General features: G+C 36.3%; 7 protein-coding genes across 10 annotated transcripts; 3 read left to right on the top strand and 4 right to left on the bottom strand.

Moving 5' to 3' along the window:
• The first annotated feature begins 786 nt into the window (after positions 1-786).
• On the top strand, positions 787-47,368 carry LOC105230493 (relaxin receptor 2). Its single transcript, XM_049447967.1, has 12 exons — positions 787-1,395; positions 13,754-14,125; positions 14,248-14,351; positions 14,430-14,509; positions 14,724-15,008; positions 17,063-17,134; positions 19,730-19,801; positions 40,979-41,050; positions 41,131-41,574; positions 43,062-43,606; positions 43,724-43,924; positions 44,041-47,368. Exons 1-12 carry the CDS (start codon positions 1,308-1,310, stop codon positions 44,082-44,084), a joined length of 2,379 nt encoding a protein of 792 aa, XP_049303924.1. The 5' UTR covers positions 787-1,307; the 3' UTR covers positions 44,085-47,368.
• A 3,129-nt stretch (positions 47,369-50,497) lies between these two features.
• LOC105230457 (zinc finger protein 616) lies at positions 50,498-57,569 on the bottom strand. 3 transcript variants are annotated; one of them, XM_029552044.2, is made up of 3 exons: positions 56,845-57,568; positions 51,338-52,055; positions 50,498-51,257 (listed from the first exon to the last, which is right to left on the bottom strand). In XM_029552044.2, the coding sequence occupies exons 1-3, from the start codon at positions 57,431-57,433 to the stop codon at positions 51,041-51,043; spliced, it is 1,524 nt and encodes a 507-aa protein (XP_029407904.2). In that variant the 5' UTR covers positions 57,434-57,568; the 3' UTR covers positions 50,498-51,040. The 3 variants fall into 3 exon arrangements, with proteins under 3 accessions (XP_029407904.2, XP_029407902.2, XP_029407903.2); XM_029552042.2 differs by lacking the exons at positions 50,498-51,257; positions 51,338-52,055 and adding exons at positions 53,285-54,059; positions 54,142-54,943 and having other exon boundaries at positions 56,845-57,569; XM_029552043.2 differs by lacking the exons at positions 50,498-51,257; positions 51,338-52,055 and adding exons at positions 54,982-55,539; positions 55,615-56,452.
• Positions 57,570-57,636: 67 nt separating this feature from the next.
• On the top strand, positions 57,637-58,589 carry LOC105230458 (hypothetical protein). Its single transcript, XM_011211238.4, has 3 exons — positions 57,637-57,998; positions 58,109-58,282; positions 58,370-58,589. Exons 1-3 carry the CDS (start codon positions 57,774-57,776, stop codon positions 58,406-58,408), a joined length of 438 nt encoding a protein of 145 aa, XP_011209540.2. The 5' UTR covers positions 57,637-57,773; the 3' UTR covers positions 58,409-58,589.
• LOC105230456 (S-adenosylmethionine mitochondrial carrier protein homolog) lies at positions 58,566-60,166 on the bottom strand. The gene is made up of 4 exons (XM_011211233.4): positions 59,885-60,166; positions 59,560-59,826; positions 59,073-59,491; positions 58,566-58,894 (listed from the first exon to the last, which is right to left on the bottom strand). Exons 1-4 carry the CDS (start codon positions 59,951-59,953, stop codon positions 58,768-58,770), a joined length of 882 nt encoding a protein of 293 aa, XP_011209535.2. The 5' UTR covers positions 59,954-60,166; the 3' UTR covers positions 58,566-58,767.
• Positions 60,167-61,377: 1,211 nt separating this feature from the next.
• On the bottom strand, positions 61,378-68,886 carry LOC105230454 (protein krasavietz). Of its 2 annotated transcripts, none has more exons than XM_011211231.4 (10): positions 68,714-68,886; positions 66,875-66,946; positions 66,631-66,807; positions 66,461-66,561; positions 65,844-65,982; positions 65,227-65,392; positions 63,690-63,933; positions 63,151-63,370; positions 62,953-63,075; positions 61,378-62,647 (listed from the first exon to the last, which is right to left on the bottom strand). In XM_011211231.4, exons 2-10 carry the CDS (start codon positions 66,933-66,935, stop codon positions 62,601-62,603), a joined length of 1,278 nt encoding a protein of 425 aa, XP_011209533.1. In that variant the 5' UTR covers positions 66,936-66,946; positions 68,714-68,886; the 3' UTR covers positions 61,378-62,600. The 2 variants fall into 2 exon arrangements, with proteins under 2 accessions (XP_011209533.1, XP_011209532.1); XM_011211230.4 differs by lacking the exon at positions 68,714-68,886 and adding an exon at positions 67,583-68,054.
• A 479-nt stretch (positions 68,887-69,365) lies between these two features.
• LOC105230453 (28S ribosomal protein S18a, mitochondrial) lies at positions 69,366-70,087 on the top strand. Its single transcript, XM_011211229.3, has 2 exons — positions 69,366-69,549; positions 69,645-70,087. The coding sequence occupies exons 1-2, from the start codon at positions 69,450-69,452 to the stop codon at positions 70,013-70,015; spliced, it is 471 nt and encodes a 156-aa protein (XP_011209531.2). The 5' UTR covers positions 69,366-69,449; the 3' UTR covers positions 70,016-70,087.
• A 148-nt stretch (positions 70,088-70,235) lies between these two features.
• Positions 70,236-73,358, bottom strand: LOC105230452 (pachytene checkpoint protein 2 homolog). Its single transcript, XM_011211228.4, has 4 exons — positions 73,199-73,358; positions 72,963-73,146; positions 72,523-72,729; positions 70,236-72,447 (listed from the first exon to the last, which is right to left on the bottom strand). Exons 1-4 carry the CDS (start codon positions 73,258-73,260, stop codon positions 71,626-71,628), a joined length of 1,275 nt encoding a protein of 424 aa, XP_011209530.2. The 5' UTR covers positions 73,261-73,358; the 3' UTR covers positions 70,236-71,625.
• Positions 73,359-103,916: the final 30,558 nt, after the last annotated feature.

Consider the following 103,916-nt stretch of genomic DNA (forward strand, 5'->3'; position numbering starts at 1 on the left):
TCTTCGTGCGCTTTTGCCCTTTTATGGTCGTAATAATCATCCACCTGGCGCGCCATTCATCAAATGAAAATTTCGAGTGTTTTTTTTACATAATATTCAAGTGCCAATAAGACAAAGACCCACTCGAAGTAATAAAAATATTGTTGCCGTTCAGGCAAGTCTTGCGGAAGAACGAAAGTTGACGATTTGAAGGTGTTTTCAACAAATGGAACTATCTCAAACCACTATCTGGCGGATTTTGACTTGCATCCATATAAAATTGTTCTCACTCAAGAACTAATACCATTGGGCCACCGTAAACGTCTTGAATTTGCTAATTTTGCTTTGAAACAACTTGAAAACTATAACTTCTCAGAAGAAGCCACTTTCAGCTGTTTTTCTGTTTTTTTTTAAGAAATCATATCACTCTTATTGGAAAACCCTGTACAAACCTATTTATATGAACTGTGAACGAACTTATGCGGCATAAAATACAACAAAACCACCGTAAAATGTCGGATGCTATAAAAACAAAAGCGAGTGATAATATAAAGGGAGCTAAGTGAAAAAATCAACTGCCACCCGAGCATTTAACGAAAACGTCGGTCACTTTGTCTAATGGAGATTTCATAGAGTTTGATGATGTTTATGCTGATAATGATGGATTATTTGTGAAGCTTTTATAGACGCTGACGATATGCAGTACAAAGTAATATTTACATTGTTGTGTGTTAAAATAAAAAAAATATATGTGTGTTTATGCATATAAATGAAATGAACCTTTGCAGTTTTGACGTGTGTAAAAAAAATGGGTTTCGTAGTGTAAATAGATTGTGCAAAAAAGGCAAACACGCAACTCCGATTAACATGTCGCTGAAGTTGTTGTTAATGTTGTTTGTGATGATAGTTATTGCCACTGAAGAAGAAGCAGCAACAGCATTATCAACGTATGCTACTATGAACAACAACAAGAACTACAAAATTAACAGTACAACAACAATGTGTTTGATTAATCGTTAAACGACGCGGAAGCGCTTTGTTTAGTGATTGTTGTCACGTGACTGAATAACATTTAAAACGGTTAACGGTTAAAGGAAAGCCGCGCACAAAGCATTGCTGCAACGCTTCAACTTTTAAAAGCATTCATTTTGTTTAAGCGTTTTTTATGCTGGCTTAAGCGCTTAAGTTTGATAAAAATGTGAACGCCAAGTGAAAGCGGGCCTCGAGGTGCGGGAGAAAATTAAGGATTTTCAATTCACAACAAATGAACTGTTAAACAACGGCGCTCGCTTGTCATAAATAAAATCAGCTGGTTAAACTTTGAAAGCATGGTTTATGGACGCAGCATCGCAATCGGTGGCTGTCTGCTGCTTTTGGTCATTACACTTTCGGCAATAATATTCTATTTAAGTTTAGGTGAGTATTTAACGCCATTAAATGTAATTTACGAGTACGCAATTTATTAGCTAAATAATTTAAAAAAATTGTGAACATAATGAGCGTAGATTTCAGGTTGATAATGTGAGGGTAAATTGTGATAAATGACTTTAAGTAGCTTTGATATAATATTTCCTAATTTATTTTATTTAATTTGAGATTTTGCTAATTAAGACCACTAAATGAAGTAATCAGGGTAAATAAAATTTACTCAGATAAAATTTTGACAAAAAATTGCTGAGCCCTTTGACTAAAATAATGTATTTATACATATTACATTATTTTGAAAGCAGTGCTGACCTCTTCATTTGAAGTATAAAGACAGTTAATTTAGACGTCATTGTTTTTTTATAGTTGTACCCAGTATAAAAGATAAATTACTAACAAACAGTTCTATTCTTAGGAAAAATACTTAAAAGCTAAATGCTAAAAAATATAATTGCGCTACTGTTCTCTTACTAGCGCGGAAGGCTTCTTGCATTTCATCCGGATTTTTCGCTCAACAGTTTCGATGAGTTGAGTAAGTTTAGCAAAAATTGAGATATCTTGAAGAAACTTGGTACACATCTCCGTTGATAAAATAAGTACGAGTTCGTAGATGGAAGTAATCGGACCACTGCGACGCCCACAAAACGCCATTAACCGAAAACGTATAAAGGGCCATAACTAAGCAATAAATTAGGATAAATAACTCCAATTTGGCATTGGAGATCACAGTAGCAAGGGGCATCTGTGGGCAAAAAAAAAATTGAAAAAGTGGGCGTGACACCGCCTTCTAATAAGTTTAGTGTACATATCTCCTAAACCACTTTGTGTTATAAGTGCGTTGATTCGGGTCATTACTTCCATTATCCCCAATGTACCTAATATAAAGGTTTTCCAACTTCCGAGTAACTTTATATCGTATATGTTGGCCCATATGTGAGTTATCTTAATAAAATTGAGAGATCGTTTTTTTCTTATAACGGAACACATTTGCTCTTGGAATGAATAAAATCGAGTGTAAACTCGACCTAGACTCCATATAACTAACAAGCCTTATGTACCTGAAGGTACTTCCCGGCTTTTAATCTATGCAAGTTGCAGGAGTATAAAAGATTCGGTTACACCAGAACTTAGCTCTTCTTTACTGGTTTTTCTTTTATTTGATACCAAAGCGTTAAAAATAATCCAAATATGCGTGTTTTCGGCACTTCTTTCCAATTGTAAGGATTCACAGGATTGTAGATCTTTTGGTGCACTTATGTTTCTTCTTCCGATATTAAAGAAGAGAAGAAAATTGTAAAGAACAAGTCTGTTTCGGACAGGATCATATTTGTGTATATGTAGACATATTTGTTCTTTACATAGGTCGACTGATAGTTTTAAAAGTTTCAGAGAATTTTAGAACTTCAAACATGAGATGTTAATCACTTTTAAAAGCTTGTTGCTCTTAATGCCATGAACATCCCAATATGTTTATTAGCATACCGAAGCCAATGTATATTTATCAAGCAAATTTCAAACTGCTCGGTTGATATTCGGGGACTTTGTCTGTCTGTAATTGAAATGCGCTGCATCTCTCTGAAGACTGCGCTATAGAGTGGCCGTTGAAATAAAGAGCGTATTCAAAGCATTTTCGTTAAATTTGATTGTATTTTCAATACTGTTTTCAAGTATTCTCTAACCGCTCTTAATCAATCTCAAATCTGGTGTCAAATGGTTTATTTTCTCGTGAATACCGATTTGATATTTCATTTTGAGTTTGTCAGGAGCTTAATACTCTTGTTATCTGCTAGTTACAGTTGGTTAATTTATTTATTTCCTCTTTTCCACACCAGAATTGTTTTTTGGTTTTAAATTTTTTTGTTGTAGTTTGAAGTGCTGCCGTGAGTTCGTATTTTAGACGGTGCAGTCGTTCGTAGATTCAAGCTCAAAAGCCTTTTACCATCTATCCGCTTTTCAAGTAGAGTACAAAAAACATTATGCGAAAACAGCTTTATGAATTCATTGCATTTACAGTTAATTTATAGATGTTTTAGGTTAATATTTACATATTTGTTAACTGTGGTGTTATATAGATGACATAGTTCTTCTAGTATGTTACATAAATGCCTAGAGAAGTTCTCATTAATAATTAAATTTTTCACTTTTTGGGAACACTTTGAAGGTAAAACCACATTTGTAAAATTAAAAATATTAAAGAATTTGAAAAAACAATGCTTTGCAGTGTTATGTTAATTAAGAGTAGATGTAAAGTTTAAATTTTCTAATAGATAGGTGTAGTAAGTAGTGGTGAAGCTATGAGAGCGACCGACTTTGAAAGTGTGAGTTATGGGAAAAATGCTCCTAAGCTTTCGTAAGACAATTTTACCCCAACCAACTTGAAATTTAAATGCAACTATCATAAGATATTACTCAGTCATATAAGTTAAAAAAAATTCAAAAAAAATTTGAAAACCCCACTTCTCCCTTAACTCTTTATTGACTTCATACAAATTTTTGACCTCATATTTTTTAATTTTCAAGTAGATTTATTAATATTCAGTGGCGTTAATTTTGAGTAAAGCGTAAGGAAGTTCTCCGCTTTAGTTTTTGCTGTGCTATAATTGTACTTTTCTTTCTTATATTTTCCGGTAAATTTAATATGTTTATCAATAATCATAATTGCACAAGTATCCCCACAGATACATTGTCTATATCACTTACAATTTTTGGGGCTTTTGACTGAGGCTTTGGTAATTTTTCTTTTTTATGCAAATAAATTGAGCCCATTTCATGACCCTAATAAAAAGCAACGTCTATAATAAGTATATATGTATATAAAATAAAACATTTTACATATCGTATACTTTAATACATTAAGGTGCGCTGGCAACTATAAAATTACCGCTTTTTTCAGTAAAAATTAAAAAAATGTTAATGTAAGCATTAATACTTGTAGTCCAGAGAAATTCTTTTATTTATTATAATATTAATTTGTTCATTATTTTATTAATTATATATTTTAATCTTGAATAGTTAAGCAATCTTACCGAGAACCTATCTTACGACACTTCCAACAAATACTACTATGAGCAAAAAATAGTGAAACTTTATTCATAATTTTAAAATTCTCAATTTATTAAAAATTAAGTGATTTCGGAATCAATCGTGCTTTCACTTTTCTTAAGCCCATATGATCATTCAAAATGGTTTTCACTGATTCTTCCGATATTCTAATAATGCCAGTAAGATCCCTCCTTTATTTTATTGACTTGATGCAAGTGCATATGTAATTTCCCCTATTCCTCTCCCTCAATATAGTGGTTGAAGTTTAGGAAGCCTGTTTCAGAAATTTCGTTTCTTCGTTCATGCCCACCCTAGTACACATGCTTCCACTTTTTAGCAAACTTTATAGCCGCAATAACACATAAAAATGCTATTCAATATTTCAATAGGCAAATGAAAGAAAAAATTATTGCTAAACTCACGCAAATTTAATGCCCGATCAATATCATTGCTGTTGCCTGTTTATTATCAACTCCACACCTTGGCATATCCTGCGTCAAAGCGAAATTGAATTTCATTTGCTAAAATATCTCGGAACCTTGCCCATTGCATTTCAATACTCATTGAACATTGACCATTGTCAGTGGTGTCAGTTGTCTACTTAGTCTATTTTGCTATTTATAATGCAATTGACAGGGGTGTGAGCGTCACCTATTGGCCTTTGACACACAGCACACTAACTAAACTGAACTTGTCTATTTATCAAATCGCCTTTATTTTCTGTTTTTTTTTTCAGGGCTTGTGTGAAAGTTTGCTGTTGCCTTTTCTTTTTCACGATTTTTGCTTTTTCGTTAAACGTTCTTCTTTTTTTTTGCGGCAGTATCCTTGTAATTCCATTGTCCGGTGTGAAATATATGGCGTGCGAGCATCGTTCTTTTCCTCCCAAGGGCCAGGCGTTCAAATTAACCTATTTATGGCAATAGGCAATGCGCTATTCGGATTCTGGCACACGTTTGCCGTTAATGCCCTTTTCGATTTGTTCACGACCCGCTGTCACTCATACTCTTACGTTTTCTTATTCTGACTCTTTACCAACAAGTTCTGGTGAATTTGTATGTGAAGAAACATATTTTTGGCTTATTGTCTTCGTGACTGTGACTGTATACGAGGACATATGTGCGTATATATAGTATATACAATTGCAGAAATTGATAATTGTTAATGTGCGTAGATATGTTGTTGTTTCTGCTTTCTACTGCCGCCTGCTGTAACCACTTAATAAAGTTACAAGTATTAATTGCTTCTTTGTTATTCTTGTCGTATTTTTACGCTTCTTATAAAATGGCGTTTATATTGTTCAATTCGACCGGTAGTCGCATTTCTATCTACCGTTAAGCCATTTGCCACAGTCATGCCTACAAGCGTTGCGTTTAAGATTAAATTGTTGCAATTGCGAGCAAAGTGATTTACAAAGAATTGACCAACACGATATGATACGTTGATAAGGAGTAAATTGTTGTCACGTTTACTATGTTAAAGCGGGATCTCATGTGAATGGATTCTCGTATATAAATTATATGTGGATTAAGTAACTGTCTCTAATTTTGTTTGCAGAGATTATAAACGACTGTATTAGAGAGTTTGAATAGAGAAGATCATTTAATAATGAATAGTGCATATAAAAACCAATAAAAAGCGTTAACTGGTATAATACCCTTCACAAATACAAAAGTTGCTTTACAAAAACTACATTTTGTTCGGCCCATTCCATGCCAAATTGAATAAAGATATCTCGTTAAATTAAAAATAATAACCATAAAAACACTTGATTCCGATCGTTGAAGTTGTATGACATCTATATGCTATATCAATTATATCTGAAGGAGTTCTTCGGATATTGCATCATTGTATTAGAAAACACCCGTTGCAATATTTCGTGAAAACATGCCCTCAAATGAAAAGGTTTTCAATTCAAGTGATTCATTCCGGTCGATCAGTTTGTTTGGCAGCCATAATTCTGGCCTTTTCTACGCATACCTTCGCGCAAACGACGCTTAAATAGTATTTATTGTTGACATTTTGGCCGCCGGGAAAGAATTCGGAGTGTACCAGACCTCTATAATCGAAGAAAACTGTGAATATAACCTTGATTTTTTATCATCTTTGTCTATCTTATGGTGCTCCAATATCGACTGTTCCAACATATGAGCAGCTTTTTGGTAAGAAAGGTACGGATGACAATTTTTAGATCGAAATTTCAAAAATTGAGGGAATAGTTTGTATATGCACTAATGGATGAACAAATTGACGTAAAGACAGTTGGACAAAGCTAATTCGGCCTAGCCTTTTTGGTTTGGACTAAGTGATCAATCCTAGATCACCCAGTACTGGACTGCCGCTTAAAAAAAAGATTTGCTAAAAAAAAATCGATTTCTCGAAAACTTCAAACTGAGACGATCGCTTAATCATCGACATGTTCGTATTTGCCCAAAAATATTCTATTTATAAGGCATCAATAAATATTTGTTTTAAATTATGTAAAAATGTAGTTTTGTTTTTCTCAGTCCGGGTCAAATTTGATCTGATGGTATATCCTCGCTTAATTAATAATCATACCGAAGCCACTAAAAATACAAGTAACGCCCATTCATTTAAAAGGGATTCTATTATTAACAACTCGTCAATTCAATTAGACTTCAATTCCGCTCTTTTTGGCAAGCCATTTAATATTCAATGTCTTAATTTAGTACAAAGCAAGAAACATAAAAGAAAATATACGCATTTTCAACAATTCATAACGCCAATTGGTGTTTATGATTATTATTGTTATTATTACTCTGTTATGTGGCAAATAAGTCGTTCATAAAATCAATTCAAAGCCATTCTGGGCAATATGGAAATATCTTCGACTATAACAATCACCGAATAGTTAAAGTTTAGTCAATTTCTTGACAGTGGCGGAAACGGCATATGATATTGGTTTTAACATAGATAGTAATAGCTTTGTATATACGTTAGGGTTGCACTCGTACATAAAAATACACATTTTTAATTTTTGACCGTCTATGTTTTCGGTGTCAAAAAAGTATTTTCGTATTTTGTCAGTTTACAGAGACGGTGCTGTATCCGTTCGTGTAGCACAACTATGGTTCGCTCGCTTCCTGTGTAAATTTCGTTGTGAAGGTTGCACCTCGCTCTGGTCGACTTATCGTTGAAAAAGTCGATATAATTGTAGAAAATATTGACCAGGACCGTCACATAAGAAGGCTGGCTACAAAAAGAAGCTCGATGTTTGGGTACCAAATGAATTTTCTGTGTAAAATTTAATGCACCGAATTAACAACTGCGATTCTTCGCTGAAACGAAATGAAATCGAACCATTTCTGAAGCGAATGGTAACAGCAGACGAAAAATGGATAAAATACTACAATATTGTGCGAAAAAGATCAAGTTTCAAGGTTGGTGAAGCTCAACAAATGGTCGCAAAGCCAGGCTTGACGCCTCGGAAGCTTATGCTGAGTGTTTGGTGGGATTGGAAAGGAATCATTCACTATAAGCTGCTTCAGCCTGGTCGAACGATTGATTCTACATTTTACTGTCAACAACTGATGAGATTGAAGCAAACAATCGAAAAAAAACTGCCAGAACTGATCAACAGAAAGGGCTTCGTCTTCCATCAGGACAATGCTAGGTCGCACACATCTTTGATAACTCGGCAAAAACTACGAGAGATTGGCTGTGAAGTTTTGATGCATCCAGCATATAGCAGGTCAGGCCTTGCAACATCGGACTACCATTTGTTTCGGTCAATGCAGAACTTCCTTTATGGAGTTAAGTTGGTTTCAAGAGAAGTCTGTGAAAATTACTTGTCATAGTTTTTCGCCCAGAAACCAGAAACTTGGTTAATTAAAGTTCATTAAAAAAAATGAAATTTGATTAGAAATACGAAAAGGCTTTTTCGACTACCCTATATATATAAATAAATGTGTTAATGATTTATCCATATTAAATTATTATCAGACATAGCGCATAGTTGTTAAAAAACTCTACTGTTATACATTAAACATTCGCAGATATTTCACATAAATTTGACTTTTCTTTATGTTATAAAGATATTCTCTGAATTTTGTACCGAAACATACTTTCCTACATTTACCCTTAGTACCGCCCTAATGCATATTCGTTCTCGCGAATGAAGACATAACTATTTATGTAAGCCTTTTCGTACATTACTACAACATGGCTGACATTTACCGTTAACAGCAGAAGAAAGCGGCCGCGCAATTTAAGCAAAATCTTCGATATGTGTTTAATGCAAATTATTGCTCTTATGCCTCGTTTGTGTGTGCTGGTGTATGTTTGAGTCAATACAATAAAACCGACTGTACATATGTTCCATAACGAGCCAATATACTCTACGCGACTGAACGTTTATATCCAATGTAGATATCAAATAATTGTTAATGTCTTCAATATTGTAGTAATGCCACTAGATAAGCATCTAAGTATGTCTGTGCACAAATTAGAAGCTCCTTATATTACAGCATGTGTAGCCACAGACGCACATACATATATACTTTTTATACTATACTCGTATGTTTATCAATTTTGGTTTGTTTTGGCTTGAGACAAATAGGCTGGTATGATAGGCCAGAGCATGGCGGGGGAAAAAGGACTGGCAAATGGATTGTAAATTTTTATGTGTCACCTTAAAGCGTTTCTTCGCAGTGAAGTCACAGAAGACAGCTAAGTATATATGGGTGCATTAACATTTATGTGCAGTTAGCAAATTATGCACGTGACTTTAGTTACTTTGTTTATTGAAATAATTGTGGTTTGCGTAGCAGTTGTGGCAAACATTTTGTAAAATTACTTTGAAGAATTAGGGACTTAACAATAAGATGTGCGCGATAGCTTTAAATCTCAACTTTCCTCCAGGATCCATTACCCGTTTCGAAGTCCTCAGGCAAATAGGTTCCCACTTTGTCCAACCACTTAAAATATACAACAATTATGGAATATACTAGCTGACCCCGCAGCCGTTGTCCTGCGTGAAATTATATGGTTTGTAATGAAAAGAAAGTTAAATTTCTCATTTCATTTTTTTTTTCAATGTAACGCAGCTTTATAAATAACATTTTTCGGTTTCTGTTCCGGTGTACAGAAAAGATGGTTTTCCAACTCGTGAGCACGCCACGGCCGTGTGAAAAACATAGCATTTCCAAATTTATGCCTCACACTACGCGACTATATTTAGGTCCTGTTGATTGACATCTCAAATTCAATTTTCACTGGAAACGGAATACGTTTGAACTTAAAAGAGAAATCCTTCGACCTTAAAAGAATTCGTAGAATCAAGCATTCTCCTCCTTGTATTCGATAGGTGCGTCACAATCAGTCAGGTTCCATTACACACTTTCGGCGCTTGAAGATTGCGAAATATAATAACGACGGATCTTACTTTGAGACGCAAATGATACGGTGGCATACCAAGCCTGTCTAAAGAATTTAGTACTACCACTGGATAATTCACGGCGTCGTCTTCATACGACCGATCGATTTGTATGAGCGCAAGTCTCCCGGAATTTGACTTTAAATCTTTCAGTTGAAGTCAAAAACATCGGTATTTTTGGCAGCTAACATTGCACGTGCACTTAAGGAATCGTAGTTACGATAATTTGGCCAATGTCCGAACATTTGTGATGAGTTCATCTTTCGTGAATTGATAAAGGGAAGATGGAATTGATATCGAACCACCGGAAGTATCAACCGTTATTGTACCATTTCCAATTTTTAGCGAATACAATGTAAAATGTCTTTGACAATGTCGATGTTTATATCGAAAAGTATGCGAACGTCATTTTCATTCCAGTGATTAACGTGTTCCAGCATTTGTAATTGCTGGCTTACTTCTCCAAAACTTTCACATATTCCCATATACCATTCACAGTAAACAATGACTCAAATAAAGTTGAACCGCGTACATTAATCAATAGCTACCGAAGATAGAAACAATCGTCGTTTTTCGGGTGGATTGTGTAAATTCGTCCTAATGCATTAGTTGATAAGACACCTGCATGTCAATCTACTGGTTGGCCTTGCTTTCTGCGTAACTATTCGACGATGCATTCCATGTATAATACCAAGGTATTTTCGAATAGAGCAATGTTCTTCCAAACGAATCACTGACGAAAGTTGAGAAAAAACTCGTCAATGTTAATTTTGTTGCTCTCGATGTTTTCCACTGGCTCTCTCTCTACACTCTTTGGCCATTCTCCAAATTAACTGCGAGACGCACAACAGTCGGAAAACGTTCATGAATTGTAAAAGTAAATATCCTACAAAGCGCTTTATTGCAGTTCACGTATCGATCGTATCGTTCAAGACCAATAATCGCCATGTTGCGTCCTTTGGCGACGTACTTACAAACGTATTTTATCGATTACACCAAACTGCAATACTAAACATTGATATGAGTTTTGAATGTGAATTAGACAACAGTGGAGAATATAGTACGATCCATGTGTTGTCAACTTCGATACTCCCGCCTCTTAATTGAATGCTAAATGTTCTGCCGTTGTCGTCTGGTGAGCGACATCGATAGAGTGGATATCCATCATTTCTAGTTTGTGTTTCCGAAAGAAAAGTACGTGGATACTGTTTCGTGCATTTATTGACATGAATCTTATTGGTTTTCATCACTTCGTATAATACTGGATCTTTCTTTGCATCAGGAATTGCCGCATGATTGAATGATTTCATCAATTTGATCTGATGTAATCACCTTCCACCATCCAAAAAAGAATGTGTGCGTGCGGCAAACCTCTCTTTTGCCACTCAACAGGGTACATCTAGCATCTAACAGCACCATAGTATATGCGTTGCTTCAAGATAATGTCCATCGAAGCTGTTGCTTGAAAAGTCTTGCTGTGACATCGTGACGATCGCTTTCTGATTGATCGCGACCCATAATACCGTACGAATGTCATCGCATCCTGGGAGCACTCGTTCATGTGCCTTGGGCTGCTAATGTGTTGATGCCAAAAAGAACGCCGACCGATATTAGCGCGACCTCTTTATGGCATCGTGACAAATTTCAATCTATAATTGATCACTTTATGTGAAAAACACATAACATTTTCACTGTATAATTTTAAAAAATTTTTGAAGCAAACGCCAAATTTGAAAGATTTAAATAATTGAAAACCAAAACAAAAAAATTTAATAAAAAATTTGTATGGAAAAAATTAACTTTTTGGAATTGTTCAATTTTCCGACTTTTCCTCATGAATGACATACAGGTTTTTTTATTTCTAAACCTTCCCCAATCCACGCAGAACATTCTCTGCAAATTTCATCAAGATTGGTTCAGTCGTTCCCTTAGCGTTGCTAATAAACAAACATCCATTCGTTTCTATGGGAAAAAGAAAAGGGCCGCTTTTAGGGATTTTCCGGCAATTTTTCGAGTTTTTTTCTCCGCATAAACCATCCCTGAACCTCAACGAACATTTTAAAAAAAGAATTATCAAATTTGGTTCAGTCGTATGAAAGTGATGCGCGTACATACATTTTGGCGATTCATTTTTATTTATATAGAATATACCTAAGTAAGTAATTATGTACTTTTAATAAATATATAATGTACAAACATTATATGTTATCAATCTTCTTTATTGACGCGGTTACGCGGTTATAGCCGTGTTTACAACAGCGCGCCATTTCTTCTTTTTCGTTATTTGGTGCCAATTGAAGATTCCAAGTGTAGCTAGGTCCATCTACACCTGGTCTTTCCAACGGAGTAGAGGTCTTCGTCTTCCTCTTCTTCCCCCGGTGGTTAATGCGTCGAACAATCTCAGAGCCGGAGTGTTTTCAACCATTTGGTCGACATCAGCTAGCCAGCGTACCCGCTGTCTCTTAATTCGCAGAACTATGCCAATGTCGTCGTATATCTCGTACGTTCCATAGACAACGTTATTCGCCTTTGCCAGTGCGCAAAGGAACATAAATATTCCGCAGAACCTTTCTCTCGAAAACTCGTAACGTCGACCCTCTGCACCATTCAACAGGACAGGAATAAGGAGTGACTTATAGAGTTTGGTCCTTGTTCGTCGAGAGAGGACTTTACTTCTCAATTGCCTACTCAGTCCGAAATAGCGCCTGTTGGCAATCACTATTCTGCGTTGGATTTCGAAGTTAATGTGGTTGTTGGAGTTAATACTGGTTGCAGGATAGATGAAATTATGCAAGACTTGAAAGTTATGACTGTCACCAGTGACTTAGGAGCCAAGTCGCGAATGTGACGACTGTTTGTTTGATGACATCTTTCCCCCCTTTTCTCTACCAGTCCCATTTGCTTCGCTTCCTCATCCAGTCTGAGGAACGCAGAGCTAACAGCGCTGTGGTTGAGGCCAATGATATCAATATCATCGGTGTATGCCTGTAGCTGTACTACATACACTGTTAAAAAAGATTGTACTTTTTCTATTTAGCTCTGCAGATTAAATTATTTTCTCCAGGGGTAAATTGAATAAGTCGCACGATAGCAAGTCGCCTTGTCTGACACCTCGTTTGGCATCGGACGGCTAGGAGAGGTTCTTCCCGACTCTGTGCCTGTTGATCCTTTTTTCATCGATATTTTCCAAGATTTGGCGCATAAAAATCTGATCAGTTGTTGATTTTCCAGGCCTAAAGCCACACTGATAAGGTCCAAACAGTTTGTTGACGGTGGGCTTTAATCTTTCACACTATACGCTCGATAGAACCTTGTACGCGATGTTGAGGAGGCTTATCCCACGGGGGTTTTACAAGAGTATGCTTCAGTCTTGAAACCTTTTGTTAGTCGCCGCATCTTTTCATAGAATTTTCGCGACTGTAGTTTTTTTCGAAGCCACCAATATTCACCAGTGGACTTTAAGAAATCGATTTTTTCTGTTTCTGACATTAATTAATTGAGTTCACCACCCTTCCTCCTCCACTTCGCTGGTAAGGAGCACGCATTGTGCAAATAAAAATGCAGACAGCTTGTAAATGTTCATTTCAATTATTTTAAATTAACGTTCTGCTGCGGGTAGTTAGCGGTTACATTAATTTGCAAACGTCTAACGTGAGCTGCGGTTGAACAATCGCCAGCGCGGCAATAAAAGTATTTGGTGATGCTATAAACACCATTTTTTTATCATTTTAATTTGGCGTTCAACGCTGGATCTGGCCACAATTTCATTCAGACATTTTTTATTCCTTTAATTGCACTTTTTCTATTCGCACTGCTCACTAATTTTTTTGCCACTCGACTTTTTACTAACATTTCAACCGTAAATTGTTTTGGTTAGCCTCTGCGCTCTCATACTTTCTCTCCGCCTCTTTGCAGGACCCTGTCCGCAAGGCACCTTCGCCTGTGATGGCAACACGTTGTGCGTGCCGCAGCGTCAAATTTGCGACAATCGCACAGATTGCGAGGATGGCAGCGACGAGCACCCGGTGGAGTGTGGCCTACTTTATGGCAGTAAGGCGCTGACCGATAAAATTGTCGGCAATGCAATTGAACGGCGGCGACAACAACAGCGACAAAACCAACAACAACAGCAGAGTAAGGCATTTAGCAGCGGGCGCAATGGCACCGCGGCTCAATTGATAAATGTGACGACAGTGGGTGTGACACCGGTGGAATCGGCAATCATGGACACCGAAAATGGTGGACGTCGTACGGCAGGCCGTGGTAACGAAGAAGTTGCGTTTTGCGGTAAGTATTCGTTCGAGTGTCGCATTTCATATCTCCGCGGAGGCATTCCGCAATCATTTAATATACTATAAAGTTCGTGCAACTTATGACTTATTCAATGTAAATACATGCTTATATTACAGAAATAACAACATATCCAAAAGGTGTTTGCACCTGTCGTCAGCGTACGATATTGTATTGTGGACGCAAGGCGAAATTGACGCGCATACCGCGCTTAAGTGCCGAGGTAACTGTAGAGCGCCATGCAGGCATAGCTAAACACTTAAGTGCCAGCCGCAACCAATTTTGTCCGTTTCCATTGCAGGTGACGTATTTGATGATGAGCCGTAGTAATTTGACGCTGCGTGAAAATAGCTTTATTGGGTTGAAACACTTACAGCAGCTGTAAGTAACGGAAGTGCGTAGACACCGTTAGCGGCAAGCCACTGAGGCCTTTGACCTTTCACCGGCTTGTACGCCAATCTATCTTTATGCCGTTGTTGTACGATTTGTAGCAAACACATTTTTTGGCGCGCTTCTTCTCTAACCTCACATTTCTTACGTTTACACATAATTTCTTTTCTTTTGCTGTTTTAACGCCTACCTTCCGGCTCGGCAGCTCACTGAAGCGTTGCAACATATCGCATGTGCCGCTAGGCACATTCAATGGCCTACATCAGCTGGAGAAATTGGATGTGCGGCATAACAATATCAGCACTTTGTCAGTTGGCATATTTCGTGGCATGAACTCTCTGATGTGGCTCTTTCTCATTTCGAATCAATTGCGTACGTTGCCGTTGGCGCAATTTGTGGACATGCCACGCCTCGAATGGCTGATGCTGAATGATAATTTGCTCACACTGCGTAACGAGAAATTTCCGCACATGCTGCGTCTCTATGAAATGTGAGTATGTAGGTGTTAATGTGTGCTTTAAGCATACTGACTTAAAGTCAGTGCCTAATATCCGTTCGCTTAGGTATAGTGTGTGTGTGTGCGTCGTAAAAGTCAATGTTTGGGAAAACGTTAGCCAACTATATTGTATATTATACCACAGGCGTACTCGTCATTGAGCTTGAATGAAAGTAAACATAATAGACCAGTGCCAAAATCTTTGGAAAAAATTATAGTATAGTAAGTAAAAAAAGTTGAAAAGCTAGAGAATATAACAATAGTTGAGAGCCGATGTGAGGCTGGGCAGTGAAAATATAGTGGGTTATTGAGTTTTTTGGGATAAACAACGATTTTCCTTTACTTCCGGTTATTGGTAAAATTCTAGCTAAGAAAAGACCTACAACGTTTTTACTAACCACCCCGTTCGGTGAGAGAACTTTTGTAGAAAAAATCGGTACGAACCTTAATTTCACGATAATTAAGGCTTGACAGAAATAGTGATAATAAAATAAGCTGTGAATCTGTTTTATTAAAAAAATCCTGTCTAAAATAGTGAACTTCCCTCTAGTTCAGTACATGCTGGAACGAACTTCCCCAGGATAAGAACTGACAGCCAAGAGTAGTAAGAACTTATGCTCCGACTTATTCCACAACAAATGCAATGCAAGTAATGCCATACCCCGGGTTATTCCATCACCACTTAAAGTGATCTGAGCTTTCGAAATTGCATAGCTTTTGGTGCAGGAGTGTATAGAACGGCCAAACAATCTATCACTTCGCAACTAAGTGCACCTCCTCTAACACTTTTTTCACATAGCCTCAAAATTCATTATTTATATTAGGGGTTCCGGCCACGCGTTGGTATACATTTTATACTATTATCCATGTAAAAAACTAATCAATACAGTGAAAATTTTGTTTACGAATAAAGCCGAAAACGTGTTTGTCGGTATATAATCCAAGGGATTGGACTTGGTTAAAGGAGATGTCCGCTTAATAAAGTGTCCATTTAATAGAGCTTTCATTATATTCTTTATTTTTGAATTGTTTTTACTATCCTATCTTCTAAGTTGGTTCTAACCGGACATAGTGTGTGAACTTCTATTAAAATCAGTTCAGTCGTTTAGGAGTCCATCGCGAACAAACAACGTGACACATAGTTTTTATATATAAAGATTTTACAAATTTCTTTAATAAATTTACAACAAATTTCAATTCTTATGTTCCAAATATTCGCTTCTATATTCTATTTCGACTTAAAATCGAAAATGGGCACTAATTTTCAATCGAAAATTCTCAATTAAAAAATCTCTTTAAAATCTCTACTTTCTAACGAAGTACAGAAGTATACGTTACCATTAGTTTTCTGAGAAAATATAGAAAAATATCCAACTCAACATGAAAACCAGCAGTCAATACGATACGAATTAAAGTACTAACATTATTCGGAAACTAGGTCTAAATATATGGTGAAAAAGGAACTAACGGATATGATCGCTAACATCAAGTATTGAAGCAATATTTCTAGTAGAAGCTTCCATATAACAAACTGCATGGATCTTGCCTGTTGAAGTCCACTCAGGTGTTTGCGTACCAGTTTAGCCAATAACCCAAATAAACACTTCTTAAGGGGTTACATGGGTAAAAACAGCCTTTTTTCAACATTTTTCCTCATATAAAAATGTACTATTTTAGTAGATTTTTTTATTGTAAGAAACATACACTATTAATAAACAAATTCTGAAATTCTGAAAGAATTTCAAATTGATAAATATACACAACTCAAAATTATTCTTCAATTCTGGGAAAACTTTCAAAAAATTAACGCCAGTTGCATCATATTTGCTTACCTCACATACGCTTTCAATAACGTTCACCTGCAGAATCATTTCGGGCGATGATATTATGTTTCTTTTCAAGCGATTGCTCTTCTCTTTCGCATCTCAAAATTTTCGCTTTTATATTTTAATTTCAAATTTTTACTTAATCTCTCTCTTTTAATTAAAACAAAAATATTTTCTAAGTATACAATATAATCTAACTTACAGCACTTAATTTCGTTACAGCTATTTGGATTCGAACGCCATTGAGTACATTTCAGAGGACATGTTTGCAAATCTCGCCACTTTGAATCTGTTGTAAGTAGATTTTGAAAACATCTGAGCATACTTTTTATACTCTTGCAACATGTTGCAACGTATCACCTAAAACTAAGCGAGATAGGTATAGGTTATATATATATAAATAATCATGATGACGAGGAAAATTGAAATCCGGGTAACTGTCTGTCTGTCCATCTATACGTGCAAGCTATAACTTGAGTAAAAATGAAGATATCTTAGTGAAAATTAGTATGCGTGTTCCTAGGCAAAAAAATGTACGAATTCGTAGATGGGCGTAATCGGACTACTGGCACGCTCACAAAATGGCATTAAAGGAAAACCTATAAAATACCATAACTAAGCACTAAAATAAGATATAGAACTGTAGTTTAGCAAAAAGGCTTTCAAAAAAAGAAAAAGTGGGAGTGGCCACGCCCTATAATAGGTTTAATGTACAATCTTCTAGAACACTACAGTTATAACACCCAAATGAGTGTCCCGCCGATGGAAACAAATGTTAATCGGAAGGGACCCAGTCTGATGAATACGGCGGGTGAGGTATCAGCTCCCAGCCAAGTACTCTGATTGTATCCTGGACCGATTTGGCTTTTTAGTACCTAACATTCTTCTCATATTCCTATGTCAGTGCGAAAATAGACGAGTATACAAATTAAGAATGAATTGATATATCAGAATAAACTTTGCATGTATAAAGTAAGCCACCTTTTGTCCAAAAATTACCATCTACCAAACAACGGTTCAAGCCCCTATATCGAATATGCGGACCCCAGTATCTAAAGTAGACTTTTGATGGCGGTCCCGTATGTGATATACAATTGAATTTCAGTTAGAAACCTCTTTTGACAATAGTAACTCTGTGTATCAAAAATTGTTGAATCGGGTGACAACTATATGTACTTTTAAAGATTTTTTGCCTCCGGGTGTTTTTACCACATATATCCGACAAGTGGTTTATCTCTAAGAAAATGAGAGAGCATCTTTCTTAACAGTGTATTTTTGTACCTAAAATAAAAGAAATCGGCGACAACTTGACCTAGCGCCCATATAACACATATAACATCTGGTTGTTTTTACTCCATATGATTGTTGATGGCACTTAAAATGACAACCATTTTCTTTTGACTAAAAGTATCATCTTCTTCCAATATTGCTTGCAGTTAGGTGTCTTCAAACATTTTTGGTGGTCTTCCATGTTCTTCATTTCTCACATCAAAATCATTACCTCTAAACTGCTGAAATCATCTTTTTCATGTTGTTTCTGATAGACAAATAGATAGAGCATGAACACTATATGCCTCGACAGGCATTCGATGCTTACTTCAAATGGAAACAAAAAATTAATGCTCTCAGCAAATCGTCACTTTTCGGTACAAAATTTGACATTTTCAACACAATGATGTCAAATATGATGTTGTTTGTTTAATGACTGTAAGGTTATTAAATATAAAAAATTAAGTCTGGTTCACAACAAATGTTCTCTGTCCGGCACACCTAGTATATATGTATGTATCTTAAAAAATATTTAGAAAAACCAGCCCCTTTTTCCATTGTAGTTCATCGATGACTTCAAAATACGCTCAACACTTGTTTTCATCAAAAATATACAACAAAAGTATATAAACCTATTTTTAGCGCATAGAAAATTTAAATATTTATCGCTAATTTTTCGATTTTTTTTTTACCTTAAGCAAATGCATAAATATAAACAACACATAAGCTGCCAGTAAAGAGTTTTAATTTTGAATCATTGAAATTTCCAGCATTGATGTTTTAATTTTCCAGCACTTTTGTATGGAATTCTTTGAAAGTAAGCAATGTGATTTTGCTACCTCGAGAAAGCTAAAGAGTGGCATAACTTAAATGCTTAGCCATTATATTGTGGCATGCTTCGCCTGCCGCTCAGTCAACTACCTCTTCACACACACACACACTCACCCACCCTCTCACAAGCATTCTCTCGCCAGAGACAAGCAAAATTTCGTCTGTGTATAAATATTCAGTTAATAAATTGTCTACATTGTTTTTATTTAATACCAATCATTTTTCACTGTCACCGCACGGAGTGGGGGGCGCTTGCACGACATTTAGTGTCAATATCGAGTACATTATGGTAAATCAGTGCAGCCAGCCTAGACAGTTCAGCATGCAATCGCGTCACAGAACGGACAGAATATATTTTCAAGCATAAAAAAAAAATAATAAAATAGAAAAAACAAAATACACTAACAATAACAACAAAGTATTAGTGCTGTTGCGATAATTTACATGCGTTGCAGACACCTCAGTTTTCTTGATTTGTTGCTGTCATTCGATTTTTTATTACAACAACAATAGTACACAATAATAGCAACAAACACGTCAGCACAAAATATATTGCGGACGCTGTCCAAACAAACACACGCATTTTCTTTAGTGCCTCTTTTTTGCTCAGCGAAATCGTCACCCTTCATTGTTCGGTGTGTGCCGCAAATGATTTTCACATTTGCTTATACTATATTTATTTATGTATTTAATATTGTTAGTAAATGTGATTAATTTGTTTTGATATGAACTTTATTGCTTTTGTATCATTTCATGTCGCGTTACGGTTTTTTATGGACTACTTTGAAGAAATCTCAATGACAATCGTATTACCCACATACATCCGAGAGCTTTTTGGGGTTTGAATGACATTAGAGATGTGTAAGTATGTAGCGTATTTAGTTAAGAAAACACAATTTCATAAGTACTATGTTATTTATGGTCAGAGTAATTAAATCGTTTACTTTTTCTATTATTTTCGCAAAAGTATTATAGTTTGGTGCTCCAGTGCGTATGAGTGACATTGAATTTGTGTCTTTCAAATGATTTAATTCGGATTGTATGAGACTTTTATTGCTATTTATGGTTATCTAAAATTAATAATTTGTTAAATTCACATATTTTTACTGTTTATATTTATAAAATATTTTTTTTAAATTTGTGAGCATAGAGCAAATTAATTACTTATACGTACTTCTTAGAATGAAATAAATATAAAATAAGCAAAAATGTCAACTTCGATTGCACCGAAGCTATAATACCCCTCGCAAGTGCATTTCTTATAGCAAAACAGGGTATTACTTATTTTTATTTTGATTGGTCATTTTGTATGGCAGCTATATGCTATAGTGATCCGATCCGATAATTTGCTCGGATATTGTAACGTTGCCCTAAACAATAATTCAAATGCTAAATTTCGTGAAGTTATCTTGCCAAGTTTTCTTCACAAGGATTGTCAAGTTTGTAACGCAGCTATATGTAATGGTGTTCCGATATCGGCGATTCTGATAGGTTAACACCGATTAAAATATCAGGAGGTTTTTTTCCGAAAGGTTCAGTCCATAGAAGAGAAGATCAAATTCCTATAAAGTATGCCAGCTTTCGACCAAAAATTGCCCAAATCGAATCGTAGATGTTCAAGCCCCTAGGTACCGAATTTGAATATGAAGATCCCACTATGTATAGTTGAATTTTGACCGAAAATATCCTCCAATGTGTGAGATATAAAATTGAAATTGATACTTCCCCGAGCCTATACCTAATATAAAGATTTTCGAACTTTCAGGTGACTTTATGCTGGATATATCGGCCAATATTTTTGTGTTATCTCAATGAAAATTACAGAATATGTTTTACTCATAATAGTATATGGTTGTGCTTAAGAGAGATAAAATTGAGCGAAAACTTGATCTAGTCCTCATATAGCTATTACCAGGATTTTCGAACATCCACTTGACTTTATTCCATATGATTGGTGATTGTATACAAGGTACCTTAAGTAAACTCAGGGAACAGTTTTGCAGTATGTGGTATATTAATATTAAGTGGGATGAGCGAAAATAGATAAAACCGCGGTCGATACCACCACTCACTCCCATATACTACATATAATTTTGTTTTTGTAACAATCTTTATGGTTGATATCTTTACACCTCCAAGTTGAAAAAGTATAAAATTTTCGGTTGCACCCGAACTTAGCCCTTTTTTTACTAATCCAGCTCGATATAACGATAATCTAGTTCTCAAAAGAATATATAATGTAGATCTATGGTAAGTACTCGTGGCCACGCAAAGCTTACCACGCATATTTTTCAAGTAGTTATGTACCTATTTGACTACTTATAGCGGTATAGAAATTTTTTATTTAGAAATAAGTTAATGATAATCAAAAATATTAAAAACAGAAGCAAAACACATTCAGCTATAGATAAATCAATTGAAAGATAGTGGCTTTACGAAATGAGCTCGAAATGTAAGAGACTGACATTGCGATGAAAAATGATATTTTTTTTTTAATTTAATTTCATTTACATTGTAATTGAACATTACCAATATAATTTATTATTTTTTAATTTAAACATGAAGTTTAGTCGGTGTATTACTTTTAAAAACAATAAAATCGGTCGTTTTTTGTATAAACACAGAAAACTAATTTTGTGAGTTACTCATTAAACGTAATAAATTAAAAACTATAATTTATAGTTATACATAACATAATTTAGTTTACTCATGCTCCACTAAAACCATACAAAAAATAAACAAATTGCAGACAAAAATCCCGAACGATACGAAAAAGTCCGAAAAAAATTGAAGAAAGTATACTGGTAAGCTTTGCGTGGCCATGAGTGTTATATAAATAAAAATATAGAAAATTAGTGGAATCAGTACCAGAGCGATGTGTGATTTTTATGCTAAAAAATGGTATGATTACATTAATTATTAATATTTATTTACTTTTCTTAGATTGAAAAATATTCTTCTTTGCTTAACACCCCTTCAAAGTGCTTAAAATAGCAGCAATTGTTTTTAATCATTACTTGAGTAGTTAAAACTTTAGTACCAGTTGACAGCTTGCATCTTCGCGAGATTCGCACCATGCTTAAGTCACTCTATCATACTGATTTCTACACTTACTTTTATAGACGATAAATTAAATGCACCCTCGGCAGGAAAAAGTGATAGTAAAAACTTGTCTTCCACTTGTCTCTCATTTTGTTGTTTTGAATTGTTGTGTGCTAAGTAAATGTTTGCTTAAGTGTTGCAGCAGAGCAAGATGCCAAGAAGAAAGCATCAAAAACATTAAGTGCAAGCAAATGGAAGTTACGTAGTAGTTGTAGTACGAGTATATTAGTGAAAGATAAGAGATTTGTTGCATTCAATAGACATACAAGAAAATTTCGGTGTAAGAGTATGATATTATTGTACTAATATAAAGTGGGAGCTGAAACTAGTATTCTTCAGTTATTGATTGAGAGAGCGTATTATAAAATTTTAAGTATTTTGTAAGTCGGATTGAAGAGATCAAAGGAGACATTGAGATATTAATTATTTTCGCGGGCTTAGTGTGAACCAGAGCGTATTCCGACACATTGATTACCTCAAGATAAACTTGTGGGCGAAATCATAGCTATATAATATAAGGGTGATTTTTTTTGATGGTTAGGATTTTCATGCATTAGTATTATTTCCTCTTCTTTTTGACAGATCACGTGGGATTTCAGACATGGTGTCAAAGAGAAAGATGCTCATTATGCTTTGACACTTTTCATCATGAATAGAACTTACTAACGAGGCAACGCTTGCAAATCATTTTGAATTTTATTACCAAAATCAGTGTTCGGTTCGAAATGTGAAAATGCCGCTTTTATCGAACAAATTTTGTTCGCGATGAGGCTCATTTCTGGTTGAATGGCTACCGTAAATAAGGCAAATTTGCCGCATTTGGGGTGAAGAGCGAGCAACCAGAAGCCGTTCAAGAACTGCACCATGCATCCCGTAAAAAAATGCACTGTTTGGTGTGGTTTGTACGCTGGTGGAATCCTTGGACCGTAATTTTTTCAAAGATCTGTTGGACGCAACGTTACGTGAATGGCGATCGCTATCGTTCGATGCTAACAAACTTTTTGTTGCCAAAAATGGAAGAACCTGAACTTGGTTGACATGTGGTTTCAACAAGATGGCGCGCTACATGCCACACAGCTCGCGATTCTATGGCCATTTTGAGGGAAAACTTCGGACAAAACAATTCATCTCAAGAAATGGACCCGTAAGTTGGCCACCAAGATCATGCGATTTAACGCCTTTAGACTATTTTTTTGTGGGGCTACGTCAAGTCTAAAGTCTACAGAAATAAGCCAGCAACTATTCCAGCTTTGGAAGACAACATTTCCGAAGAATTCGGGCTAATTCCGGGCCGAAATGCTCGAAAAAAGTTGCCCAAAATTGGACTTTCCGAATGGACAACCTAAGACGCAGCCGCGGTCAACATTTAAATGAAATTATCTTCAAAAAGTAAATGTCATGAACCAATCTAACGTTTTCAAATAAAGAACCGATGAGGATTTTGCAAATTTTATAGCGTTTTTTTTTTTTTAAAAAGTTATCAAGCTCTTAAAAAATCACCCTTTATAATAGAAAAAGTATAATAAATAATGGAAAATTAGTAGAAAACGTCGCTTACTCACACCATAGCTATATAAGTTTGTGCACTATACAAAGAAAAACCTGATAACATTAAATGTAATCATATTTGTTCTGAGCTGAACTTAATTTTATTCATTCTCAGTAAATATAAGTAATACTGCTGGTATGACCAGTTTTTTTATTGTCTCCTTTGTATTATTTTTCGTTAGATTTTAATATTGGGTTCCACTGTAAGCGCTCTGTGACTCTAATGTCCATATAAAGTTAGAATTCGTTTAGTTTTCGTCTCCTTTTTTAAATCACTTACTCGTGTAAATTTCGTTTACAAAATGTATAAATATTTACAAAACTATTATATTACATTCCGGTGAATGCTTGAACACTTAAATGCTTGCAAGCTAGCTTAAATATTTACACGTTTACTCGATTTCAAACGCGAGGGGGGATTGATAAGCAAGCGAAGTTTTCGATTTTACTTTTACTACTTTTGAATGCAACTCTGTTGTTCCGACAATTAATCTTTTTTTTGTGGGTAGAACAGGACGATAGACTACTGTTATGGATATTCATACGGACGGATATGGTTAAATTGACCCAGTCACTGATAAGGTCTAGTAAAAAGAAATCCATTTACTTTCCACTAAATCGAAGGATATATTTAGCCTTGGTTTGAATTTTGCATTTAGGTGACTACTACTGTGATCAAATTGAAAGGTGAATTTTGTCCATTTCATTTCCTCTAAAGTAATCTCCTCCCATTGCAATTCACTTATGCCAACGAATTTTCCAGTCATCATAGCATTTGGAAAAATCCTCCGTTGTGACGGCCATCAGAACCTTCTTCGATTCAGCTTTCATATCCTCAATTGAGTCAAAACGGTTTGTCCTCAATGGAGTGGTCATGCGGTGGCCAGAAAAACTACTCACAAGCTTCTCTTAATGCGACTTCTTTCTCCATATGGACGAAAAGGTAGTAATCACCTGATGCCAGGTCAAACTATAAGGTGGATCATAAGAATTTCCCAAGTCCTGTGGTCTGACGTTGTTCTGGTAGATCACAATTCTTCTTCTATGGCCAGAGTTACGCGAGCGTCACGTTTGGAAAAATAATGGATTTCTTTCTTGCTAGACCTATTATGTAATTTTATACCGTCTACCATGCTTCCTTCCGCGCGTTACATACTTCGTGGCATATTTAAAATATACTGTTCAAGGTACTCAGTTATATATTGGATTGTTTTAAGATGAAAAGCGGATGTGTAATGAACTTTGTACTCCATACAAATTGTCGATGTAAATCTGATATGATCATACTTGGAGTAATAATCGAGGCTTAAAGCTTCATATCCTTCCATGTTTCTTTTAAGTCTGTCGTAGAAAAAACAGAAGTCATAGAACTACGTTGAAGAAGACGGCAATGTGTGGACTGATAAACATTACATTGAAATGCAGTATGAAAATTACTCATACGCAGTGACGTACAACATTTGGTACGACAAATGGAAAAAATGAAACACGTGTTCCATTTATGCAACATACCTCGTACAAACAAGCATATGTGCTCATTTGCACATTTGCACACGTACATTGACCGGACAAGTGCAAGCCAAATCAAGAAAAAAAAACTAGAACACAATGTGCAAACTATTACATGCCACATTACAGGCATTCATGCACTGATGGTCAGCTGGTCGAGAACAAATATGGTTGGGGCACGTAACGGAAATCAATGCTAGTAGTGGAGCATCAACTTTTGTCTCGCTGAATTTTTACTGTATCTTCAACAGCAACATGCAAGAGCAATAGCGAGCACGTTAAGCAAGGCATATGAGGCAAATAAACCGCCTCATGTGCGTAGGTGTGAGTGTAGTAGTGCGCCAGTGCGTGCTTATAAATTCTTTTACTCCTTGAAATCGCAAGGCAATGCTGAATGTTGATTTACAGTGTTTTTATGCTACTTCCAGTGCTATTAAATAAGAATAATAGTCCATAGAGTTTGATGTATGCGTGTTTAGAGAGTTTGTGGGCGGCAAAATAATATATGACTAGAGTTTTACATCAATACAAAAAAAAACAATTGTGTGAAGTGATACGCTGAGCTTTAAAGAAATATATTGCCCCACTTAACTGCCCACATAAAACCAAAAGCAATAAGCTAAATTTTATGAACACACTCGTACTAATCTATAAATACTACATATAAGTAAATGTAACGGTAAACTGCTGTAAGAAATGAAAGTGTGGCAAGCACTTTAATGTGCATGAAATATGCCGTGCATATGTATGTGTCTTAGGATCTGCCACGGCGTATGAGCAACATCTGTGAGTTCACTGTTCACTAGATGCATTCACCCTATATGATCATTAAGTATTTTGTGGTGGAAGCAAATCCGGCAGTGTATCGGCATTTGAGCTTTAACAGTATTTTTAGTATTTGGTCGTCTTCAGAGTCCAACAGTGAAACCTGAAATCTATAATTTTAGTTAAGGCGTTAAAGTTCAAACATCTATTTTCTTTCACTATCGCCCTGTTGTATTTTGCATAAGAGCTTTACTATTATTATAGTACCATTTGAACAGTGATCAGCACATCTCTTGCAGGATTTAAGAATCGCACCTAGTTTGACAACCCGAAATATAGGCGTTTTTGCGAATTAAAACAAAAAAATTAAGGGTATATATCTGGCCAATCCACAAAAAGGGAGACCCCACAATCTACGACAACTACCGTGGGATAAGCTTCCTCAACATCGCATATACATAAGGTTCTATTGTGTGAAAGATTAAAGCCCACCGTCAACAAACGGATTGGGCCTTGGGAAAAGACCCGTGAAAAGAGAATCGACACACACCACCTTTTTGTCGTTTTCAAAGCTTCTTTTGACAGCACGAAAAGGAGCTGAGTTTATGCCGCGATGTCCGAATTTGGTATCCCCGCAAAACTAATACGGCAGTGTAAACTGACGTTGAGCAATAACAAAAGCGCGTGCAGAACCAAAAAGAACCTCTCCGAGCTGTTCGATATCAAATGAGGTTTCAGACAAGGTGACTGCCCATCGTGCGACTTCTTCAATCTGCTTCTGGAGAAAATAATTCGAGCTGCAGAACTTAATTCAGCAGGTACAATCTTCTATAAGAGTGTACAACTGCTGGCGTACGTCGATGATATTGATATCATTGGCCTCAACACCCGCGCCGTTAGCTCTGCGTTCTCCATACTGGATAAGGAAGCGGATAATGAGGGTAAGGCGAAATATCTCCTGTCATGAAATAAACAGTCGTCGCACTCGCGACTTGGCTCTCACGTCACCTTTGACAGTCATAACATTGAAGTCTATCTTGGAACCAGTATCAACACCACCAAAAATGTCAGCCTGGAAATCCAACGCAGAATAACTCTTGTAAACAGGTACTACTTCGGACTGAGTAGGCAATTGAGAAGTAATGTCCTCTCTCGTCGAATAAAAAAAAACTCTATAACTCACTCATTATTCCCGTTCTGTTGTATGGTGCAGAGGCAAGAACGATGACAAGATCTGATGAGTTGACGTTACGAGTTTTCGAAAGAAAGGTTCTGCGAAAGTTGTATGGTGCTTTGCGCGTTGGTCACGGCGTATATCATATTCGATGGAGCGGTGAGCTGTATGAGATATACGATGACATTGGCATAGTTCAGCGAATTAAAAGAAGCCAGCGAAGCCAGGCTAGGTCATGTTGTCCGGATGGACGAAAACACTCCAGCTCCGAAAGAATTCGACCCAGTACCCGCCCGAGGGAAGCAGCGGAAGAGGAAGACCTCCACTCCGTTGGAAGGACCAAGTAGAGAAGGACCTGGCTTCGCTTGGAATCACCAATTGGCGCCACCTTGTGAAAAGAAGAAACGACTGGCGCGCGGTTGTTAACTCGGCTATAATCGCTTAAGCGCTGACTACGCCAGTAAAAAAGAAGAAGATATTTATAAAATTTGTGAAAAAAATAATTAAATATTATTGGAGTTACACGCGATCTCCGACGGCGATAGGAAAGATCCTCCATTCATATAGTAATTCCAGCTTTTTAAATAGATGAAATCTGAAAATAAATCTCTCCTAAAATATTGATCTACGGTCGAAAAAATATCCCAAAAATGGCGGCAAATTTAAAAAAAAAATTTACAATTTAGAAATTTTTTACTTAAAAGCTACTTCAGATATCGACTTATAATTTTTGTGTGTTACTTTTAAATATATACAACCTGTCGAAATATGATTTTTTTTTAATTTAATACTTGGAGTGAACTAATTCGATCAACTTTTGTGAAGGAATTACTTAAATAATAGGAAAATAAGGCGCGAAGACAAACCAAAAATGTGGCAAAAATTAATGAAATTTAATATAAAACTTACAATCGTAAATAACTTAGAACTTCGTCAACACATGTATGGCACAACAAAACTGCTAAAAATTGCTTTCAAATAATATACACCGTTACAAACCGTTCGCGTTGCTCCAAATAATATCGTCTTAGAATCAGGCGGCTAATTTATCGCACATATTCAATAAACAACTAGAGAACAATTTCAAAACCATTTGCATAATGTTATAATAAACAGTGATTCATGCATGATAATAGACTTAGAAAGCAGTTAAGAAACGGCGGCACACAAGAGTACGCATATTAAGTTTTATTACGTATACGACCCGTGGCACTAGCGGATATGTGTATATGTGTATGCTTTTCAAACAAATAAAATATTATAAAAAGAGGAATTTACAGAAGCCAAGCATATAGTATATAAAAAAAGTATATTATTATATAATACATGGGTTAATATGTAAAAAAAAAAAACAAAAACAATGCTCAGCACTTCGTTTTAATTGTATTCAATTACTAAAAATGCTGCTTTAACTAAAATTTAAGGCCATTGGCCAGTAATCCACTTACTTTTAGCTTGCTTGAGTGACCATAAATCAATTGAAATTCCTATGTGTAAATATTTGATGGTTTTGTCAAGATAAATTATTTATTGAAATGCATATCGAAGGAGAAAATTTCCACGAAATAAAATGCTTTGGAAAAAGTAAAAAACAACTATTTGCCACAAAATCAGGGATACCGGTTTTAAGCAAATTCAATAATAATATATTTGAAAAAGTATATAGTACTTCCATACACTTACACACGCATACACGCACACACTTTAAAATTCAATAATAAAAATTGGTTTGGCAGATACGTACATGTCCATTAGGGTGTCCCCACCACAAATGGGTCTACGTATCCGGAACGGACCCGTATTTTTATCCGGCCAAGGACTGCCGACTTGGCATAATTCTGCCGCTACAACTACAACAACATTAGGGTGTTTTTAATTTCTCACATTAATTTTGTTTTTAACAAATGCCCTTAAAGTTTCATATTTTGTCTTAAAAAAATTAGTCAACAGAAACAAGCATTTTATATTCAATCTAAAAATTATTTTACATACATTTCAATGTATTTAACAAGTTTTTTTTTTTGTTATTTTTCACTAAAAATGGTATGAAGGATTTTTAATGAAAAAACTCCTCTAAAAGTTATTCCCATTTTAACTAATCATCAAATGTACTGAGCAATCATACGAGTGGTTTAAGCATTCTTTGTTACTCATACGACATGGTGTACTATATGAATACAGCATAATTTTAAGTACGTATAACTTTGAAGGAAGTTGCTGTATGGTAAAAGCCATTCAAGAGATTCCACTTGGAAAATATCGGTCACCCTAATGGTCATTTGTAGATTAATATGTGTGTGTGTACGTATGCGTACTAAGCAAAAAAAGTAACGGGTAAATATAAAAATAAACATAAGCATAAACAAAATTGCACACAAATAGCAACAGATTGGCAGACGAGCAAAACAAAACAAAAATTCATAAAGTTACAATTGCCAGACGTACTCTTTGACTGTCTGCTGCGGCATCTTCGTGTGTTGTGCGTGTGTATGTTTGTGTTTGGCCGTGAATAGTGAGATTAGAAAGTGCAGAACATCACGTTTTTAGACAAACACAGACACCCCTACAACTAAGATGTATTGCTACATGTGTTTCTTTAACCTTTTCGACGCACATACGTATATGTGTATGTGTTAGTGATATATGTGTATGTGTTGGTGACGCAGCGTCAGCAATAAGTTAAGTTGTGAAATGTTTATTTAATAAACCGGAGTCGCTTCCTTTGACACAGTGAATGTGTTTTTTTATTTGCCGCATATGAATTTTTATTGTGTGCATGGGTAGTGGTCCTTAAAAGTGTTGCTCGAAAGTTAAATTTATTTCTTGCACAAAAATTGGCAACTTTTCAACTGCTTGATTGACAATGTAGACATGTATGGAGTTTAAGACTTTTCTATTGTAAGACTTCATTATAAGCACGCTGAGGAATAAGTTTTTTCATTCCAGAATTTAGAAATAATAATTTTGGGAACAATTTTTTTGGAAATTTTACAAAACAACTTTAACTAACTTAAGTGTGTTTAAAATGCAATAAAATAAGAAATATGTAGATAAGAAACCGAATCCCGTAATTTCTGGATATCCAATTTTCCACAGCAATACGATTTGACAAATTTGTTTGACAGCTATATGCTAAAATGATCCGATATCGAACAATCACATCAGTTTCGACAAATGTCCCCTTGTCCCCAAGAGAATAAGATACTCGCCACTGTGCTCTACATTCTTTATACAGCAGTCAATCTAGATGTAAACTCTGACTTCACAGTGACAAGTGGCAACACTAATACTGATTCTAGAAAACTGCAGATGCATCTGAATGCTCCAGAATCGTGGCTCACTAAAAGAAACAGTGGTATCAATACCAAATAGTCCGTACAAGTAGTATATATCCTCAAGCTCAAAAATTGCCCTCAAGTGGCTTTACATGGTCAGTTGTTACCAAGAAGAACATGCGCAATATATTTGGGGATTACAATTGATAAGAGGCACACTTGGAAAGATCACGTAAAAATAAAAATAACTCTGCTGAGATTAGAGTTGGCGCAGCTAAACTGGCGCCTCAGACCAAAATGCCGCCTCAGTCTGAAGAATAAGTTGCTAATTTATAAGATAATACTTAGGCCGATCTGGACGTATGGCATTTAAATCTGGGGTAGTGCAGCGAATTCAAATTTAGAAGTAATTCAAACTTTTCAAAATAAAGTTCTGCGCACCATAGTGGGGGCTCCATTCTATGTGAGAAACGATGTTCTCCACCGGTATCTAAAGTTGTTAAAGGTAAAGGGTACAATCGAAGATTTTAACAGACGTTACCTCTTACATTTGGATATTTTCGAAAATATATTTTCGATTCAAGTGCTGGAAAAACTAATAAATAATCACATTCCTAAAAAATACAAAATTTGTCTTACTTAGAAAATGATAATCAAAGTTCACATATTATCCAAGCTGAGCTTACACACATATTATTAAATTGAAAAATTTCTGCCTTCTGGTAATCCATTTAAAGCATTAATTGAAGGCATCTGTGTACCGGATGAGTCTCGTATGTTTTGGTTGCAATAAGGATGTGTTAGATTACATGTCTAATTCCAAAGAGAGATAAGACGCCAAAATAATTACGACAAGACAGTTATGTCTTTGTGATACGGAAAATTGCTACAGACGGAGTCCATACATTCATATATCGATAGAAATTCAAGTTGTCGTAGTTTCGATTTGCTTTTCTCGTCAAACATAATAGAATTCTCCACTAAATTCAAATAGCCATTACCACTAACGATAGCAAAATAAACAGCGAGGTTAAACGCCGCTATAAATAACTGAACAGCTGCAAATTGACAAACTACAAAACACCAATCCATTCAAATTGAAATCCTTTTGTCTACTATATTTCTATTATTTTTATTACAAAATAAATCTGTTTTTCTCTGATTTACAAAAGCCGCAAATTTAATTACAACGATTGAGAACTGAGGAGTGAAAGTGATAAAAAGTTATAAATAGTTTTATATGAAAAGTTTTGAATTTATTATTTTAAAATCTTAAGGTCATCTGCGCAAATTAACGTTTGCCGCCGCCGCACAGCTTACACAACTTTCTCACAATCTTGAAGTGGGTTAATTACTTTGCGCGCCGCTTGCAAAGGGGAAGAGTTAAAGCTTTCATGATTGCATTATTAGAGAACAGCAAAAAACATGCAGTTGAGTAATGATTAAGATGCTCAAGCCAACAATACTTGAGAATTTACAGGGACTATTTTTTCACCCCACCTTAATATTTGTTTTGCTTATCAGCAGTCGACTGTATGAGTGATTCAAAATGAGCCGAATCTAACAAAAGCTGTTCGTTTACAAAGCACTTCCAAGCAAATGATTGCCTTTTTTTGTTGCTAAAACTGAATATGTTGCAACTATACCTCCAGAATAAGGCAGAATAGTAAATCCTGAATGGTACATAGCCATCTTTTTGTCAGTTGTCTTTTAAGACATCAGGAAAACCAACCACCGTCTTCATCACTCTTTACCACGACCATACGAGCTCTCAAACATCCACTGAAGAAACTGCTTTTTTGAGCACTTATAACATCGATTTTATGAGTAATCCAACGTAAAGTCTTGACTTGGCACCGAATAACTTCTTTTTATTCCCTTATGTAAAAGATTAACTAAGAGGTCAACGTTCCTCGATACCTGAAGAGGCTGTTGATGCGTTCAAATTTTCAAATAGAAGAAAATGCTCCTGGGAAGATGAGAACGATAAGATATTGAGCAATGTAAATCTGTTAGTTTGTCTAGAAAGTAAGTATGTATAAATCGGGATCTCTCTCTTTAGACATATATTTTTATTTATGTTGAACAATGTAACGGTTAAATAACTGTGGATTAGCGGAACTGATAATAAATTTTTGGGGTAAGATAACAACTTAGCGAAAGACAATTGAAAGAGTATTCTTTAATATGATTTTTCAAATATAGAAAATAATCCCCTTTCTCTTCCACTCCAAATGGGCACCGCGTTGATCTCTCTCAGAACAAGAGATTGTATCCCAACTGAACATAGAATGGCAAGCATAGTTAAAGCAGGTATTTCTGCCAGCTTGAGCGAAATTAGCAACGTTGAAGGGTGATTTTGGCTATGGATATGGTCACAAAATAAGCGGTTCATTGAAAGAAATGCTAAAAATTGTCTCCAGTGGAGGACAGAAGAGTACAAGCTAGTATTAACATTTTGAGATATTATGAAGGTCTAAATTCAGTTTATGTTTCTTTCGAAATAGTATATGTTATCGAAAATTTAACCTTTTGGTATTATGGGAAATTCTATTTGAGCATTTGAAAGATCGCTCTATTCTAAACAAACGAGGTTTGACAATTAAGTAATGAGACTGATAAAATTCACTTTCTTTTTTTTCCGGCATCTCTACACTCTCCATTGATATGTGTACCATCGCTCTAGCTTGTTTAGTTCGCCTGCTGCGTCAAGTTGAGTAGACGTGTGTTCGTAGTGCTCGTCACGAAAATGGAAAAACGAAATCAAGAGCAACGCGCATGAGCAAGTCGAAGGTGAAAACGATAATTATTGCCTTTTTTGATAGCCGTGGAATCGTCCGCAAAGAATTCGTTCCACCGGGGAAAACTGTGATTCAAGTCTACTATTGCCAAGTACTCGAAAGTTTGCGAAAACGAGTCAACAGGGTGCGCCCAGACATCGTTCGTAACTGGATCCTTCATCACGACAACGCGCCGTGCCACACCGCCCTCAGCGTGCCCCAGTATTTGGTCTCTAAAGGGATCGCCGTGTTGCAACAGCCGCCTTATTCGCCCGACATGTCACCCTGTGACTTTTTTTGTTTCCAAAAACAAAATCCGCGGTCAAAGGAACGCATTTTGAGTCGATTACGGGCATCCAGGCGACCGTGAGGAGAGTACTCGCGGACATCCCAGTCGAAGCGTTCCAGAAATGTTACGAAGCATGGAAAACGCGCTGGAATCGCTGTATAGCTGCCCAAGGGGACTACTTTGAAGGGAATGGCAGAGTTGTAGAATAATTTTCAAATATACGGTTTTTATGGAATCAGTCTCATTACTTAATTGTCATACCTCGTATATATTCATAATCACCCAACACTCATTTCTTGCTTTGACAGAGAAAAACGTATAGATTTCGCCAGATTTAACCCTATCACAGTTTTTACGTATCGTCACCTAAATTTTACCTTTTCATAAGATTACAGGCGAAGGAAAAAGTTATAATAGGAACAACTTATATTGAAACAAAATTTGAGTTTTGGTCATAAAATGGTTATATTTTGGTTATTTTATATCTGACAGTGATTTTCGTTTTTTTTGATGATACGTTGTTTTACATTTGACGATATATAAGTGTAGTTTAAACCCCATATACATTTAATATGATTATTGTCTATTATTAAATGGATTATTTGTTGTTTTTGTCATTGTTATTATATTTTCAATATCGCCGCAAGCACCAGACATCTTCGGTCAGGGAATCGCCAAGCTGCATTCGAGCGCATTTGTTGAATAACAAATTAATTTATATAGTAGTTGGTAGCCCGCCTTGTTGTTGTTGGTATAATTTTACACTTCACTGTTTTACGGTATTCCCAAAACAATCGCCACAAGCAACTCTTTCATTCTCCTCATATCGATTTTACCGAGACGCCCTCGGGCGGCAACTATTTCGTCCTTGTGCGCGTGAAATTGAATATTTTCAACCAGGTTGGGTAGGAATTCCCACAAAAATTGCAAGCCAAATGCTGTAGGAGTACAAACCATATTCACGCACGAATGCAACAATGTTATTAACAAGAATTGTGTGATTTTTCGCCGAAACATGTTTTTTTGACTATCGTCCCGCCCAATGCAGGGTTTCACATGTGAGCATGTGCAACCTTTATAACTTTTTTTGTTATTGTAATCAGAGTTTTACGCTTTATTATCATTTTCTTTCTTGTTTTGCTCTTATTTACTTTGGAATCCACTCAAATAAATTCGTTGCCAAAACAGACAAATCCAAATCAAAAGATAGATAAGAAATATTTACGCTTTCATGCAAATTTCTACACACGAGAATAGAAAAAAAGTCGAATCAACAAAATAAGAGCTGGAAAAGTGTAGTTAAGCTCCGTGGGCAGAACAATGAGGGTAGCGTAACGGCGTTGCTGGCTGACAGGCGTGTTTCGAATTCATTAGTAGGCGCTCATATCAAAGTTATGCCACAAAATTAATGAACCCAAAGCTACAATGGTTATAAACAGGCTGTAAAATAAAGCAAACAAAAGTATGAAATGTGACTACTTTGCAAAAGAGTGTACCAGTTATAGATATGAATATTCGCCCCGAACTTTTTCGTGCACCAGTCGCAGCGCAGTATGTTGAATGCATATCACTTACAATTATAAAGTTAGTGGTTAAAGTAAGGAAAATTTAAAAAAACCAATGAACTTAAGGACTAAAAATTAACACATAAAATGAGCTGGAATATTTCATTCCAATAACTCTTTATATCATTGTTCTAAAGTATTGAGACTTGAAGAATTTGTATGAGAGATTTGATGAAAAGATTTTCTTTAAAAAATATATACTTAGAGTTGTGGTACTATTTCTTAGCACTAAGCCAGTAAAAAAAATCTTCTTATAATTTATAACAGACAAGTTTTGGCCTCATAAAATCATTTCCAAGATTAAAGTTTAAATATTTTATCAGGAGTTGGTCGAATGATCTGTATTAGGAATGACGGCTTGAAAATATATCACTTCCCATCCGTTCACTTTCTAAAATTTTTTCTGTTGGTACCGTGGTTCACGACATACATATGACGGGTTTCCCAATAGGGATGATATGATATCTAAGTGTCGTTTCGGGCATTTTTAATCTATATTTTTCATTGTATTCAACCATTCAATTTTCTTTTAATTTACATATAATATTCAAGTTCTAGGAGTAATAAGATAAAGAACCTCTCGAAGTAATGAAAATATTGCTGCCGTTCAGGCAAGTCTTGAAGGCAGCAATTTGCCGATTCCAAGACTTTCTCAAGCATTGGCACTGTCTCAAACCACAACCTGGCGGATCCTCTTCCTCTGCTTGGCGGGTAATGTGTCGAATACTTTCATAGCTCGAGTGTTTTCGTCCATAGGTATGACATGACCTTGCCAGCCGAACTATGTTAATGTCGTCGTTATCTCATACAGCTCATCGTTCCATCGAATACGATATTAGCCGTGGTCAATGCGCTGAGAAACTTAAATCTTTCGCAGAACCTTTCTCTCGAAAAATCGTAACGTCGACTTATCAGATGTTGTCACCGCCCACGCCTCTGCAGCATTTAGCACCACGGGAATAATGGGTGACTTATAGAGTTAGGTTTTTGTTTGTCGAGAGAGGATTCTACTTCTCAATTGCCTATTCAGTCCGAAGTAGCACCTGTTGGCAAGAGTAATTCTGCGTTAGATTTTGAAGCTGATATTGTTGTTACTGGTTTCAAGATAGACGAAATTATCTTGGACTTCGAAGTTATTACTGTCAACAGTGACGTGGAAGCCAAGTCATGAGTGCGACGACTGTTTGCTTGATGACAAGAGATATTTTGTCTTGCCTTCGTTCACCACCAGACCCATTTGCTTCGCTTCTGTATCCATTCTGGAGAAAGCAGAACTAACGGCGCGGTTGTTGAGGCCAATGATTTTAATGTCATTATATTATCTGCGTATGCCAGCAGCTGTACACTCCTATTGAAGATGGTAGCTTCCCTATTTAGATCTACAGCTCGAACTATTTCTCCAAGAGTAGATTGAATTTACAAAGTCATTTAAACTGAAAGGGGACACATCTGAGAAGATGATTCTTCGATGAAAGTAAATTTACGATTTTTTCGGAGAACGTGAACTTGCGTAATATTCTTGGACAATTTGTAAACTTTGTACCAAAGTCAAACGTGACATGATGAAATGGTAAACCTTACTGAACACACTGACAAAATTTTACACAAATCCTTAGACAAACATGGCCGCCACGAGCTGTCAAAATCACATCATCTCCATTGGTAAGCGCTATAGTGTAGGCGCGTGACCTAATACAACATCTGAAGTATCATATGTACAATTGAACTTCTTTACAGACAGACATATGTAGGTATGTATGATAATCATTTCTGGCTAAAGGATAGAAGTGTTATACTCGTAAACGCAGCCGGCTACTAATTTCGCTGGCATATGCAATTTCTTTGATTGAAATTGTTAGAGACAATTTGTATTACGAGTTGTTTTTGCTCAAGTCACATGTTTTGCATTAGTGTTAATCGAATGCTCTTCTTTCAGTTGGCACGATAAGAAGTGTGAATATATTTTGAAAAAGAGAAATGCAGCTAGCATTAATGTTAGGGCTTAATTAATTTGTGTGGCGCGAAAAATGGAATATTTCCAATGAAATGAAAATGGTAAACATAATTATACAAATAAATTATATTTGACTTAGATACACAGGCGCAAATATCTAAATATAATATACCAGACGAGTTTTTTGTTTCAAAATCCCTAAGCACTATTCGGCCATAATGAAACTACTCGCAGCAAAAAAAAAGTTCAAACCTGAAATGGTCTAAATAAATACGGCTTTCTTCACTCACTTCCAGCGGAGATAGAGCACAATATTCAATGAATCCAAAATAAAAATGATGTCTCACTTAAATTAATTTGTTTGTAAGTCATTTGTGGACGCGTATGCACCAATACATTTGAAATGAATATCGTGGGAACAGCAGGCTGTTTATTGTAATCTCACCTCTTTCAAAATATTTGTATATAATTATTCTGACTTGAATTTATGCTAATTATTTTCCCTTGATAATATACAGGGTATAACAATTTGGACGGGTCTACCATATAATTGTGGTTTGTGGGCACAGTATTGGTTATTACATCGGACTTCTTCATGGTTTGGCAATGGAATGTCCGCTCCATCTTCATCGATTGGAGAATCGGGTTCACCATCTTCTGGTGTTATGCTTTCACAGCCATTCAGCAAGCTGGAGAAGTGTTCCTTCCATAATTTCTATATGCTCTGGGTGGACTAAATCACCTCTGGATGGCTCTTTGCGTCTCGCTTCCATCTTTAAATCGGTTTTCTCTCCACTACTACATGGCACCCCTCATTGTACCGGCTGTTCTTTTGCCTTTCCGAAAACCAATGGTTTTGTTTGCAACTGCGTAAGGAGCTTGAAATGCCGTCCCACAGTTCCCTTATACTGAGTTGCTGATGATTGCTCTCAGAGAGGAGTGCGAATCGAGTAAAAAATCGTTCGGATTTCTGCTGCCTGCAATCACCGTCGAACCTTCCTTGTCTTCGTTGACGTCCGCTTTTTGTTGCACAGAGGCGAGTGCGTATCTCTGCTGCAACAAGTTAGTAATCAGAGTCGAATCTAGTACCTCGGAGCATACATACGTCTAAAACACTGGAGACGTGTCTTACGCCTATCACAACATAATCGATTTGTTTGGTGGCTTTTCGATCCGGAGATAGCCAGGTAGCTTGATGAATCTCTCATCCGAGGCTGTTTTGTAATTTTCATTGAGGATGTTTTTTACATAGCGGGTCCCAAACCCAGCGCACAATTCTGGAGAGGAATGGTTCTCCCTTACACTTTAGCTCGATTTCAAATGGGTGTTCTTTGGCTATCCAGAGGATACTTGGTCTAAGTTCGGAAGTCGTGAGCTGCTTGAACAATATGTAAAAAAATCGTTTCTGGCCACTCCCAAGTAAATAGTGCTCAGAGAACTTCAGAAAACCCTTTAGCTGAACCAGCCCTGAACCAAATTTCATCTTTACAGTATTTACGACTTGAAAAAGTCACTCCAAAATCAGCGCTTCGAAGAAACCCTCAACATAATAATGCCCTCCATTAGTATAATGAACACCCTTCTATTTATTAGTGTCTACACAACAATAATTGTAATCTCAATCAGCTGCCAAGCAAACAAATAAAAGCAGCAAGTAAGAAAGTAAAGAGTACTTAACAATTTTCGTGCATCCGCTTGGTTATTGGTTATTAGTGAGACGGGTTTACCACAGTGTTTACAATTGCACATAATTTTCCAATTCATTATCACACAAACAACACGTTGAAGTATAAATTATTGACAATCGTACAGCGCAATTAACATCATTTTTAGGAAAAAATATTGATACAATATTTTACGTTCGCACAGACCTCTCGGGTCAAACTCATTACAAAATTATAACCGCAAGCCTTCATGCACACGCGTACAAATATTTAAGGGTAAAAATGTGTAAATATTTAACTGTTGCCGGTTGTGTTGTTGAAACATTTGGCAAATCAACAGCAAAAGAAGCTAACGGTATTACAATAAAAACTGTACATGTGTGCATGTATTGTCGTAGTTACTTTGCAAATTTGCTCATATCGGCGCATTTTTTAAGAAACGGCACGTACCGTTGCCGCCACCAAGGGAATGCGTCAAGGCTAGTTATGCCGCTTTTGGCATGCGCTAGATATTTGATGCTGCATTGTCGGCTTCAAGGTAACAAAAGTTGTTCAAATACACGTGTAATCCTTTTCGTGGGTCACTCTGAAATTTTATGTGCAAATAACGGTTATATTCACTTTTAAATAACTCATAAAAATTGCATGCGGTATTAAATAGAAAAACGCAAATGCGTGCTACGTGACGTATGAGTAATGTGTGCATAACTTTTGCCTGTGCTGCATAAAGCTGCATTTTTTATTTAATTTTAGAAAATGTAGTGTGAAGCAAGGCATAATTTTTATAGTAAAAATATAACGGTGATACTTTTGGCATGTGCCTGAATGAACTGCTACAACTATGCGCGAGGTTTGTTTTGTTGTGTTATTCAGCAAATGGTCGGATCAAAAAGCGTGGACTAGTCTCCAGCAAATGTTAAGTTAAGTTTTGGTTTCTGGTATGTTTCAGCTAAACCTATAACATATTCTCTGTCGATTAAAGTACACTAGACCCGACTGGCACGCCCCTAGTGACCGTGTGAAATAAACTATATCATTTTTTGTTATCCTTTTTAACTCTGAAAAAGCCTTTCGAATTTTCGTCAGTTTATCTTTTCTGTCGAAATCTTCCTAGCTTTCAAACTTGCGCGATATTCTCTTACTAAATCTTTTTCGTTTTAAATCTTTCTTTTTCGAGTCTACAAAAACGTCTCTAAAATAAAACTTCACTTAAAAGAATATCCCTTACTGAAGTCAATACAGAGAAAACAGGTAGGTCCAAAGACTACAGTTGAGGCGCAGTAGGAAAACTTCTAAGGAGTGATATCACTTCTAAAATTTGGTTATCCCGCCAACATAGTGGAGTCTTATCGCTCGATAACTCTTCTTGCCCAAATAGTAAAGCCACTTCAGGTCTTACCACATCATCTGAGCCCAGCCAGGCATCAATATGGTACTGGATGGCACGCTGATGACTGCACGAAATTGGCGTCCGGTATTGGAAGCGATGACATGTGTTCGAAAGTGAAAGGAGTGTAAAACTCTTTTCTTCTAAGTCCACATTGACTATATTTACCTATTGGAGGAAGGAATACAGACTAGCCCTCGTTAAAATTTCGACAGTGAACAACCACAAAATTTTCGGTGTTACCTTTGATAGTGTTAAAGTCTTCACTGCACATAGAATAGCATACATTATCAAAGCACAGAGCCGTAATAGAGCCCACAAGACACTAGCCGATAATACTTGTGGCATGTACAAAGAAATGTTGCAGGCCGGTCATTAATTAAAAGGCCCCAATATGGTCGTTTGAATGCTATAGGACGCAGCTAAAGAAGGTACAGACAAGTCAGAACACCGAGGACTGTTAGAGAAAAGTCTCCCTAAAGGACTTAATGCACTCTTCTACAAATAGTTTCTGCATCCTAGGGACACCAAGCAAGGATTACTACAATACGTTGACGAACTTCAATAAATGCCAAGGCGATTTCGGGCGTGTACTCAACACAACTTCTTTCTGGATGCTGTAACAGATTATGCTGCTACCCTAACATAACATACTAAACATTTGTGCTGCATTCAATTGGTCCACGCATGACTCTAACCACCTCTTTGCATGCTTCGCTAAACCCACTCACCTCACACGCCTCTCAATTTGGTCCGACTCCGTCGAAACAGTCCGTAACCTGGACCAAAAGTTACATGATTTCGATGATAGTTGATTTTGCACTTTCCTCCAAACAAGGCTTAAGTATGCGCTAATACTTCCAAATTTTGTTTTTGTCCGCTCTTTTCTTCTGTAGATTGGCCGTTTATCGTTGACCGTACCTTAGAATTAATAAAACTGTTAAATAAATATATAAGTAGTCATCACATATACATATTTAATTGATAACTCCACACTCAACTTTTATTTTTACATATTTGTTTTAGTCGGCTCATTGGCAATCCGTTGAAGGAGCTCTCTGGTGAAGTATTTCTGCGTAGCACTTGTCTAGAAGCGCTGTGAGTATAACAAAATGCACCCTTAATGAATACTAAATGAGCACTGCTGCTAATATTAAAAATAATTATTATTCTCACAGTTCCCTCAGTCACACACCGCTATACATCAGCCAACAGCTAATTGGATCTCTTAATATTTCGTATCTTAATTTGACGGGAATCCCCTTCGAGCGCATAGATTTTGATGCCATCAATCAGATGTCAAATCTCAAGTATATTGTGTTTGAGCGTTTCTATTTTTGCTCGATGACACCGCAAGTTCGTATGTGTAAGCCGAATAGTGATGGTGTTTCATCATTTCGCGATCTGCTGAGTAAACCGGTGCTACGCTACTCGGCTTGGATAATGGCTTTTGTGACGGTGATAGGAAATATAATGGTACTTTGGGGACGTTTCATCTATCGCGATGAGAATATTGCCGTAACAATGGTTATACGGAACTTGGCACTGGCTGATATATTAATGGGTTTCTACTTAATAACAATTGGCGTACAGGATTATCGTTATCGGAGCCAATATTACAAGTAAGTGGACGAGTTTATATATTAATGTTTTATGGTTTGTAATTATGCAAATTGGACATGAAACGAGACATCAGAAAGACAATTCTGGCCTAGCTTGGACTAAAGTCCCTTCATTCTATTGGCTCCCCTCTGAACCATCGCTTCTGATGATATTTATAAGTACCAACCGATAGTTGCGTTTCTACCTCCTGACAACTTCTACAATAGTCGTTATATGGCGTTCCCAGTCTACTGGCATGTCGTTGCTCAGCAAGTCCGGTATTGATTCTACCGAGACTCAGTTAAGTCTATAATATATTTGTTAATTAGTTATCTACAAGTAGCCAGAGGCATATAAATTCACTCTTTTCCGGTGTCAAATTGAAGGGTGGTGCCTGTTCTGGCTATAGTGTACCTGGATAACATGCTTTCCTGGAACCCAATAGGATGTTACATCCACTAAGAGATCAAGGAATTATTTCACTAACCGAGACGAAATTCCCGTCTTACTATGCGGTGTGGAGGCATGGACAATGACATCATCTGATAAATCGGCCTTAGAAGTATTCGAAAGAAACGTTTTGCGGAAGATTTATGGTCCATTGCGCATTGTAAACGGCGAATACCGTAGTCAATGGAACGATGAGATATACGATTGACATAGTTCAGTAAATGAAGAGACTTCGGCTGCGCTGGCTAGGACATGTTGTCCGGATGGAAGAGAATACTCCAGCTTTAAAGTTTTTCGATTCAGTACCCGCCGGAGGAAGCAGGTGGAGAAGAACCCGTTTGGAATTATCCCCATAGATGCTTATCCTTTGTCTTCCTTGACCTTATCCCACTTTTCTCTGAAAGGGAAGGCAATAAGTCGAAAGAGGTTTTGTGTAATTTTGTGATCAAAACCAAACAACGGACGAAGTACTGGACTTCACACGGCGAGCCTGCTAAGAAGAAGGGGAAAATGGTTCTTTCGAACAGAAAACATGGAAAAGGTCAAAACAATCACATGCCTCTATCATGTTCATCCCATCAGGAGAAGAAAAAAAACTCTTCTACCAAAAAAACAAACTGGCTTACACCTTCGTCGTCTTAACGGCCACATTGAACAAATTAGGCTTCAGCTATTCTCCAATTGGCCATCGTGCCATTTATTTCTGTTTTCAATCCTGAAAAAATCTCTCTATATTCAGAGCTATGAGTTGTATATATATATGTCAATGAAAAGTTTTAAAAATTTTATGGAAAGAACCTATAACTACTCATCCTTTGAACTACCAGTCCGGTATTGTTCAAATATGAACAATATTTGAATTTTTTGTTGTTCGTAATGGCAATCTCATGTCCAAGCGCTGTCTAAGCGCTGTCTAACCACTTGTCAAAACTCGTGTCTTCATACTTATGGTTACCAAATGAACTTGCATTTCTAATTAAATTTGCTGCCATCTTCTACACACTTATTTTTATGTGTTTTTCTTTTTTTTTGTTTTACTCCACTCACTCTCCTACAGAGTCGCACTCGATTGGATCACCTCCTGGCAGTGCGCCGCTATCGGCTCGCTGGCCGTAACATCATCCGAGGTGTCCATGCTGATACTCGCCTTCATGTCATTCGAACGTTTTCTACTTATCGCCGATCCGTTTCGCAGTCAACACCGTATCGGTATTAAGAATATTTTTATAGCCCTACTGGCTATCTGGTTGATGGGCGTGGGCATTGCTGTGGCGCCAGTTGCACTTTGGCACTCAAGCACCAAATTCTATGGCACCTACTCGGGCACATGCTTCCCGCTACACATACAGGAACCATATCCACTGGGTTGGCAATATTCGGCGTTCATCTTCTTGGGCGTGAATTTGTTTTTACTACTAATGATTGCGCTACTCTATACAGCGTTGCTCATATCCATTTGGCGTACACGTAAAGCGACACCGCTCTCCCTATTGGATTGTGAATTTGCGGTGCGTTTCTTTTTTATTGTGCTCACGGATGTGTTGTGTTGGGCGCCTATTATTGCCATGAAGATTTGGGTCTTCTTCAACTATAACATTTCGGGTAAGTAAGAAATCGTAAATTTTATTACCCATACGCAATGCTGGTCGCGGTATGCAATATACTTATGCTTGTATGCATGTGTGTACATATATGTGTTTGCTTCTTTTTTACGAGCAGACGATATCTACGCTTGGTTGGTAGTCTTCATATTGCCGCTGAATTCCGCTGTCAATCCGCTGCTGTACACATTCACCACACCAAAATATCGCAATCAAATACTTATGCGCGGTTGGAAGAAAATAACATCGCGTCGTCGTGCTGATCCATCCAACGGTTTGGCGACGACAATTGCAACCGCTACAGCATCATCAAATCCGGGTGAGTTGCAAACATTAGCAAGTGAGTCGTGTGCATGTGTGTGTGTATGTATGTGTATATTCAAGTGTTTGTTTTGGTAATCACAATAATATTAACAAATTTCAACCTTCTTGCAGATGAATCGTCGAGCAAAGCCATACCGCTGACAGTGAATCACTGAGAGTAACTTTTCTTTTATAAATATACATTCAAGGGTGGTTCATATACTGGTTTTTGTTAGATTAACATTCCTAATTTAAGTGACAGATTATGCTTTTATCTCGAGGTTGTCTTGCTCTTTACTCACCCGAACCGTTGTTGAATAGTTCATTACAACTTGGCCCTCGCGGTACCCAGAAAGTAAGTTTCTAATGATAACACGTTTATCGTTATTTGTCTCATAGAAAGTTTAGCTAAAAAAGGTCCAGCTTGATCCTATAACAATTAGCACTAACCGCAATTAAGTTTCCTATTGTATTTCGAAAGAAAAATGGACCAATGATATAACTTTTCAAAAGACCGCAACAAACTCACATTTTCGGAAATGCATTGGTTTCTCCCTGAAGTAATTGGTTTTCCTTCAAAACCTAATAGGTTAGGTTAGGTTAATCTGGTAGACCAATAAGCCACGCATAGACCAGTTTTGGTCCGTTACAATACTAGATGTAGTTCATTTGCTAGGTCTGAGAAGAGTAGTCATTCATTAGGATCCCTCGCTTGAAGCGATCTTTAACAGACTCTGCGGCCGGACTATCGATACCTTCTCCAGTGTTTCATACCGTAGCGACCACCGATGCTAACAGCGTAGTCTTGTCAATGCGGGACAAGTACACAAGAGAAGTCCCATTGTTTCCCTGGTGCCCTGCTCTAGACATTTCCTGCAGTCTTCTCGATCTGTCAGCCCTATCCTGCGGCCGTGTGTCGCCACCAGACAGTGACCAGTTAGTATTCCCATCATGTTCCTACAGTCTCTTCTATCGAATGCCAATTTGTGTACTTCCCATCTACCATTTTACATATGAATTTTGTAGTTTTAATCCAGGTAGCTCGTTCCATCGGGTTTTGATTTTTTTTAACATGCTTCTGTCAACATCGTCGAATAGATAATGTATGGGTTTCACAATGTTGATCACGTTATCGGATGTTATCCGTGCACCATTCTTAGCAATATCGTCCACTATTTCATTGCTTTTGATGCCTTTTTGGCCTGGCACCCAGTAGAAGTGTAGTTGCTTACTTTTGGCACTGCTGCCCAGCTTCTCAAGACACTTCTGACCGATATGCGATACGAGCATACTGCATTCATTGCTGCTTGGCTGTCTACTGGCTGTCTGTAGATGTTGACTCTGAAATTACCTGCAGGTGCATTACAGGCCAGCTTCGCGGCTTTCGCAATAGCAAAAACCTCAGCTTAAAATATACTGCAGTGATCCGGCAACTTAAAAGGTTGCCTTATACCTAACTGTGGACAGTATATTCCCGGACCAACTCCATCGTCGATTTTCGTGCCGTCAGTATAGATGTTTAGAGTCATAGCTAACATACCTTTACGCCAGGCATCATTTTCTGCGTTTTCTTTGAACCTTCTTTCCCAGTTGAAAAGTGTGGTCATATAGCCGGTGTTTGTCAAACCGCCATTACCCACAGAGCTATGCGGTTCAATATGTAAATTCTCCTGCAGCCAGTAGTCGTCCCTGTGCAGTTTTCAGCGAAAAGGTCAAGAGGTGGCAGGTTCAGCACCAGTTCAATAGCCGCCGTTGGAGTTGTTCTTAAAGCTCTCAGTTGCTCTGTTATTCTCGTTGTTGTTGTTAAATCGGTTACCTAAACCCTATTTGGGTGGCAATACTCAAATTAGTTGCAATCGAAATCATATAACGGAAGGTCCAGGAAACGTGCAGTTTCAACAGGAGGTCGGATCGGGACGGGCACGAGGTTTGTTAGATGAGTGGAATCCATAAGTTGCCTAAGAGTCACTCTAGATGCGGGAGAGAGTGCAGTGCAGACGACCATATCGCTATGTATGGCCTGCCAATTGCCTTGTAGGTTGCTTGGTGACAACATTTATTTTTCTCTTCCCTAGGTCGGCTAGAAACTTGAAGATTTCTTTTGTATTTTCGCAATACGCGGAGAGAAAGAATGCAGGCTATTGGATTTAGTCTGCACTCCTTCGTAAAATGGTCTCTGTGGATTTGGTGGAGGCTAGTGTTAGCCTCCTTGAAAAGAAGAAGCGAGAAAGCTTGGTGAGTTAGCTATCCAACCGATCCTTTTAGTTAGTTAAATTTCTTATACGAGCCATTGTTGTCAAAATAATATGTGTGACTGAAAATCTCACCAAATGGACCACCCTTTATAGAAATAAATATATAAGTGTGTATTTCGTTGCCACCAAGTGGTTGTACGGGAATTTACCATATATTAAGAACACATAGCATATACATACAAACATATATACATAACCAGCTGTACGTAGTAAAATATCTACATATGTACATACTAGCTACAACATGTAACTGCTACCTCAAGTTATCGAGTACAACAACAAGTGCAGTAGCAAGGGGTACTATATACATACATATATATTTACCAAAGAAATTGTCTAGCACTTAAGCTGCATTTACATACAAACATACCGATATACATACATATATGTACATATGTTGCCATATACGTATAAGTATTTAGCTGTATGTGTATGCATAATTTACTATTACTAGTAAATATATATTTATTTATTTATTATATATGTAAAAAACAATTTACTTATATAGTAAAAATAATGTCAAATTTTATTCCACATAAAAATATTGAAATAATGTGTTTTGAAGTAAAATGAATTGAAAATAAGCGCTAAAGCACACACACAGTGATTCAAAATGCGCCCTGTAGTAAAATATCGAACTAGTTCAAAACTACTAGTTCACGACTAGTAGCTGAACGATCTAAATCAATTTGCACTTTTTAATTTGACAAGCTAGGTATAGCAACACAGGTACACAGGTCTTAAGTGATTTTGTTGTATTACATATTAAGGGTATTCAGACCGAACTGTTATTTTGGTAATTTGTTAGTTAATACTTCGTTAAAAGGCTTAACTGTGAACATACTTTTTGTTCTACCTCTGTAGTATAGTAAATTTTATTCCAAAACAGCTAAATAAATAGTAAAATGCCTCAGCAAAGTGCAAAATCAAAAATTGTCCGTCATTTAATTGAAAATTATGTAGAGCAGATCAAATTTATTACTGGTAACTACTTTAAATTGATGTACAGAGGAGCAGGAGAACAGCTGATGTGATATTACCGAGTAACGAAACAATTATCAAGCTTGCCAGATGGATAGTTCGTTACTCGGTAGAACGATAGTCTGTTAATTTTACAAAAACAAAATACATGTAAAAAACTACCGAATAACGACTAACGAATTAACAAGGCTGGTCTGAATACCCTTATTATATATAGTACATATATATGTAAGTTCTATTTTAGATATATTTGTGTCCATAGATCATGAAACTATCAATGGGTTTATACGACTTGCTCGCTCGCTCGTTTATTTTTAAATCTTTATTTAGACGAAACGAAATAACAATGCCAATTTTGTTTTAAAAAATAATGATGCATAGCAGCAAATTTCAATAAAAGCCTTTATGGGCATTTATTTTATACGTTTCCAGTCGACAAACTCTTTCTAGCGGTAATCTGCCATCATGATCCCATCAAAATTGACACCTTTCCTCCAACACTTTTAGTTCTTGGCTGAACCACTCTCTGTTCCTCAATATAATTTCCAAAATTACTCAAAAATTTTTACAGATAATTGCGGAGATAGTCGTGACTCAAATGATCAAAGTGATCCTAGTCTCTGACAGTTTGTCAGTATATATAACAAAAAATTTTCATAGTTTGGTACTTAAAGGCTACCTAACAAATTTTCGGCTATCAACACAAAACTTTTACACAATTCACTTTCCAGAACAGCTATAAAATTAGTAAAATCAGTATCTTTTATTAACCGCTTTATAAAAATTTAACAATTCAATTTTTCAAACTAAACATCGGAATTTTTCTACAATTTAAATAATGTCCTCACATGTTCGAGTCGAGTAGTCCATGCGAATCACTTTCCAAAGGAAAGGGAGATTTTCATTGAGTAAAACAGAACATTTTGTGGACAGTAAGTTAGACATCTTCAAGCTTGATTTTTATTTAAACCCTAAAAGGAAAGTAAACAACAATTTGGCCTTCGGTCCATACTATTCCTAAAGTAATCAGTTTACAACTAGTACATTTTACTGTGGGGTATATACTGTGTAATTCATTTGTATGTTCGGGTGTGTATGGGTGTATTTGTTGTTATCAAAAATAAAATATTTATGTTCAATTAAATGTGATAATACCGTACTTAAATAAAAGAGAGTTTCATTAAAATAAAATAAAAGTCTTTTCTTTCACGTTAACATAAATCACTTAAACGGTAGGTGTGGTAAAAACATATGTAAGACATTATTAGGTTCCTTTTGCTACAATTGTCCATAAGTTGTTTCCAGCTCCTTTTTTTAGATCGATTTAATGAGCGCTTTAGAAGATATTCCATCCCTCAGGCGGTTACTGAAAGCTTTTTATACGCAAATGTGAGGTATTAACGTTACATTATCTTCAGCGCAAACTCAGCCTTTAACTGTTTCCACTTGACCAAACTTGTGCAGATAATAGTCATATCAGGGTTAAGTGTTAATTTTAATGGTTAGGTAGTCGAAAACGTCATCAATAGAACTAAACTATCATCAATAGAGGGCCATTCATTTGGGAGTGGCCAGAAACGATTCTTTTACATATGGCTCAGGCACCTCGCGACTTTCGGTTTTTGACCTAGTATCCTCCGGGTAGCCAAAGAACATCCGATTGAAGGCGATCTAAAGTGAGAAGGCGAACTATCCGTCTTTAGGCTTGTGTGCTAAGTTTGGGACTCGCCACGTAAAAAACGCCCCCAATGAAAAGGTAAAACAGCCTCGGAAGAGAAACTGTCCTTTTGATGACGACCGCAGCAAACGTAATGAGGACTATGATTTAAGGGCATACAACTGGTATGTCCGGTGCCTTAATTGACAAAATGTCTTTGTCCAGCTGGTTGATATCCTCGTAAAAATAAAGGCTGACATCACCGCCGTTCAAGAAGGGCGATGGACGGGGCAAGTATTGAGATGAGTCGGTCCTTGTGGCATTTACTACAGTGGCGATATAAAGGAGTGCAAATTCAGTGTTGAATTCGTGGCAGGAGAGAGACTCCGTCGCCGAGTCCTGGCATTCACCCCGGTGGATATACTATACGTCGATCCACAATCCGCATCAAAGCGAAGTTCTTCAACATATCACTGACCAAAGTGAAGGACGATGTAACCAAAGATGCCTTCTATGAGCGCTTGGAGCGCGCCTATGAAAGCTGCCCCCCACCATGTCAAAATCGTGCTTAACGACTTTAACGCCAAAAGAATGTATCCTTGGCACAACGGTCGGTAAATTGGGTTGAGACTGATCGACTTCGCCCGAAATATGGTTATCTGTTGTACTCAATTTCAGCATAGAAAAATTCACCAAGCTACTTGGCTGTCTCCGGACCGAAAAGCCACCAACCAGATAGAGGGAAGACATGTATCCAGTGTTTTAGACGTGCGTACGCTCCAAGATCATAGCATTGGCTCGGACCAATATTTTGTTACAGCAAAGATACGCACCCACCTCTGTGCAGCAACAAACGCACGTCAACACAAGAAAGGTTCGACGTCAATTTTCTACTCGACTTTCATTCCTGTTCTCTGAGAGAGAGAGAGAACATACAATCGACGAGATTTTCACCATGCGCCAAATCTCGGAAAGAACCATGATATAATTGGCCATAATAACCGCGCCGTTAGTTCTGTTTTTTCCAGGTTGGACAAAGAAGCGAAACAAATGGGTCTGACAGTGAACGAGGACAAGAGGAAATATCTCCTGTCATCAAACAAAAAGTCGCTACTTAGCACTTACGTCACTGTTGACAGTCATAACTTCGAAGTTGTCGATAATTTCGTCTATCGTGGAACCAGTTTTAACAGCAACAACAATGTCAGCCTCGAAATCCAACGCAGAATAACTCTTGCCAACAGGTGCTACTTCGGACTGTGTAGGCAATTGAGAAGTAAACTCCTCTCTTTTTATGGTCCCTTGCGCATTGGCCACGGCGAATATCGCACTCGATAGAACGATGAGCTGTATGAGATATACGACGACTATGTCAATCATAGCTCAGCAAATTAAAAGACAGCGGATGCTCTGTCGTCCGAATGGACGAAAACACTCCAGCTGTAAAAGTATTCGACGCAGTACCCGCCGGGGGAAACAGAGGAAGACCTCCACTCCGTTGGAGAAGGACCTGGCTTCGCTTGAAATCTCCAATTGGCGCCAAGCAGCGAAAAGGAAGAACGACGTAAGCAGGGTCTACGTTAATAAAGAAGAAGAAAGGCTTTTAACGACTCAAAAATAATTGGGGGCTAGGGCAAGGTCAACTGCAAGTATTCGCATTGTAGTAGAGGAAATAATGAAAATGCTTTATCCATTATTCGCTGCAGACCATATTATTCTAGGAAAAATGTTCACTTAAGGTAAAGTTATTGGCCAATTTTACTCATTTTTTAACACTTTGAAAATTTGTGTTTATGTATATATTCATTTATATAACTTTTATTACTTAAATCACCTAAAAATAATACTTAGAACACTTTTACTTAGATATTATATTTAATAAAAAAAAATATTTTCTACCATAAATTTAAGACGCCCTTTGGGTTTTAACTCGACTGAAATATACAAATGGCGTGGTATAGATGTAATTGGTTTTGGATTTCAAAAGTTCGCAGAATTGTTGTTTTTAAATCGTATTTACATATAAATATACAGGTAAGGCCGCAGAGAAAAGGCCAGAGATGATTGCAGTAAATAGTTGAAGAGAAAAATCTGCATAAAATTGTTGCAGAGCACCGACCCCGCCTGTGAACTCCGTGCCCAGCAGAAATTCTTTCCCATTTCCCCCCCTTTCTCCTTCACAGTATACATAGTAGTATATTTATTGGTAAATTTCCATCGACAGTGCTTTGATCAGTCTTTAACATACTTCTTCTTCCACAACATCTACAAAATATTCATTCATAGAGCTGCTGTCTAAGCTAGCCTCCGCTGCTTCGGAGTTTGCGTCAACGCTTTGTGACGCTTCCAATTTAACAAATGAATGGCGTGTGCGAAAACTTTTGAACTTGCGCATTGATTCCAGCTCCTCAATGGACATGACAACCTCATGTTTCAGTTTTAGGTGCACCTTAAGTCTGCAAATAAGTGTAAAAAAAAATAAATATGTACATATGTATGTATGTATATGTATGTATGTAGTTGCAAAAATATTTACTTTGACTTTTGCGGATAACCACGGTCGCAGTAGGCGCATCGGAATGGCATACCCGTATGCAAAAAACTATGATTCCGTAATGATATCGTATTTTTGAAGACCTTGCCACATCCCTCCACCGGACAAATATATCGCAAATTATTGTGCATAACTTGCAGATGCGTCGTTAGATGCCCCTTTTGGCCAAAACTTCGTTCGCAATGTGGGCATTCGTAGGGGAAATCACGCGTATGATAGCGCATATGTATCTCCAGCGTTTGCGGTATGGCAAATGTTTTGTGACATAGCGTACATTCCAGTGGCTGGTAGTCATCGGGTGAGCAATGGGTCTGCTTGTAGTGCAGCTCACAGGATTGACGTGATAAATAGATGCGATCGCAGCTCTCAAAGGGACAATTGAAAAGTGGCCGGTCCGGTTCGTGCATGCGTCGATGCCATAACATTTTACTGCGACTCGGAAATGACTTCTGGCAGTGATCGCAGTTGTAACGGCTCGTTCGTTGCGTTGGTATTATTTTTATTGGCGGTACCGATGTGTCTGCAGTTAGAAGCGCAGTGTTGAGCGGGTCAACGCTTGTAATTTCACTGACGTATAGTGGAATTGAAGCTTCGGTCATATCGATTTTCGTCGTTACTCCGGTAAAGCAGTTGGTGGTGTCCATTGTGATTTCTTGAGGTTCCGATTCATATTCTTCAGTGTAAACATATTCCGCTTGTGCTAAAATATTGAAATAAATATTCAAATGCAATAAAATTATTTTCTTTAGTCAATGTGAACAATGAATATTTACATACATATGTATGTATGTATATGAAATAGTACTTCAATAAAGTGGATAACGGTTTCAAATGTATGCCATTTCAATAAAATGATAATATAATTGTAAATGATCAAAGGGGAGCCTGAGTTGACTGAGTCGATTTGGCCCCGTCCGTCCGTCTGTATATACGCGAACTAGTCCCTGGCGTTTTTGCAATATCGATCTGAAATTTTGCACACGTTCTTTTCTCTCTAAGAAGCTGCTCAATTGTCGGACCCGCCGATATCAGATTACCTTAGCATATAGCAGCCAAATGAAGCAAACGGTCTAAATCCAGTCCTTGTATGGAAAAGTTTTTTATTTCACAAGATATCTGCACAAAATTTGGACCAGATTATTTTTCAAGGCAATGTTACAAGCTTTGAAGAAATTATTCAGCTTGGATCACTATAACATAAACCTGCCATACAAACGGAGCGATCAAAATCCAATCTTTGTATAGCAAATTTTTTTAATTGACAAGATATCTGCACAAAATTTGCCACAGATTATTTTCGAAAGCCCTTGAAATTTCTCCCAAAAATTTTTTCAGATCGGACTAATATAGCATATAATATACGAGTATACTGGCTGGTCAAAATCAACTTCTTGTATGGAAAACTTTTTTATTTGACAAGATATATTCACAAAATTTGGCACGGAGTATTTTCCAAGGCAATGGTACAATCTACGAAGAAATTGTTCAGATCGGAATACTATAGCATGTACCTACCATACAAAGTGACCGATCAATTCAAGAAGAATATATTTTTATACCCTTTAATGCTATAAGAAAAGTACTGTGAAGGGTGTTACAGCTTTGGTAGAGTCGAACTTAACATTTTTTGTTTCTCGTTTTGGTTGTTTTAATTTTGTAGAGCAGTTATATCAACCATTTGCTGAATTCAAATAATAATAATAACCAAAAAAAACAGAAAAACCTTATGCATAGGCTGCGTACAAAAACCAAGAAACCTATCTAGAAATGCGATATTGATATAATATTTGCATAAATAGATTAAAATGTAAATATAATGTTCTTATAACAACGCTCATCACGTATATCTACTACATTAGCATTTATTTCCAACAACAGAACGAACGAACGGAAGTTAACAAAAAATAATAATACTATTTTATATATTATCATTATATTTTTATTTTTATAAATTGGAAAACCATAAATATTAAATACAGGTAAAACTTGGAATACAACTTATACTTAAACATAAATTAGTCTATTTTTCGTTAAATTCTATGGAAAGAAACTATAAAGTTCATAACTGTGAAAGGTGATTAATATATCACTATTTTATATATATGTATATATGTATAAAACATCACTTAAATCATCCGATAAAGTAAGTGGTGTTATATTGTTTTGCATTTTAGGTAAAATTTTCAAAGAACTTACATATATAAAACAACTGTAATCCATCTCCATCATATTAAAAAAACAAGGTCAACTACTATTAATTAATTTTCAATTAATTATTGAGGTTATAAGCGGAATAATTATTTATATTTATTTCACTCTTTAATAAATAAATATATTAATTAATTATTGAGGTTAATTTCGGCTTTTAAGTTTATTTTGTGTTTTCTTGCTTGCATGCCTCTCATGTACTATTATATATGTATGTATATAAAATATATTTCAAAAACAAAATATATTTTAGTTCAAATCTGCTTATTAATTATATTTGGTTATCACCAAAAGCTATGAAAATGTAAGACCAAACTTCAGCATTCACTAGCCTTCCAAGTCGGCCGCATCGACCTCTTCACACGGTTCGATGGGTTCAGGCGTCAATGCTGGCCGCAATTTCGCCTTTAGTTTAAGCTCTTTGGCTACCAGCATGCAATCCAGCTCGTCCAACGTATGCTCTATACCGTGTGTTCTGCTTATGTGCCAACGAAGCCTAAAAAGTAATCATTATTTCAAATATCTAATGTACAGCTCATTAAAAGTAATATGCAAGCCATTTGGCCAACGCCACTCACCTGCCCTTGGTAGCAAAATCTTGTTGGCAGTAGTCACAGCGATAGGGCAACTGATCGACATGTGTGTAAGCATGGTTTTTAAGCGCATGTGCCGTTTGAAACATTTTACCACAGTTTGCTTCTTCACAGATAAAACGTTGGCCTTCATGTTTCGTTTTCACATGATTATTAAGATGTTGTGCCATCATAAATGGCTTGGCGCAGATATGACACACAAATGGATAGACTTTTTTATGAAAACGCAAATGTATATTATAGTTGGCACGACCAATACATGTTTTCTCACAAAATTCACACTTGAAGAGTGGATAGGACTGACAACTAACACGCTGTTGATGACGCTCCAATTGTTGTTTGGTTGCAAACTCCTTGCCACACTCTGCACATTTATTGGGTGGCTTATTAAAACGATGTTTACGATGTCGATGTGATGCTAAAAGCGAACGTGTTGGACTTTTATGATCACAATATTCGCATTGAAACGGTGGACCACCAGGTATGAGTGGCACTCGGCCACGTTTGCCGGACGAACTTTTGGATTTTTTTGAGGTCTTCACTTCTTGGCGCAGCGGTTCACTTCTTATTTCTTCAGAGGAAGCGGGATTTTCAAAGAGATATTCTTCTAAATTAATATCATCGGTATCAGATGGTGGCGGCAAGTTTATAAGGACGGGTGGAATGTCTGTATTTGCAACAGTTAAATAATGCCCCGATACCGATTCATCGGCCGAAATATCAGCTGAAAAAATGTGAGAGTCCTCTTCAAGTTTAATTTCAGCTGTGCGTTGCTCCTTTTCATTGTCTAGAAGGTATTTTATAAAGTGCACATAAACACGTTAGTAGATTGTTTGAATAAACTTAATGTAATTAAACATTTGTAACCGAATAAGTATTAAATGGTTGTCTGAAAATCTTAATACAATATTTAAGTAAAATATAATTGGTGCCACCAGTTTAAGAGAAAAGTTGCTAATATAATAATATAAAACAGTTTTCCACAAAATCGAGTCAGCTCGTCATGTTGATCATTTATATTATATAGGGTCTACGACGATTCCTACTGGATGATAGTTTGTGGCAAACTTAAAATACCCTATTCTGGGTATTAAAATCTTATTTCAAATAATTTTCGTTCAACTATATATAAAAGTCTTCGTTCGGTATTTTTTAATCTTTTAAATAAGTTGAAATATTTCTTTTCATTATATTTATTATCTTATGCTTACTAATATAAATAATAATTCTTATAAATATTACTTTTCCTTTTTTATTAATAATACTATTTATGAAATCTTAACTAAATTCAATTTCGAACGCATCACGTGAAATTTACGCATTTCCTCCATCTGTTCAAGAGTCACCTCGATGCCATGTTTTTGCCGTATGTGCACTTTTAACCTATAAACGATAAAAAGAAAACGTAGTTGGCACAATCAAGTTTTTTAATACAATAAAGAAAATTTGTAAACTTACTTTGCCTTAGCCGGATAGCCACCTTTGCAATATGAGCATTCGAATGGCATTGTGCCGTGCGAATACTCGTGATTACGCAGCGAAGCAGATGAGGTGAAATATTTACCGCAGCCAGGATGTAAACAGGAGAAACGCACACTGTTGTGTTTAACATTCTTATGAGTGTTCAAATGACACATTTGTGCAAACTTCTGCCCGCATATATCGCAAACATATGGAAAATCACCGGTATGATAGCGCATATGCACTTCAAGTAACTTGTTTATTACGAAAACTTTATCACAAATTGGACACTTAAGTCCTGTTTTGTTATGGAATGAACGCACATGTACGTCCTTAGCCTGCTTTGTGGCATACAAACGACCACACTCTTCGCATACGTATTTCGGACGATCTAGTTCATGTGAACGACGATGCGTGAGCATACGCGAACGGTTTTTAAAAACTTTCTGACAATAATCACAGGTAAATTTACCACTGAAACGACGTCGTGGTTGAATGTCGCCCTTTTTCGAAATAACTACATCGTTCTGATCAGTTTTGGTCGCTGTTACAGAAGTTTTATCCTTTTGGCATTGCTCTGCAGTGCTTTCTGTCATATTTTTTTCATCATTTATTGAATCGGCATCGCTTTCAGCACTACTATATTGAAATTTTGAAATATTTCCGGCATTATTTCTAGGTCTGCCTTTGCTTTTATTTCTTGATTTATTGTGGCTTGTTTTAGATAAAGCTTGGCTTTCATGCAGTGGCTTGACTAATGTTTCAGTATTACTATCATTCACTTCTTGTACCAAATACTCTTCGTCATTTATTCTTATTTGTACTGTTTCCGCATCTGTTTATTAAATGAATTATACAAATTAAATGGAGAATTCTATTATAAAATTAAATTGAAACAACTTTAAAATTTTAACTGATTAAGCTTGAAATTCATTCAATAAACAATTGAGGAAACATTACAAATACTTTCGAATTAAAATTTTAAAGTTTTTTGCTTATAAACACATAGATAATATATGTATATATTTGTAAATATGTATTCTAAAACTCCACCTTATACAAAGGCTGTAAAACATTAATTATCAAATTTGTTTTTATGGCCGTAAGGAAGAACATCTTATAGTAACATTAATTTAAGCGAGTAACTGTGCTTAATTTACTACATACAAAAAATAATACATATATATTATAAATTAATGTTTATATACATATGTAAAAATAACATACCATCATCAATCAACTCCTCAACCGTTGGATATTCTTCCATTTCTATGTGCTCTTCCAGCTCTTCATATTCTATATCCGCATCCAAATGTTCTACATTTTCCTCTTCCGTAGTGACAATTTCATTTTCTGTTGACTCATTTTCTAATTGTATTGGGACTGGCAGTTGCGTCTCATCACTTGTTTTCTGAACCACTTCTTCAATTACTAGATCTGTAACATGCGATGTCTCATCTTTTGTCAATGTTGTCTCCAATGTTTCTTCATCAGTAATATGTGTTTTTTGAAATTGATTTAAGAACTTTTTTGATTCTTGCACTTTTTTATGAAAATCATATGCCACCTGCAATTCTAAACCACAAGATTTACAAAGTTGGTGTGGTGCATAAATGCCACCAGCGTGCAAATCAATTTTTGTACATATGATAAAGCAGTCATAATAGCTAAGCTGTTCCTCTTCATCATAAATTAGTTGTAAATCCAGCAATTGCGACTCCTCCGGTATTTGCAGACATAGGCGACAGTAATCTGATAGATCAACATAGTCCAATGACCCTATGGACGAAGAAATTGCACCTTCGTCGGATTGCATATCTTCTGATAGCAATATACGTTATATTTCTTTCTGTAAATGTGCTGTTTTTCGAATATGAAATAATTATTATGATTTTTGTGCAAGAAAACACTACAGAATTATTTTAGGCACTCGTTCAGTGAAAGATTTCGATTGATTGGCGTGTTTCATTTGGCGTTGCCATATTACACATGCTTTTCTTTCAAAAGCAACCATGCGTTGTCTACTGCAGTAGTTGTCATTCAATAAATGTAAATAAATAAATTACGAGTGCATTCCAACCACTGATAGCATTATATTTACAATTTCTTTTGTTAATTTCACATAATAAATATTTGCAAACGTGACAACTTTTGAAATGATTCAATTCTCCACAACATATGCGACAGCAAAGGACGCACTGGAACAAAATATTAATTTCACTTTGCAACAAACGACACCTGCATCAGCAGTAACAACAACAACAATAAGCGAAATTACAGATGCAATTCCAACGGATACGGATATTGAACAAGATGATAGTGAACATTTTATTTTAATTCCCTTTGCCGTTCTTTTATTTATAGTAGCTTTATCAGCACTGGTAAGCAAATTAATTATGGCCATGCAGCATCTTAGTCTACACTCAATATACATATGTATGTATATACTACATCGATTTTTACTTATAATTTTTTTTTTTAATATGCTCAGGTATTCTTAATTGGAAGGAATCGTCGACGCCTCGCACAAACTTACTTTCGTCGAAGAAGTGAATATAGGTACAAATTCGAAGATGATTCCGATTCACAACTAGAGCGTGGGGACACTTATGACTTCGACGATCCAAGTGAATGCCTGCTGAAAGGAAAACTGCAAATCGATAATGTGTGTGAAATATAAAAAATAATCGGTTGAAGTATTTATATGTAATTAGTATGAATGAATCTGAACAATAATATCTTCCATTCTCAGAGTTACGACAGCACACTGCGGAAAGGAATTTGTACTTAAGAAATGGCAGCGAGATTGACGGCCTAAAGCGTCTGCCAGCTTGTCTTCTTTACTGCATGCAACGTTCTGTAATCGCTCACTAACACAATAGTGCATTTATAACGGTAAAGCAGTGAAATTGTCTTTTTCACATCTAAATACTCGAATTCAAACAACGTTATTAAAGCATGAATGTTGAAAATAGTCTATGTATTATCTTGTCTTAATAATTCATCAACAAACTTATTAAATATAAATGTTACATGTATTGTCTTATAACTAATCAAAGTTTGACTTTGAGTACGTATATTATGCATGCATATATTTTCCGGGTATACAAACAGTATACCGGCTGACAGAAGTTTTGCTGCATTTAAATGCTAAGCATTTACTTTATCCGATGCAGTATCAGCACCTAAAAGTCTTAAGGTTAGATCGTAGAATCCAAAGAAGAATGCACCGCCTAAAGTAATCCAAAGCACACGTGGAGTGAAACCAGCAAAGATTCTGCAACAAAAAATGAACTTTTAAGTAAGAAAACAACATGTATCACAAAGAAAACAAAAAAACAGATTATTTTAAAATAACCGTATCAGTGAGCAACGCATGTACACTTATACCAATGAACATTATTGAAAAGAAACAAAATTAATTTATGAATACATATTTGGTACTTTGTGCTTACCCCGAGATACCTCTTTCCCTATAAACTGACGTTAGCACAATGCGGGCATTCAACTTCTTCGTCGCTGTACCTTGCTCCGCGAGCATGATACGCGTTTTGGCAACATCAAGTGGTGTAGTTAAACCGGCTGCAATGCCACCCGCAACAGCGCCACATAATGCGACAGTGAATGGTGTTGATTCTATGCCAGTGACGTCCGTCCAATGTAGTTTAAAGTATTCCCAAAGCGGAAATTGTATTAAACTAAATGGTATTTCACGCATCACAGTAGTGCCATAGCCGCGATATAGACCACGACGTAAGCCCTCCGTTTTGTAGGCGCGCCAGAGTATTTGCAAAGCAGTTGTTCTTTGTGTATTGCCAATCGTTTGTCGTCGTTGTTTGGCGATTTCTATGGGTACACGAATAAGACATGCTAACTGTAATTTAAATAGTTCAAATATATACATGAATATTCCGTAACAGCCATTCACCACCTGCAACTTACAATTTCTGCACAAGAAGCGGACACCATATGTATATATGGCGAATTGATTGCACCAGTAGACGTGCTTAAATAGCGCTTGAAGCTATCATAACTGCAAAAGAATAATGCTGCTGTTGGTGCGCTGCCTGCAGCAGCCGGAGCTAATCCTTTATAAACACCACGAAACCCACCGGCACGTATGAAACCCAATTCGCTCTGCAAGCGTGTTTTAATTGTATCGATGGGGAAAAGTGCAATGTCCACAACAACACCGGCAACACCACCTGCCTTCAAGAGAAAAACAAAATCAAATTTGATTTTTTATTCAAAATGTGTTTGGCTTTACCACAAGTGAGTGCAGAAAAGTGTATGGCGTGTGATTCTGCGTCGCAGCAGTACTGCTATTCGCTTCCATAACTTATTTGCGTGCCAAATGATTCCAAGTTTTACAGAAGGTTTATTTCAGATGCTATTTTATTTATAGCATTATGGAACACAGTAATTCGAGTTTGTGTAATAAAAAAAACCCTGTTGGATTCGATTTGGTTAGCAGAATTTTATTGCGGTTGTAATGCCCCCATTAATCAGATGGCTATCAGCTGTTGACTTATCAGTACAGAGTGTATATGTTATATGATTATTTTAAGATTCATAGCTTAAGCACAATTCTCGTCGGTCAGCGGTTGACGGAACGACGAGCGGCGAACAGCTGATTTATTCCCGCCGTGAAATCCGGGCGAGTAAACACAACTGCAACGGAGACGGAAAATAGAAAAAAATAGAAGTAATTTGTCAGTATTTTTTTATTTATTGATAAGGAAATACACTTAAATTTTGCAAAATAATTTTGTGAATACGTAGATTTGTCAAATTGGCATAACTGATGGAAAAGAAACTCTGTAATCTTTGAACTGACGTAGAAAATAGAAATAAACTGTATTTTGACGCCGGAAAAATAGCCGCCATCAAAAATTCCGTTCACGCCGCAATTATGTGCCATTTCATGCAAATCAATGCGCTCGAATTTTACAGCGAGAACTAGGCAGCAGAGAACGTTTATTATAAATTATATTTATTATAATAAATGTTCTCTGTAGGCAGACCTATCCGTTGCCCGTCGCAATTGTGTTTAAGACATAAAGGTGTGTAAAAATAAGCATATTTATTTTAGGTGGCAAGTTTTTACATAGGCGCAACAAGTTGATGATTTCCGGATTATGGCTACCCGTATGATAGAATGAGCGAGCGATGTAATTCAAAAAAGATATACGGTTAACTTTCTCTGCACAGAGGCAAAATAAAGAAGTTTCAATAAAATAATTGTTTTTGAACGTTTATTTTGTATGACAGCGATATGATATAGTGATCCGATCCGAAAATTTTTCATATACATATGTACATACATTAAGGTTCTATTGGGCAATAACTTTGCTAAATTTTATGTAGATACTTCATCAAATAAAAGTTTAGCCTACAAGAACTTGAATTTGACCGATCAGTTCGTATGGTAGCCTATATGGTATGCTAAATATAGTGGGCCGGTTTGAGAAATGAGCGACTTCTCGTCAACGACGAGCTAATCTTTTCCCAGTTTTATGTTTAATGCAATGGTATACAGTACCTACTATACAGCTAGAGTACACCGAAATGACCTTTGTATGTTATCTGCTCAATCCATGTTCATATATATACTATACTTTACTGGATCACGCCTTCAGCATGATACCGGTACATAATTATTATATGAAACGATTAATACATTGATCTTGCAAAAATCTGATTCCAGGTACAAAAAAATAATCAAGTAACCTGCAAATAGAGGAAAATAACAAAGTCACATTTCTCCTTGTACACCGTAATTTTGTTATTTATTTGGAATATGTATGATATTTTTTTATTTTATGATAAAACACATTATTCTCCGTTTTCAATGTTATATAATTAACTATTATTTAATGTCATGTTCTTTTTTCTGTTCGGTTATTTTTTGCACATACATATATAGCATTCCGTTATATTTAGTTATTAATACGTATATTTTACAACTTTCTTGCTGCGCTTTTGCTTTTTTGTTTCTTGCTCTAAATTTGGCAATTTGATGGCCTTTCTTTTGTTATTTTATTACTCGGTTAGGTGTTTTGGCTGGTCGGGCGCTGTATACGCACACACACGCGCCTTTCAAGAAAAAAAAAAACATAATAAATATTAATCATACCCAACTTGTTAACTTTCATTAGGCCTGTTGTTTTACACTATTTTTTGCTGCACACCATTTGGCAATTAAGTTCAATTATACATAAGAGTATAAATAGAATCAAAAGCTACACGCACACACAAATACATGCACTTGCAAAAACGCACGCATTTGTTGTGCATCCAGCAATTTTACGCTTTCTACACCAAAATATATCACTGAATATTTTGTATGGTGTATTTTTACTTTTTAATTTGTTCGAATTGCATATTTTATTTGTTGACTGGTGTTTTCATTCAATTGCTTATGTTACGCTTCTTTTGGGGTTAGAGTTTTGAAAAATTATTGGAGTTTGGATGTCATCATTACATACAAAGGCTCAAGTATATATTGCAGTGTGTTGCTCTCTCAATATTTATAGTAATCTCTGGATATAACTTCTATATAGAAATGTTTTTGTTTTTTTTCTTTAATGTATAATATGGTATATTTTAATTGCTTGTTTTCATTTTTTGTATGTTCCAAACATAATTGTGTAAACATTTTTACTATGGTGTGAGAAATATGATCGATTTTATATTATGTTATGTAGGTATGTATCTCTATATATATATATTTGATGTTAGATGTGGTAGAATATATATAATGAATTCATTTTGTTATCTGCAAGTACTGATGTCATCGTCGCTAACGTACGTATTTGCTTTAAGAGCAGTTGACTTGGTGGATGTAGTTGCGTTGCATTATTTCATTACTTTTCTATCTTCAGCTTAATTAGTATTATTCTAAGGATAAACGATGTTCATGCAATCGGTTTTGCTGTTGTGTTCTACTCCCCTAACCAATCTAAAATGCCAGCATCATTATGTTATTCACCATTACTTTGTGCCTTTTGTTCATCTTCGGATTCAGATTCTGTTGAAATATACAAGATAATATATTGATATATTAATGACAAACAAAAATTTTGTAAAATATAGTCAGATAGTTAAATATTTTTTGTAAAATTAGTCAAATTTAGTTTGTAAAAGTCTTCATTGGCCTAATAAATCTATATTTTGCCAGGCAAACGCAGATTTCTAGGCAAGCAAAAACTTTCAATAGTTGCTTTAGCATTTTTTATTAGATGGATGTTTGATTTCACACTCAATACACACATTTTCGGCAATGCAATTTTTATATTAAATTTTTTTTTATAATTTTTCGAATTGTTTACTAACCTTCTTCTGCGGATTGCAGCCATTCGACAAACTTGCGCATTTGTTCGAGGAAGTGCATTTTGCCTTTGCTGGAGTGAGCATCTTTGTACCATCGGAGTATGCTCTCCTCTGATAATACTTCAGCTAAAGGAAGGAAATAAAATTTGAGATTATAATTAATATAAATTTCATAAATTAATACGAAAAATTGTCACTTACTTTTGTAGAATAGTAATATGATCTTTTGGAAGGCTTTCATGAAGTTCATATTTTCATAACAGAATTCCTGTACCTTCAATATCAGAGCCAACTCGGAGCGATCGGTCGAGGCAAAAGCCTGCAACAAGGGACAATAGGCTTTAAGGTGGCGCACTGCTTGATCGGTGACCAACTCCTCCTTCTTGTTCCATTCACCGAGCGACATTATAGTCGACCAAATCTGTAAAATGCAATGCAACGTTTTATAATAGCATCATACACCACTTGAAAATACATAACAAAATTATTAATAATAATAATTTAGTTGATTCAATTTTGTCATGTCTGTCTGTCAGTTCGTTTGTATATACGCGAAGCAACGGTACAATCTCCACAGAATTTTTTTTAGATCGGACGACTTAAGCATATACATAGCTGTCATACAAACTGACCCAGAAATATCGAGTCCTTGTATATAATTTTTTGTATTTGTGCATTAAAGCTTCGGTGCAACCGAAGTTAACATTTTTTCATGTGCTTTCTTTTTTTCTTGTACTTACAATGATTATAATCTCGTGATCGGGAATGTTGTTACGCAGTGCGAATTCTTTAATATCGGCTGTGATTTCTGAGTGTGCCTTCTCGTCATGTATATCATCGATTAGCGTTTGTTGCAGTTCACGCTTGGCCTCTTGACTGGCCTGAGCTTTGTGTAATTTTATAATTTCAGTTAATTCCTTTTCAAGAAAAACTTGTTTTAAATATTCTTCAGTACGTTTGTTTGGTGGGAAAAAGTCCATTAGTCTGGAAGAAAAAGGAAATAAGAATGGAAAATAATTATATAATTGTATAACAAAATTTAATAATTAGAATCTAGTTGATGTCTGCATTTATAACTTAATAATTAGCTGATTCAAAAAAAAAAAATGTTGCAAATCAAATTGAAACACGAGCACGCGTGTGGCGTTATCGCGAATGTAATAAAATTTACATTTTTCTCTCGGAAAGTTAATTAATAAAATTAATAGAGTGTATTAATTTCAACCTGAAACTTTCCGTTATATAACACTTTATTGAGTTTTGTTGCATGTAAGAGTAATTATTGGCCAATTTTTCTATCACAAAAAAGAAGTTTGGACACCCAATCACTTTTATATTGCTCTTGCACACTTATACCATGATATTGACGTACATAATGTCAACACATTTCTCAAAGGTGCGTATTATATGATATTTGAGCATATAACTGTAAAAATTTGCTGGTTTAAAAAGAAATTGTTGTAAATTAAATTGAAACACGAGCACGCGTGTGGCGTTATCGCGAATATAATGAAATTTACATTTTTCTCTTGGAGAGTTAATTAATAAAATTAATAGAGTGTATTAATTTCAACCTGAAACTTTCCATATTCTAAGCAGCACTTTAGTGATTGTTATTGTTATCGCTTGTCGAAGTAATTATTGGCCAATTTTTCTATAGTATTTAAGAAGTTTGGACACCCAATTACTTACACATTGATCTTGCACACTTGTACAATGAAATTGACATAACAAAGTTTTACTTCGCGTCAAGGCCATTCTCAAAGTGTGCGCATTCTATATTTATTTGCGAATAGTAAAACAATACTTTTGTAACCGAGAGCATTGTTAAAACGATTATTGGCCAATTTTTCTATCGCAAAAGAAGAAGTTTGGACACCCAATCGTTTTGATTTGCTCTTGCAAACTTGTACAATGAAATTGATATAACGATCATTTTTTAATCGAATCAAAGCCATTCTCAAAGTCTGCGGCATTATGTCAATAATAAAGTGTATATATATAGTATGATGATTACTTTTTGTTTTGTCAAAGCGATTATTGGCCAATTTTTCTATGGAATCAAGAAGTTTGGACACCCAATCGCTTTATTTTGCTCTTGCACACTTTGACAATGAAAATACGTTGGGAGTGCACGAGATTCACTGTGCAAAAAAGTGTGCGTATGTGAGCTGAGCTGTTTTATATGCTATGCGATGGATTTAAAATGAACATTTCAAATTATTTTTATTTATAGGTTAGGTAATTGTACAAATATATGTAATATAATTTACTTACTTGCTTTCAAGTCCACCCTTTTTAAGAGCTTGAACCAGATATGCAATGCCCTTCTCTTGTTTGAAAGCGACAAATACCTCGATAAGGAAGTCGAGAGCAATGCCATCTTTAATCAAATGCTCGTTGTTCAATACCAACAGCACGTTCGGGGGCACAGAACCATTAACTGCAATATTAAAGAATAAAAAAGTAAATAACAATCGTGTTAATTAACAAGAAATAAATAATAAAAAATATATATATTCAAAAAAACAATAAATAAGATAAAAAATAAATTAATTAAATTGTATATAAAAACAAAAACAAATAAAACAATAAAAATAATAATAACAAAAATTTTAATATAACAAAATTAATAATAGAAAAAGATAATAATATTAATATTAATACAAAAAAAAAATATAAAATAATATTTCACTGTTATTGGGTTTGTGTCTTTTGCATTTGAGATTAATCCAAAAGTCAGTACGCCAAAAATATTTAATATTCCAACTATTTAATAGCTGTCGCATTGGGTACGTGCTGCACCAACTGCTTAAACCAAATTTGGATAGTTGGAATTCAATAAAAATGTTGACAACTATTAAAAAAATAAAAATAAAAAAAGTGGTACTAACCTAACCAGAGCGCTGTCATACGCGCAAGTTTGGTACGTTCACTCGGTGTAAAACCTTTAATAAAGACTAACACCTTCTTCATTTCCTCTTCGAACATCTTCTCCAAGAACCTATATCGGCGCATGAGCTTGACGAATACCTGCAACCACAAAGAGAAAGTAAATATTAGTACGAGAAAAAATAAAGTCAATTTTTTGAAATCAAAATTAGCAACTGTCGCAACATAAGAAATCTTCGATTTGCACTTTTGTGACGCATTACAAAGACAAGTAAAATGTTACGTTTACTATTGCATACATTCGACACCTTTCGCCGCAACGTGGAGCAATCAAATAATTGCCAGTCGGCGAATGGCTCTAATTGTATGCAAAGTTTCTTAAATAACATCAATTAATTCTGAAGAGAATATTGTCGCAACATAAGAAATCTTCGATTTGCACTTTGTGAAACATATCAAAGACAAGTAAAAATGTTACGTTTATTGTAGCATACATTCGACACCTTCCGCCGCAACATGGAGCAATCAAATAATTACCAGTCGGCGGATGGCTCTAATTGTATGCAAACTAAAACATTTTTTTTTTTTGCAAAAAGACAAAAAAATCACATATTCGTACCTGCTCATGATTACGCATCGTCTCAATGTCTTCGCTTGCTTCGAATATGCAATATGTTGTGCGGGGCTTCTCGCCATCCTGAGAGATTGATCCTCCCGGAACTGAAAATAATGCAATGCAAGAAATGAGTATACGGACACGTGTTTTTATTAACAAAAAAGTTAACACACCTAAGAGACCACCGGCTATTAATATATCAAATAGTACTTCGCCGTAGCGACGATAATCAAGTTTGTTACCAGCGCTGTCTAGATATTTAAAGATTTGTTCCAAGTCACCTTCAGTTTTTTCAAGACCAGCAATGACCGCATCACGGAATCCCGTTGGGTCATATTTCTCTCTTTCATCTATGTAAGCAAAATTAAAAAAAAAAAATAAAATAAAAAAAATTTACAATTTTTTGATAAATCTTACCTCTTTTTCTGGTCTTGATGCGCTGACCTGATAGTACTGGTCTTTCAATTTTTTGACTCATACAATAAATTGCTGCAAAATAAAGATAAGGAAACAATCAAGCAATGTAATTTATTTATTCCAAAAATAATAAAGAAACATAATATTGATACAATAAATTCTTTAAAATGTTTATATTAAACACAGATTATTTATTACTGCCTTTTTAAACATTTGACCTCGACAATGTTGTTAGTTACTTTACAAATCTCGCTTGCCGCCATTATTACACTTCCACATGGTCAAACGGAAATGTCATGTCTCAAATAAAAAGTGAAAGCGTTAATGAATACATATTTACATGTATATATATATGTATGGCTAGCTTTTATAGATAGATATATATTTATAAAGCCATTATCTACTACCTAATTCCTTACAGTTGCAAGTACATCTAACCTCACTTTCTAATGAATTGACATTCTGATCACTTTGTTCTACCAGCTTTGTGCAAACGTGTATAAATTTAGTTTAAGATCGCTAATTAATGAGGAATCTCCAAACTAATTAAGGTCAAATGTAACTAAATATGTCAAATTTGATCATAAAATTTGAGTTTATTAATTAAAAAAAAAAATAGCATTTTGGTCAAACAGCTTAATAATTTCAAGTAGCAGGAATTTGCTTTACGATCAAATTGTATAAAATACTTTTTTTTAATAAACTTACAGGTTTCAGCTGTTGTAAAAAAAAACGAATTTCTGCTCGACGAACTTCCGTTAATATTTCACCTCACGCAATTACCAGATAATAATTTCCTTTGTTCGTTTTAGAAACTTGTAGAAATCTCAATCCAGCGGATTCGTTCACTAATCAACTTCAAAGGTCTTCTACTTATTGCTACCTCCGTTTTCTTTCCTTTTCTTCTCGTCAATTCTTCTTTATGTCCGTCTCTTCATTAACTCAACGAAATTGACACGCACGCACGCAAGATTTCTTTATCTTTCCTAGTCTTTAATTAAATATTCCTATTTTACCTTTATCACAATGAGTTACTTTCTTTAAATATTAAAAGTAAATTAAATATACTTTAAATACTATGTGTAGATGTAAAAAATAAGTATAAAAAAAACTTTAATGTGGCGAAATGTGCGCCGAAAAGTTAGAATCACACGTCTATCGCCGAACGGTATTAACGAAGTGAATGAAGCGAAAAGACGATGATAACACAAAGGTAATTTGGACTGACATTTTACAGCGTTGCCATAGTGGTTTATTAAAAAAAAGATACCGAAAAGAGTTTACCAGAACTTAACTGACAGATATTTGCTACCTAGACAATGAGAAAATGGCTTGAAATCCTTAATTGCACTTTTAACTCAGTGCACACAATAAAAATAAACTTTTTTCTTCAATTCTATGGCAGCTTTCACCGTTTTCAAAAATGTACCGATTGCTATCGGGCACGGCCGCCATTTTCACTTCGGTATTACAACTTTGCATATGAATTGCACGGGTTTGTGTGGGTAGCGAAACGTGATGACCTTTAGCGCCAGCTTGTCTGCGGCCCACCATTTTCTACCTCTTCACAACGACCTCATTTGACAAATTACTTAAAATATTATTATTAGTAACTAATGACTCAACCTCTTAATTGCATTTATAAACAAATTAGCCAACTCTTTGGGGTATGTAAATATTTCTAGCAATACAATAAACGTCCATCTTGGATGAATCAGCTCGCACTTTATCACCAGTTGAGTAATTTTATACCAAATTTTTATCTTTCATTTATAGTATTTCGGGAGTCATAATTAAAAAACAATATTAGTATTTACAAACTTTTCCTTGAATACTTACGATTAAAACAAAAAAAAATTTAGCTCGGCCGAGAAATGTATTAAAACTTTGCCTGGATTATTAACACACACCACTACTTTGGTTTAATGCAGAACGGGAAGTAAAAATTCACGAAAAAATTTTTAACGTTTTGGTTCGACTGCGTACGGGAAAAGACGATTACAAGCTCGTTGCAATTGGCTTTAAATGACAGCTGTATGAAAGAGATGGCAGTATGCTATTATTGGCGCTGGCGAACCGTTTCATAAATACAAAAGGATTGCCAAGTCTAACTTAACCATATTAAATATTGTTAAGAAAGAATTTTAACATAAAAAATATCTTGATTTTTTATTACAAAATCGTTAATATAAGACTCCAAAATATTAGTTGTTATATTTCTATTTATTCTGCTCATCACCAGAAGTGCAGTTTTATTAGTTTGTGCACGAAATTGGTTACATAAATACTAAAAGAAAATGTATTCAATAAATCTTATTTCCACATGGTGTCTATAAAAAACATTTCTTTATAATGATTGCCCTTGATATTGTTTTTTTTATATAAATGAATACAATTAAAAAGATATAAAATTTAGTATTTTGTATATTTGTAGTATTTGGCGTATTTTGCATCAATTTCACAAATTCATTGTGAACAGTTTCCCAATTGTGAACTGTAAAATATTGTAGACAATTTCTTTCCCAATCATCTGTTTTTGTAAATAAAGTAGAATTAATAAATTTGTGTATGAAAAATGTCTAATTTATTACGATGTGTCGCTCGAACCATATGCCGAAATCCTGTACAAATTAACCGAAGTATAACAACTACTTCCACTGTTTTGGTTAAAGAAAGTTAGTATGGAAATTACAAATTTGTCAATTACCGCTCTGCAATTGTTTCATAACCTTACAATGCATTACTAAATAACTATGTATATTATTTGCAGTTCATGAAAAAGTGGAGAAAAATGCACTTATCCTAGAGGCAGCACAAGTTCCATCGCCGCGTGCTGATCGTATGCTGAATGAAGCATGCGGCACGCGTTTCTGTCCGGAATGCACATTAGGCCTAGACATTAAACATACAGATGTGCTGATACTGTCTCAATACGTGCGTTCTGATGGTTGCATGTTACCACGGCGTATAACAGGATTATGTCATAGGCAACAAAAACGTATCGGTACATTAGTAACTATGGCTCAGAAGGCCGGTTTGATGCCAAATTTAGCGCCGGCATGGAGTAAAAAGGATCCAAAGAAACGCTTTGGTTGGAGGAAGTTTAATAAATATTACCTTGAAGAGACGATAAAATACTAAAATTGGGTATAAATGGAAGTTTAATGTTATTAATTACATATTTACATAATATAAAATTTTGTTAAACGAAAATTATTGTTTCTTTTCGGAAGTACGCATAAAATACGTATTTATATAATATTTATGTAAAAAAGTGCATACATATGTATAATGTGACACTGTTCTTCAGATCAGTATGCAAGTGTTTATATGTTTGTTTGCAGTGATAAGCCGCATTCTTCAATATTGATTTAAGAACAAAATATTTCCTCTATTCATTCAATAAGCTTTAAGTTATTTCTTAAAATTAAATTATGCTTTCATTTTGATTTACTCTAATTTAAGATATCTCATAAGCCATTTAACGACTTCCAGTGAACCGTTTTTCGTATGTTCACATGTAGTTGTATAAATACATATATTAGAACAGTGCTAGTTTCATTTCGCTCTTGATCGCCATATATATTATATTCGTTTCCCTCATTTAATGACATACATTTGAATTTTACAGTTAATTGCGGTTCTTACTTCACCGCCATTTCCTTCCAAAAACTATTCACCGACATTTTTTTTTCAGTTTCCTCTTTCCTTTTCCGTGTACGCGCGTGTAGAAAAATCTGATCGGTAAAAATTAGTATAATGTAAGCATTTTTTAACTGAAATTAAGTGCAGTGCAATTTATGTTCGTTATTTGTATATAGCCATCGACGCGAAAATATACATAAGTAAATGGATAACTCATAAAGTAAAATTTGTCCGAATATAAGATGGTGTCTTTTAAATTAGTAATGTCATTACAAAACTCGCTTACTTGTATAAACTTTGCCATGCTGCAACCAGCATTTTATATTTAGTTGCAAACGACTTGGTCATGCATATGTACATACTTAAGTAGGGTTTTGAATATATGAAGTTTATGTACAATAGATATGCAACCGAAAGGGTTGAGGCTTGCTGTATAGCCTTCACGCTAAAAGTGCTTCCTTTATTATTTTTAAGGTTAAATTGAAAATTCGCTTAATATACATACATCCATACATAATTTGATATAATAATTTGTGGGCACAATTTAATATTATACAAACAAGTAACTAATATAAATAGTAACGCCATCAAATAACATTTTCAAACACACAAATTAATTTAACTAGTGCGGAAAATATCGGTTTAAAAGGCCTAATTACGGCAATGGCTTAACTTTTTAAAGCGAGCCTCGTAAATTGTTGTTAATAATCCTCAATGATGGACATAAAATTTCGGATTTTACCTTGCTATAGTGTTATCATTTTTACATACATATGTATATGAAAGTGGTTTATTTATAATACGACTGAGTTCTCTTCAAATAAAAGGTATTTTCCACTGAATGCTAGAATTTTTTTAAGTGGTAAGTGTAAAACAACTTATATATTTTAATGAAACTCGCTCTTTAAAATTTCAATGTCAACACGATACTTTAATTTAACATTTAACTTGCCAATATTGATCATATTTCAAACCTTCTTTCACCTATTTATTATAAGGAAATTATAGATTCAAATCTTTTAAAACAATATGACTTAAATTTAATTTATGTATATATAATGCACAAAATACGTGATACTCTGATTTTTTTTAAATAATTATTTAACTTAAGTTTTTATTTGCTTCTGATCTTCATGATGCTGCTCAAGTGCAGCTAACATAGCATCCAAAAAATCACTTAGTTCAATCTTTCGATTCATATCAAAATCTGAACTGGCCGTGTGCACTGCATGCGCCAGAAATGGAAGTTTACGCAAAGCGCGACCGCTTAAGCCAATACTTCGTTCTGCCAACGCCGTTAACAATCCTTCATGCCGATCAGTCTCTTTTAATGATTGTTCATTTATTATTCCTATACGCATCATTTCTTCCAACATCTTTTCGTAAATACATTTTATGGCCGCGACATTTGGTAAACCAATAAACTGTTTGATATCAGCACGATCCAAAAAAGCCAAATCTATGGTGTCAGCTAAATTTGATGTTGCTAGTATCAAAACATTCGGATGCTCTTTAATTGCATCCAGCTGTGTTAGCAAGGCGTTAACCACACGCATCGCATCTTTTGGCTCTTGCCCAGACATGCAGTCACGTGCATATGCCATCGATTCTACCTCATCGATTAGCACACATACCAGATTATGTGGATCCATAACTATTTCGCGTATTTTCGCAAAAAGGCGCATTACCAGTTTGCCGCTTTCCGAAAACCATTTCGAAAATAGACTGTGACTATTGATTTCAATTAAGTGTGTGTGGCGATAAGTGCGACGTACACGAATGGCTAGCTTTTGTGCTAAAGCTTTACATAAGCTGGTCTTACCCGTACCGGGAGGACCGTGTAATAGTAATAAACGATTGCAGGAAATTATGTGCGGATTTACGTTGTGTTGAGAGAATGTTAGTGCCGAAAGTGCGAATTTAACCAGCTGCGAAGTAAAAAGTTAACATTACAAAACTGTCTGTTTAGCGATTAAAAAAACTTAGGGTCTAGAGATACAAACTTTTTCTTTCAAACCCTCTTCATAAATTAAATTCTCCCATAAATGCAAAAAGCTGCTGGAGGGTAACAACCAATGACTGGATGCAGGGACTGCATCGCCATCGGCGCCATCGCCTGTCTCAATATCAAACGTCTCCAATTCCATTACCCGTCTTTGTGGGCTAAAGAAATGCAAAATTAAATTTTGCAAATCCGTTTCGGTGAGTAACTGCAAAGATAATAAAATGTGTGTCACTTTTTATAGTTTTGCAACATATTGCCAAAGAGCATAATATTTTTGTTCACCTAAAACTAATCGAGATAGATATAGTGTTATATATATATAAATAGCCTGGCTTTGATTGTTGCAAATTGCAAGAGTATTAAATTTTCGGTCCTTCCTTAATACTTATATATTAAACTATTATTGCAAAGTATATTTAAAACTTAGTTTTATTGTACCTCTCCACTGCGTTTGGCCTCACATTCCACAAGTATGCACTCAACCAATCTCAGATCTTCCAGCGTGCTATTTTTCGCTATAATTGTCTCATCAATTTTTAGCGACTGTCCCAGCGGCACGTTCGCCAAAGCAATGTACTCACGCACAGGTGCATCAAGCAGCTTTTCCAATGCCTCTATGCGGCTGTAAAAATATTTTGGTTAGAACTTCACACATTTATAGCGCGTAAACTTACTTTTCAGTTGGCTTAAGACATATTTCTATATGTACACTATGTTTTGCACTTAAAAAATTCATATTTGACGTTTAAATTTTTTTTTAAATATTTTGCAAATGCGGCAGACAAGTTTAGTATTTGTGCTGCTTCTTATATGCCATAAACGAAATATTTTGTTCACAATAGAATTCAAAAATTGCAAAAATAGTTGCCATATTAGAGCATCTCAAAGAAAAAAATGTAGATAATTTCGATACAGTTGTAAAATTATTTGGTTAAGCAGGATATACACTTGCAGACATGTCTGTGCTTTTTTATCTTTTTATGTCTGTGCTACATGTCAAGTATTGCATACTGTCGCATCGTGTATAGGCAGGTATGCATAACAAATTCTAGGTATGCATACAAGTATGAACAATTGAAATCTTTAAATTTTTCTGCTAGTTGTTTCGACAGGAAGCAACGTGTTTTGTGCGGTATGCAGACCGATCTCGTACTTGTTTAAAATTTTATATTGAAAGGTTGTGCGCGCATCACAATGGCTATTATAGAAATAAGAACACCTTGAACAAGCAAAAAAAAAAAAATTAAAACCTATACGCGATGATGCTGACAAATTTGGTGAATCATGGACAGTTTTATTTAAGAAATTATCTGCGGAGCAGCAAATATACGCTAAACGAGCTATAGACGAGATATTGGTACATGGGTAGTAGGGAAACCTACATTTGAATTCCATTCAAATAAATGTAGTGCAAAGAGATCCAAGAACATTCACAATATCTCGTGTTTCGACTCCATACACCTCTTCAGGATCCACAACAGATGTTTATCTAACTGACATAACTCCAGCGCCACAAATACTTGTACCAAGAAGGAATGTGAACCGAATTGATTATTCTCAATCAGTGTTTGAGCAATTAGCTGAGCATAGTAGTATAAACTCCTCAGCTCGACCTTTTAATGAACTTTTTAGAGACTCCCAGTATTAATAAATTTAATTTAAATGTATTTGGATTTTTTTTTTTTAATTTATAGTTAGTTGTAAGCCTTATCAATGAATAATATTAAATAAAAAATGAAATACCTGAATATATTCGCCCAATGTTTCTATTATTGCTTTACAAGTTTCAATCACAATATTACAACGATTATTGCTTATATTTTGATAAGATAATAAACTCGAGCAAAACAAAATATTTTGACACCCATACTCATAATCGACTCAACATAAATTTGTAGACTTTTATGCTTGGTCCGAATATTGACCGAAGACATTCACAAAAAAAAATTGTTTGAGTAATGCTGTTGAGTTGTGAGTCCGGTTAGACAAACATTTGCGTCCGTTCCGGGTACGTAGACCCGAGTGTCGCCGAAACGGCTTATAGCTTGAGTACTTAATGGTTTTTACCACCCATCACTGAATAAATTTAATTCATTACACTTAAATGAGCTGATTTTTTGTGGCAGTTTTCTCAATGAAAGTTAACAAAAGTATTTGAAAAAATTTGCTGCTTTGACTTTTAAGGCAGAGGCGTTACTCTTGCGAATCACAATTAAATTTTCCACAAATCAAACGCTTTTCCGCGCTTCAAAAACAAAAAAAATAATCACCTAAAGACGAAAGCTGTTGAGTGGCAGCGCAAAATGCTAAATTGAATCAACAAAATGTGATTTCGTTTCTGTTTATTTCTTGCTGCTTTAAGCTGATTGCGTTTCGCCACTTCATTGGACCACCTCCATGGTGTGGATTTTATAGCTTGGACTTCCGGCTATTTTTCGCTTTCACGTCGAAATAAAAACCAAAAAAGAATCAAAACAAAAAACACCAAACTTGCAAACACTACTCCCACTGTATGCTTACACACACACATATGTACATAAATGTATGTGTACAAATTCGCCTCGAAAGCGTTCTTATCCCCTTTGGTTTCCTGTTGTTGTCAAAGCAAAATGTTGAGCAATTTCTCAACCATTTTGAGGACAACAGCCAAAAATGTTGCCATTTATGTAGAAAAACAACAACAACAACAACATAAAAACTCAACATGTGTTTGTTAAGCAACGCTGCTGTGCGATATTGTTGATGTATTGTAGAAACAACAAGAACTACAAGTTGCAGCAGCAATAGCAACAACAAAAACAGCATAAGAGGATATTGACATTCTTCAGTAAGCGCATTTCTTCACATTTTTATAAAAAGAAACCGGCATGGAAAAACTAAAACTTCGGTTGCGCCGAAGCTACAATACCCCTCGCCGCAGCTATGTATATGCTATAGTGATCGGATAGGACAAATTACTTAGAAGATTGTTTGCTGCTTCGGACAAGAATCCATGCTAAATTTCATGAATATATCTCGTCAAATAAAAAAGCTTTCCATACAAGAACTTAAGTTTGATCAGCCAGTTTGTATGACAGCTATATGATATAGTGATCTGATCTGCAAAATTTCTTTAAAGATTGTATTGCTACCTTGAACAATAATCCATGCCGAATTTCATGAAAATATCTCGTCAAAGTTTTCTATACAAGGACTTGAGACTGACCCATCAACTGTTTGTATGACAACTATATGCTATAGTAGTACGATATCAACAATTCCAACAAATGAGCATTTTCCTAGGCAGAAAAAGATGTATGCAAAATTTCAAATTTATATCTCCAAAACTGAGGGATTGGTTCCCTTATATACAGACGGCAGGCGGCGATGGCTCAATCGATTAAGCACGTTAACCGGATCATTTGTATATACACTTTATAGAGTCTCCGAAGTTTCCTTATGGGTGTTACAAACTTCTTGGCAAACTTGAAATACTCAGCATAGGGTATAATTTGCTACCGAACTAATATATCTAAGAACTTGAGGGCGCAAGCAAACAAACTCTTATGGACTACATATGTATGTATGTATGTATATATGGAACTAAAGTAGGCGGCGAAGTGTAAATGCCTTTGTGAGTTTGCCGTTCATTGCTTGGACGCTCCTACTCATCCACCCACACACGCAGCTACACATACAAACACACATAAGTGCGCTGCACCCACTCCTTGGGGTTCTTACAAGAAATATTACAAAAAAAAAACGAAAATGCAATGCGATTGGGTTCAAAGTGCAACGCATTTACTTCAAGCGTGCACTTTTTTCTTGTTAGAAAATCCTTCAGGCAACGCTTAAGCTGCGCATTTTTCACATTTCAAATTCGGTAGCCAAACAATGCATTATTGGCTTTCACTCGCAAATACTCGTACTCTTTGCCGTGTAGTGCTAACCATATATGAAGCATTTCATCACAAAGAAGCACAAGGCAATTGCGTTTATTTACGCATATGTGTGGCGTGCATACCCCATGGTAGTTCGGATTGTCTCCGAGGAGTACATACATTCCAACATCGGCTTTAAATACTTCATTCTTTGTAAGAGAGTTCGACTTGCCATCGCCCCTTTTTTCCTAAATCATGAAATCGTGCTAAGCTATGCTTTTTTTAATCGGCTCTTCCAGATATGTGGAATACCCCATGGTGGTTCTCCCAGAAGGACACGAACTCCAAAAGCGTCCTTAAATCTCATTCCTTCTTTGTAAAAGAGATCGACTTGTCAACGGCGTTTTTCCTGAACCTTGAAGAACTTTCGCTAATCACGTCTTCCAGAGCTGCATTCGGAGCTTAATCTTTAGACTTTTACTGTAAGGAAAGTCTATAAATACTTTCAGGATTAAATCGATTATACATTAATATTTTGTTATGGAATAGCCTTCATTCAGAATAAAGCTTACGTGCCAATGTTATTTTCACAAAAATTTCTCAAAGTAGGGCTTGTGACGATTGTGACTTCAGACTATGATGCTTACATCGAAAGAGCTTTGTACCTTTTTGATACAAGGATCTTTTGACTTTTTGCCTACAGCTTAGTTATCTGCTATCTTCTTCTTTGCTGCGTGAACAACGCTACACGGTTGTAGCCGAGTTAACAAGAGCGTGACAGTCGTTTCGCGATTTGACGCCAATTCGAGACGCCAAGTACAGCCAGGTCCATCTCCACCTGATCTGTACAAATGAGTGCAATCTTCCCCTTCCTCTGCTCCCCCTCTTTCTTAAATCTTAAGTCATATCCTCTCTAAACCTTTAACCTTTTAACATGATTTACTCAGTGGACCAGTTGTTAGTTACGGAATGGCATCTGTTGGTCTAGTTTATTTGGGAGCTTCGCGTCACTTTTAAGCATCATAATAGTATACCTATCATGTGATATATAGTATATACAAAGTTGAATGCGAGATACAAATATACACTACAATTGGTTTTTATTTTGTTGAAGAACGTGAAATCTGCGAAAAAGGAATTGAATATTGACGACAATTTTGTTTGTCGGAATTCGATATTGTTAAGTGTTGGTAAATTAAATTTTTAAGATATGCTTTTTAAGGTCAAACTCGTTTGTTTTTAATTTTTACAAGTAAATAGTTCTGTTAGTCAAATAGCGGATAAAATGTTATACTTTGGGAGAAATTTCCAAGGACTGTTTCACGATATGTCTGTCGAAGATTCTGAAACTGCATCTGAAGAAAGTTAAGTTAGGAAGTTTAGGTTAACAAATATAAAAATAGAAAATATGATAAAGTGAGAATAAGAGCGAAAAGGAACAGTAAGAGACATAAGTAAAAGTACACAATTTTTGGTGGATATAGGAGAAGGTTGTGAGAAGGTATAGAGGAAATGTTGAAAGGGGATAAAGGTAAAAAAATATGCTGAAAAAGAGAAAAAAATGTAAAGAAAGAAAAATGGGAGGGTGAGTTAGAGAAATAGAGAGGATAAATTCAAACGGCGAGGGTAAGAGACAGAAGTATACATGACTTGGTATAAATATGTAAGACTAAAAAGCTTATAGGGCATGTGAGGGGAAAAGAAGAAGAAGGGAGGAAGTAAGTAGATGAGGAAGTAGAAAGGGGAAAGAGATAAAACAATACTTTGAAAGAAAGAGTAGATGATGTAATATTAAGGCAAGTAGCGATTAAAAAATTTCAGAGCGTGGTAGAAAGTTATTATGGACGAAAAAAGAGAGAGAAAGAGAAAAATCAACGCAAACAAAGAACGAGACATACAAATATTTTAATTTAATATAACTAAAAAGTATAACGGCCTATTCGGCGCCAACGGAACTCAAAACAATAAAATGTAACTATTCAATCTGTAAGAAAAATAAAAAAAACTTTAACTTTAATTGCACCGTAGTTATAATACCCTTCGAAAATATATATTTTCTACGAGAGGACATGATTTTGATCGGTAAGTTAATACGGCAGCTATATGCTATAGCAAACCGATCTAAACAATTTCTTTGGATTTTGTACTGTCGTGTCGTCAAATAAAAGGCCATGATTTTGATTGTACGCTGTGGCAGCCATATGGGCAAATCCTGCGTTACGCACGCCACATTCGTACGCGTTTTCGGATTGAAATATAACAATTTTTTGGTCTTTCAAAAGACATACCTTCAAGTTATACACAGTGTTTAGTGGGATTTGAGTGTACTTTCGAATGTCATCAAAATATTTTTTGTAACAGGTTTAAGCTGCGAAAAATTTGATCTCAAAGTATTGTTACGCACGCTACAAAAAATGGAAGTAGCTTTGAAGGTTGAGGTATATTTTCGTAATTTTTAGCAAATTTTGTATAATAAAGCACACCAAATGAAATACCTTAAAGAAAGATGAAAATAAGAGAATTCTAAAATAACTTAATTGCAGCCAAAAAATTTTGTAGTTTTTTATCAGTGGCCGTGAACCCAACGTTACGCACGCTACAGTTTTTCCAGTAGTATATAAATAAAAACAATTGTATTTATTTTAACAAAACAATTTATACTCTTTTTTTAATAAGATTATTTAATTCATATTTTATGTTTATAAATTTATTTATTAATATATATATGTTTATAAATAAATTTTATGTTTTGCTGAATCTGCCGTTAGTGCTATTTCGAGCTCATTTTCATTAAGAAATGAAAAATAATGGTTGCTTTTTATTCCGGGAATGCTCTTAACGTTAGCCCATCTCTCCGAAAGAAATGCAGTTGTATTTTTTATATATGTACTGCTTACATATAAAATAGGAAATACCATTTATATTAATTTTTTGCCAATTTAAAAAAATCATGGGCGTTATTAAGAACAATATTCTGAGCTTTCACCATTTGCCAAATTTTTCTCTTTATGACAGCTCCAATTCCGTCTACTGCACCCTTTCCGTGAGCAGTTGCAAAAAAATTCCACTCAAAGTTGGTCAAATCTAATTTTTCTTTAAAAAACGGTATAATACTCAAAATGAACTTGTTTTTAAATTGACTTGCACAACCATCAGAAAATAAAAATAACTTCGAAATAGCGTTTTTTTCTTTAAGTTTCTTTACAATTAACTGGAGAAAGCAATAAACATCATATTTAGTAAAAACGTGAAATTTACCGTTTAAAAAAAAACGCTAATCGGTACGATTATAACGGGTGATTTTTTGAGGTTAGGATTTTCATGCATTAGTAGTTGACAGATCACGTGGGATTTCAGACATGGTGTCAAAGAGAAAGATGCTCAGTATGCTTTGACATTTCATCATGAATAGACTTACTAACGAGCAACGCTTGCAAATCATTGAATTTTATTACCAAAATCAGTGTTCGGTTCGAAATGTGTTTCGCGCGCGTGTTTTGTTCAGCGATGAGGCTCATTTCTGGTTGAATGGCTACGTAAATAAGCAAAATTGCCGCATTTGGGGTGAAGAGCAACCAGAAGCCGTTCAAGAACTGCCCATGCATCCCGAAAAATGCACTGTTTGGTGTGGTTTGTACGCTGGTGGAATCATTGGACCGTATTTTTTCAAAGATGCTGTTGGACGCAACGTTACGGTGAATGGCGATCGCTATCGTTCGATGCTAACAAACTTTTTGTTGCCAAAATGGAAGAACTGAACTTGGTTGACATGTGGTTTCAACAAGATGGCGCTACATGCCACACAGCTCGCGATTCTATGGCCATTTTGAGGGAAAACTTCGGACAACAATTCATCTCAAGAAATGGACCCGTAAGTTGGCCACCAAGATCATGCGATTTAACGCCTTTAGACTATTTTTTGTGGGGCTACGTCAAGTCTAAAGTCTACAGAAATAAGCCAGCAACTATTCCAGCTTTGGAAGACAACATTTCCGAAGAAATTCGGGCTATTCCGGCCGAAATGCTCGAAAAAGTTGCCCAAAATTGGACTTTCCGAATGGACCACCTAAGACGCAGCCGCGGTCAACATTTAAATGAAATTATCTTCAAAAAGTAAATGTCATGAACCAATCTAACGTTTCAAATAAAGAACCGATGAGATTTTGCAAATTTTATGCGTTTTTTTTTTTAAAAAAAAGTTATCAAGCTCTTAAAAAATCACCCTTTAGTAGGCTAAGAATAGTAGGCGAAGAATAGATTTAAGAAGCAAAGTGATAAGAAAACACAGTAAAAATTGCAAAGGTTTCTATTATAATTTTTGTGAGAACTCAAATCGTTACGCACGCTACAGAAATGAATATGCTGTAATTTTTTGGTTTTTAATTGTAGAATGAAAAAATTTTTTTTTTTTAAAAGCAGTTTATTTATTCAAATTAAAATTATAGATGATTTGTAAAAAAAAAAAATTTTCTACTCACAATATAAAAAAAACCTAATTTTCCGTTACGCACGCTACATCGAATTTACCTGGCATTTCATACCAAGTTTTAATGTTTCCAGAAAAGTAAACGAAATTTTTTTTTACAAATTTTAAGGAGAATTGAGTGAATAACAATATGGCTTTCGATTGGACCATCTATTTTAATACTAAAGCAATGATGAACACGTAAAAAATTTCACTTTTTTGTATAACACCTGAAAAGACCTGAGGTAGGGTAGGATTTGGTAATAATTTTTGTATTAATCATCATCGAAATAATTTTTTTTTTATAAATTTATAAAATTGGATATCTATTCTAATGCTCCATTAAAAAAAAATTAGGTTGGATTAAGTTCAAATATTTTTGGTTGGTAGACAGTTTCTGGGATATGCCCATATACAATAATGATCCGATATCGGCGGTTCCGACAAATGAGCAGCTTTTTGGAGAGGAAATAATATGGGCAAAATTTCCTAACGATATCTCAAAACCTTAAGGTACATAAGGTATATACAGGCGGTAGACCAACTGGCCGATGGACATGGTTAGATCAACTCAGCACGCCTTGCTGATCATTTAAATGTTACCGGTGATCCAAGTACAGGTACTTTTTCCAATATTTTTTTTTGAAAGATAACTCGTGAGTAGTGTTAAGCTGTCCTGTTATTTTTGCTTAGTTAGCAACTCGGACTGACGTATGGAACGACTTGATGCATTTCACGTCAAAATCCTAAATTGAAAGCGTTCAAAATACAGCTTAAGCAAGAACTGAAGTCGCTCGGTGTTCCCAAGCGCTTCGCTCTTCGCTCTATGGGCTCCGACGTTTTCGAGCCAAATTTTGTTCAGCGATGTGGCTCATTTCTGGCTCAGTGGGTATGTCAACAAGCAAAATTGCCGCATTTGGGTCGAAGAGTAAGAGCTCAAGAGCAGCCATTTCATCCAGAAAAAACAACGGTTTGGTGTGGTTTGTGGGCCGCTGGAATCATCGGTCCACATTTCTTCAAAAATTATGCTGGTGAGAACGCAATCGTCAATTCCGACCGTTATCGCGTCATGATAACCGAATAATAATCAACATTCCCTGTTAAATTTGAAGTTTTTTTTAAACAAAAAGGGAACCTCGAACTGAATCACCCTTAATATACTTGTCGATTATAGGATCTTCAACGTTAACTTCTGGCTGTCACTAACTTCCTGGCAGTCTCTTATACCCTGTTCAGGGTATAAAGCTAACTGAAGAAAACATCTAAAACTCGTACATAAACCCAGTTTAAATCGTATCCGCAACTTTGTGCAATTTGCGCTGTTATTCAAGCAAACAAAAATGGCCAGAAGAGTGCAGAAAAATCGCAACAAATCATGAGTGTGTACCCACATTCGAATATGGTGGCAGCTACCTACCGCCGCAACTAAAGCGATTGCCAAAGAAAATACGAGTAGTTGAAGCGAATAACAAAAAAAAAAACAAAACAAGTAATACGAAAATGAAATCATTTGAGTGGCGAGAAAAAACAGGAAGCACGGAAATGGGGCGGCCATTATGAGTTTGCCGAGTTGCAAGTTGATTTCGATTATTGACTGCATTTCCTTTTTTTACACAACATACAAAATTACCTATACAAGCACGAGTATACACGCAAACGAGTGCGTGCTCACACACACACACACACACACGCGCCAATATACAAAGCCACCGTGACTGGCAGCAGTTGTCATGACTTGGAAGGATCGGCCACTCCACATTCTCGCACAGCGCTCGGACGCCGCCGTTATAAAGTAGCAAAGATCTATACGGTTACATAGCGTCGTCGCGTAGCACGATATAAGCGGCGGTACGCAACGAGAGGCGAGCGAGCGATAAACGAAAATGCGAGATGAATGAATGTAATGTAAAGTGCTCTTGCATATCCATTTGGCATATAATCTTTGAAAATGGATAATGTTTGCTTTCAATTTTCAGCTTCCTTGCACGGCTCCAAAACTAATGTCGAATGAACGAACCAGTACACACACACACACACACACACACATACATTGTATAATAGCGACAATATGGCGTTGGCGATGGCGATGGCAAAGACGCCGCTGACGGCGTTGTCCGTGTTGGGTGGCGCAACGGATATTATTGAAATGCGAGAAATCTGACAAAATACAAGATTGGCACACTATGTAATGCAATATTATGTAGGTTTTATGTGTTTAAAGATACAAAATAGAAGTAATACATAAGTATGATTTGCACTGCAACGAGTGGAAATTGCTCGAGAGCAAGGAAGCACGGAGTATGGCTTCTCAAACTGCAGTTTCGGGTTTAGGAAAACAATTCAATATGAAAAAATAGAAGCTTACCGTCAATGTGTTTACAAAGTAAGAAAAAAGTCTGTGCACCACTGCACTTCTCACAAAATATTTATTAAGGGAAAATTTCAAATTTCAGTGAAAATTTCACAATATTTTTTTTATCAAATTGTTGCAATTGAAAAAAAATCCTTCGTCCAAGTCTTTAAGAATTCTATCTCAAAGATCTGTGTTAAATTTCATGAAGATCGGTTGAGTAGTTCTCGAGAAATCTTGCCAACCGGCTTCAAAAACACAGTTTCGAAAAAAATGCGTTTAAAGACAACGCACTTAACATATCTAGGCTCGAGCACTCAAGTTCTCAAGGCTGTATCTCCGAAACAATTACTCGAATGAACTTGAAAATTTATGACATTATTATAGAGGTGTAAATTTTGGTATAATAGAAGTCTTCGGGAATCACAAAAGGAACGGGAACCACCATTGGTTGGAAAAACTTTATATAAAAAGACGCATGAGAGGGAGTCACCGTGTCTAAAACCTGGTCTTGCATCGCAATTGAGTTTCGGACGTCAATTTTAAAGCCACACTGGCAAGGTCCAATCAGTTCATTTACAATGAGCTTAAGTATTTCACACAATACTGTCGAAAGCATCTTATATACAATATTATGAGGGCTAATTCCGTGATAATTAGCGGAAACTGCACGATCTTTCTTCTTGTCGATAGGGTAGGGTACACTCATATTCCAATCATTGGCAAGTGGCAAGGCTGGAGCATGCGCCTTGTCAACTTCTTGCCGTCGGCTTTAAACAGATCAGCCGGTAATCCAACGGGCCGTGGAGCTTTGTTTTCTTAAGTCGCCTCGGAGCTGTTTTCACCTCATCTTGGTCGAGTGGTGAGACGACAATGTTGTCGTGGTAGACTGTTGTTGCGGGTTCTTCTTCATCCATCGCAGACCTCTTCCGCTGTTTTCAGACGTTTTCCCGCCACTTTTTACGTGTACTCTATGTGTTTGTTATCAGACTTCCATTACTGTCTTTATAGAGGCCGGTACTGGATTTGAAACCATTTATTTGTGCCTTAACTTCTGATAAAATTTTCGGGCCGCACTCTAGCTAGCCAGCATTTCAAGCTCTTCGTACTCACGTCTTTCTGCCTCCCTCTTACCTCCTCTTCTCGCGATACCGTTTTTTCACAGCCTTTGGTTGGTATGACTGTCAGTGACACCTGTGGTGTCATGCGGAGACTCATTGCACGTCATACAGGTAGGACTTTAACCTGCTACGTTATCCATAAAAAAAGTGCCTACCTCTAGAGGAGTTCATTATGACATTTAATTGGGAGCATGCGAGATGTCGATAGGAGACATCAAGAGGCTTTTCGTCGTAGTCCGGACCTGTCAGAATGGTCTGAAGCTTCCTTGTCTGCGTTTCATTGCATCCAGGCGACCATATTGGTGCGCCGTAATTAAGAACCGGTCGCGAGCAAGTGTTTTTGATTGATACAAATTATACAAAGAAGGTCAAGAACGTGTTGACGACGAACCACGTTCAGCAAGGTCACTATCATCAATTGATTTTCAAAACATCAATAAAATAAAGGAATTGGTGCTTGAAAATCGACGATTAACAGTCAGAGATCTTACTGGCATCGTTGGAATATCGGAAGGATCAGTGAAAACCATTTTGAAAGATCATTTGAGCCTAAGAAAAGTGAAAGCACGATTGATTCCAAAATCACTAAATTTTTACGAAAAACAGCGTCGCGTTAACGTCTGTTAAACAATGCTATCCGACTACCAGGTTGTCATGAAACGTATTATTACTGGCGATGAGTCATGGATCTATGCTAACGATCCGGAAACAGGCAATCAATTGACGGAATATCGTGGCAAAGGTGTGAGGAAGCTGAAAAAACCACGTCAAAGCAAGTCAACGAGCAAGGTCATATTGACAGTTTTCTTCGATAATCGAGATGTGCTGCATTCCGAATTTCTTCCGACCGGCCAAAATTTCAAATGTAGATACTATTTGAGTGTTATGTGTCATTCGCGCGAAGCCATACGTAAAAAGAGGCAGGATTATAGGCCGACAACTCTTGGTTCTTGCACCACGATGATGTGTCGTCGGATACTGCATTGATCCTTTCTGAGATTTTCGACAAACTTTCAACCAATATCGTGCGCAACCGCCTGATTTAGCATCATGTGACTTCTGGCTATTCAGCAAACTCAAACGACCGCTCCAGGGAAAGCGTTTTAAGTCAATTGAAGACATTAAGCGTGAAACGCTACGCTCATTGAATGCTATTCCGGAATTGACTTTAAGAACTGTTTCGAGGATTTGAAAAAAAAAACGTTGAACAAGTCTATAGCAAAATTATTTTGAGGGGGACGCCTTAGATTTTGAAGAATAAATTAAGAATTCTATAATTGTTAACAAAGTCAAACTATTCTTTGCTCTTATATACAAGATATTCATATTCATATGATATGTAGAAGCAATAAATTGCAAACACTTGTATCAACCAGGATGCAATTGTTAAGTTGAAGGTAATTGTGCATACAGAGCAATGGACCCAGCAGCAGCAAGCAATCGTCCAGCAGACAGCCCTGCACTTTAAGAAAACGAAAATGAAAACACACCCATACACACATACACATGTAGTACATGCGATACTTGTGGAGCATGATGCAACAATTCCCTAAGTAGTCGAGTATTTTCAGCTCTAGCAGTTGCTCGATCTTTGATTTCCAATCAGCGTTTATTGTACTTGCAAATCTGCTGGGCATTGGTTGAAGTGGAAACAAAGTTCATGGTCGCACACACACGTACATACATATTGCAAGCTTACCGGATGTATGGAGTAAACTATCCAAACTATTTATATATGTATGTCTGCCTGTGTGTATATGTTCTCATATATACGTATATATATAAGTTTGAAAAAGATGCAAATCATTGTGTGCGGGCAATTTCCTTTCAATAGAAAGTAAGAAAAATAGACGATAATAAATCGGGCACAAGCACCATCTCTCAATTGTCCATACATACACACACACATGCATGTTTGCCTGCACTTAAGCTGTCGATGGGAAAAATAGAAATACTTTTGCAAAAATATATGCAAAATTCATATAATACTAAGGAATATTGTAAGAAAGTAAATATTGAATGGCAAACTCGTGATTGCTGGCATTTTGCTGCAGAAACGATCAAGTGAAATTGTGCAGCAATAATGGAAGTATAACAACAATTATCTATTTATGTTTGTTTGTAAACCACTTTTATTTGATAGTACTATTTATTGAGTGTGGGTTAGGTGGAGAAAAATATTTTTTATGAAGAACTCGTGGTTTATAAAACCATAAAAACACAACCACTCAAGTAAAAGCGAAATTTTTTTGTTTTTTTTTTTATGCTCTTGCAACATGTTGCTAGGGACTGTAATAGTTTTGTTCACCTAACGATTGGTTGTATAATCTAAAACTACGTGAGATAGATGTGGAGTTATATATATACACTTATGCCAACGATTTTTCCAGTCCTAGAAGAACTTTTCATAAACACTTTTTGAGATGACCTTCAGCTCCTTCAACAAATGTTTTTTACCTCTTCGATCGATTGAAAACGGGTTCTTCGGAACGACAATTTCAGTTTGTGGAACAAGTAAAAACTACACATAGCTAAATCGGTTGGTTGATTGATGGTATTCAAAGGGTTTGGGTTTAAATTCGTCACAATCGTGGTCCGATGCGGTGGTGTATTATTATCGTGTAAAATCCCCATAATTTCGGCCGTTTTCGACGGATGTTCTCACACAAATGCCTTAAACGATGAATGTGTGCTGGTCCCACTAATGTTTGTAGATGTCACAATCTCACGATAGGTTATGTGACGATCTTGCAATATCAACTTGCACATAGCATCAATAGTTTCCGGAACAACCATTAATTCTCTGCACGAAGTTCGTTTTGGGTTGATATACCTCGGTTAAATTTCGAAATATAAAATTTGAAAAATACGCAGTAAAATTGTTAAAGAAAAATATTAAATATTTTTCGAGTTACACGGGATCTTCGAGGGCTTACAAAAATGTTTACTGTAGTATTTTGGCCTTCTTCGTGGATGAAACCTAAAAAAATTCTTTCTAGAATACGTATCATCAACATACATATCAAAAAAAATTAAAAATAAAAATCGCTGTCAGATATAATAACCAATATATAACCATTTTATAATCAAATCTATAATTTTCTTTCAATATGAGTGGTTTCTATTATATCGTTTTTCCTTCGCCTGCAGACTTATAAAATGTGATGTAGCTTTATTTTGCATTTTAGGTGACGATGTATATACCCGTACAATTCATGGAAAAAATTAAAAAAATTTCATAAAATTTTAAGTTTTTTTTCAAAATGTTGGTCGTTTTTCATCCGCCGAAATTCGATTTTTGATCAAGTCAAAAAACTTTTGGTTTTATATCACGTGGGATCGCTACGCAGCCTCTTTAAATTTTTGACAAAGAGTATGATAAAACAGGTACACAATATAAGTTTAATATAGGCATTTTACCATTTTATAAGCACGCCAAGTTATTTATGATTTATGAAATGTGGCAACACTCTACTTGGCGTGTGTAAAATTAGCTTATATCATCTGATCAAATTTGACCCGGACAAATATTTAAAAATATTTACCCGGTAGCATATAAAAAAATAAGAAAATCTAATACAAACTCAAAATTGAGGTGAAAACGCATATTCGTAGATATTTCCGTTCAATGTTATTCTTTTTTTTGCCTCATTAATTTCACTAGCAAAAGTTAATGACTTTTTAATGTCAACTTCTGTTTGTGGCAAAAAAGCAGTGAAATGCACTAAAATTCCTAACGGTTGTTGCACTTTATTATAATTGCTATAGCTCTCTTTATCTGTGTTTTGTAAGCGCTTTAATCGCTTTTGCTAAGTAATTTAAAAAAGAAAGATTTTAAATAAGAGAGTTTATCACTTTTGTTCGCCTAACGGTTCTTTGCATCACCTAAAACTAAAGATTGATAGATAAATGTTCACAATGATTAGACGAGTTGAAATTCGAGTGACTATATGTTTGTACGTTCGCAAATCTGTCCGCCCCGTCGTCCTTTTGTCGGTCTATTTGTCTCTACGCCCAAAACTCCGAAATCGGACTATATCTTTTCAAGTTCCCACACACCAAATATGTGAACCACGGTGCACGTGACTGATTTTTTAGCGAACATTTTTGAAATTTGGGGAGAATATTGCTGGGATGACAGTATGCCCTTGTACCAAAAATGGGTAAAATTGCTCCTTAAAGCACGATTGCAGTATTACTCTAATTTTTCATTTTAATTTTAGAAATTTAATTCAAATATTTGTAAATTATTCTAGCATTTTAAGTTCCGCAGCAGCTAAGTTTCTCAAAGCGCTATGCAACCTGTTATCGCTTCGTTTCTTTTGACCGGTATTAGTTAAATGATTGATTTGGAATTCGTTAAAATGAAGCTAAAGGAATTATTCTCACTTCACTGTAATTTGAATGCGCGACGACGGGTATGTGTGGGTAGGTCAATTGTACTTCCATGTTCCAAAATTAGGTGTGATTTTTAGAGTGAGTTATGTTGGTTATGGGTGGTACAGTGGACTGTTGCCATGGTTGATACAATATATAGTATGCCATAAAGACATGAGTTTGAGCATTCCGATTGCGAAAGATGAATTTAGGAAGATTTATAGTCGATTGTAGTGATAATTTGATAAAATCTAAATAATGCAAAATTAGAAATTTTCATTTTTGATTTTCCAAAAAATGGGGTCAACTATAATGTACGTTGTCGACAATTTATGCTCAATGACACTTTTGTTTACATTTGCAGACGTTGGGTTTGTATTCTGTCAAGTCCACAACCTTTGTTTACATTTAGTTAAGTAAATACCCACTGTTTACGTTTAGTCAAGTCAACAACCTTTGTCTAATTTGGGGTCAATTATCATTTTGTTTACATTTTATGGGGTCAATGACCCTTTCGTTTACATTTTATGGGGCCAATGGCCCCTTTGTTTACATTGTGAGGCAGAAGTTCCTTTTCTTTACATTTAGCCAAGTCCACAACCTTTGTTTACATTTGAGGTCAAGGACCCTTTTACTTACATTTTGTTGGGTTTAACGACCACTTTGTTTAAGATGAAATAAGTAATCTATCCCTGATTTTCTGAACAATGATTTTTAATATAAAGTTTTGCCGACACCTTAGCGTATGTAAGTTGCATGATTATGAAATATCCGGTTACAATCGAACTTAACCTTTCCTTACTTGTAGGTTCGATATTAAATTTTTTTCGCTTACATAATCCAGTAATGTACCACTGTGCCTTCAAAGTCACCGAGTAAATTTGCATGAAATACATTTTTTAATTAATTTTTCCGTTATCATTTGTTTTCGCTTCTAGTCACTCGCTGACAATTAAAAACTAATAATAAATGAAAATTTGATTTACGATTACAACTTGAAGTATTTTGCGCACACTCCCTCACCCCGTCAGTCATATTGTCAGCTGAACACTTGCATGGTGCTGAGGAAAACAATGAATAGCACTGACAACTAAGTAGTAAGTAATCCAAGGGAAAGTAAAAAAAAGCCGGCGTTGCCACCAACACCACTGAATGATGTACTTTGTGCTTTTGAAGCAACTAGCTAGCTCGCTAGCTTTGTCGCGGCCACGCAATGACCTTTCAGCGAAATGTTGAAATGTTGGAAATGGCGCACATTTTTCAATTAAAATTAATCTGACAATCAAAATGACAGTGAACGAGCTGAAGCAAGCAAAAGTAGCGCCAACGAAAAGGAGTGAAGAGGAGTGGAGCTGGGCCTACAATTCCAATAGTGCCGTTGTTGCGTGCGCCTAGAGTGCTACGCGGCACTCGATAGTCGTCGTGCGAGCACTGTGTGCAATTAAATACTCGCCGATGTCTGCCTTTGATTACCGCGGACCGCATAACCGCGCCCAATGCATTTGCAACAGTGGTGCCGCAAAGTGTTTGCTTGCATTCATTGTGGCCGCCACAGCCCATAATCTAATTAAACACGTAACCAGTTAGGCGCCTACCACCGGTATTTACTTAGCTACATACATATGTACACATCAGTATGTATGTAACGCTTTGAGTAGTGGCTCGTTAATGCAAATGCACTTCGATAGCAGGAAGTGCCTCACGGCAGGTGTGCGTGTCAAATTCGTGGCTGATTGAAGGGAGGCGGATCGGTTGGCACGAGGGTGAGTTGGTGTTTGAGAAAAATTGCCACAATTGTTAAACGGAAATAGTTTGTCTTAATTTCATTACCAACACTGACATTTCCATCTAATCGTCTACAGAGTAAGGTAAGCCGTGATGGGCTGTCGCCTTAAGCAGCATTGTCAAAGTAAACTGTGGCTGCGTGTTTATTGTCTAGTCTCATTGGTCGTTTCGTTCGTTATTTTTGGCGTGATTACAAATTGTTTGTCGATATATAACACAAATGCCAACATACAAGGCAATCGGACGGCCGGTTCATAACTACGCCGCACCAATATGGTCACCTGGATGCAGTGAAACGTTGACGACAAAGCTGCATACTTATAAGAACATTGCGCTCCGGACTACGACAGGATGCCTCTGATGTTTCCCATTGAACTCTTATGTTTCCAGTTAAGGAGCATAATGAACTCATCTCCAAGCAGTTTCTGCGTGTGTGGTTTCGCAGAAATTATCCCTGCAGTCACCTGCTTGGAGCGGAACTGCCTCCTATGAGCATCAAGAGGCCCTACCTCAACTACACCGACTGTGCACTTTTACGTTTCATTTTCCGACAGAAAAAACTTATTATATACGATACAGGGTTTGTCGGGAAAGTAATAGGACTGATTTTCTTCCGGTTGTACTGGATTCGGTAGAGCTCGTTCCTAGCAAACGAACGAACGGGTGGTCAGTTGTCTCCAAGCACCTGGAGAGTGAGGACAAACATTTTCGCGCAACGTTAAAGCAGAGGTACACGATTAAATTGTGTGTGAAGCTCGGTAAATCTGCGACAGAGACATTTGGTATAGTCAAGCAGTCTTACCCAGATGTTGCTTTAGCAATAAGTAGAGTGTTTCGAAGGCACCAGTCCTTTTTGGAGGGCCGAGAAGAGATCGCTGATGAAGACCGTCAACGCCAAGTTTACGTGGAAGTCCTCCAGAGGTACTGCCTGAAAGGCAAGTATTGAGAGACGACAGAGGGGATCCAAGCAGCATGCACCTCGGATCTCAAGGCTATTGCGGAGAATGCCTTCCGTGACGCCTTCAAGGCTTGGAAATTGCTCTGGCAGCGCTACATCGACGCAGAAGGAGCCTATTTTGAAAGTTTTTAAAGAATTGTAACGATTGGGCTAATAAATTTTTTTAAACGACTCAGTCCTATTACTTTTCGGGCAAACCCCGGTCATGGTAAGTTATTGTAGCAGATATGCATCCAAACTGGCCTTTTCTGACTCCGAAAACCTGGCTTCCAAGGATTCGATGAATTTTCGAGCGAACTGCAGTGGTTAAGAGTAATAATACTTGACAGAACCTGAATCCTAAGTAAGGGGTCCCAGGAAATAATTAGAGAAAGTCTCGAGCCGAGTCCAGGCTAAGAAAAAGAATGTGTTGAAATATTGCAGATGTAGGTAGCATCTGGAATACTTTGACTCGATGAGATAAAGTGGAGAATCACTTAGCTTACCTTGGACACCTTGCAAAAAAAAATAAATTATTTTGGTTTCCTCCTCTTCTGACTCCGAAAACCTGAGTCCAAAATCATGCAGCCTACATAGGGAAGAAAGAAATTTTCGAGCGGACTGCAGTTGCTAGGTATAAGAATTCATGAGATAACCTGAATTTAAAGACGGAGCATCGAATTAGAGGAATCTACGAGCAAACTCCAGTAGTAATGAACTCGAATATCTTCAAGTATTGTTGATATAGGTGGCAGCTGGAATGCCTTGACTTATTCAAGTGGAGAATAAGCTTTACTTGGACAGCTGGTGAAACGAACAAATTATATGGGGTTCTCATCTTCTTCTGATGCCGAAAAACTGTATCCAAGGTCGGGGGTGCGTCAAAAGGATTAACGCAAATTTCTAGCGGATTGCTGTGGTTAAGAATAAGAATAGTTAAGAGAACATGAGTACAAAGTCGGAGGCCCCACACAAGAGTTAGCTGGCGTTATAAGAAATGAGGGTATGGTTATCGCTCGATTTTGTTGATTAGAGTAGATATTATCAGGAATCAGACAGAGGTGTTCATGCTTTTAAAACTGGAACTCCGATTATCTAAAACAGACTTGCTTTTACAAAAACTACGGGAAGATTGCTAAGTGAGAGAAACACTTTTGTCACATTCCAAGTCACTTTGTACATAACAGTAATGTGAAACGCAATTAAAATGAAATTTTGTGTCAAAAAAAGAAACAAAAAGTTATTGAAAAGACCAAAAAATGAAAGAGAACGAACAATGTGGACAGAGGAATCCTGTGGCCGGCGAGCAGCTGACCGAAAAGGAAAAAAACGCTTTGCTAACCAAAGTATTCTAAGTACATAATATACCAACTCAAACCAGCGTGGCAGTGATATTCATGCCTTAATGGCTATTTGAGCTGTTTGGCTTGCGTAACGCTGTTTCGTTGCTCCAACAATTTTTCTTTGTGTTTTCATCACTTTTTTCCATTTTTGTTTTCCGATTTTCTTTGTTTTTCCTTTAAGCCAACGCAAATTATAAATTCTTTGCTTGAACAAAGCTACCCTCCTTACTCTCCGAATTCTCTTAGACGCTACGTTGCAAAATACTGTTACACTGCATATACTGTGGCACGCTCGCATTTTGTTGCATGCTCTTTTTACTGCCACACTTGTTGTTATTCTTATCGCGTTTTGCTGGCGCTATGTCCAGCTTGCCGTTGCTACGTTGACTTTTTTGCGTACTCCCCGCACCGCGCGCTGGATGTTGGTCGGTACTTTTCTTCTTGTATGAACCGTTAACTCATTTTGTACAATTTCGCCTGCTCTGCTCACCACGAAATCGCGCTTAAAAAGGGAAGAAGCAAAAAATGTTTAACCGAATTTTCACTTAACTCCGCGCTACTGAGTTCCGCGAGTTCCGCGAGCTCCACACTATGCATTTCCGTCGCTACAACGCTGCTTTGCTCAGAGTACTGCCACTGCATATTGCGCACATAACCACACATTTATCTTTACTCCTATTGACTGCTGCCGCTATCTACGCACATTGTTTTAGTGCCTTACACATTCTTTCCTTAACGGTTTCACATTTCGCTCAACGTTTTTCTTTTCCCCCTTTATTCGTTGCTCTCTTTGGCTACTCGTTGACTTTGTCTTTCTTGCTGTGCTTTGGCCTCAATGTCGTCGCTTGACGATGTGGCTGCGTTGATTTAATTGAAATTCTTTGAGGGCTTTTCGCATTCATAGTTTGTCTTGCACTATTCTTCCTTGGTTTGCTGTGCGTTTCGTTTTTTTTTGTTCTCACAAGCCCTTTTTTTCTTTGTTTCTTACAAGCGCTTGTCGCAAAGTAAAATTTGTAGAATTATTGAAATTATGGTCAAGCGAATGGTCGGTCATTAATTACGCAGCCGTCAAAGAGGCGATTTGCAGCGCAGCTTTATGGTAACCACTAACAAAATGTCAAATGCAAAGACTGACATATAATAGCGGGCATTTGAGGGGGAGAAATAAGTGATTGTGTAACTATATATAAGATTTGATATATATAGAGTTCCCGTAATTAGTTTATGCATTTACATTTTGTTATGATTTTCTAATCGCAGCTTAAAGAAAACCAAGAAAATAAGGGCTAAGTTCGAGTATTACCGAATATTATAGTGTTCTCTCGCCATGTATGGAGAATAGTCAATATTTTGATCCGTTCTTCTTTGGTATAACGTTAAAATAGAGACTTTCTCAATTTCTTTAATAAACCTTACAGATATACATATGTAATGAATAGCAATTATATGCCTGAAGAATAACAAAGCGGCAGGGGCCGATGAGTTAACGGCCGAGCTATTTAAATTTGGGGGTAAAGAACTGAGAAGCTGCAGCTTCTTTGCAAGATATGTTCGGGTGAATACGTGCTCGACGATTGAAACCTAAGCCGTTCCACGACAGTCGTGTCTATGTAACCGGTTTGGACTCGGATTGTTATCCGGTCAAAGACTGTCAACTCGTCAGAATTCTGCCGCTACAACAACAACATTGTAACCTAAGTGTGCTCTGCTCAATCCACAAAAAAACCGATCTCCTTAATTCGCATATAAGGTCTTATATAGGGTGTAAAAGACTGAAACCCCTCGTCACTCAACTGGTTGGACCTTATCAGTATGGCTTTAGACGTGAAAATCTACTATTGACCAGATTTTCACCATACGCAAAATCTTGAAAAAAAAACCGTGAAAGGAAGATCAACACACATCACCTCTATGTCGCTATGTCTGCACTGGCTATCCCGCAAAGCTAATACGGCTATATAAGCTGACTGTGAGCAACACCAAAAGAGTCGTGAGAGACCTCTAAGAGCCGTTCGATACCAAACGAGGTTTCAGACAAGGCGACTCGCTACGTCCGACTTGTTTAATCTACTGCTAAAATAGTTCGAGCTGCTGAGCTAAACAGAGAAGGTATAATCTTTTATAAGTGTACAGCTGCTGGCGTACGCCGATGTTATTGACATCATTGGCCTCAACAACTGCGTTCTGGTTTGTCCAAGCTGGAGTAATTAAAAAGTAAAGTTCTCTCTCGACGGACAAAGATCAGATTCTATAAGTCACTCATCGTCCCCGTCCTACTATATGGTGTGGAGGCATAATCGGAAGAGTCGGTCTTAGGAGTGCCGCCAGGGGAAGTAGAGGAGAAGCAAGACCTCCACTCCGGTGGAAAGATCAGGTGGAGAAGGATCTGGCTACGCTTGGTATTTCGTATTGACGCAAAATTGCGAAAAGAAGAAATGACTAGCGTGCTTTTGTTAACTCGACTATAACCTCATTGCGGGGTCTATGCCGATAAAGTAGAAGAAGAAGACCCTAAATATCTTCGAGGTGAACGCTTAAAAGCGTTCTAGAGGCCTAGAAATAATCGAAATACTGAATTTCATCTGGAGAGCCGGCAGCGACGAAAGTATAGACTGAAAAAGTAGAAAAGTTGACGGCCACGGGTTTTTGTGATTTACAAACAGTGAACTATATCGAATTCCTGCACGCTTCGACGCTGGAAACCACAATAAAAAAAAGTCCAAAATACTCTACTACAACACAGCTTCTTTTTCTTCTAACATTGGTCGAATTAGCTTATGAGCAGCAGCCTCATTAACTTCTACAAATTTGATTATGTGCGACTTCTTTTTGTCCCAAACTAACTAATATTCTCGGTAGATTCAAGCTAATCCATATATGTACGTTCCATAAGTTCAATATCTTTTTATTCCAATACCAGTCGTGAAGAATATCGTTAAAAGCGTTCATAGAATCAAAGTTTTCAGTTGCCCTTTATGTTTCGATTTTCATAACGTCTAACTTGTAGTGTTTGATTTTGTTTGTTGCATTGCAGTAGCAGGGTTGTGATTTATGTATCTTCCACATAAAAAATCGCTACAAAAACTAATCAGAGAAACCAGCTGTAACCCTTTGCGGTTAACAGCACCCAAAGGTTTCGTTCAAATAATTATAATAAGTTACATTGCAAGAAATCGCTCAGCAGTTTTCCAGCAATTTTAGCAAATTATTTTTTCACACTCATTTATCACTTACTCTTCATGTTAACATGCCTACAAATTTGTTTATTTTTTTGTTTTTTACTTTCCCGCAATTTGGCCATATCATTCGCTTATTTTGCCAAAAATTCGCCAAGTCGTTGCTTTCGTTCTCAATTTGCGCATATCTCGGCGCACTTTTACCATTTTATTTGTGAAATTGTATTGTCGGCTTTTTTGTTATTATTGCTACAGAAAACTTTGCGACTCACTTTGACCCGGTTGGCCAATTTCGCTGAATCGGTCTCGAGAGAGAATCAATTAAATGATTAATTGTATTGAATAGTAGCTCATGAAAGTTTGTTTTCTAATTAAATCCAGCAAATAAATGATATAATATTAACCGTTAAGCACAATGGCAAATCAAACAGCTGTTTGCTACATAAATCGGTAAACTTTTACAGCTCGCGCTTAATGCCAATCATCCTTGACGTATTTGCTTGCGTTAATTCAATGAATTAAGGAAAATCATTTTCTTCTTGTTTTAATTAATTTTGCTTTTAAATGCGTAATACCATATGTTCACATGCTAAGCGCTGATTGCTTAGCTCAAAGCTTTTGACAGTTGATATTTGTAATGCGTATTACTCATACGTCATGTTGACCTCAACTTGTGTGCAGAATATAGGCCTGGGGCGTATGAGTAAAATTTTATTTCAACTAATTTCGTGTGCGCATTCGTTGCGAGTGTTGGAAAAAGCTTACAGTGATTCATTTTTATTAAAAATACAAGCCTGTGAATGGTACAAAGCCTTCAAAGATGGATGAGAGATCGTTGAAGACATGCCGAGAGTGCTTGACATCTCTCGCGAGTCGCTTCGAATGATTAATGTGGATATTTTGGGTATGAAAAGCGACTCGTCCAGCTAAAGCAGATTTTTTTTTTTAAAAAAGCACCGCAAACAGGTCTCTCTGGATAAGACTGATCATGGGAATTCCGACCCCACTTTCATGGAGAGCATTATAAGTGCCGATGAGAGATGGTTTTATGAGTTTGATATGCAAACAAGTCAAAAATCATCGGAATGCATGGAAGAAAATGAGCCGAAAACAAAAAATTCAAGTCAAAGCCGCTCAAAAATCACCTTGGCGTTCATTGTTTTTTACCATATTCGTGGTTGGGTGCATTATAAATTTATTCCGGAGTAATTTGCGTTGGAACATCCGTCGAATTGTGGAAGAAAAATTCATAGATTTTACACGATGATAATGCACCATCGCATCGAGCCACGAATGTGATCGAATTTAAAGCCAAAACGCAATGGATATCATCGATCAAGCATCATATACACCAGATTTGGCTCAGTGTGGCTTTTACTTGTTTCCCCGAACTGAAACTGCCGCTCCATGGAACCCGTTTTCAGTCGATTCAAGAGATAAAACAAAATGCGCTAAAGGAGCTGAAGGCCATCCCAAAAAGTGTTGCGAGAACTGGAAAAATCGTTGGCATAAGTGTATTGCATCTGGTGAAGAATACTCTGAAGGCAATAAAATAAATATTGATGAATAATTTTCCGGCTACTATTTTGTCACAATGTATAACAAATATAATAAATTATAATATCATTGCTTTTCGATAACTTTGCATAAACAAATGTTGATGCGCCCACATGGTTACTCATACGCCATGTTGACTGCGAAAACTGTGCACAGTATACGCCCGGGCGTATGAGTAATATTTGCTCTGTTTCATAATTCTGTTCATTTGCTTTCACAATTGTTAATATTGAAGAGAGCAAATATAAACTTTGCCAAATCACTATGAATATTCGTTAGAACTGCAACTGAACTAATTTAATGCAGTGAATTCCTCAATAAATATCTGAAATTAAATATCTGTATCTGAATTTGTACAGCAACAACTAAACATAGTTTCGAATCGAGCACGAAATATACATATGCCAGAATATTCTAGCTTGTAACAATGTTCAAAATGAACCAATTTAATTCATACACTTAATAGAGGTTAATAATCTAAATTATCTTAATTATGCCTGTGGTGGAACAATTGCTTCTGTTGCATTACAGTCGGTACAGCATAAGTGTACTCAATATGTGAGCAACATATTTGCTTTGGAATTGGTGTAAGTACATTCTACATGGTTGTGAAACATACTTTGCAAACTGTTCAGAATATGTAATCAAAGCTTAGGAAAGTCCCTTCATTATTTCATGTAACAAATTTTTTATGAAAAATTATTAGAATAACTAGTAGAAGTTTTCATATGATGAGTTTTTGTCATAAATTAATTATATTATATATTTGTCTACCATAAGAGCTTCTTACTAATTTTTTTTTTTAATTTTCATTACATTTATGTTTAGTTTCTTTCTAGTCTCCCATAATTTTTTTTAACAAATTTGCATAATTGTGAAAAGCCCCATTTTTATAGTAGGGGGAAGCATCGAGAGCCGGTGTGCGGAGCTTTAATCCGCTAAACAGAATCTACTCCCAACTCAAGACTCTTCCACGGAACCACCAGACAAGGTATTACTTTATGGGGATGACAAGACAATTTACGCCTCTTCTATAGCACGAACGACTCATTTCAAGTGTTATTGAAGTATATCAAGAGGGTCGAGAACGCGTTGGCGACGAACCACGTCCAGGACCGTCATTAAAAAAACATCAACTGTTGATCAATACGCCATTCAAATAAAGAAATTGGTGCTTAAAAATCGGCGGTTAACAGTCAGAGTTCTTATTGGCATCGTTGAAATAGCGGGACAACTAGTGAAACCATTTGGGTCTAAGAAAGGTGAAAGCACGATTGGTTCCAAAATTAGTAAATTTTTTCGCAAACAGGATCCCATTAATACTTGAGAAATAATGTTTTCCGACTAGCAGAATATCACTAAACATATTATTACCGGCAATGAGTCTTGGATCTATGCTTATGATCCGGAAACAGACAGACAAAGGTTTGACGGTTCACCAACAGGTCAAAAGTCAAGGTTATGTTGACGGATTTCTTCGATTATCGAGGTGTCCTGCATTCCGAATTCCTTCCGACCATTCAAACTGTCAATATGGAATACAATTTGGGCATTATGCGTCATTTGCGCAAAGCTCTTCGTAAAAAGAAACTGGAATTATGGCCCTAAAGCTCTAGGTATTTGCACCGTCGCATACTGCGTTGTGAGCCAAATCTTCAAGCAATATCGTGCCGTAACCAATATATTCTCCTGATTCGTGTTACTTCTGGATATTCAGCAAACGACCGCTTCGGAGAAACCGTTTTCAGTCAATTGCATCCATTAAATGTGAATCGCTAAGTGCATTGAAGGCCATTCCGGAAATTGATTTTAGCAAATGTTTCGAGGATTGGAAAAAACGTTGGCAAAAATGTATAGGGGCCAAGGGGATTACTTTAAGGTGGACGACATAGATTTTGAAGAATATTATATTTTTTTGCTATTCTTAGAATATTCTATGTTCGTCACTGCACGCCCGTAGCTCTTTCTTATTGCTTTCATTTAAGTTTTTTCTCACCTTGGAATTTTGATATTTAAATTTGAAATTCTTAAATTTGTGGTTGTCAATTGAAATTTTAATCTTTCAACTTTTGATATTTATGTGAATTCTAATGTTTTTGTATTTATTGGGTTTTTAGTCTTACACTTTTTAATAAAATTCCATATTTTCACAAAAGCATTTAAGAAACGTTCAGATAATAATAAGCGTAAAAAATGCCATCAGTCAAAAGCAAATACCGTTAATATTTCGTATTTTAAAGTGAGTTTTTTTTTCATTTCCGTAAATTTGTGCTAAACCTAAATGAATTTATGAAAGCAATGAGCAAAAACTTGCCAAAAATAAAATTAGAATAAATAAATGTCAAAAGCATGCGAATTTATTGACATAGAAATTTGTACCGTTACATATGTATATATATGCGCATGTGCACATGGTTATGTGAATATGTACGCCATTGTGAACTAGGCAAAGTGATGGATTGCTTGTCAAAATATGTGTACCTATTAAATTCGAATGTGACGATGCAGGCAACAACAAAAATAAACAAAAATTGCTGCATATTTGTTAAACAGAAAACAATAATTGAACAGCGGGGGAGACAGCGGAATTGCATGTCCAAACCAACATATATGTATGTACACATGTGCAATAAATGTCTGGTCATGCCCGAATTGCATGCCGATCATATTTTCATTGACATGCCAGACATTTATTTAAATGTGTTTGTAAAAATTTTTGTGTGCAGTTTTGAGTGTAGTGTGCTCGTATGTATGGTATGGTTGAGTATATATCCATAAGCTGTCAAATGCACACACATTAGTCAAATAAATGGCAACGCTTTATAAAATGACATTTTCAGTCAATATGAACAGTGTTATTTTTAATAATTTCTTATAATATAAATTGAGTTTTTATAAAGGGTGGAAAAGGTTTGGTTGCATTATAGTTCCTTACTTCTGTTTCAATACACTGAAAAGAGGATAAGAGTACTTAAGGATATCAAATTTAGACATAACGGCAAAAGCAAACGAACTGCCGATCCACATAGTTTGAAATATACATATATCACTCCCCCAGATATCTTCCCTAGCTTCAGTTTATCTACTTGTTTAACTGCGCTTCACTTTCGGCTAGTTGAATCGATTTAGCCAAGTCCGTTGGTCTATATGTGTATTAGTCCCTCAGTTATTGAGATATCGATATGAAATATTGTACACGCTCTTTTCTCCTTAACAAGCCACTCATTTATTGGAACAGCTGATATCAGGCCACTAAAACATTTAGCAGCCATTGAAACAGATTGCTCAAACTCAAGTCCAAGTCAAGTCAAGTGTATAGAAAAATTTTTTAATTTCAAGATATAGTATTCACGAAATTGGGCATGGATTGCTATCCACTGTAAGAACATAATCTACGAATATATTATTCAGATCAGACTGCTATATATAGTTGTTATCCTAAATGAATGGCAAGAATCACACTCTTGTATGGGAAACTTTTCTATTTGATGAGGTCTCATCAAAGAAATTAAGTTCCACTTTCTTCGATCACCTCTTCATTCAACGAAAATTTGTTCCCAGCGAGAATATTTTTGAGATCTGAGAACAGGAAATAGTCGTTGGGGTTCAGATCTGAAGGATACGGGTGATGCGGATGCAATTCGAAACCCAATTCATGAACTTTTGTCATCGTTCTTACTGTCTTCGTGAAACTGAAATTTCTTTTTCCTCAAATGCGACCGCTCTTCGGCGATTTCGTCCTTAAAACAATTCAATCCTGTTGATGATCCTTCCTTTTTCAAGATAGACAATAATAATTATTCCGTGCGGATACTAAAACACTGACGCCATAAGCTTGCCAGCCCTTGTTTTTCCATGCTTTGGAGCGGGTTAATTTTGTGTAGTTCATTCGGTTGACTGTCGATTTGAAGTGAAATGATGGAGCCATGTTTCATCCTTTGTCTCAACTCATTACGCTTGAACATCTCCAAACACTGCTCCGAATCATCAACGCGTCGTTACTTATAGTCAAAAGTGAGCTCGAGCAGCACCCGCTTTGCAAAGTTATTTCTCCTACTCAAATAGCCGTGAATGGTATAATATATAAGTTCAGTTGATATCTTTATGGTGCCTGCCTACTCAAACAACTTCACTTTATGGTTATCCAAAACTATTTTGTGGATTTTTTTGATGCTTTCGTCGGTAACAACCTCTTTTGGACGTTCGCCGATGCTTATTTCACCACGTCTAAACTCAGCATACCAATCCTTGATGGTTGATTTTCTTGGAACAGTGCCCGAAAACTCGTCATCCGGCCAAGTTTTTGCATCAACTGTGTTTTTTCCTTCCAAAAAGAAATCTTTCGCCATCGTGGGAAATTTCTTTTTATCAATTTTTTTTACAAACACAAAAGTTGCCCACCCAAAATTTTATATATAGTTCACAAACTAATAACCCGAAGGCTGCCTTTTGAAGTTTAGAGCGAACTAAAAAGCATCATTTGACCTGTTATGAACTCCGAATATAAATATTGTTCATTGCAGACCGTTATACGAGTAGCACTATAACATAGGACATAGGATGTCATAGGTAACAAAAAAAAATCAAGTTTTTCAGTGCAACCGAAGCAAATGTTTTCCTCTTTTTATCTCAATATAACTTAATAATATAACTTAGATTTTGGAATCTGTTGTATGCGAGATGATCATTCTTCTTTTGACTGCGGCCCGTAACTAGAAACCTCGATTTGCTATTGCCGATATAACTTCCATTCATCCTCGACTTGGTATGGACCAAATCGGAGGAAAAAATTATGAAGCAAAATAATACTGCAATCCTCCACACCAATAACTTTCACCCTTCTACAATGAATGGAAGACAATTTAGTTTTTCAGTTCACTATCAAAACGTGCAGACTGCATACTAAGTATTGTGTATATCATTATGTTAGCGCCAAAGAAGGAAAGACGAATTTGTTGCAGTTAACGCGCTGCCAACGCTCATCGTTCAGTTGCGTGCGCACGCTAATTCTATTTGGCTCCATCAATGTCAAATTTATGCGCATATTAAATGTGACTCCGCACACACATCTACACAAACGCAAGTATAGCTTGTCAATGAAAAAAAAAAACAACAACTTGCAGTGTAGAGGAGTGCTGCGGTCGCTTATCCGCAACAGCTGTCGGTAGAACGTGCATCCGCTGCTGAGCTCAGCGCACACATAGGAACAGCATGACATGAAGGGTGTGTATGTGTGTAGCGCATAGCCACTCGCTGCTTTAAGCTAACATTTACTCGATAGTAAACTTCGTGGTGGCGGAAAAAACGTTGAATGGCTCTTATCAGCTCCGAGTTCGCACAGTTGTGCGCTCCCAAGGCGCTGCCAGCAAGCTGCAGCCAATTTTCTTTGTTAGTTAGCAACACGAGTCGGCGAAGGTATGGCGTGCGTTCAACTTAGGTATGTGCGTAGCTGTCACTTTCGAAGTTGCAGGAAATAGGATAATAGAGTTTAAGGCACTGCAGCTGCTTCTTTAGGTGGAGTATATTATATAGTTGCATGAGTGTGTGCGTGTTTAGAAGTGAATGCAGTAGTAATAGCATTGACACGCGACACAGGTGCAACAAATGAGCGCTAACACGCCAAAGCGCACACACACATACAAACTTGACATGATTAGTTGAAGCATAGTCTATATCTTCATTATTAATAACACATTTGTGGCACTTTCAAGGCATTGTACCCGTATGAATATCGGTAGTTGGTAGCGCAGCTCAAAGCTGGTGCTTAGGGGCTGCAGACTGAAGACTTTACTCGTTAACAATGGTCTTGAGTGCTGTAAACTTGTTCCTGGTTGTAACCTTCTACACTTTTTCTTGAGCAACATATCACTGGCTTTAAGAATTGAGTTGACAGTGAGTTGCCATTTGTTGCTCGTTGCTTGCAGAAAAATGTTGATAAATTTATTTAGTTTGAGAGAGGGTTTGCATGTTCTTAGAACTCGAATGCCATAAAAAATTCTCGTAGTTTTAGATTTTATTCCAACGATTAGAATGATCTATAAGCCTAATTTGGGTTGGTATTAACTGTACTTGATATAAGGAAACTGTGGGACGGCATTGATTTTCGTAAAGGCCAAAAGAACTGCAAGTATCATGGATACTGTCGTGCCACAGTGGAGAGAAAACAGACAGCCTACCTCGCAATGTTACGGTCGACCACAACACAAGTGGAGTGGGACAGATACTGAGGGTGGGAGCGAGTCGTATATGCAGACAAAAAGAGAAAGAGGCCGAAATGAATGAGTACGAGAAGCTGGTCGACTCTACGAAAAGGTGCGGCAACTAAGCGAAGGTTTCAAGACCGGTGAACCCATAGTGGTGATCTAGTCGCTGATGTTCAGAGCATACCAAGTTATAGAGGGAACACTTCTCCAAAATATTT

This window comes from Bactrocera dorsalis, chromosome 2 (assembly GCF_023373825.1).
Source record: "Bactrocera dorsalis isolate Fly_Bdor chromosome 2, ASM2337382v1, whole genome shotgun sequence".
In the NCBI taxonomy this organism is placed as follows: domain Eukaryota; kingdom Metazoa; phylum Arthropoda; class Insecta; order Diptera; family Tephritidae; genus Bactrocera; species Bactrocera dorsalis.

Excerpts from the sequence above, each read along its gene's own strand:
- LOC105230493 (XM_049447967.1), top strand. The coding sequence starts at position 1,308 with ATGGTTTATGGACGCAGCATCGCAATCGGTGGCTGTCTGCTGCTTTTG. Across the intron at positions 14,510-14,723 it reads TTGAAACACTTACAGCAGCT|CTCACTGAAGCGTTGCAACA; the intron begins GTAAGTAACGGA and ends CCGGCTCGGCAG. Across the intron at positions 19,802-40,978 it reads TTGAATGACATTAGAGATGT|TCGGCTCATTGGCAATCCGT; the intron begins GTAAGTATGTAG and ends TATTTGTTTTAG.
- LOC105230456 (XM_011211233.4), bottom strand. The coding sequence starts at position 59,953 with ATGGAAGCGAATAGCAGTACTGCTGCGACGCAGAATCACACGCCATAC. Across the intron at positions 59,827-59,884 it reads CTTTTCTGCACTCACTTGTG|GCAGGTGGTGTTGCCGGTGT; the intron begins GTAAAGCCAAAC and ends TTTCTCTTGAAG. Across the intron at positions 58,895-59,072 it reads AGGGAAAGAGGTATCTCGGG|AATCTTTGCTGGTTTCACTC; the intron begins GTAAGCACAAAG and ends TTTTTGTTGCAG.
- LOC105230453 (XM_011211229.3), top strand. The coding sequence starts at position 69,450 with ATGTCTAATTTATTACGATGTGTCGCTCGAACCATATGCCGAAATCCT. Across the intron at positions 69,550-69,644 it reads CACTGTTTTGGTTAAAGAAA|TTCATGAAAAAGTGGAGAAA; the intron begins GTTAGTATGGAA and ends TATTATTTGCAG.
- LOC105230458 (XM_011211238.4), top strand. The coding sequence starts at position 57,774 with ATGATTCAATTCTCCACAACATATGCGACAGCAAAGGACGCACTGGAA. Across the intron at positions 57,999-58,108 it reads TAGTAGCTTTATCAGCACTG|GTATTCTTAATTGGAAGGAA; the intron begins GTAAGCAAATTA and ends TAATATGCTCAG. Across the intron at positions 58,283-58,369 it reads GAAAACTGCAAATCGATAAT|AGTTACGACAGCACACTGCG; the intron begins GTGTGTGAAATA and ends TTCCATTCTCAG.
- LOC105230457 (XM_029552042.2), bottom strand. The coding sequence starts at position 57,433 with ATGCAATCCGACGAAGGTGCAATTTCTTCGTCCATAGGGTCATTGGAC. Across the intron at positions 54,944-56,844 it reads TGAGGAGTTGATTGATGATG|ACAATGAAAAGGAGCAACGC; the intron begins GTATGTTATTTT and ends AATACCTTCTAG. Across the intron at positions 54,060-54,141 it reads GATTTTGCTACCAAGGGCAG|GCTTCGTTGGCACATAAGCA; the intron begins GTGAGTGGCGTT and ends ATTACTTTTTAG.
- LOC105230454 (XM_011211231.4), bottom strand. The coding sequence starts at position 66,935 with ATGAGTCAAAAAATTGAAAGACCAGTACTATCAGGTCAGCGCATCAAG. Across the intron at positions 66,562-66,630 it reads AATAGCCGGTGGTCTCTTAG|TTCCGGGAGGATCAATCTCT; the intron begins GTGTGTTAACTT and ends CATTATTTTCAG. Across the intron at positions 65,983-66,460 it reads CGATGCGTAATCATGAGCAG|GTATTCGTCAAGCTCATGCG; the intron begins GTACGAATATGT and ends TTGTGGTTGCAG.
- LOC105230452 (XM_011211228.4), bottom strand. The coding sequence starts at position 73,260 with ATGAATTTTTTAAGTGCAAAACATAGTGTACATATAGAAATATGTCTT. Across the intron at positions 73,147-73,198 it reads TGTCTTAAGCCAACTGAAAA|CCGCATAGAGGCATTGGAAA; the intron begins GTAAGTTTACGC and ends ATATTTTTACAG. Across the intron at positions 72,730-72,962 it reads AGGCCAAACGCAGTGGAGAG|TTACTCACCGAAACGGATTT; the intron begins GTACAATAAAAC and ends TTATCTTTGCAG.